Source organism: Hakea prostrata, chromosome 10, assembly GCF_041222555.1.
Source record: "Hakea prostrata isolate BN-2017 chromosome 10, UWA_Hpros_2, whole genome shotgun sequence".
Classification (NCBI taxonomy): Eukaryota; Viridiplantae; Streptophyta; class Magnoliopsida; order Proteales; family Proteaceae; genus Hakea; species Hakea prostrata.
In genome coordinates, this window is record NC_142609.1 from 3,860,498 (window position 1) to 4,003,282 (window position 142,785).

Below are 142,785 nucleotides of genomic sequence, written 5' to 3' on the forward strand. Positions count from 1 at the left end.
TTGAAAAAGACCCTTCAGAAAATAGAGGGGTTGGGAATTTTCAAAATTGGGCTGGTTCTAACCTAACTAGAACTACTTAGGGTTGAAATAGTATTTTAAAGAAACGGTTGCAGCATGAATTTTTCTTTAAAAATGTTGATTCTCTTATTTGATTTGGGTAAAAAGGACCAGCCATTTTTAATGTTGCCTTCCACGTGGCTAATCGTCGAAAATACAACTCATTTGTGGCACGATATTCAATTAAAGCAGGGAACACCTGGGCCGTAAGACATGACAAAATCAGATACAAAATAAACAACACAGCTAGCACACATTACATGAATTGGCCCACAACATCCCACATTCATGCCCATCAAAATTTTAAAAATTAATAACTCTTGGAAATAATGAACAGTACAATGTTGGATAAGTGTAGATGAATAAAAGCTTACTTCTTTGGAATCATTCGTTTGAATGTGTAGAAACAATTTCAAATGTGACGCTACGGAGACCAAAAAACTATTTATAATGTAAAACCCTAACATTTGAGTACTCTCACAATGATAAAGGTCAATAATACTCTTGACTAAATAATCTGAATGAATATAGACCCCATATAAAGAACTAGTGCTAGTTAAATCGACAGCCCAACATTCAAAACACCATGTGTACATATAACTAGCTTAATTAAAAATAAAAAAAACTAGTTTTTTTTTTAAAATGAATCGGCTATGTTTCGAAATACTAAAAATTTAATAAAATTCACGTAATGTCCATCTAGAGCTAGATAGCAACCAACAGCCGTAGCACCATGGCTGTAGCATTAGCCTAGCAATATCCGAAATTTATACTATCAGAGGCAAGGTTTAAAGTATCGATATCGGTAAGCTGAATTTAAGAGACGTATCGTCCTGTATTGAGTATTATATCGCTCAGACTAATGTATTTTAGTGTAATTCAATAGAGAGACGTATTGAGATGTATCGTATCAGTAGGGTCAAATATGAATACGTATCGGCTAGTATTATATGGTATCGTGGGATATTTTAAACCTTGATTAGAGGTCAGCTTAGTTGGTAATGACCAACACCACCCAGTGAGTAATCAAAAGTCAAGATGGCCGAGTTGGTCTAAGGCGCCAGTTTCAGGTACTGGTCCGAAAGGGCATGGGTTCGAATCCCATTCTTGACATTATTATTTTTTGTCAATGCAGGTTGGTAGAGTGGTAAAATTCATAATTTTCAGTGGAGAGGTCATGGGTTCGACTCTTGGAGATGACAAAGCACCCCCTGAGAATATAATCAAGGTGGGCATAAGCTGGCCCGGATAAACCTCAAATACTAAAAAAAACATCACCCCTCAAATAAAAAAAAACATCACCCACCACCCACTGAGGAGATTAGAGTTTGATTTTCTGTGTAAGTTAATATAAAACACCTTTTCAAAAAAAAATCTAAAATTTGTAAAGAAGCATTTAATTAAAGATCAAATACCAAATTCAGATTAAAACAAAAGATCTACCAAAAAGAAAGATTCAAACAAAAAAGAAACCAATCTAAATAGAATGTGAATCATACAAAGAAAGTTCACCACCGCCTTCCACAAAGAAAAGAGATGTGAACACGTTAAAGAGGAGTTCCAACAGTGGGTAGGCCAACCACAGAAGAAGAATCCACTCATATCATATCATATCATATGAATCTCTCTCTCTATGCGTAACGTAACGTGTTTGGAAAGTGGGTAATTGAAGAATTCCCGTTCGTCACGCCAGAAAGTGAGAAAATCCCTCATTTTCCGCGTCATTTACTTCCCTTGCGTTTCATACATACACCGACTCACCACCAACGGCTCATTTTAAAAAAAAAAAGACAGACAGTGGGCCCCACACGCCGTTACAGAGAAAAGAAAGAAAAAAAAAAAGAGAACTCAACTCCTAGACCCTATAAAAACCCCATCACTCCCCTTCTTCTCACACCAAATCATTCTCGTCTTATCTCATTAGTCTCGTCTGTTCTCTTCTCTCTCGTCTTCATCTCGCTCTCTCTGCTTAGGAAAACTTTCTCAGAATCGTTGCAATGGCACAGATCAGTACTTCCGTGGCTGCCGTTCTTCTTTGCATCTTCGCAATCTTCTCATCAGCTGTTATGGTTTCTGCTCAAGAAGCTCCGGCTCCGGCGCCTTCGATGGACAAAGGAGCAGGAGTTGCGCTGCCTGTGTCGGGCGCCATGCTCTGCTTCTCTCTCATTGTGCCCTTCTTTTTTGGTCTCTTGAAGCATTAGATTATCATACTTGGAAGATGAGGTTTCGTTCCTGCTCGTCGCAGATCTTGGCATTTTCCCTATTTTAGTTTTTAGGGTTTTTCTTTTGGGGGGTGCAGGTTTCGGTATTGGTTATTTATTTGTTACATATATACATATTCATTATTATTGATTTCATTATGTACTATTCATATACTTGAATCTAAATTTCTCTTTCTTTTGTTTGTTTATGAAAATTTTAATTTCCCCTGATGAATATGTTAGCGTTCGCTATTATCTGTTTGGATTGATTCCTTTCTAGTTGAATGGAATTGGAATTGAGCAAAATATTGACGCTCTGGAATATGATTTCAAGATGAATTCTGGCCAATCTCTGCCAAAAAAAACAAAAAGGGCTATATCTCTGTACAAAATGTTATACATTCTTTGGGAACAAAATAGCTCCTTCGAAGTCCTCCAAGAAAAGCGAAGCGACCATATCTGATCTAGATAGTTGTATTCCACTTCAATGCGAACCGAATTAATGTGATGTAGTTTAGGTATTTAGAAAAACGTAAAATCTGCAAAAATAATATATTTATTGTAAGCTCATTTTAATTTTTGAGTGCATGTTGAATGGTTTCGCCGATTAATCTCTGATTTTTCAAGGCGTCCAAGTTTTTACTTTTCATTTATTAATTAATAATTAATTAATCATGATTTTACTTTTGCATGATGTGTCATGTTAAAGTTATTTAACTTTAGTTAGGGTGCACTGTAAAACACACAAAGGGAGACAGGCGAAACACCTTTAATTAATGTAGTATAAAGACAAAAAAGGTGAGACTTTCTACTTTCACGGATTTTTAAATTCCAACTTCTCATAAAACCCAGGCCCACGCCCTATTTCAGAAGCAATTCTGCACTTCTGTTTCATTTTCTCTGGAAGGTGAAATCATGGAAGCAAGGCTTAAAGAATCGGTATCGAATATCATATCGTCTTGTATTGAGAAATTGTATGGCTCTGACTAATGTATTTTAGTGTAATTTAATGGAGAGAGGTATCGAATATCATATCGTCTTGTATTGAGAAATTGTATGGCTCTGATTAATGTATTTTAATGTAATTTAATGGAGAGACGTATCAAGATGTATCGTATCTGTTACTATTACGGTGGGGATTGTAATTTTCCATGAATTTCCCATTTGTAACTCAACTACGCAACTTTGCTTATTTCTTTTTTTAAGGATTGACAAATCAAACGATTTTTCTGTTCCAATTCTGTTTAGGGTTGAGCCTTGGGACTTGACAGCAAACTTAAAAAGCCACCAAACGCCCAATCATTTTGGATAATGCTTGCATCTTCTGTACTACAGCGGCTCTAGCACAGAGTTAGCCAATGCTTATTCCCTAATACGGCTAGTATCGTATGGTATCGTGGGATACTTTAAACCTTGCATGGAAGTCCCCCGAAAGGTTTGAAGAAAATGTTGAAGAACTCCAAAGAACAAGCGATGTGAAGCGGAATCTAGTCAACGAACTGAGAGGGACAAACAAAGTTGCTCATTCCAATGATTAGACAGTTCGCCTATTTCAGATCTTCGTTTCTACAACTCCTTTCGATAATCGATTTCTACCTCTAATAATTTGTTTTCGAACCAAACAAAGATATATCGTGAAGTTTCGGGCAACTTTTACTGGTTCGTTGGAGAATCAATGATTTTCTAGAGATCTTCGGAGATCTTCCGGCAATTTTTAGTCAATATTAGTTTCGCCCTGCTTTTCATTTCAGTCCTTGGTTGGAGTTTGCTGGTCTAGGGTTCAATTATGCTCCATTACAATTTATTCATTTTAATTTCACAGCATGTAATACTTAAAACTTTATATTTACTAAAAAAGTTCAACCTAATTGCAATAGCATGATGACAAGTTGTCGGATGGTAAACCTAGAGCCTTTCAATGCCATTGATTCGATTATACTCTAGCAAAATGTCCATTTTTATCTCTTTAAAAATGAGTTTGGTAATTCGAGAGGACCGATGGTATGGTTGCATGAAACCGATACCTTACATAAAATTCGGTTTTGATCTGAAATGGTGCCGTTTAGTAAGGTTGAATGGCTTTGGTACACAATTGACACCCGTATCCGAGAGAATCCTTTATTAGTATTGATTCATTAGAGCAATGAAGTCAAATGAATAAGAAAAGAAGTGAACACAAATACACATAAGAATGGAAAACCTAAGAGGGGAAATAGGGTTCTAAATCTGATGAGAGAATATTTTCATTAATTATGAGGAATTTTAATGTAAATTTATAAAATTTATTACTTCACTTGTAAAACAAATTTTAAAATTATGATCACGTCCCCTGCTTTTAATAATAGCCATTAGATTTCATCCTACCATGTGTCGCGTTCGCGGCATTGTGCGGACGATAAAAATCCCTAAATTGTGCACCATTCTTTGTTGTGCGTATATACATATATACTAAATAAGTGGTGAGAAAACCAAAAAACTATAAGGCTATTTTGAACTTTATAAATTTAAAATTAAGCTTTTAAGCTTAATCTTTTGTTTGGTATAAAAAAATGCATTATTGTGCATAACAAATGATTTTGTCCGCATCTCTTAGTGAAATATGCCATGAATTTGATATTCCGTGTGATGTATATAATATCCTCACCCTTAATTATAAAGCTATCAATTCAAAAAGGAACTGTACCAAAAACAATTTCAAAAATATTTCTCACATGACCGGAGGCGCCGGAGCTAGATGGGCTGAAACTCTTGACTCAGTTAAGTGGAAAATATTACAGACTCTCCACACTAGATTTTTTTGAAAAATAACAAATTATTTACAATTAGATTTTGACCATTTGATAGTTATGTTTTTCAAATTTTGAATGTCAATGACCAAAATACCTATTAGCGCTATAAATGACAATATTGCCCCTCACTCACCTTCACCCATCTTCTGCCTAAACCATGGCCTCCTGTGAAAAAATACCCACCACAGTCCCTTGCTACAAATCTCTCTCTCTTCGATGGTAGGCTTATGAAATGCAATTGGAAACCCTAAACTGAAGACGATTGGTTTGGATAGTGATTAAATATAGTACTGGTACATGCAAAAGAATGCAGACAAGAATAGGGAACTGTTGCTGAGGTAATCATTTGAGGTGGCGTCTCTTCAAAACAGGCCATTCATGGAAGAAAACAAAGACCATGGCAGAATTCTCTAAATGGCTTCAAGGGTTTATAAATTTAGGACTGAAAGAGGGCTTAGCCAAAGGTTTGGCTATTGAAAAGAGTCTGGGAAGGAGTTCACTGATGATGGGGGAGAAATAGACAAAAAAAACGATTCACCAAGCAAGTGAATTTTTATGTAAATTTTACCAAATTAATTGAGGCTTTGGTAAAATAAAAAAATTTAAAAAAAATACTAAATTCAGATTAGTTGAAAATTGAATACCAAATTCAGATTCAAACAAAATCTACCAAAAAGAAAGATTCAAACAAAAGTAAACAAAGCTAGATAGGAATGTCAATCATAGAAAGAGAGTTTGCAGCTTGATGTTACTCAAAGTGATGCATGCGTGTGTGTGCCAAAAGAACCTAAATAGCTCATTGCCTAGGCCAGCGTGCACACCGTCCTCACTCATGCACCACTCATTAGTGTGTCCTATTATTATAAATCAAGGTTGATAGCCAATGCCTGTTGTATAACTTGGATTCCAACTTTTCAATTTCCGATGTGAGACTAAATAAAAAACTATTTCCTAAAAAGGAAAAAGCTTTCTATTGTTCTATGCTTAATAAATCCAATGAAAAATGGAATTTGTATCTTTATTATATTAAAAATAATACAACGCCCCTCTCTTGAATCGGATCATCACGGTGCGCGAGAGCAGCTCTGTGCTCTCCATGGATGACCACCACAAATCGGCTTGGAACCAGAAAAAATTAATAAATCAAATAAATAACGATAATTATAGTACAAGCCGTCGGGGGAGCTGATCCAGACTCCCAAGCTCGGCCTCTAATCCTAAGCACAAATAGGGAGGGCTCAAGATTTAAAGCTTGAGAGCCTATCAGGATTGATTGAGCCCTAATCCAATTTTATTTTTTTTTCTCTATATGTGCTTTATTTTTCTTCTTACTTTTTCTTTCGTTGTTGCTTCTTTTCCTTTTTTTATTGTTCTTCCCTCTTCCTTTTCTTCCTTACTGTATATTTATTCTTTTCAGTTTGGATAGCCAATGCATTTTCCTAGGCACCACTTGTTTACTAAATTTGAACTCGGATGAAAGAAAAAGGGTGGGGAAAAGTTTGAAAAGTAATATCTTCTATGATGCTCAATGGGGTGAGAAAGTAGACAAACTTCCTTGTCTGCGAATGTGGCATACTAACTTTTTCATCCTATTATTTTTCAAAGTCTCATTGAATATGTAAGATTTTGTAAAAAAATATGGAAGACATTTGAAAACTTTTCCACAAATTTTTTTTCCTTTATTTTTTTTGTTCCTCTACTTCACTACATATGAGTCCCACATATTTATTTTTTTCTATCATTTTTTCTCACCTTATCTCTACAAACAAAGTGCCCTATAATAGTGCCAATTAGGTCAGCTTAATAAGGCCCTATACAAAAAAATGAATCCTCTTTTTTTTTTAATTTTTTTTAATCCCAAAATAAATAAATAAAAAACAAGAGAAAATTATAAAATTTCAAACCCAATCAGATTCTTTTTTTTTTACATCGACCATCAACCCAGTAAACCATCGATCAGCTTTTTTTTTTCTCTTTTCTTGATGGTCTCTCCATGAACTTAAACCAAGATCGCCCTTTCCTTCCTTTTTTTTTCATTTTTTTTTTCACGGATCTTTAGCTCAGATGTGTTGAATTCTCAAAACTGGGTTGGGTCAACACCAACTAAAACTGGTTGGAGTTGGACTAGGTAGGAATTTGAAAGAACTGGTTGCAGACCTAACCCTAACCATCAAAACACGAAATTTTGTTTAAAATATTGATTCTCATATTTGATTTACGAGTCCATCATTGGCTAAATTTTTCTCACGGTAAAAGGGCTGCTACAAACAAACAGTGTCCTTTAGATATGGCTAGCCGTTGAAATACATCATTTGTGGTGTCACATTCCATTTTAGCAGGGAACCCATGGGCCAAAAGGCACAACAAAACCAGATTCAAAATAAACCACAGAGAGCCAGCACAGGTTACATGTGTTGCCCCACACCATCACAAATTCCAGCGCACCCAATTTTTAGCCGTTATTAAGTTTTGGAATTAGCTTCTAGCAAGAGAGAGAGAGGGATTTTGCCAGACTAGCGTGTCTGCAGAGCGACTATGGGTTGGGTACTTCGTGCTGAGTGGTGCGAACTCCGAGGAGTTTGATACCGGACTGAACCAGGATAGCGTTGGATTTCATTAAATTTTAGTTGCACAAAAGAATAACTTGGTTTGGATAAAATAAATACTATTTTTTTTTTTTTAATATATACATTTATTGGAACCATGTGATTCTATATATTGGAGATGAAGTTATTACATAATTTGGAAGGGACTTAAACCTTGATCTTCTGCTTGGAGTTGTTGGCTTTTTACCAATTGAGTGCCCTCTCAGGGTGTAAAGAAAAACTAGTTTATTTTACTTAATATAATCTATAGATAATTTTTTTAGTGCTACTCCTGAATTATCCCCTAAAACTAGTGCCACCTCCTTAGTTATCTAATTTATCAATTAGATTTTTTATAATAAAACATATATAGTGACACCTCTTCCTGCTAGGAAATCAATGTTAAGTAAGTAAAACTTTTTTTAAAGATAATAATACTCTTGAACTAAAAATACTATATTCAGATTCATCTTCGTATTCTTATATCGTCTGCAACCACTCCTCTTCTCTTATTCTTATATTATCATAATTTCTATTTTTATACGAATATTTTTTTAATTTGTTTTCGTTTGCCATCTCGTTTCCTTAGAATAGAAGAAACTGAAAACAATGTAGATTTCTACTTTTAGTTAGGTTCCAAGTGGTAGATTGCTTGATCTTGAGGTGGGAAGTAAGACAAGTTTCTTGATCTCGAAAATCTTGTGGATGCAAAAAATTTCCGTTGGAAGATTTTAAACCCACCACAGCTAGGAAGTTTGGAAAGTAAAAATGGACCCAGGAGCCCCTCAAACATATGATTAGTCAGGGCAAAGCCTTGAAAACCAGAGTTGGAAAAAAAAAAAAACTTACAAGAATGCAGTAAGTTGAAAGTATACTAAATTCAGGTTCAAACAAAATATGTACCAAAACGAAAGATTCAAAGAAAAGAAACCAAGTTGGATGAGATTATGAGAACGTGAATCATAGAAAGAAAGTTCACCAAACAGTTGTGAACACGTTGACAAGGATTCCCACTTCCAACACTTTGGTAGGCCAACCACAGAAGGATCCACTCATAACGTGTTTGGAATCTGGTAATTGAAGAATTCCGTTCCTTGATTTCTTTGTTTTTCTTTTTCATTTTTCTTGCGTTACACCGACTCAAACGGTTTTCGTTTGGGTGTTGTGAAATTAGTGTACCACACCACCCAGCATACATAGAGATATATACTTGTGCAAAACATGCGGTCAAGATCGAGACTTCGACTATTATTTTGATCTTAACCGTACACTTCTCTGTACCGCGCAGCACCTTCTCGATTCACCAACGGCTCATTAAAAACAGTGGGCCCCACACGCAGTTTTAGAGGGTAAAAAAGGAAAAACGTCAGAGACCGAGACCGAGTCACCGAGTTAGTCTCTGGTGAGTTCCCTATAAAAGCCCTCTCACGCCTCTCCCTCCCTTTGTAACAAATCAGTCTCTTCGGAAGTTCGGACTTCGGATCTCATTCTCGCTTTGCTTCGAAGAACTTCGTCTTGATCATTGCAATGGCACAGATCAGTACTTCCATGGCTGTCCGTTCTTCTTTGCATCTTCGCCATCTTGTCAGCAGCTGATATGGTTTCTGCTCAAGAAGCTCCGGCTTCGGCTCCGGCGCCTTCGATGGAAAATGGAGTAGGTGTTGCGCTGCCTGTGTCGGGCGCCATGGTCTGGTGCTCTCTCATCATCTCCATCTTTTTTGGTCTCTTAAAGCATTAGATTGTTAAAGTTAGAACTTAGACGATGAGGCTTCGTTCCTGTTGGTCGTTTTAGGGTTTTTCTTTTGGGGGTGCGGGTTTGGGTATTGGTTGTATATTTGTTACATATTGTACGCAGTAGATACATACATGTATGGTTTCTGATATCAGATTCATTATTATTGATTTCATTATTTACTATTTTTTTTTTGGGGTAAAAACTCTGGTTCATTATTTACTATTCAAAATCCCCAAGGTGAGGATGTTGGCCAAAATGTCCTGCGAAAAATGGTCATAGTTTTCCAATGATTGACAAAGTACATCTTTTTTTTTTTTTGGTTAGGAAGCTGAAAAACATTATTTATAAAAAAGAAAATACAGACACATCAAAAGAAAGATAAAAATACAAAAGATAAGTGTATGAAAACACAAGGTTCTATCGGAATCATGGAATGAAAATTGATCACATGTCATACATGCAATAGACAAGATCATCCTAGCTAAGGAATGGGTCGAGCCTAAGCCCTTAGAATAATAATTGTAACAACCATAACAATAATTAAGCACAAGGAAACAATCCACAAAGGCGGACATAGACACGCCACAAAGGCGGACATAGACACACCACAAGGGTGGAAAGATAACATGCCACAAAGGCGAACATAGACACATCACAAGGGCGGAAAGATAACACGCCATGATGGAAACACACCAACGACGACCAGCAACACGACTCTCACAAAGTACATCTCTTTTGGAAGAAGAGCAAAAGAAACATCAGTTGAACCAATGGAAAAAAAGCTATATCGTGAATAACTGACTCCACCTCGCTAACCATCAGTCTAAAGTTGTGTGTAGTATACTAGTATTCAATTCACCGGGGTTGTGTTTGTTTGTTAGAATAAAGGTGGGGTGAGAAAAAATTTTAAAAAAATAAAATTTTTCATTAAATGTGAAAAGTATGATTTATTTGATTGATTTAAATGGAAAAGCTAGAGACAATTAATGAAGCTTATCTGGTGATATATCATTTTGATTTTTTCAATTTTTTTAAATTTTTACAAAATATGTGAGATTTTGAAAAAAAAAAAAAACGAGGAGATTAAATTCGCATTTAACATTTTTCTATAAAAGTCATTAATTTCTTTTTCTTTTCAGTCATCCCATTACCCATGGTACTTTTTGCAAACTCATGCCAAGCTCCAAATTAAGTTCTCCATACACTGGGCAATGTTCAAACGGCATTGACGCTCAAATTGCAAAATCCAATGCTTTTGTCGAGCTTTCGCCATTGGCTATCGTGTCATAGGCGACTTTAAGAAGAAAAGGCCCAAGATCAGGATTGTCAAGATAGGATTTGTCAATCGGCTTCTCTAGCTTCACTGAGCAGGCGATTTCTTTTATCAGAAACATTTACTAACCATGGCAGAATTCTCTGAATTGCTTCAAGGGTATATAAATTCTGGTCTGAATTTACACCTGTGGACTTGTAAATGAATAGTTGAAATCTGCCTCTAAATTTGTATTCGTATTCGTCTAAGGGTATGGAGTTTTTCTTATTAGAAAATATCCATATACATCCGCTAAGCAACTGGATTCGGATAATTGTTTATCAGATCAGATAATATCCGGATAAAAATTTATCTGGATAGAGTAAAGTATTCAAAAAAAATTCTTTGAAAATAAATGATAATCGGATTCAAATACCGGTAATTGGTAATTAGAAATAAAAAATTATTCAGTTAAAATAAAGTATTAAACATTTTTCTCTAAAAAGGGGCTAATAATTGGATTCAAAGACCCGTAATTGGAAATTGGAATTTGAAAATCGGAAAAAAAAATGACGAATACCGATCAATAATCGGATAGTTTATTGGATCGGATTATTATTGAATATCCGATAAAGTTTCGGATTCGAATTTGGATGCCTACTTTAAATTTCTATCGAATTTGGATAGCGGTCTTGCTAATCGGATTTAGATAATGGTGTATCCGAGCTGAATCTGATCTGTTTACATGTCTACTTGAAATAGGGCTTAGCCAAAGGTTTGGCTATTGGAAGGGGTATCGGAAGGAGTTCGTCAACGATGGGGTGAAATCGACATGGAAAACAAATTCATGTAAATTGAGTGAACCTAGCGTTAAGAGAAAATAATATGGGCAACTAGTAATTTTTTTAAAAAGCTTAGGGTAGGCAATTTCTAATATTTTGTACTTAAGTAGACATTCAAGATTTTCAATCTAATTTAAGTGTGCATTCTATAAATGAATCCAGATCATCTCTACCTGGGCATACTTTCAATTCAAAATCTTATCTCACAGTTAAGGGTGTCAATTGCATACCGAAACCGTTTAACAGTATCAAAACATATCGTCTAAAACCGTACTATACCATACCATTCAAAATTCGATACCGTACGTACCCAAACCGAATTTCTTCGGTACGATTACGGTTTTAGGTACTCATGCCATCGTATGTACCGAAAACGTACCGAATTGGTACAGTACCAAATTAAAGGATATAAAATATAATTTTACAATTAAAACACTTTACCTTTACCTTATCCCTAAGTCCCTGTTTCAAAATTTTGTTTCGTCACTCATCTTCTTAAATTTACTTGTTTTGTCTCTATTAATTAGATTTATTTGTTTTGTCTCTATTAATATCAGATTATATCGATTGTTTGATTGCAATTTCATTAGGATCTTAATGAACTAATAATAAAAATGACATGGGTTCATTCATACCAAAATTATATAGCACTAGATATCGTGTTTAAATCGTTTTCTCGAACCGATTTTGCTGTTGCAGAGTTCAGTCCCTCCTAGTCGATCGTTCGAACTTGCAAAACATGCTCGACTAGTGTGGTCGAGTATCGTCTTCGACGAACAAATTAGTATCATCTTTTCAATCTCCATGTTCTTACAATAACTTAAGAGTACATACCTCATAATGATGAATATGTGGGTATTTATAAATCTTAGAAGATGTTACCTTAACTGTGCAATAATGGAGTTTGAATAGAACTTTATAATTATTGTTAATTTCCTGGAGAGAGGAATCTTATCTGCCAAGAGATATTACTTGGATTGTAGTTGTGGAGTCCGATTGGACTCTAAGAATAATACAAAAATAAAGAGGTTGGATGTGATTCAAATTGTACAACTTGCTTAGTGCCTTTGTTTTATTCGTGGTCCCACCAAGGTTTGATCAGTCCGGTTCTTCTTCGGTCGATGTAGGTAGGTCTATTATAAAATATTCATAATAGATTTAATATTGAAACTATACCGAATGGTTTTTGTAAATACTGAAACTGTATCGTAATATGTGAATTTTAGTAGGATACCATTTTGATTTTTGGTATTCAAAATGGTATCATAGCGAAACTGTACCGATTGACACCTTGTAAAAGCTTTGACTAATGACTTTTGTATTAAATAAAATCCCGTGACCAGTAAATCTGAGCTGGCTGACAGAGGACACTTACTTTTCAAGCTTTTTCAAGCTGTAGAAGAGGTGTCCCGTATCCTGTCCTTATAACGTGACCCAATCATCAAATACAGACTGTTCCAACTTGGACTGTGGGCCGGTGGGCCCCACACGGCTGACCCCGAAGACCGAAATATGATAATAGACTCGAAAAACATTATTAGATCTTTCGGCTATAAATATGCTTAACCCTTCCTCACTTTTTCTTCCACAGTAAGTTCAACGAAACCGAAACCGAAACCGAAACCTCCAAGTATCAGAGCTTGTGTGGTGTTTCTCTTCTAGTTCTTCAACTACTCTTCTGCAATTCCCTCCTGTTCCGATGGCTCAAATCAACAACATTGTGATCGCCGTTCTCTTCTTCTGCATAGCAGCGATGTTCGCTTCGGTTTCGGCCGTAGAGATGGCTCCATCTCCGGCGCCTTCTTTGGAGAAGGGAGCTGCCTTTGCATTGCCGATTTCAACTACTATTCTCTGCTCGTCCCTCCTCTTGTCTTTCTTTGCTCTTTTGAAGCATTGAGGTTGAATTTTTATCTCATCATCTCCATTATCATGATGATTGGAAGATTTTTTTTCTTTCTCTGGAGGTATAGCGACTATCGGTTTGATCTTGGACGGGTGGATTTCTTTTAGTTGTTTTTCTCCCTTTCTTTGCTGTTTTGTTAATAGATAAGAACATGAGTATACATATACTGAGATTTCTTCATTTTGATTACCATTTTTTGATTGTATCCGTTCGTTAGCGGATTCATAATCCGTAATAAAGATGCATTGGTGATTCTTTTCATAGTTGTTCTTCTGTTCCTTAAATTAAAATTATTTGATTCAGTACCGAGTCTAATCTACTCTGTATCATTATGCTATACTTGATATGTGAGAAGAAAGAACAATGAACTATGTATTGGAACCAGCAAATTGCAGTTTTATTTGTTCAAACAAAAGATGTGATCTTGAACAACATTCAAACAAAAGAGGATGATCTTCATCCAAACCCCACACCTTCTTTTCCCCCACAAACCTCCCAAACCCTGGGGAAAAGAAAGACAAGCTTTTGGACGACATTCAATCAAAAGAAGTCACTTCAGTTTGGTAAAAGAATAACCCAGAAGGACCATCATCACTCAACAAAGCCAACTTTAGAGGACCTGCGGCACCTTCTTCAACAGAAAAAATCCCTGTGTTATGGTTGAAATCAGTGTTGATAAAACCTGGGCAAACACAATTTATTCGGAATTTGGGGAACTGTTTTGATAGAATTCTCGTGTAAGCATTCAAAGCTGCTTTGGACAAAGCATACGCAGACCAGCCTTGAGTCTCTATTAAACCCTTCTTGAAATCCTTTATGAACTTGTTCACTACCTCATCCACTCTCTCCACTGTGAGACCCTCGGTGTCACTTAGTACTTCCTTAGCCCAGGTGTATGAAATGTTCTGCACAACAGAAGTAAATTAGACCTTTTTTTGTTTTATCATGACATTCATACCAGTTCACTTTGCAGAGTAGAATTCTGTATCCAACACTTGAGGTTACAGTTTGTTGAGTAAAGCTAAATTTAGCATGCAAAGCTGCAACAGGATTACCACCCAAAATTGCAAGCAAAATGGTAGCAGTTGATCAGTTTTGGATGATCTTATTTCAGATTATGCAAGAGATTATCAATCCAGATGCTATACAATGTGAAGATCATTACAAATTCACAGCAAGTCAGGTTTTCAAGCTCATGATTTAAACAAATAAGATTGAAGTGGAGAATCCAAATTATGGAATAAGTTACAAACCCCAGACGTCCATAGCATAGGATCTACATGTTTTACCAACAAAAACAAAACTATAGTATGACACAAGCTTTAAAAAAAAAAAATCATGTTGTTGAGGAATGATATTAAGGAAAAGCTTGGTTATCCCACGGAAGCAGAAGACTGTTTTGCCAATTCTTTTAACCCAGATGGAGCTAGTTCTAACATATATTTAACAATATCTTTACAAGATTAGGTCTGTTATCAGTACCTGCAGCTTCCCTCCCATGGAAGAAACAATTACAATTCTCGGTGAATCAGACAACTCAAGGATAGGAAGAAGTGCTTCGGTCACTTGTTTGGTGCCATAGTAGTTTGTTTTTAAGCATTCTTCAGCTGTCTCATAAGTTTGAGTTGGCAATTCTCTAAACTTTGCTGCCTTAACTTCTTGCTGCACGAGTAAATGCCATTTCGACGTAAGTTTTAATTCTTTCCTATTTGGATTAACCAGGTAATAGAGTCAGAGACTTACAGAATCATCCCCTGCCATTATAGCTGCAAAAGCTGCTTGATCAACCATGACTCCTGGGACACCTGCATTGTTCACCTACAAAAAATTGTTGCTTACATTATTAACCAATTTAATCAAGATGGCAGGGTTTTTGCAACTGGATTCTAATGAAAATCTCTGTGAAGATAGAAATAAAAACATGGGATTCCAAGGTCACCAATATATCAAGCTTTCCGAATTGGGTTTTGATGAAAACAGCAAGGGAAGCAACACTAGCAGGGTCGTTCAGATCCAACTGATGAAAAACTACATCAGATAGTCCAGAACCTTTGAGCTTCTCAACAGCTGCAAGACCCCTATTCTCATTTCTGGCTGTCAAAACCACTGCTACACCATTGGAAGCTAACTGGCGACATATTTCCAATCCAAGCCCCTTATTGGCTCCAGTAACAACAGCATATCTGTAATACTACACTTGGTTATGAAAACTGGTTGCAACAATTGAATAGGTTTTGCTAGAAATTCAACCAAGGAGCTGAATCAGTTACCTCTTTGATCCAAAATCTGTGTTGGTGTTTGTCATATTCGATGATGAAAAGTGATGGAGTTGAGCAAACAAGATTCTCTCAAATTGTAGTTCTTCTTGTTCATAGGAATTTAAACTTTAGAGCCTTTTTATAGAAACATAGATACTGGTATGAATTTCTTGTTCCTCTCTAAATCTAATAAAAAAAAGTGTATACAGGCATGAGTTTCTTGTTTCTCTCTAAATCTAATAAATAAATATGTACTGGTATGACATTAATGGCATATTTGTGATCGCTTCGACAGCACTTTTATCGCCATTGAGAATTCAATCAGCTCAGTCTAAGTAAACCTAAATAGGAAACTAAAGAATTGGGTATTCGTGTTTACTTTGACAGGTGTAATTGAAAAGCATATAAATGGATACTGTTTTTATTATATTTAATCTATTATCTGCTTGCTTGTAATGTTTTGCTCTGTTTACCAAAGAAAAAAAGAGTTTTGCTTTCACCAGATTAATATGCTACTCAATGATGAGGTAAGTGCACATGAAAGCAAGCATAGTTTTGTCACTTTCATGGTCTGAAAGTTATGGGGAAGAGCTTGTAATAGATTTTGAATCTTTCAATTCCAAGATTGAGACCATTAACACATTTAGGGTAAGGTGAAGGTGAGATTTGATCCCTTAGATTACCATATGAATAAACTCTTTGCTATCACAATCCATGTCTGAAACCTCGAAAGACTGATCTGACCAAACTAGTCATTGGATGGATTGTCATTACATATTAAGTTTAGGTAGCATCAAGTACTATTGGTATGAACACCAAAGAAATAACAAACACAATTTGATCATAGACGAGCAAAGAAGGTGCAGATATACATCCTGAGCAAATATAAACCTGATCAACCTTCTCTGAGATTAATTCCTCTTTCAGTTGTTTCAAAGTTTGCGTCTTGGAACAGAAGCACTGATTGATAAAGTTGGAATATGCATTTTTTTGGTTCGATTTTAGGTTTTCATGTGAATCCATGATACATAACATTCATTTATCATTCTCTGAAAGTTGAGACTAAGAACTATTGTCTGAACTTAAAATCAGGAATCAAAGTCATAAGTAAACTCGTTTTCTTCAATTGTGGCAATGTAAAGCCTGATCTATTTGAATATATAAAGACTTCAGGAACCAATGTAACAAAAAAACAAAGAAATATAATAGAAGTTTCAAATATGATTCAGTTTTACATTCTTTATTTCAGCAGTGTAAAGATACTCTAATGATACATAAGACCAGAGAACAATTTATGAAATTAAGGCACTTCCAGCTTTATTCTCTCATGAAGAAAATCTTGAACAACTTTGAACCAAAACATGTTTTTCATCCCCAACTCTCTCAGCTAAGAAAAGTAAAAATTCTAATTTGGGACATCATTCACTCGAAGGAAGCAACTTCTTTCTGGGAAAAGAACAACCCCGTAGGACCGTCGTCAGGCAGCAAAGCCAACTTAACAGGACCTGCTGCTCCTTCTACAACGGTATATATCCCTGTATTGTAGGTAAGATCAGTTTTGACATAACCTGGGCAGACACAATTTATTCGAAATTTGGGGAATTTTTTTGATAGAATCCTTGTGTAGGCAGTCAAAGCTGCTTTAGACATATTATAGGCAGGTGAGCCATGAGTTTCCTTGAAATCCATTAGAAACTTGTTCAGTACCTCGTCCACTCTCTGTTCTGTGAGGCCATTGACATCACTTAGCACTTCCTTGATCCAGGTGTCTGAGATGTTCTACAGCCACAAAAGTAAAAAGAGATTAGTCACCTTAAATTGCCTGTTTCTAATGTTTCTTTGTTTTTGGGTAGTAGATTTTTAAGTACAGCTGGGTTTAGCATTCAAGAGCTTAGAGGTTACCCCTCAAATAGTTTGTTTCATCCAGAGAACAAAATTATTTGTGTCAGCAATCTTCTACACACATGAGCAAGTTATAAGGTGCATCCACCAATATCTGTACTAGATCAGATTTGTTATCAGTACCTGTAGCTTCCCTGCAACGGAAGAAACATTTACAATTCTGGGGGAATCAGATAGCTGAAGGATGGGAAGAAGTGATTCAGTCACTCTTTTGGTTCCATAGTAGTTAGCTTGTATACATTCTTCAGCTCTGTCATAATTTTGCCTTGCCAGTTGCAAAATTTTAGCTGCCTTCACTTCTTGCTGCACAATTTGAAACAATCTGATTGAGTTAGTGCAGGAAGAGTTTATCACAAAAGAATTAAGCTTAGAACTTGTAATCATTTAAGATATTTGAACAGAATAAGTTTGATAATTGTTAGGAAGCTAGGATTGTTTTTTAACACAATCAATCATATTTTGGGAACCATAGAACATGATTTAGAGAAAGTAAGAGAGAAATCAGAGACTTACAGAAACATCCATTGTGGCTACGGCTTCACCAGCACCCTCATCTAACTTAATTCCATTGACAGCTGCGTTGTTCACCTACAACAAGTTTCAGTTTAAATCATTCAGCCAATCTAATCTAGCTTCCGGGAAGTTATTCAACTTACATTCCAATGAAAATCTCTGTAATAATACAACTAAAAAAGTCGAATTTCTGTAGTTACCAAGATATCAAGATTTCCAAACTGGGTTTTGATGAAATGAGCAAATGAAGCAATACTAGCAGGGTCCGTCACATCCAGCTGATGAAAAACCACATTGGGTAATCCAGACTCTTTGAGCTTCTCAACAGCTTCAACACCCTTCTTCTCGTCTCTTGCTGTCAAAATCACTTCTACACCATTGGAGGCTAACTGGCGACATATCTCCAATCCTATCCCCTTGTTGGCTCCTGTAACAACTGCCAATCTGCAAGAAAACGCTTGGTGAGGATAATTGGTAAATGGGTCTTCTCCGGAATTCATAAAATGTTTTAGTACAGTTACCTCTTTGATGAAGAACTTGTGTGTGCTTCTGCCATGTTAGACTATGATGTTCGATGATGAAAAGTGAAGCTGGGGGTTTGCAGCCTATCTATAAGAAATATTTGATAGAAGAGGGTGAAATTTGCTTGATGATGTCGAGTGCCATAACGTCATTGTAAAACGAGCAATTCTGATAGAGACCTAGATCCATTTGGTCTTCCGTGACTAGATTTTGCTCTCAGTGATGAGAGAAGCATATTTTTAAGCTATCAAGATGGGTTCTTTTATTTCCAGATTAGTCCACATCTGTTAGCTGAGATGGCATGTTTTTTCCTTGAAATTTATGTAAATAGCAAAGAGGAAACAATATTTATCCCTAAAATATATGTAGATAAAAACAATCTTATTTGGATTATGTCATTCTTTTTGTAATTAAATTTCCTTTACGTTTGAAAATTTAAACTTTGGAGCCTATTTGCAGAAACAAAAATACTGGCATGAGTTTCTTGTTCCTTTCTAAATGTAATAAAGAAATGTACTCGTATGACGTTAAATGGCATGTTTGTGCTTGCTTTCGACAGCACTTTTATCACCATTGAAATTCAGTCAGTTCGGTGAAGGTAAACCTAAAAAGAAAATTAATGAATTGGGTTTTCGTGTTTTACTTTGACAGGTGTAATTGAAAAAAATACAGATGGATGCTGCTTTTATCATATTAATCTATTATCTGCTTGTAATGTTTTGCTTTGTTTACCAAAAAAAAAAAAAAAAAAAAATGGTTTTGCTTTCACTAGATTAATTGGCTACTCAATGATAAGGTATGTGCACATGAAAGCAAGCATACTTTTTGTTATGGAACCCTGATGGGTTGATGGTGATGGAACAACACAAGATTGAAGCAGAAGAGAAGATAAGAGATAAGAAATTGGTGATGGAGTTTAGTCTTTCGACCTACGTCTCTGGGGGTTTAGATCTAAACCCAATGCACTATGAAAATGTTCAAGAACTTTACAAGGTTGTTGCACAATGAAACCTAACACATGAATCTCACAACAGAGACTCAAAACTCCCTTTGGAAAACTAGCAGGAACAACCTTGGAAACACTATAACAACATGTAAACTACAAAAGGGAGAAGAAGTGTGAAATCCCTTAGAATCCTAACCTGTTAATCTATTGGTTTCAAGACCACAAACCCAGAGCTCGAGTAGGCGACAACTTTGGTCCATATTAATTGAGCTCGGAGGTTTAGAATTGGAACCAATGAAGGTGGATGACCGTGTAGATGACTTGGCCACTCTATTGGAATTTAAGAGGAGAGAGATGATCAGTCAAGAAAGCTTTAAAAGAAGGTTTTGGCACGTCCGAAAACCATTGGTAGAAGACTCAAATATCAAGGTAAAATGCACCATTAGTCAGACCTTGGAATGACCTTTTTACCCTCTGAAGATCACTAGAATTGGCCGTTGCATGTGACAGATAGAGGGCCGTTGATTAGGCCGGTTGCACAAAGGACCTATGTGCGGGGCAAAATCGGGATTTTGGGTTTAAAACCCTATTTTATGATTCTTTATTTTAAAAATGCATTTGTTTATGTTAGAGTGGGGCTGAGGGCTTGGGAGAGGAGAAAGCCAAGAAATTTGGAAGATTCTTTGAATGCGGTGACGTGACGCATTGAAGCCCTAATCATTGTGATAGCAAGTGGAAAGGTGAGCACTCATGAAACCCACTTTTCATATTCACCAACCAAATATACAAAATCAAGAAAATCCAAAGTATTATTCACCGGGAAGGAAACCCCAATGACGCATCACATTGGGATGTTCCGGACAGTGGCCATGAACAACAAACATGTTCCTGCCCTTGGAAGGAAGCCGAAGAATCCACTCCCCACGCTCCTCGGCCTCAGTTAAAATGGGAAAATCATTTGACCCTTCAATTGGTCCTCGGACCCAATATATTGGAAAAAAAGGGGCGGAAGGTGGTTTGACGAAGAAGTATTTGGGATGCCATCACTATTTTCACCTTACACGTGCATTACCAAATACCGCCGGTATTAAATGGCTGCGGTGGATTCTGAGGCGGACTTGTGGCGGTTTAAAAAACCGCCACTAAACAAATGGTGGCGGTTTTTGCCACTGTTTAGTGGCGGAAAAAAACTGCCACTAAAAGTGTTTTTTTTTTTTGTAGTGTATCTTCTTGTATTGGACGGGAGGGTACCAGTATCGACAAAGTTCCCTTCCCAACCACATTGGGAGGCAGTCCTTTTGGATAGATAGAACCCTCCGTCTTGTTCTTGTTTTTTAGTTATAAAAAAGTAGAGGAAAAGAGGAAGAGTTGGTTGGACCCCCACATGTTTGCCCTGACAGAACCCCCAAAAGCATATAACATTTCTCCAACTGTTCGGAACGAACATTCCCAGGCACATTCTAAAGTGGATCATTATCTCCCTAAACAAGGGGTGGATGGGAAGGCGAAAGCCACTCTTTAAAGCATCCTCATAAAGAGCAAACTCTCCTGGCAGAGGAGAATTAGCCTGTTCAGCTGAAGTCGGGACTTTGAGGACATAGTCAAAAGGTATTTCGTATTTTTGAGAAAGATAATCTAACCTATCTTCGGTCATCAAGGAAGGAAGGAAGTCAGGGCCAGTTGAATATGGATCGTAGTCTATGTGGTCGGGAGTGAGTTATTTGTTCTTCTCTATTGTATACTCTTTTATGGATAGACTATCCTTCCACCGTTTCCTCTTAGCCTTAAAATGAGCCCGAGCATTTTGGCCGGCTACAACAGTTCGGGACTCAACATCTACTTCATCATTGCTAGTAGGTTCACGACTAGAAAATGTTTTGTGGGTGTCATCGGAACAGCCACTAGAGCTTTGACCGAGATGTACAAAATGCTCAGGGTTCTTATTAACCACAAATGTGGAAACAGAAGGACCCTCTTCTAAGTCTATCCTGGGTCTTAAGACTGAAGAACCTTTCTTCACTACAACCATGGTCTTTTAAGGAGTAAGAAGGGAAATTAAAGCGAAAAATGAAAGGAAAACACACAAGAGAAGTATATAAGATTCTGTAAAAGAAAACTATGCTGCTATACAACTAATAACAGAGAATGAAGAGGAGAAAATGGCAAGAAACTTACTAGTTTGAAGTCGTTCGAAGAGAATAAAGAAAAGAAGGAAGGTAAAAATGAAGTCTTTATCAAAGGAATCGCAACATTTGTCTTCGTCTCTCCACAATCACAGAAATGAAGAATAAGTATAAAAGAAGAAACGAAGGAGGAAGTATATATATAGGAGAATGAGATTCCAATCTAAGGGAATCAAGGAGCCTGATGTTAACGGCCTATATCTAAGTGATTTATGAATACAAATCTAATGCCCATCAAAGCAACACGTATATGGTGATTAATAAATAAACCTTTTGAATTTCACAGTTGCAATTATCCAACTAAGAGGGGATCTAAGTGCTATTTGTTCAATTAAGATGGGAGGTAAGTGATATTTACCCAAATTTATATGATATTGACTAGTCATATTTTGACCAATAAAAAAGAAGATATTGATCAATCAGATTATCTGTATGACTTAAATTATTTATCAATCGTTTTCATAGGAAACTGTATATAATTCAAGTCGGCATCACCCAAAATTTAATTTTTATGTAGTAACCGTATGAAAGGAGAGGGAAACTTGTAAGTCAAATGTGACCCTTGTCCCTACATATAAGTAAGGAACAAAATTATCTCACCATAAAGCTATCAATTAATTCTAAAAAATCTTCTACCAAAATAAATTCCAAAAAAATTTCTCAAATGACCCGGAGCTAGATGGTTCATGGTTGGGAAAACCAATTTTTTCTTTTACTGAAACAAAAAATACAAATTTATCTGGAATAAAAAGACGATATTTTTGGCACTCACTTAAATCAATTAGTTAATTTAAGTAAAAAAATATTACAAGACGGGCCACGCTATGTTTTTTGAAAAATAACAAGTTACCTACTGGTAGATTTTTATCTTTTGATTGTTAAGTTTTTCAACTTTTGAATGTCAATGGATCAAAATACTTCTTAGCATTGTAAATGACAATGATGCCACTCACTTGTTCTTAAGTGAGTGAAGGGATTCTCCCTTCATCTATCTTCTATCTAAATCTTGGCCATCCACCGGAAAATATCCACCACCGTCCCTGGCCGAAGATCTCTCCCAGATAGTAGGCTTATAAAATGGATTTGAAAACCCTAGACTATGCAAGTACTTGATTTTGGTTTAGAGAGTGAGTGGTTAAATGTAATTTTTTTGCCAATGGAAAGATAGTGCAAGTTGAGCTCCCAATGATGGAGAGATTATGGGTTCAATCCTTAACGACAATTTATAAAAAGATATTGCTGGCAAAAATAGGAATTTTTTGCTTCTGAAAACCCAAACTATCGTAATCATATTCGATTCAAGTATTCTAAGAAAGCATTTATCTAAAATCTATCAAGAACGTATAATCTGGATATATATTTGCAAAGCTAAGGCAGTGATTTCCTAGCTAAAGTAGAGTAATGGAACAGGACTTGCACCATACCTGCAAGTCTCTACAACCCTTGGATCAAGCTACCCAAATATTCCATCTGGATCTTTAAGAATAAATGGCCCAAGATCAGAATTGTCAAGATAGGATTCGTCAATCGGCTTCTCTAGCTAAGCGATTTCTTCTATCAGAGCAATTTTACTCGTGCATGGGAGAAAACAAAACCATGGCAGAATTCTCTGAATCGCCTTAAGGGTCTATAAATGAATTCAAATCCTCTCCACTTAGGTGTACTTTCTATTCAAAATTTTGTCTCACAGTTAAAGGTATCGATTGCATACCGAAATCGTTTAACAGTACTGAACCGCACCGTCTAAAATGGTATCGTACCGTACCATTCAAAATTCGGTATGATTCCGGTTTCAGGTACTAATATCGTCTGTATATACTGAAACTGTATCGAATTGATACCGTATTAAATTAAAGGATATAAAATGTAATTTTACAATTAAAACACTTTACCTTTACCTTATCCTTGTTTAAAATTTTCGTTTCGTCGTTTGCTCTTTGCTTTGTCTCTATTAATTAGATTTACTTGCTTTGTCTATGTTAATATTAGATTCTATCAATTATTTGTGAAATGGAACATTCAAAAATTCAAAATTTGAATGTTCCGTTGATGGAGTCAGCCACGTTAGAAACTTAATCACCAAATTCACAAACTTGAGTATCAATCAAACTCAACTGTATTTCCTTGTAATTCCAACTATAGAATTGTAATACACTTGTAACTCTCCCTAAATTCCAAAATAAATTAGATGCTTCCTATCCGTAAGAACGGTAGAGAATAAACTTCCCTCTTAAATTTTTTATTTCAAATCTTATAATTTGATCGCAATTTCATTAGGATTTTAATGAACTAATAACAAAAGTTATATGGGTTCGTTCGTATTAAAATTGTATCGCACTAGAAACCATGTTTAAACAGTTTTTTTGCACCGATTTAACACCGAAACTGTACCGAACCGTTTTTGCAAATATTGAGACCGTACCATATCGAGTAAATTCAGTACAGTACAGTTTTGATTTTCGGTATTTAAAGTAAGTAATGTAGTGAATTATCGAAACCGTACCGATTGACACCCATAGTCACAACTTCCACTAACGGTGTTTGTATTAAATAGAATCCCGTGACGAATGAGTCTTAGCTGAGCTGGCTGACAGAAGACAGAGGGGTGAAGTTTACTTTTCAAGCTGTAGCAGAGGTGTCCGGTGTCCCGTGTGCCGTCCTTATAACGTGACCCAATCATCAAATACAGACTGTTCTAACTTGGACTGTGGGCCCCACACGCCTGACCCCGAAGACCGAAATATGATAATAGACTCGAAAAAACATTATTAGATCTTTCGGCTATAAATATGCTTCACCCTTCCTCACTTTTCTTCCACGGTAAGTTCAAACGAAACCGAAACCTCCAAGTATCAGAGCTTGTGTGGTGTTTCTCTTCTAGTTCTTCAACTACTCTTCTGCAATTCCCTCCTGTTCCAATGGCTCAAATCAGCAACTTTTTGATCACCGTTCTCTTCTTCTGCATAGCAGCGATGTTCGCTTCGGTTTCGGCCGTAGAGATGGCTCCATCTCCGGCGCCTTCTTTGGAGAAGGGAGCTGCCTTTGCATTGCCGATTTCAATTACTATTCTCTGCTCGTCCCTCCTCTTGTCTTTCTTCGCTCTCTTGAAGCATTGAGGTTGGATTTTTACCTCATCATCTCCATTATCATGATGATTGGAAGATTTTTTTTCTTTCTCTGGAGGTATAGCGACTATCGGTTTGATCTTGGACGGGTGAATTTCTTTTAGTTGTTTTTCTCCCTTTCTTTGCTGTTTTGTTAATAGATAAGAACATGAGTATACATATACTGAGATTTCTTCATTTTGATTACCATTTTTTGATTGTATCCGTTCGTTAGCGGATTCATAATCCGTAATAAAGATGCATTGGTGATTCTTTTCTTAGTTGTTCTTCTGTTCCTTAAATTAAAATTATTTGATTCAGTACCGAGTCTAACCTACTCTGTATCATTATGCGATGCTTGATACGTGAGAAGAAAGAACAATGAACCATGTATTGGAACCAGCAAATTGCAGTTTTATTTGTTCAAACAAAAGATTTGATCTTGAACAACATTCAAACAAAAGAGGATGATCTTCATTCAAAGCCCACACCTTCTTTCCCCCCCCCCCCCCCAAAACCTCCCAAACCCTGGGGAAAAGAATGACAAGCTTTTGGACGACATTCAATCAAAAGAAGTCACTTCAGTTTGGTAAAAGAAAAACCCAGAAGGACCATCATCACTCAAAAAAGCCAACTTTAGAGGACCTGCTGCACCTTCTTCAACAGAAAAAATCCCCGTGTTATGGTTGAATTCAGTGTTGATAAAACCTGGGCAAACACAATTTATCCGGAATTTGGGGAACTGTTTTGATAGAATTCTCGTGTAAGCATTCAAAGCTGCTTTGGACAAAGCATAGACAGACCAGCCTTGAGTCTCTATTAAACTTAAACCCTTCTTGAAATCCTTTATGAACTTGTTCACTACCTCATCCACTCTCTCCACTGTGAGACCCTCGGTGTCACTTAGTACTTCCTTAGCCCAGGTGTATGAAATGATCTCCACAACAGAATTAAATTAGACTTTTTTTTTTCATGACATAGATACCAGTTCACTTCACAGAGTAAAATTCTGTATCCAACACTTCAGGTTACAGTTTGTTGAGTAAAGCTAAATTTAGCATGCAAAGCTGCAACAGGATTACCACCCAAAATTGCAAGGAAAATGGTAGCAGTTGATCAGTTTTGGATGATCTTATTTCAGATTATGCAAGAGATTATCAATCTAGATTCTATACAATGTGAAGATCATTAGAAATTCGCAGCTAGTCAGGTTTTCATGCTCATGATTTCAACAGGGACTTCAATCTTGTGAAAGATTGAAGTGGAGAATCCAAATTATGGAATAAGTTACAAACCGCAGACTTCAATAGCATAGGATCTACATGTTTTACCAACAAAAACAAAACTATAGTATGACACAAGCTTTAAAAAAAAAAAAAAATGAAATTCCTGTTTTTGAGGAATGATATTAAGGAAAAGCTTGGTTATCCCACTGAACCAGAAGACTGTTTTGCCAATTCTTTTAACCCAGATGGAGCTAGTTCTAACATATATTTAACAATATAGGTCTGTTATCAGTACCTGCAGCTTCCCTCTCATGGAAGAAACAATTACAACTCTTGGTGAATCAGACAACTCTAGGATGGGTAGATGTGCTTCAGTCACTCGTTTGGTGCCATAGTAGTTTGCTTTTGAGCATTCTTCAGCTGTCTCATAAGTTTGAGTTGGCAATTCTCTAAACTTTGCTGCCTTAACTTCTTGCTGCACTGAGTAAATGCATTTCAGCATAAGTTTTAATTCTTTCCTACTTGGATTAGCCAGGTTATAGAGTCAGAGACTTACAGAATCATCCCCTGCCATTATAGCTGCAAAAGCAGCTTGATCAACTATGGCTCCAGGGACACCTACATCGTTCACCTACAAAAAATTGTTGCTTATATTATTAACCAATTTAATCAAGATGGCAGGATTTTGCAACTAGATTGTAATGAAAATCTCTGTAAATATAGAAATAAAATAATGGGATTCCAAGGTCACCAATATATCAAGCTTTTCGAATTGGGTTTTGATGAAAACAGCAAGGGAAGCAACACTAGCAGGGTCGTTCAGATCCAACTGATGAAAAACTACATCAGATAGTCCAGATCCTTTGAGCTTCTCAACAGCTGCAAGACCCCATTCTTTTTTGGCTGCAAAACCACGCCACCATTGGGCCTGGCGACATTTTCCAAACCAGCCTGCTTCACCATTGGTAATGCAAACTAGGCCCTGTGGTTTGCGAATTCAACAAAGGAGCTGAATTAGTTACCTCTTTTGACGCAAAATCTGTGTTGGTGTTTGTCATATTCGATGATGAAAAGTGATGGAGTTGAGCAAACAAGATTCTCTCAAATTGTAGTTCTTCTTGTTCATCGGAATTTAAACTTTAGAGCCTATTTAGAGAAACAAAAATATTGGTATGAGTTTCTTGTTCCTTTCTAAATCTAGTAAAAATAAGTATATACTGGCATGAGTTTCTTGTTTCTCTCTAAATCTAATAAAGAAATATGTACTGGTATGCCATTAGTGGCATATTTGTGTTTTGCTTCGACAGCACTTTTATTGCCATTGAGATTTCAATCAGTTCAGTCAAAGTAAACCTAAATAGGAAACTAAAGAATTGGGTATTCGTGTTTTACTTTGACAGGCGTAATTGAAAAGCATATAAATGGATACTGTTTTTATTATATTTAATCTATTATCTGCTTGTAATGTTTTGCTTTGTCTAACAAAGAAAAAAAGAGTTTTGCTTTCACCAGATTAATTGGCTGTTCAATGATGATGAGGTAAGTGCACATGAAAGCAATCATAGTTTTGTCACTTTCACTTCACGGTCTGAAAGTTTTGGGGAAGAGCTTGTAATAGATTTTGAATCTTTCAATTCCAAGATTGAGACCATTAACACATTTAAACCAGTGATGCAGTGTCCTGCAATCGTCGATTTCATCCATTTATTCTGTTCTGTTCCATGGATGGATTAAAGCATCCCTTTCTATGAGGTACCCAGTTCAGTTGTTTTAAACTATGCATCTTGGAACAGAAGCACTGATTGATACACTTGGAATATGCATTCTTTTCTGGTTGGATTTTGAGTTTTCATGTGAATCCATGATACAAAACATTATTTTATCATTCTCTGAAAGTTGAGATTAAGAACTTTTGTCTGAAGTTAAATCATGAATCAAAGTCAAGAGTAGACTCGTTTCGTTCTTCAATTGAAGGCAATGTAAAGCCATCTCTATTGAAATAAATAAAGACTTAAGGAACCAACCTAACCAAAAAAACTAAGAAATATAATAGAAGTTTCAAATATGACTCAGTTTAACATTCTTTGTTTCAGCAGTGTAAAGACAGTAAGGATACATAAGACCAGAGAACAATGCATGAAAATAACAATGCATGAAAATAAGGTACTTCCAGCTGCTTTATTCTCTCATGAAGAAAATCTGTAACAACCTTCAACCAAAAGATGTTTCTAATCCCCAACCCTCAGCTAGGAAAGAAAAATTGTAATCTGGGACATCATTCACTCGAAGGAATCCACTTCCTTCTGGGAAAAGAACAACCCCGTAGGGCCATCGTCAGGCAGCAAAGCCAACATAACAGGACCTGCTGCTCCTTCTTCAACAGTATAATTCCCTGTGTTGTAGCTAAAATCAGTTTTGACGTAACCTGGGCTGACACAATTTATTCGAAATTTGGGGAATTTTTTTGATAGAATCCTAGTGTAGGCATTCAAAGCTGCTTTAGACATATTATAGGCAGGCCAGCCTTGAGTTTCCTTGAAATCCTTTAGAAACTTGTTCAGTACCTCATCCACTCTCTGTTCTGTGAGGCCATTGACATCACTTAGCACTTCCTTCACCCAGGTGTCTGAGATGTTCTACAGCCACAAAAGTAAAAAGAGATTAGTCACCTAAAATTGCCTGTTACTAATGTTTCTTTCTTTTGGGGGAAAAGGACAGGGCTCAAGTGGTGGACGAAATTTGTACAGTGAACCATAATTATTGAGGTGGTAGATTATCAAGTAGAGCTGGTTTAGCATTCAAGAGCTTGAGATGTTATCTCTCAAATATTTTGTTTCATCCAAAAGAACAAAAATATTTGTGTAAGCAATCTTCTAACACACATGAGCGAGTTCTCAGGTGTATCCACCAATATCTTTACTAGATCAGCTTTGTTATCATCGGTACCTGTAGCTTCCCTGCCCCGGAAGAAACATTTACAATTCTGGGAGAATCAGACAGCTGAAGGATGGGAAGAAGTGATTCAGTCACTCTTTTGGTTCCATAGTAGTTGGCTTGTATACATTCTCCAGCTTTCTCAGAATTTTGCGTCACCAGTTGCCAAAGTTTAGCTGCCTTCACTTCTGGCTGCACAATTTGAAGCAATCTGATTTAGTGCAGGAATAGTTTATCACGAGTGACAGTTTAAGAGTGAAGCTTAGAACTTGTCATCCTTTCAGATAGTTGAACAGAAATAAGTTTGATAATTGTTCGGAAACTAAGATTGTTTTTTTTTTCTTCCTTTTCTTTTAACTAATCTTATTGTGGTAACCATAGAATATGAACTGTAGAAAGTAAGAGAGAAATCAGAGACTTACAGAAACATCCATTGTGGGTAAGGCTTCAGCAGCAACTTCATCTAACTTAAAGACTCCAACAACAGCTGCGTTGTTCACCTAGAACAAATTTCAGTTTAAATCATTCAGCCAATCTAATCTAGATTCCAGGAATTTATGCAACTACGTTCCAATGAAAGTATCTGTAAAGATACAACTAAAAATGTCGAATTTCTGCAGTTACCAAGATATCAAGCTTTCCAAACTGGGTTTTGATGAAATGAGCAAATGCAGCAATACTAGCAGGGTCATTCACATCCAGCTGATGAAAAACCACATTGGATAATCCAGACTCTTTGAGCTTCTCAACAGCTTCAACACCCCTCTTCTCATCTCTGGCTGTCAAAATCACTTCTACACCATTGGAGGCTAACTGGCGACATATCTCGAATCCAATCCCCTTATTGGCTCCTGTAACGACTGCCAATCTGCAAGAAAACGCTTGGTGAGGATAATTGGTAAATGGGTCTTCTTAGGAATTCGTTAAATGTTCAAGAATAGTTACCTCTTTGATGAAGAACTTGTGTGTGCGTCTGCCATGGTAGACTATGATGTTGGATGATGAGAAGTGAAGCTAAAGCTTTGGAGCTTATTTATAAGGATCATTGATAGAAGGCAGAGGTGAAATCTGTGCGATGCTGTCGAGTGCCATTACATCATTATAAAATGAGCTATTCTGGTAGAAATCCAGGAACTGAATCCATTTGTCCTTCCGTTCCGTGTGAAGAATTGTTCTAAGTGATGAGAGAAGCATACATATTTTTAAATCATGAAATCGATACATCATTAGTTAGAAATCATCAAATCCACTCAGAGCAAAACATGGAAACCCAGTTTAATATTTAGGAGTCAGCCATCGTATTACCTTCGTGCCAGAACTTGGACGGCAAGAAATAAAAAGAAAAATACCCAGAAATCTTCATTAGTGACTACACGACATGATTCATTCGTCAGCCCTCATGTCATCACTAAGAGTTGAGAATCAATTTCCTATATTTACTGAGAAATTACATATATAATTAGGGATGGGTTTTGAATTGAAAATCAGTTATGCAATAGCTACCTTATATGAGAAGTGTTGGCCAAATTTGTTAGTAAATTAGGAGAAACTAGATATTAGCAGGAGAAATCAGAAGACAACAATCAAAAGAATATATTAATATTGTTTAATACGAAAATGAAATACACCAAAATGGGAGTCCGGATCCTCAACCCGTCGGGGGAGCACTTTGTGCTCCCCGACGGCTTTACCACCACAAATTATTAGGGGTGGGGGGCCAGGGGTTGGGTGATGGGATTTTATTTTTTTATTTTTTAATTGTGGGGCCCACCGTTTTGTGGTGGTAAAACCGTCGGGGAGCACTCTGTGCTCCCCTGATGGGGTGATGATATGGATTCCCAAAATGGAACCTGAACTGGAAACAAAATAATAAATAGGAAGAATCGTTCAGGCACCTACGTTTTCCTTAAAACAAATTCGTCCCCTCTTGTGTACTTGAGGGTCTAATGGACATCTGTCTCCCAGGATACAACGACGAACAACGGTATACTCAAGGTTCCTTGTGTCGGCGATATATCGCCGACACGGGGCGACATTTCAACCAGTCGCTGGGGGGCGACACGACACCCCCCAGCGACACCGATTTTACAAAATATCGACGATAAATCGTCAAAATATCGCGATATATAGTTAAAAGTTCGATATATCGCGATAAATTGTGAAAATATCGAGATATTTTAAATTTTAAAATTTAAAATTTAAAAAATTTACATTAACTATTCTCTCTCCTTATTAAATTATCTCTGCTGCCTAGGAATCTGGGATTCTTTTTTTATTTCCTTTCTCACATTTAAAATTCCTTTATGGTTTCTTGCATTAACTATTCTCTCATTTAACTTTTCAGTATTTCTTTCTCTTTCTCTGCGGAACGGAAGCTGCTGGAAATCATGGAAGCTGCCGGAAACCATGGCAGACGGAGCTCTCTCATCGCTGCGATCTCCCGATGACTGGTCTTTCTCTCGGTCTCTCCCACCACAGATCTCTCTGAACACTCTCATGAGTCACGACTCTCTCCGGTTCTCTTTTCTCTGATCTATCTTCTCTCTCGGTCTCTCCACTCGGTTTCTCCCACAGTCCCACTGCAAATCTCTCTCTGCAGCACTCCTGGACTCTCCCCCACTGCAGATTTCATGATTTTCATCATCGATTTTGTTTGAGTTTTTCTCAAAAAATCGATCGACATATCGCCTATATCGTCGGTGTCGCCTATGTCGCCGGGCACCGACACGGCGACACCCGGCGACACTTCCAACCTTGGGTATACTTAGCACAAAGTAGACTGCAATGACGAACTTGACATGTCTTCCTTCTATCACCACAAGATTTAAAATGGAAAAAACAACTCAAACCATTGACAAGCCACACAAAACATTAAGAAAACCCCTCAAAAGTCAAAACACTCTTAGCACTATGCTTAAATCAAAAGAGAAAATCCAAAAACAAAAGCCGATCTTCATCAAGGGGGGATCCCAATTTATAGAAAAGGTTTTTGTCTCATTGACAAGCTTGAAAAAAATGAAAAGTCCTTGTCGTTTGCAACCAAACTTAATGAATTCGGTTTGAGAAATGAAGAACTTTGGTCATTTATAAACAAGCTAGGGAAATGAAAAGCTCATTGGAAAATAAAAGGTCCCATAACACTTCATTCATGAACAATGCTAGGGAAATGAGAAGTCTCTTGGAAAATAAAAAAGTCTCATAGCCCTCCATTAATGAACTATCCTTAGGAAATGAAACACTCAATAGTCTATAGTTATTTCATGCACTTATTTCCACAAATTCTCCATAATGAATGATTTTGATTGGGGTGAGTAAGGTGCAATCGTTTAAAAAATTATACCCTCAAAGGCATAAAATGTTTTGAACTCTGACAAAGAATATTCACCTCCTCTATCACTTCTAAGTCGTTTAATTTTCAAATTTAACTAATTTTCAAATCCACTCTTAAAAATTTTGAAATTTTGAAATGCTTCATCTTTTGATTTTAACAGATAAATATGACAATATCTAGAGAAATCGTCTAAAAAAGTAATTAAATACTTCTCTCCTCCTCGAGTTGTGAAATTCTTAAAATCACAAAGACCAGAATGTATTAATTTTAAAAGTTGTGTGCTTCTAGAAACCTGACGAAAATGTTTTTTAGTAATTTTTGTTTGAGTACACACTTCACATCTGTTAAAACCATTAGATGTATCTAATGAAATGTTATAAATTTTGGAAAACTGAACAATCTTCCTATAGTTCACATGTCCCAATCTACATTGCAATGTTTTAGGATCGATTAAACTTGAACTAACATGGTTTATGGTCTCATTTCCCAAACTTAGTTTATACATACCATTACTTAGATAAGCACGTTCAAATTAGAGAGAGTTAGCGCATAAAGTTACACTATGACTATGAAATGAAATACACATGCCAGCATTGCATAAAAGGCTAAGTGAAATTAAATTATTTTCTAAATTAGAAACTATTTTAACATATTTTAAAGTTAGTCTCTTAGCTGAAGATAGAATCATATTTGCAGTTCTTCTCTGGGTTACCATGGCTGATGCTCCATTTGCAACTATTAGTCTCTAAAACATCGATGTTGTTAGTCAGCAAGTTCTTATTGTGGCAAACATGACATGTGGCTCCTGAGTCCAACCACCAATCTGAAGAAGTATTGGTTTTGATTTCTTTTGCGCCCACCAAGGGTACAAAGTGTCTGGGCTTAGTATTATCAGTCATCATATTGACTTCTTTCTGTTTAGTGTGTTCATCACTCCTTTTTGGTAGTCTACAATCAACCGCATAGTGTCCCCATTTTTCACAGTTGTGGTACTTGCCCTTCTTTAAGATAGTCTTTTTGGCCTCCAACTTCGTGGCTTCACTTTTGTATGGCTTGGTTTGCTTGGAATTATGCTTGGGATGAGTGACTATATTTGCAACAGATTTTTGTCTATTCACCATCTCCAAGTTATTTCTATGTCTATTATCATCTTCAGTTCGTATGAACCGTTTGAGATCATCCAGCCTCACATGTACCTTTTTCCTATACATCGCAGTCTTAAATGAGTGTCAGGTCGATGGTAGCTTATAAATAATTGCCCCAATAAGAAATTGATCACATACATTTATTTTTTCTGTAACTAGTTTGAATATTAAGTTTTCAAGATCTGTAACTTGAGGGAGTATTTTTTTGTCTTCAACAATTTTGAAGTCCATGAATTTGTCCACTAGATGAGTTTTGGACAATTCTTCTTTCTTCTTATATTGAGCATCAAGGTTGTCCCATATTTCTTTAGCACTTTCAAACCGGCTATAGGTTTCTTCAAGTCTATCTGACAGGACACTCAACAAATAGTCTCTGCAGAATTCCTCATCTCTTGTCCATTGTAATTCATCGATTTTCTCAACAATATCTTCACAAGAGGTTTGTACTGTATAAAATAAATTCAGAAACTTTAATCCTGTGTCTTTCTTTTCTAGGTATTAAACTCAGATCTATTAAATGTCTGCAATTTGACCATGTCAATTGAAACAACATCCATTACAATTCTGAAAAGTAAAATCACAAAAAAATAATTTATTGTGATTATAATATTAAATAATTAAGAAGATAAACAACACCATTTACCAAATAAAGAATAGATAAGATAAACAACATTGAAAACATTCCATAATGCCAACCTCACTTTTTTTTTTCTTTCAAGGAATGACTTCTTGTCATCGTCACTTTTCAAAAATAATCGATTCACACTTGAAGTACAATAACAAAAGCATGTGGTTCAAAGAACAACAATCAATTCAAAAAAAAAAAAAAAAAAAAAAAATTGCTTTCAATCACCATAATCAATTGTCAGAGTATAAACAAAAATACTTTGATCAACCCGTCACTTCAATTCAAATTGTTAGAATAGCGAGTCAAAGGTGAAAAATCCAACGTAAAGCTCCTTTCACCTTTGTCAAGAATAACTTTTGATAAAGATTGTTTTTCTTTGATTAAACAATCTTTAACCCTCTTTTTCAAAGTAAAAACCAATGATGATAATAACAATGTTACCTTTTCTTGTCAGAGGGTTAACAGAAATCAAAGGTTCCGTAATGCGATTTAATGTAATTTAAAGAGAAGCCATCCTTATTCTGAAAATAAAGTCTCAGAAAAAACAAGTAATGATTCTCGTCGAGTCAAATATTTAATTCTCAAAAAATGATATTTTATGCATTCCGTCTAAATTTCATTCTTTCTAGGTCTAGAAGATTACTTGAGAACAAAAATTTTATTCTTCAAAACAAAATCAGTAAAGATGGAGGGAGCCAGTTACATGTGCGGAAGAATTACTCACTGTAAATTGCAGATAACTTCAAGCAACGTTTGATCACCTTTTAAACTTTATCGAACAAAAACTTCTCCAGAAAGATAACGAAAATGCTTTAAGATTGTTAGGGTTAGGGTTTAAACACCAAGTTACTTAAGGTATCATACCCTGAGTATCTAGATTGGAATATCCAGACCATTGCTTCCAGCTAATATTTTTAGAATTACATTGAGTTCTATTGGTAATTGGAACATAAATTGGGTATGACTCAAATACCTCAACACTTTAGTTTTTAGGGGCCTTGAACATGTCATCTTCATTCAAAAATTTTGAAAAGGAAAAACCTTGATCAAGTACTCCATCCGGACAGAATACTGAGCCCTGACCATCGGTGATGGTGGGAGGTATTAATCTGAGGGAAAATCCTATTTTGTGGGAGGTTGGGAAGGTAACAAGAACAGGGAAGACCAGGTCTGGCCAGAGATGGAGAGGTTGCAGGAGATAAAGGAGGAGGAGGGGGAGGAGGAAGACCAGTCACTTCTTCGGCCATCTTCTTTCATCCCAAGCTTATTTCAAGATTGAGAACTCTTGTCTGACCTTAAAATCATGAATTGAAGTCGAGTAATTTCTGTTCTACAATTGATGGCAATCTAAAGCTATCTCTTTAGAAATAAATAAAGAATTCAGAAACCAATTTAACCAAATATAGTTCACTACCAATTGAAACATTCTTTATCTAGCACTGTAAAAATGTTTTATTAATACATAAGGCAAAAGAACAATGAATGAAAATAAGGTAACTCCAGCTTTATTCTCTCATGAAGAGAATCCTGAACAACTTCCAACCACAAGAATGAAGATGTTCTTTATCCCCAACCCTCAACTAGGAAAAAAAAAATAATAATAATAATAAAATAACAACCCGAACATCATTCACTCGAAGGAAGATACTTCTTTCTGGAAAAAGAACAACCCAGTAGGACCATCGTCGGGCAGCAAAGCCAACTTAACAGGACCTGCTGCTCCTTCCTCAACAGTATATCTCCCTATGTTGCAGTTAAAATCAGTTTTGACGAAACCTGGGCAGACACAATTTATTCGAAACTGGGGGAATTTTTTTGACAGAATTCTTGTGTAGGCATTCAAAGCTGCCTTAGACGTATTATAAACAAGCGAGCTTTGACCCTCCTTGAAATCCTTCAGAAACTTGTTCAATAACTCGTCCACTCTCTGTTCTGTGAGGCCATTCACATCACTTAGCACTTCCTTGACCCAGGTGTCTGGGATGTTCTACAGCCACAAAAGTGAAAAGAGATCAGTAACCTAAAATTGCCTGCTTCTAGTGAAATTTGTATACGAAACCATAATTATTGAGGTAGTAGATTATCAAGTACAGCTGGGTTTAGCATTCAAGAACTTAAGAGGCTACCCCTCAAATAGTTTGTTTCATCCAGAGAACAAAAATATTTGTTTCAGCAATCTGCTAATGCACATGAGCAAGTTCTTAGGTGCAACCACCAATATCTTTACTAGATCGAATTTGTTATCAGTACCTGTAGCTTCCCTACACTGGAAGAAACATTTACAATTCTGGGGGAATCAGATAGCTTAAGGATGGGCAGAAGTGATTCAGTCACTCTTTTGGTTCCATAGTAGTTCACTTGTATGCATTCTTCAGCTGTCTCATAATATTGCCCCGATACCGCCAGTTGCATAAGTTTAGCTGACTTCTCTTCGGGCTGCACAGGTTGAAACATTCTGATTTAGTGCAGAAAGAGTTTATCACAAGCCACAGTTTAAGAATTAAGCTTAGAACTTGTAATCATTTCAGATATTTGAACGGAAATAAGTTTGACAATTGTTAGGAAGCTAGGATTATTTTTAACCTAATCTTATTGTGGGAACCATAGAATATGAATTACAGAAACTAAGAGAGAAATCAAAGACTTACAGTAGCATCCATTGTGGTTAAGGTTTCACGATCACTGTCATCCAACTTAACTCCATTAACACCTGCGTTGTTCACCTGGAACAAATTTCAGTTTAAATCATTCAGACAATCTAATGTGGATTCCAGGAATTTATACAACTACATTCCAAGGAAAGTCTCCGCAATGATATAGTTACCAAGATATCGAGCTTTCCAAACTGGGTTTTGATGAAATGAGCAAATGAAGCAATACTAGCAGGGTCCTTCACATCCAGCTGATAAAAAACCACATTGGATAATCCAGAATCTTTGAGTTTCTCAACAGTTTCAACACCCCTCTTCTTGTCTCTGGCTGTCATAATCACTTTTACACCATTGGAGGCTAACTGACGACATATCTCCAATCCAATCCCTCTATTGGCTCCTGTAACAACTGCCAATCTGCAAGAAAACGCTTGGTGAGGATAATTGGTAGATGGATATTCTTAGGAATTCGTTGAATGATCCAGAAGAGTTACCTCTTTGATGCAGAATTTGTGTGTGCGTCTGCCATTCTTAGACTATGGTGTTGGATGATGAGACGTGAAGCTGAGGTCTGGAGCCTATTTATAAGGATCTTTGATAGAAGACAGACGGTGGAGTTGGTGTCATGCTGTCGAGTGCCATTACGTCATTATGAATCGAGCTATTCTGATAGAAATCCAGAAACCGTTTCCATTTGTTCTTTCGTGTGTAGATTTGCTCTCAGTGATGAGAGAAGCATACATATTTTAAATGATCAAATCGCCACATCAGCATTTAGAAATCATAAAATTCACTCAGAGCAAAACTTGGAAACCCAGTTTAATATTTAGCAGTCAGTCATCGTTTGAACTTAGAAATTGGAGGCCAAGATAATAAAATGAAGAATACCCTGAAATCTTCATTAGAGACTACGCGACTAATCAATTCGTCAGCCCTTATGTCATCATTGAGAGTTCAGAATCAAGGTGATGAACTCAAGCCCAACCGTCAAGAGCATTAAAAATTATTGATAGTTCTCTCTCTCTCTAGATTATTTGACTACACTAATTGGTACAGAGTTCAATTTGAAAGCATCATGCAAAGAAGAGCGAATGTTCGTATCTCAACAATACAATAAATTGCATTACTTGATGAGGTAAATCAGTTGAAAGAAGTAAATCGAAACCTCCAACAAATGAAGCAAGAGATTTTGCACCAACTTCCTACAATACTTCTAACACTCATCAAACAACTTCTACAATAGATTGATCAAACTTTTCACATTCCAGAGAAGCGCCGAAGTGAGGATCGTGATGGCTTTTCAAATTCTACATACATTCAATCCTCATAAGTGCATCCACAAACACTTTGGGCAATTGAGCAACTAGCACGAGCCTTGGAGCAATCCGATAAAAGCATATGGGTAGACGTAGACGACTTTAACGGTAAGCTTGATCCCGAACTCTATGTTGATTGGACTGCTTCTATTAAAACTTTTATTAAATAGAAAGAATTATCGGAAGAGAGAAAAAAAATTGATTTTATAGCCACAAAACTTAAGGGTCATGCCTTGATTTGATGGCGACAATTTTAACAAAGTCAAGAAAGGAGAGGACTCCGCTCAATTAACAGGTGGAAAGATATGAAAGAAAGATTAACAAGAAATTCCGTCCTCTTGATTTCTCTCAGACTTTATATAAAAAAATTTCACCATTTTCGGCAAAGAAATGATCAAAGTGTGAATGATTACATTGAAATTTTTTTAAAATATTTATGTCACATCTTGATTTACAAGAAAATGATGATAAATGGGTGGCTAGATATGTTAGCGGTCTAAAGCTTTCTATTCCAAATGAGATTGCTTTCCACCATTTGAACACCCCTGATGAAGCTCACCAATTAGTCATCAAAGCCAAAGAAAAATTGAAGAGAAATTCTTCTAGGCAGTTTGAGAGGGCTCCCAATATTACTATGAGAGATAAAATTATTGCAAGGAACTATTCAAGGTCTAAAAGTGATGAAAAACCAAAACCCATGACCAAAGAACAAAATAAGGGTAAGGAAAATTCTATATGTGTTATCGATGTGGGGATGTGGGTCATTTTTTCATTTTCTTGTCCTACTAAAAAGAAAGAAAATCAAATCAATTTGATTGAGGGTGATAGTGATAAAATTACCTATGAAAATTGCCAAGAATATGCAATCCCTCAAGAGTATTGTGATCCCGATAGTGAGGCCAAAAGCCTTGTCATTAAGCGTGTTTTGACTGCACTTAAGTGTTTAGAAGATGACCAATGGTTAAGAAACAATATTTTTCACACTTATTGCACCACTTATGAAAAGAAATGTCTAGTATTAATTGATTATGAAAGTTGTGAAAATATGGTTTCTAAAGAAATGGTTAAATAATTAAATTTGATTTGTGATAACATCCTAACCCTTGTCGCATCTCTTGATTTAAAAGCGGAGGGTGAAATCCCCGTTAGAGAAAGATGTTTAATTAAATTATCTATTGGTACTTATTTTGATGAAATTTGGTGTGATGTGTTGCCTATGGATGCTTGTCATGTTTTACTTGGTAGACCTTGGCAATTTGTTAGGAAATTTAATCATAATGGGGAAAAGAATGCATATTCATTTGTATTGAATGGTAAGACATATTTGTTGACTCTGTTAAAAAATATTCCTCATCGTGGTACCTCAAAAAATGAAAAACAATTTTTTTTTTTTGTCTTTGAAACTCTTTGAACAAGCTTGCAAATAATAATTCTATGACATATGCTCTTGTTGGATGACAAACATGTGAAATAGAGAAGAAAATAGACATTCCCAAGTGTATAGAAGTCTTCACCAAAAAAAAAGTGTATAGAAGGGCTTTTAAATGAGTTCTCCGATGTAACATTAGAAAAACTTCCGGACAATTTGCCACCAATGCGTGACATCCAACACCGAATTGATTTGGTGCCAATTGCCACCTTACAAAATTTACCAAATTATAGGATCAGTCCAACCAAGTATGCTGAGTTACAACGCAAAATTTAAGAGTTATTAAAAAAGATGTTTATTCAAGAAAATTTAAGCCCATGTGCCGTTCTCGTTTTTCGTATTCCAAAGAAAGATGGATCTTGGAGGATGTGTATTGATAGTAGAGCAATACATAAAGTTATAGTTAAATATATGTTTCCCATTCCCCGATTAGATGATATGCTTGATATGTTGAATGATACAAAAATATTTTCTAAACTTCATCTTAAAAGTTGTTGTCATCAAATTCACATCCAACCAAGTAATGAATGGAAAATCACTTTTAAGACACTGGAATGACTCTATGAATGGCTTGTGATGCCATTTAGCTTATCCAGTATGCTAAGAACCTTTATGAGATTGGTGACTCAAGTGCTTAAACATTTTGTTGAAAAAATTTTGATTTTTGATTTTGATGATATTCTCACATTTAGTTCTTGTGATGAGCATATTAGTCACATGCATCAAGTTCTTGAGGTTTATGAAAAGAAAAATTATATTTAAATCTCAATAAATATTCTTTTGTAGTTAAAAGTGTTCCATTTTTAGGTTTTATTATCACTTCACAAGGGGTTAAAGCGGATGAAGCAAATATCAAGGCAATTGTGGATTGGCCAATTCCTCGGTCCTTAACTGAAGTGAGGAGCTTCCATAGTTTGGCTACATTCTACCGACGGTTTGTGAAAAATTTTAGTTCTATTATTGCTCCAGTAATCAATTGCCTCAAATCTAAATCTTTTATTTGGACCCAAGATGCTAATAAAAGTTTTAAACTAATTAAACAAAAATTAAGCAAGACTCCAATTCTTGCTTTACCTAACTTTGATGAAGCATTTGAAGTTGAATGTGATGCTTTACATATAGGCATTGGAGCCATTTTACACAAAACCCCATAGCTTACTTTAGTAAAAAACTTAATGATGCCAAAAGACGCTACTCTACTTATAACCTTGAATTTTATGCTATTGTGCAAGCTTTGCGATTTTGGCGTCATTATTTGACTCACAAAGAATTTGTCTTGTATACCAACCATGAGGCTCTAAAGTTTTTGAATTCTCAAAAGAAATTGAATTTAAGACATGCAAAATGGTTTCATATACAAATATATCCAATAAAAATCTAATTTTGGTGTCTCTATGTTTTTTAAACATAAAATGGAGTGTCAGTGTTTTAAGGCCTCCATTTTGGGGTGCCAGTGCAATTTGCTTTATTTTAAATTATCAAATCGCTACATCATCATTTAAAAATCATGAAATTCACTCAGAGCAAAACTTGTAAACCTAGTTTAATATTTAGGAGTTGGTCATCATTTTACCCTGGAGGCCAAGATAATAAAAAAGAAGATACCCTGAAATCTTTAGTAAAGACTAAACAATTAATCCATTCGTTAGCCCTTATGTCATCATTGATAGTGGAGAATAATAAAATGTTGGGATAATTACTGATGGCTTCCCCTTTATTATATAGAATTAACATATATAATTCCAATGTTGGCCAGTGAAAGGAAAAGGGCTGTCAAAATCACTGACTTCTGCATTATATAGAATTAACATATAGAATTTCCCTCTTTTTTTTTTTTTTTTTTGGGGGTATATGCCTATCTATCCCTTCTAGGTTACTGTAGGTTCTATTTTTCTTTCCACGGTATCTAGCATATTTGAGTCTGCCTAGATAGGCCCCAAGTGGTCATTTCAGTAAATCGACTAACCACACAACTTTGGAATATACCATACAGAATGACCACCCAACAACATCCTATCTGATTACCTTGAGCAGTAGAACTTCTTGCACAAAGTAAGAAATTATCATTTGGGAATTTTGCTATCATTTGTTTACTTTAACAATAGATGAGTGTCCCATGACAAAGACTTTTGAAAAACTACTTTTACTTTCTTTTCTTTTTTTCAACTTTTATTGTTTCTCTAATAAGCATCAATGTCTGGGGATTCATTTTTTCTTTATTTCACTTGAAAAAAAAAGAAAGAAAAGAGACATCACTCACAATAAAACAATGATAATCTGTTTTAACCACCTTAAAAAAGCTAACAATGACATTAGTAGCCAAACTCGACTTGCATTATAACACGGCTCTTAAGAAAGAATAAATCATGGTCAATTCAGAGACGTAAACTTAATTAATTTTTTTAAAGAAAAAAAACAACAATATGAGATTTAGATGTTTAGTGCATAGCAAATCAAATTTCAGAATAGATCAATTAATCAATCACTGTGAAGAAAATAGATCAGCAAAATGATCGGGCAATTGATCATATGAGAGATTCATACAAAAAAAAAAAAAAAATCTCATTCAACTATCATTTTCATGGCGTTGAAGATGTTTTGGGTAACCCTTCTTGACCAATTGATAGTGGGTGAAAAACAAATCAACACCCAAGACCTCATCATAAAATAACCAACACCCATAGAAAAAGCCAGTCATAGTTGGTGACGCTGACCACAACCTAGCTCAGATACAAATATTAAGAAATATCATCGAATATGGGTTCAAAATCATTTACCTTATTGATATTGACTACAAGGGATCTAGACACATGAGGTGCATCTTTGCATTCCTGTTCCCTTGATTTACTTTGCATACTTTGTAAGTTATTCCACGATTTCAAATCGACAAACCACAGTGATGGAGGTTCAAGATTAGCTTCTTTCCAAAGAGAAGTCACAAAGCAAAGGAAAATATTTGTTCATTCAGTTTGTTTAGTATTTCATCTCACTATTTATAATATTCTTTTCCTCATCTCTAATTCCTTAATTAGAGTTTTATTTAGACTCAACTAAATGAGGGAAAGTATCTGGTATGGTAGTTCGGTTGGGTAGTCACCACCGCCAGGTTCCTCTCCTTCTTTACCTAATTTTATTTTGGAATGGATGAATTTCTAGCGATTGGGTAAGGAGGAGTTTCGTACAACCTGTACAAGATTCGGTTTCCTAATATGGCATATATGGTTTGCTTGTAATTTGGTGATTTTTTGAAAAAAGGACACTCCGAATGTGGTTGCTCAACAAGCACAAAGGGTTGCAGATGAATTCTTAAAGATTTTGGCCGGAAAAAAAGGAGCCGATGGTCAACAGGTGGATTCTCAACAAGTGGACAACAGTTTAAATCAGGTGTCTTCCCTTCTATGTTTTTTCCCAATCTATATCTACAATGCTTACAGTGTTGTGTGAAGCTAGTTTTACAACATTTGAAGAGAGAAATGGGATTGGTTATGCTTTTCATTCTCCAAGTGGAATTTTGCCGCTTGCTCTTTCGGATCCAAAAAAGATTTCATCTATTTTAATGGGCGAAGCTTTGTACTTATGTGATGCTCTACATGATGCGAGTCGATGTAGATATAGGTGGATTCAAATATGTTCTGATAATCAAATGATTATTTGCTTCTTAATGGCATCAATTTAGACTTGGATGTTTGTCTTATTTTAGGAGACATTTTACGCTATGTTAGGCTATTGATGTATGTAATTTTATTTCAAAAGTGTCTGATGATCTAGTAGACACCTTGGCTAGGAGGGCCCGGTCAGTGTCGAGTTTGACTATTTGGCCCATTTCCTCTCCCTAGTTGGTGGATTTCCTACCTCCAGGTTGTATCTCTTGGTAGTCTTTTTACAGAATGCAGTTCTCTTACCCCCAAAAAAATAAAAAATTAAGTGAGGGAATGGAATATTATAGTCATTCTTACACTCAACCAAATAGCAAAATAGTTATCTAGGAATACGTACATACCGTAGCTAGCCACCTTGAACGAAAGGGGGGCCCCCCGCTACGAGCGAATAGAAACCAAGATGGCTCCGTGATGAAAGCAAGGTTCGATACATCGTTTGAAGTCGCCGTGTCGGTGGCTGGCGACACCACCGACACGGCGACAATCGCCGAAATGTCGGGCGATTTGTTGAAACCATAGACATAAGAGGGGTTCGTTGTCTCTTTTCCATTTTCTAGGGTTTGTTCTTGGGCAAGTGTGTGTCTCTGCTCGAAGCCTCGACGGCAACTCGGATAAAATCGGGGAAAGTTCATATTCCAACACATAGGGGTGGTCAAGCCCTATATGAAGCCTTGAATGCCAAAGATGTTGAGCAGCCCCACCTCGAGGTGGTTTCAGGTCCGCCTCACCGGCTATGATGCGATTCTCCGGTGTCGCAAATCGAAATTTGTCTCCCCTCCCCCAATGGCCAACGGTTGAAGGCACAACTCGAACCATTTTGTTTCTTGGATTCATGGTTGGACGGTAACCCGATGGGATAATCAATTATCCCAAAAGTACACCACATCTCTCACGGACTTGCCTTGAAAACTGAGGAATCCTTACCATCTTCATCTCCTCACCCGCTCTTCCTCTTTCGCCACCAACCGCCTCAAGTGCCAACGGTGGAGAGCATCGGTGATTTGGGAATTTTTGTTTTCGACATTTTCGAAATTTATCGCGATATCTCAACGACTTATCATCGATTTTTAGAAAAAATCGTGTCGGTCTTTCATTTCGTGTCGGGTCCTTCCGACAAGGCGATATGTCGCCGAATGTCGGCGACTTTTTATACCATGGATGAAAGAAACATACATATTTTCGAAATATTAAATTGCTACATCATCATTTAAAAAATCATAAAATCCACCTAGAGCAGAACATGGGAATCAGTTTAATATTAGGAGAGAGAGAGAGGAAAGGGTTGGGGGGCGGCTGTTTTAATTCTTTCTCCAAATATGAAATCTTCATTAGAGACTACACGTACGATTGACCCATTCATCTGCCCTTACGCCATCATGAGAGCAGAGCTGAGAAGTCAATGAAATGTATTGCTAATGGATATATAATCAGCGCACAAGACCATTTCATCCTTCATTAAAATGAGGTGCATGTAATTCCGTTTATGGCAAGGTCATTTTATAATTTTATGTCTATCGGAATTTATTTTCTTTAATTTTCTCTCTCTTGGCTCCAATGCCATAGTTGCCCCCTTCCATCTATATAACCACTAGTAAGTCTGTCTGTATCAGATATGAACAATGTAATCTTACACTCATGTGAATATGGCTGTATAAGTAGAGGGTCAATCTGATCTGAATTCTGGACTAGTTTTTCTTCCTCTACTCCAATTATGGTTCCAAATCTACGTAGCATTCCTGTGGCAGCACCTCGGACCAGCATGTCTCTTACGATGTTTTTCACATATACTATCTAAAGGTAAAGAGACAGAAGCTTTGGATCACTGGGTACCTCAAGAATTTCGCTCAGACATTGCCCTTGGCAGCATGGAGGTTCTCCTGCACCATAATAATGAGGTTAGTGATGAATCTGATGACGGGAATTCAAGTTCAGTTATGCAAGAACTGAACTGAAATCATCAATTTCTATGCTGTCCTTGTAGCAAGGATATATGGAAAGGGTGTGTTTTGGTGGTTTAATAAAAAGAAAATTACACATATATCGCTCAGAATATTTGTTTAGTGGTTTATCTTATTTGGATGCAGTGAAGTCTTAAGGGGGGGAAAAAAAAGTGACCATCTAGATAAGTGTTTAAAGAGGGAATACATAGAATGTGCAGATCGAAGCCGAATTTAATGCTTATGTAGATGAAACTAATGGTGGCAAGGCTGTTGAGGGCGTAAGATTCCACCAAGAGGGTAGAAGAAGACCAAAAGAGGTGTATTGGTGCTACCGTCAATGTGGGTGAGACCAATTGAATATTAATGGGAGCTCCATACGGAAACCCGAGTAACATAGGACCACAAGATATATCCAGGAACATGAGGCAAATATAGGTGTTTCAGCTCTTTCAGGGGTTGAGAATAAATTCTGAGGCATAAGTGGAAGCTTTAGTGGGTGGATTGGAAGAAGGCAAGAGAACTAAAACTGCAAAAAAAATTGGGTTAAATCTAATGCAGTGGCAATAGTGTTCTTGATAGTCAATAAAAACCCCCCTTGGTATATATTACAACAGTGGTGGGAATTATTGTCGTTCTTAGATTTCATAGAATGAAAATCAAACTTTACTACAGTGAAATAAATCTCGTGACAGATTTCTTGGCAAATGCAGCAGCAAAAAATCATACATTGTAACCAAGGAAACTAAGAATTTTATAAAGATTTCAAATATGATTCAGTACCAACGGTACTGGCATTCTTTATTCCATCAGTGTAAAGTTTTGCTAATACATAGGACCAAAGAACAATGCATGAAAATAGTTCTTCCAGCTTTATTCTCTCATGGAAAATATCTTAAACAACTTTCAACCAAAACAAGATGATCTTCATCCCCAATCCTCTAACATGGAAAAAAGATCATAACCATTACATAATTCATTAGAAGGAAGCCATTTCTTTCTGAACAAAGAACAACCCAGTAGGACCATCGTCAGGCAGCAGAGCCAACTTAACAGGGCCTGCTGCTCCTTCTTCAACAGTATATCCCCCCATGTGGTAGTTAAAATCGGTTTTGATATAACCTGGGCAGACACAATTTACTCGGAATTTGGGGAATTTTTTGGATAGAATCCTTGTGTAGGCATTCAGAGCTGCTTTAGACATACTATACGCAGGCCAGCCTTGAGTCTCCTTGAAATCCTTCAGAAACTTGTTTAGTACCTCGTCCACTCTCTGTTCCGTGAGGCCATTGGTATCACTCAGCACTTCCTTGACCCAGGTGTCTGAGATGTCCTACAGCCACAAAATTACAAAGATATTAGTCACTCAAAACAAATTATCATACTTACTGGCTTTCTTTAACGTTTAACTTTTGAGGAAGGACAGGGCTCAAGTCGTGGAACAAATTTGTATGGTGAATCCATAACAGTTGAGATAGTAGTCTGTTAAGTATTTAAGTGCAGCTGCGTTTATTATATCAAGAGCTTAAGAGGTCATTCATTACCCCTCAGATATTTTGTTTCATCCATTTAACAAAAATATTTGTCACCAATCCTCCAACTCAAATAAGCAAGTTTTTAGGTGTATCTACCAATAACTTTACAGGGTCAGATTTGTTATCAGTACCTGTAGCTTCCCTGCAGAGGCAGAAACATTTACAATTCTGGGGGAATCAGATAGTTGAAGGACGGGAAGAAGTGAGTCAGTCACTCTCTTGGTCCCATAGTAGTTGGCTCGTATACATTCTTCAGCTGTCTCATAATTTTGCCTCGCCACTTGTCTAAATTTAGCTAGTTTCACTTCTGTCTGCACAATTTGAAACAATCTGATTCAGTACTTAGTGCATGCAGAGGAAGAGTTTATCACACGTGACCGTTAAGAATTATGCTTAGAATTTTTAATCAATTCAGATATTTGAACAGAAATGAATTGATAATTGTTAGGAAGCTAGAATTGCTTTTTGACATAATCTTATTGCAAGAACCATAGAATATGTGCAGAAAGTAATCAGAGACTTACAGAAACATCCATTGCCGTCAGGGCTTCAGTAGCACCATCATCTAACATAATTCCTGAAACAGCTGCATTGTTCACCTACAACAAATTCAGTTTAAATCATTCAGCCAATCTGATCTAGATTCCAAGAATTTCTACAACTAGATTCCAATGAAAGTCTCTCGAATGATACAATTAGAAATATGGAATTTCTATAGTTACCAAGATATCAAGCTTTCCGAACTGGGTTTTGATGAAATGAGCAAATGAAGCAATACTAGCAGGGTCCGTCACATCCAGCTGATGAAAAACCACATTGGGTAATCCAGACTCTTTGAGCTTCTCAACAGCTTCAACACCCCTCTTCTCGTCTCTTGCTGTCAAAATCACTTCTATACCTTCGAAGGCTAACTGGCGACATATCTCGAATCCAATTCCCTTATTGGCTCCTGTAACAACTGCCAATCTGCAAGAAAACGCTTGGTGAGGATAATTGGTAAATGGGTCTTCTTAGGAATTCGTTAAATGTTCGATAACAATTACCTCTTTGATGAAGAACTTCTGTGTGCGTCTGCCATGTTAGACTATGATGTTCGATGATGAAAAGTGAAGCTGAGGGTTTGTAGCCTATTTATAAGAATCTTTGATAGAAGAAGAGGGTGAAATATGTGTGATGCTGTCGAGTGCCATTACGTCATTGCAAAACGAGAAATTCTGATAGAGATCCAGGAACTAGATCCATTTGGACTTCCGTGACCAGATTTTGCTCTCAGGGACTAGAAAATCATACATATTTTCAAATGATCAAATCGCTACATCCTTATTTAGAAATCATTCATAGAATTCACTCAGAGAAAAACATGGAAACCCAGTTTAATATTTAGGAGTCGTCCATCGTTTTACCTTCGTGCCAGAACTTGGAGGCCAAGAAAATAAAAAGAGGGAAAACCCTGAAATCTCTTATTAGATCATCCATTCGTCAGCGCTTACGTCACCATTGAGAGTTGAGAGGGAAAATTACATGATTATCTCCTTTTAATTTTCATTTTACAAAAGTAAACTACCTAATGTTTTAATCAACAAAAGTAGCTAAAACTTAATTTGCATTTACAAAACTATTTAAGGGACATGGCCGGGCCGACAAGAAACAAGGTTTGGTTGGGAGGGGCCCAAAAACGTCGGATGGGGCAAGTACTTTGAAGCCCCCCCCGTCCGTTGCGGCCCTGTCTGGTTTTGGTCCGCGGGTTCCGTCGTCCAAGTCAACCGTCGTCCCGCCCTAAAATAGTGCATTTAGATATTTTTATCCCTAAAATTGACCATACAAATATGGGAGTGAAAATGTCCAAGCGGTATGAAAGATTAGTGAATTTTCCTACTGGACAGAATAGTAATTTTTCCTCTTCAATACAGTTAGTTTTAGCGGTTGAAAATGTCTAAGGGGTGAAAAATCACTATTTTGGTTAGTTTGTAAACCCAAACTTAGTTTTATCTAGTTTTGTTAAGTAAAATATTGAATGATTACTTTTGTAAAAGAATACCTAAAAGAAGCTAATCACGTAATTTTCCCGAGTTGAAAATTCAAATTGTGGGGCCTGCGATCACTAAAAAGCTCTTAATTTTGCTGCTGCTGATAAGCTCCTGTAGACACGGACTTCTCTCCACATTCCCGTACCTCTCGTTCTTTCTAAACTTTTGCTGAAAGGAATGATTAGGATCCACAACGGTGTTCAAAGTACGATCTCGTTCAATCTCCTGTCATAACAATCCTGGTATCCCCAACCTACTATTAGATCTACGAGAACCCTCCATTTCCATGTCCAAAATAACAAGTTCTTTGATTAACCAAAGAAGAATCAGCATCGTTCTATGGGGTTTCAATCTCATATCAATCAGGATGGGTTCTTCTATTTCTAGATCAATCCACATTGGTTAATAGATCGATGATTTCTTCTAATGTGATCCATTAGCTAACTAGGATGCTTGATAGGTTAAGAAGAAAGGGCAAGAAGAAGAAGAAGAGGAAGGCTAAGATAGTAAATTAGGTTTGTAGAGAGTAATACTCAAGGTACGCAAGTTCGTGCCCAATTTCAAGGCGTCCGGTGGTTGGCAAACCAAAACAGCCACCGAAACTCGAACTAACGATCGGTGGTATCTTCGCCATTTATCTTCAAACTGGTGATTTCTCAAGATATATCGCCGAAAACCATCGTCACAACACCACCGTCCTTCATAGTTCAGAATCTTATTCATGGCTTCCGAAAAGCAAACGTTGTTGATGCCCTTGGTCTTCTCTAATTAACTCATCTGCAGACTAATACAAATCACAGAGTAAACTTCGCTTTGGGTTTACCCTCACTTTGTCGTTCTCTGCGTTATCCCCGTCTTCGATGGAAATAGGGCCAAGAAAAGAAGAATCTGATTTTCTTTGCACAAAATCACAATCTGAAGCAGCTTCTTCATCATTAGATGGCTTCTTCTCCAACTCTAATTCCAGCTCCGATTCCGACTTTTGGTTTCCGGCTTTGGTCAAGCAAAGATGGATGAGGAAGATGAACATTAGAATTGCATTTGAGCTACACACGTGATTCATGTAGGACCATGGAATTGTAAAAAATAAAAATAAATAATGACTAAACATAAACATATCTATACATGACTTGACTAGTTAAGTACATGACTTGAATTAGTTTCTATTAAATATTATTTTGTTATTTTTTTAAACTTGGCAATTGCCACAAACGTTTTGCAGGATATGTTACATTATTTAATTATTTTTTAAACTTTACATTTGCAGTTTCCAACCGTACATGACTTGACTAATTGAGTACATGACTTGACTTAATTTCTATTAAATATTATTTTGTTATTTTTTTAAACTTGACAATTGGGACTAATGTTTTGCAGGATATGTTACATTATTTTATTATTTATTAAACTTTACATTTGCAGTTTGCATATGTCGGCGAAATTGAGATTTCGCACATTGGTAATACATTAATAATAATGATAAACAAATTACAAGGTTTGACCACGAATTTTAAAAAATACAGATGATAAGGTTGTAATTTATTTATAATATAAGGAGATAATTGTAATTTTCAAAAATATATGCGAAATGAAAAAACAATTTTCATTTGAAGAAAAAAAAAGGCAAATTGTATTGGAAATCTTTTTTGCTGATTTGCTCCCCACTAAAGATAGTGTATTTTAAAGTCTCTCAATCTTTTTTCAAAGGCTTGTATTAAATTACAACAAATTGACCGATAGAGTATTTGATACAAGATGATACATCTCTTAAGATCACTTGACCAATACAATACTTGATACCAATGCTTTAAACCTTACATTCGAGTACCCTTAGTCATTGCTGAACTCTGATAGGTCAATAAAATGTTTAATCATCTTCCTCACTTTAAAAACTAATACGAAAGTCTTTTTGAGATGAAAATCTTTTGTCTACACGGGAATTTAATCTATGAGAGTGAAGATCTTGCCAAAAGAGTAGAAGACCAAGAGAGATTTATTTGTGCAATCCCCAATTAGGGAAGGGAAGCACCATAGGAAACCCAGGTAATGTAGAAGCCAAACAAGATGCAAATCTTAAAGGTGTTAAAAAAAAAAAAAAAACAAAAAGAAGAAGAAGAAGAAGAAGAAGAAGAAAGAATCGAAAGAAAGAAAAAGAAGTTGGGTATAATCTAATACCCAGCAAACAAAAGCACCAAAATACCAAATATAATAGGAAGCACCAAAAACCAACCCAACCCAAATCCACTACCTCTTTTTCCTCCCCCCCCCATGAGACTTTGGGAAACTTGGAAAATCAAGTAGGATCATTCCTAAATCTTCCATTAGGTCTCTCTCTATGTTAAGACTTCATTTCTAAATCTTCTCACATTTTTTTTTTTTTTTGGATTTAATATTGTGAATGAAATATCTATATTTTGTAACGTAACTAACTATCATGAATCGTTTGGTTTGCATCAAATTTTTTACTATTGAAATCATGTGTACCGTGTACGTGTGTTTATTTATTTATTTTGGTTGATTTTATAAGTTTTTTTATGAAAGAAAACATTCATTAAAACTTAAAAGAGTTATTATGTAAGAGACTTTTTTGTTTTTTCGTGTGTGAATAATCCTCATGCTTCAATTTACCTATATAATTTGTAGGGGACCTAGGGGTTAAAATGTTACTATCAATATTTAACCTACATTTTTAATGCAAATGTCCCACAAAATCTGTGTGGACCCATGTTTGAATATGATAAAATAATTTAAAGGTGAGACCTCCAGTGAACCCCAACCCATACAATATTTATGGTGAAAAAGTGTTTGTGCTCCCTTGACCAGGAGGTGATCCGGCCTCTAATTATTTGGCCCCCCTCCCCATGTTAAATTCGGATATTTATCAACTCCTGTTTTGAACGCTCAAGTTCCATCCGGTTGACTGCAGTAAAGGAAGTGTCATATTATATAATCCACCTACAGTTACGAAGTTTCTAACTCTTAATCACTTCATCCTTCTAATGGAGTCTCTCTCCTCTTTTGGCCTCCTCTCCTCTGCCTTCTCCTTCTTGGACTTTAGCAACAACAATTCACCACCACCTACTTTGCTGCACCCACACAAAATCCTTCTTCCAACGTAATGCCCCATTCGAGCTCCTCATCAACCACATTTATGTATTGTCACACACCTCTAGATTTTGAGCTTCCCCTAAAGAATCCAATGCTCTCATAGCAAAGTAATAAATTCTTCCTTGTTCAGGTTCTTTGAAGAGCAATAGAAGGACCTTTATAAGCTAGCTCCCAATCGTAATTCCTATCTAGACCGAAATCTCTAGGGTCTGTTTGGTTACATGAATCCAGAGATTTGAAATCTTTGGATTCACAAATGAGAAATTTTTACCCGTTTGATTGTATGAATCCATGGATCCTTGAAATCTAGAGATTCACCTTTTTAAACTAAAAATGTGAATTTGTAGATTTATGGGTTTAAGGATTTCATCCCAACTATAAAAACGTTAAACATTTGAAACCACAACTCAATAAATATTTTTTCATGATAAATCTACAAATTTTATTCCAAAGATTCAAGCTAACCAAACAGTTAATTTTATGAACTATGACTCCAAAGATTTGAAGTCTATAGATTTGAAATCTCTAGATTTTTGAAATCTACAGACTCCCAAGTAACCCCCATCCATCTGTTTCAGATCTTCATCATAGTCAGGAAGATTAAACTTGGCCTCTTTGTTGAAACCAACTAAGCAACTTTACGTTGATATTTTATTTTTGTATTAAATTTAACTTTTTGAAGTATAACTTTAACTAAAGTAAACTAACATAGGGTTGGATTGGGCTGGGCTGGGTCGAGTTAGCCTATGGGCTAAACCATAAACTGACCTAACCCAACCCTCTTGGGTCTCATTATTTTGGAACCCAAGCCCACCCCTTTGGGTTGACAAAATAAGGCTTGGCTTAGGGTGGGTTTGGGCGAGCCGGGTCAATTTCATTGACACCCCTAGGAACAACAATAATTGAACTTGCCCAATTGTTCAGATATCCTCAATAATAGAAGCCACATTATATGGCTATGGGAGAAAGAGGTCATTTAACCAGTCCACCAAAGTTGCACAGTAGAATTGGATAACCACAGAACCATATTGGGCCTCCATAGCCCACTTCAATCCTTCAAAGAGAACCGACTTTTTGCCCCACAAGACACAATAGATGGAATTGCATGTGCTTCTACGAGCTCACCTGAAATCTTCCTTCCAACAAAACTGATGCCACCATGGTGATCTTCCAACGATAATGATGTTGGGTTTGAGTGTCTTGTATTATGTGGGTCCATTAATTATAGTGTTTGCTGTATAGGTTTTCTGAAATAATTGAACTTCTTTTCTCTCTGGTGGACGTAGGTAGGGTTTTGCCGAAGTAAGTTAAATTCCTCTTGCATGTTTTGCTTGTGTTCTTATTCGTTCGTTGTTGTGCATCCGTATCTCCAACAAATTATATCAAAGCAAAGTTCGGTCACGCAGGGGCGGAGCCAAGATTGAACATTGGGGGGCGAATATACCGGGCCAATGCAGACCCACAGTGAGCCCATTTTATAATATTTTATTATATTTTGACGTGTGGGGCTTACATTAAAAATTTAGGTAAATTAAGCTGAAATTCTAAGCGAGATTTAAATTTCCATTAATACGAATGAAATTTTAGGAAAAAATTTTAGGATTAAAAAAAAAATCAATGATTATGATTAGATCTGATAAAATTTTATTTTTAATTTTTGGAGGGGGCCAAATAGTGGTATTTCACACGTAAAATGAGAAAAATTAGGAAAATATGTAGGCATTTCTAAAATTTCAAAAATTGGGGGGCATGGCCCCTGGTCCCTATGTGGCTCCGCCACTAGTTCGGTGGATCGTCATCGGAGGGGTGCGAAGATCCAGGAAGGAGATGAACATGGCTCTTGGTCCCAATGGGGCCAAGAGTCGTTGGATCGTCAATGTAGGGGTGATTCTGGGAATTTAAAGATGAGAACGTGAAATTGTTTTTTTATCTTTTTTTTCTTGTGATGGTTTAGATCTGAGTTAAAGATCCATGAACCTTAAAAAAAAATGATGATCTTGGTTTAAGATCGTCCACGATCAAGAAAGAAGAAAAAAAAAAAAAAAGAAGAAAAAAATGGTTGTACGGAATTTGCTCAGCCGGTTGGGTTTGAAGTTTTATAACTTTTTATTGTTTTATTTTGATGAAATGATTACGGTCTCCCCCCCCCCCCCCACAAAAAAATTGGGTCGATGGAAGAAAAGACAAAAGGAAAAGGTTTTTGTTTTATTTTTATTATTGGATCAGTGCCATATAGGTTGTTTCAATAGGATTTTGTGAGAATGTGTTTTGTATGGGGTTAGGTGTTCTTAAGGTTTTAGTTCAAAGTCACATGGGCTCAAATGTGATATCCATGCCTCTAATCTCTAGACAAATCATAAGAGAACAATACTCGAAAATACTTGAACGGATGAGAGGCCTCCTGATGAGCGCTAAGCATTCAATGCACCTCAAAGCATTTAATGTTGAATTTAATGCTTTGATAGACGTTTGGATAAAGTTGAGCCGAATCCATTTGCATCGTTACTTCTGCCAAGAAGTGACATTCCGAACGTGAACGTAAAGCATAAAACAAGAAGTCCCTTACGCCACGTGGAATTCATTGAGAGACGTTCCTCAAGGCCAACATTACCCCAAGAAGTGGCTTTCCAAAAAGTGCTTGAGCAACTTCCTCAAACCAGGTTTAGGCAAATGTTCTCAACCAAATGGCTCGCACTGGTTTAATTGTCTAAACCATAATATACATAACACACATTAAACATTAGATGAATTATTGTGTTGGTGGTTTAGTAAAATGAAAATTACACGTATTTCGCTCAGAATATTTGTTTGGTGGTGTGTCTTATTTGGATGTGGTGAAGTCTCAGAGGATAGAGAACAAAAAATGTGGTCTTCTAGATGAGTGTTTAAATAGGGAATACATAGAATGTGAGATCAAAGCCAAATGCAATGTTTATGTTGATGAAACTAATGGTGAAAAGGCAATTGAGGGTGTAAGATTCCACCAAGAGGGTAGAAAAAGACCAAGAGAGGTGTATGGTGCTACCCACAATTAGGTTAAGACCAATTGAATATTAATGGGAGCTCCATAGGAAACCCATGTAATATAGGACCCCAAGATACATTCAGGAACAAGAGGCAAATATAGGTGTTTCAGCTCTTTTTGGGGTTGAAAATAAATTCTAAGGCAGAAGTGGAAGCTTTAGTAGGTGGATTGGAGAAGGCAAGAGAACGGAAACTGCAAAAAAATTGGGTAAAATCTAATGCATTGGGGGTAGTGTTCTTGATAGTCAATAAAAAGGCCTCATTGGTATATATTACCACCGTGGTGGGAATTATTGCCGTTCTTAAATTGGATAGAATGAAAAATCAAACATTACTACAGAGAAATAAATCTTGTGGCAGATTTCTTGGCAAATGCAACAACAAAAAATCATACATTGTAACCAAGGAAACTAAGAATTTTATTAAGATTTCAAATATGATTCAGTACCAACTGTACTAACATTCTTTATTCCATCAGACATTCTTTATTCCATCAGTGTAAAGTTTTGTTAATACATAGGACCAAAGAACAATGCATGAAAATACTTCTTCCAGCTTTATTCTATCATGGAAAATATCTTAAACAACTTTCAACCAAAAGAAGATGATCTTCATCCCCAATCCTCTGACATGCAAAAAAGGTAATAACCCATTAGATAATTCACTCGAAGGAAGCCACTTCTTTCTGGAAAAAGAACAACCCAGTAGGACAATCGTCGAGCAAACAAAGCCAACTTAACAGGACCTGCTGCTCCTTCTTCAACAGTATATTCCCCTGTGTGGTAGTTAAAATCAGTTTTGACATAACCTGGGCAGACACAATTTATTCTGAATTTGGGGAATTTTTTCGATAGAATCCTTGTGTAGGCATTCAAAGCTGCTTTAGCCATATTATAGGCAGGCCACCCATGAGTCTCCTTGAAATCCTTCAAAAACTTGTACAGTACCTCATCCACTTTCTGTTCTGTGAGGCCATTGGCATCACTTAGCACTTCCTTGATCCAGGTGTCTGAGATATTCTACAGCCAAAAAATTAAAAAGAGATTAGTCACCTGAAACAAATATTTTGTTTACAAGAGCTTAAGGGGTAACCCCTGAAATATTTTTGTTTCATCCATAAAACAGAAGTATTTGTCACCAATTCTCCAACTCAAATGAGCAAGTTCTTAGGTATATCTACTAATATGTTTACAAGATCAGATTTTTTATCAGTACCTGAAGCTTCGCTACAGAGGAAGACATATTTACAATTCTGGGCGAATCAGATAGCTGGAGGATGGGAAGAAGTGATTCAGTCACTCTTTTGGTTCCATAGTAGTTCGATTGTATACATTCTTCAGCTCTCTCATAGTCCTGCTTCGCCAGTTGCTTAAATTTGACTTGCTTCACTTCTAGCTGCACAATTTGTAACAATCTGATTTAGTTAGTGCAGGAAGAGTTTATCATAAGTGATAATTAAGGATTAAGCATAGAATTTGTAATCATTTCAGATATTTGAACAGAAATAAGTTAATAATTGTTAGGAAGCCAGAATTGTTTTTTAACTTAATCTTATTGTGAGAACCATAGAAAATGAAGTACAGAATGCAAGAGAGAAATCAGAGACTTACAGAACCATCCATTGATGTTAGTGCTTCTCCAGTACCATCATCTAATTTGATTCCCAAAACACCTGCGTTGTTCACCTAGAACCAATTTCAGTTTAAATCATTCAGCCAATCTAATCTAGATTCCTGGAATTTGTATGGCTAGAGTCTCAGTAATGATATAATTAAAAGTACTGAATTTCTGTAGTTACCAAGATATCAAGCTTTCCAAACTGGGTTTTGATGAAATGAGCAAGTGAATCACTACTTGCAGGGTCCTTCAGATCCAGCTGATGAAAAACCACATTGGATAATCCAGACTCCTTGAGCTTCTCAACAGCTTCAACACCCCTCTTCTCGTCTCTGGCAGGGGCGGACCCATGAAGGGGCCGAGGTGGGCCATGGGCACCCCCAGAATTTTTAAATTTTTGTACAAATGCCCATAATTTTCCTGATTTTTCCACTTTTTTCTCTTCCCATATGTGAAATGTCCCTATTTGGCCCCCCCAAATATTGAGAATCATTTTTAAAGGTAAAATAATGGGTACAAATGTCATTCCTAATTTTAAAAACTATAATTCCCTATTTATTCTCCCCACTCTTCTCTCTCATCTTTTCTTCCTATTTATTCTCTTCTGTTTATAAACGTGGTTAAATGAAATTTTTTAAAAAACATCTTATTAGGTATTCAAAAATCAAAATGTCATTTATAATAAGAAACTAATTCTTCAATCCCTATTTATTATCCTCTATCTCCTCTCTCCTCTCTCCTCTCTCCTCTTTTCTTCTTCAATCCCTATTTATTCTCTTCTATCTCTTCTCTCCTTTTTTCTTTCTATTTATTCTCTCTCCTTTCTATAAGCGGATAAAAATCTACTCCACAATTAAGTACTCTTTCTCTTTCTTAATTTATTTATCGTTTTTTTTTCCTCCTTTTTTGTTATTCTTTTTATTTAATTTTATGTTATATGTTTCTTTATTTCTTCTGTAAATTTTGTTATTTGATTTTGTATTGTGAATAAAATGTCTATAGTTAGTAAGTAACTAATTGCCATTAGTTTGCATCTCTTACCTAAAAGAAAATTTTGGTTTACATTTCTTACCAAAGAAAATTTCTACTTACATTTAACTTTTTAGGGTTGAAGTCATTTGTATATATTTTTTTTCTATATTGTTGCTTTAATTTTACCTATATTTGGTCGGGAAAAAATTTCATTATTAATAAAAAAAATTAAAAATATGTGTGGGCCCCACAAAATATATTTGGGTCTATTATTTAATATAATAAAATAATTTAGAAGTAGGACCTCAAATGAGTCTTATAAGGGACCATCTAATATGTGTGCCAAAAAAATATTAGTGTTTCCCTAACGGGAAGGTTATCTGGCTTTCATTCTTCGCCACCCCCCAATATTACATCCTGGGTCCGCCCCTGGTCTCTGGCTGTCAAAATCACTTCTACACCATTAAGGGCTAACTGGCGAGATATCTCAAATCCAATCCCCTTATTGGCTCCTGTAATAACTGCCAATCTGCAAGAAAATGCTTGGTGAGGAGGATAACTGGTAAATGGGTATTGTAAGGAACCCGTTAAATGATCTGGAACAGTTACCTCTTTGCTGCAGAATTTGTGTTTGCGTCTGCCTTGTTAGACTATGATGTTGGATGATGAGAAGTGAAGCTGAGGCTTTGGTGCCTATTTTTGAAGATCTTTGTGTTAAAAGGAATAGTACACCCTCAGCTCATGATAAGCTTCGCTGTTGTGTACATTTTACTTGTTTGATTTCTATATCCATATTTGTAATTAATATTATTATTATTAAATTTTTATTTTTGGGTAGGGGGAGGTTGGTTTAGAATTGAATTTTATCCCCTCCATCAAACAGTTGTGATTAAATTAAAATAATAAAAAAATGGGATAATTACTGTTGCCCCCCTGGACTTTGATCTTATTACTAATAAAACCCTGTGCTTTACAAAATTACTGTTGCCCCCTTCCTTATAACGGTGTTAAGTAGCCGTTAAGTTTGAATATGTAATGTTCACTTTGTCCTTTATTAAAATTAAGAAATCAAAAGACGATACTACCCCATTTATAAAAACCAGATTAAATGTCAATTTTACCCTAACTTCATTTATTTTGAATTAAAAAAATATTGGTTTTCCACCTTCACTAAACTTATTTATTTTGAATTAAAGAAATTGGCAAAATTCAAATTCGATTTGGTTTCCCACCTTCTCCTCTAGTATACGTAGGGAAGGAAACCACAAATTTTTTTTTTTTGGGGGGGACTGGTGCTTTTTAATATTGGAAACGAAACGTAACACCTCCCCATGGGAGTTTAGACTTTAACCGCTTTACTAACCCACCATTGACGAAACCACAAAATCTTGCCAGAGAAGGAATTAACGAAGTAGGTGATATTCAGTTTCCAAATTTGAGTTGAATTCTATCTTCCCTCCTCTTCGGTTTCTATTTTAATTTTATTCAACTATTATTTCTTTATTTTGGTGATTTTTTTTTAGAGTAAAACAGATTATGATTATTTTTTTCTCTACAATTAATTAAGGGTATTACTGTAACTTGACAAAAGGGTAAATAAGTAAAGAGATAAGTAAAAGAGTATTTTGGGATTTTTAAAAAATATGGAGATGCCACATCATCAGTAAACTAACGGAACTTAACAGTAGGGGGGCATTAGTAATTATAGACAAAGTTAAAGGTTGGATTAGTAATTTTGCAAAATACAGGGGATACATTAGTAATAAAATCAAAGTATAGGGGGGCAATAGTAATTATCCCTAAAAAAATAGATGGCATGTTTCCTTGTTAGAAATAGACTGAATAGATTTTCGGGGTAGAATCCTCATTTCTATCTAAATGTTTAACTGTCTTGTTATTCCTTTTTTTTTTTTTGGAGAGCATGTTTTAGTGAGCTTAGCTCATAAATCACCTTGAAAGAAGAAGAGCTAGAAGTGTTAATGTTCCAAGTTTGTGCAATGAGTTGAGCAACACGGTGGTTTTTTTCAAAATTTATCATAACCTATTATTTATTATGTGTTGAATATGGTTTATGCTTCATATTATGTTGCTGATTGACACTGGGGTCCCACTTGTTTTAGAACATTGTAAGTACGTAGTTGTTTTCGAGAAAAATATAGTGAAAAAACTAATGCTGGACGTAATAGCTTCACATTAAGGTGAACCAGGGTAAAATCCGTGTCTCTTTTTTCCTTGTTTTATATTCGATTGTGTGTGATTGATTGCTCTAATCTTAACACTATAGATAGAGAACAATACAATCATGTTCAAAAAAGAAAAACCCAGCCCCCACACTAAGTAAACTAAATGGAGAGGTGAGCTTAGAATATGGCCTACAAATCTGGAAAATGGGAAGAACCGTGATGCTGATATCAATGCAAATATTGAACCACCAAAAAAAAAAAGAACCAATACAAATAATGTTATGAAAAGATACATAGGAGACAAGGGTACACATTTCATGCATTGTATATACAGGAATCCTAAAACTAGATCCATTTTTGTCTTCCGTGTAAAGATTTGCATCCCATGAATGCAATCTCCAGTCAATGCTTTACCTTTGTGGCAGTACTCGGCAGGCTAGAAAAAGGGATAGAATAAGAAATTCTGAGTTCTTCATTAGACCATACAACTAAATGACTAATCCATTCGTGTGCCCTTTTTTCATCATTGATGATCTGAATCTAAGCCAAAGAGATCATTTACAATGAGTTATTTTGGCTGTGAAGAGAATCTTGACCCGCCAGACAATAAAGTAGCGAACCTTAGTAAAGATCGTACTCTATCGCCTGCAAACTATTTGACAAGAACATAGGTATCATTGTAAGACGCCACGCTCGAACTCATATTATTTGGGTGATAAGTTGATCGAACGCTGTAAGAACAGTCTTGGTAAGTTCAAATAGTCCTTAGAAAGAATCAAAGAGAAAATAAAGCCTCACATACTAATAATTTTGTTTTCTTTCAAATATTTTATTATCTCATTCATATAAAGATAGATCTTAATACAAAAAGATAACCACTAAATTGGGAAATTAAAGAAAAGAAATAAAAACTTAAAAAAATTAAAAAGAAGGGAAAACAAATGGTAAAGATGGGATCGTCCTCCATTTGGAATGTAATCAATTCCTTTGATTGGCTTCATTTATCCTTATCAAATTGATGATATTCTTAATGTCCTTTTTTTTCAGCCTTGAATGATTAGATTTGTCCCAAATCTCATGAATTAAGGTGGTTAGATGTCTCTTAAATTATTTGGTTCAAGCCCCTATCATTTGTCCTGTTGGTAGGGCCTAACTCGCTCCTTCAAATCCAATACTATCTTTTATTTATTTATTTAAAAAATTTCAAACTTTTTTTTTCACTCTCTCTAATTCGAGCTGCTCTTCTTACTCTTTTTTCTTTTCTTTTCTTTTCTTTTTCTTCTTCTTCTTGTTTTTTTTTGTTTTTGTTTTTTTTTATTTTTTCTTTTTCTTATAGACAATACAAAGGGTAACTCTTCTTCTTCTCTTTTAATATACAAAAGGGTAATTATAACTTCAAGAACATCACTAAACAAAAAAGTCGTAACAAATAAGTTGGATAAACAAAAATGGGTAGAAATTTTTGATAAATTTTTGTTAGAAATTATGCTCTAATACCAAATAATGCAATATTGTAACAAATAAATTGGTAAAAATTCTTGATAAAATTTCATTAGAAACTATGTTCTGATATCAGATTATGTGAACCCCATAAAAAATAATATGATCCGATGATCGACTAAGGGACCCAAGACCGTGTTACAAACAAATAACAAATTAGGATGTGAACTTCAACCCATTGCTTATAATGAAGCAATAACCTTAGCACCTAATAATGCCACAATCAGTTGTTAAAGGCTGAAGTGACGGGTGTTGGGATAACTTCAAATGGTAGGTTAAGTCGTTAAGAACCAAAAAGAATAAAGTTTCAAACTTTACACAAAAATTGACTGGCCTATTCATAGCAATTCAATTACACTATATAGGCTTATGTAGGCTGATTGCTAGAGGGAAAAAAGAAAAAAAAATTACAAAAAAAAAATTTACCAATAAAAAAAACAAACATCAATTGATGGCCACATTTATATACGTTAACCACAACTAATATTCATCTATCATTCATGCCAACCTTGACTCCAAATAAATGATAAGTTTTGCATTTTGCTCCAATTAATGTTATTGCTTAAAAAAGACACCAAACGATTAGCATATTTTGGAAGCAATGTGCTGCCAAGTTGTTGCCTAATTCACACCTGTAAGTAATATTGTCTGCCTTTATGTTAATAGTAGTCAAAAAATCTGGTATATGTCTATAGTTGTATAATGAGGTAGATATGTGACAATTAATTGCTTATTATTAAGGAAAGTGAATGTTGCATTCTCTCATGCCAATTAATACAACAATCTTTTTGAATTTTGCATAAATTATTGCAAACTTGAATTATGGAAATCCATCATTGAGAAGCATGGTCAACACCTTCAATGGGCCTCCACAGATTAGCTTGAGCCAAGTTGCTTGAATCAATCCATTAAGCGCTTCTTTGAACTTCTTTGTTCGAGCTCTTGCAACCGGCCAAACAGACGTTGAATTGAATCCTTGGACTCGTGTCATGATTTGCATCATTTGGTATCAATACATTAGAGGTGTTCCAATGATTTGCATCACCTTCAAAATTGAGTGTGATGCTTCGGGTATAGGCATTGGAGGCGTTTTGATGCAAGAGGAAATACATATTGCATATTTTTACAAGAAATTGAGTGGTGCATCTATGAATTGTCTCTCTCTTTTTTCCGCTAAAAGGATCATTTGTATTAAAAAACAAAAAAACTCATATAAAAAAAAAAAGGAACCAACCATCAATCCCGCAACATCAATTGCCCCCAGATAACCCAACCTCACAGGTTCCATCTCACATCAACATATAAAAGAAGTCAAAATCTAAAGTGAGAACAACTAGAAGCCTCTAGATCAAGTTCACTCCGTATCGCTGCTGGCCAGGGTGTATTAACATCTGAAAAACCCCATCTTGCTGCTCGATTTGCCAAGAAGCCAACAGCCTAATTGTTTTCCCTATAACAATGGAAAATTTTCCAAGGACAACTAGTAAAAAGATCAACACCTCTCCACCACTGGAAGAAATACCAGGGAATCTTCCTTTGCTAAATCAAGACCACTATAGCCATTGAATCACATCCAATCCATAACCGTGGTGTATCTAATTATACTGTCCACTCTATACCCTGCATCAATGCCTCCATTTCAGCTTCAAAATTAGTTTTAATACCCAAAAAAGAGTTGAAATTAAAAGGAACAGCTAATGAGTCATCTCTAAACAAACCACCTACACCAGCCATACTTGGATTGCCCAAAGAACTATCATTGACATTTAGCTTAACCCACCCTATTGAAGGAGATACCCATAAAATTTCTTGAGGAGTAGGGCTCTTAACATAAATTTTCAGACCCATCGCCCGCGCTTGAGCAAACCCCACTGGAGAGACCTTTTTGCTACCAATGACATAATCATGATGACTGAGATCAAAGAAGATCTAACGTAGTACCCAATCTTTAGAAGTAACCACCTCCTCATATCGATACTTATTACAAGCAAATTACAGATAATACAAAAGCAGGAAGCATCCATGAAACCACATAATACCTAAACGCAAAGACTTTGCCTGCTATCCCCACCATTTATAACTGTCTTGAAGAGTAGAGGTAGTCTTCCAACCCATACCGGACCATGTACACAAAGACTCCCAACAGCTACGAGCAAAAGAGGAATGAATAACAATATGAGTAATATCTTCAAAAGCCCTTAGACACATACCAAAATGTGAAGCCAAGGAGATTACTTTGGACATTACAATTGCATCAACCAGAAGCTTCCCACGAAAGACTTGCCAACAAAAATCTGCTGCCTAGAAAATAATTTCAAATTCCAAATCTTCTTCGCCCAATCCACAAACGCACCATTTTTCCTATGCATATCCCACGTTGATTTTATTGAGAACTTTCCTTGAACAGTACCAGTCCAATGACAAATATCCACGTGAACACTAGCAGGCAGATGGGTAAGATTTACTAACTCTGAAACTTCTTTTAATCGAGGGGATTGCACCCCCATAAAACACCATTGTCGATCCAGTAAAGCAGTCCGCCACTTTAAGTTTCAACTTGTCTGCCAAAATAAGAGGAACCTCCAACTGAGCAACAATAGTAAAGTCTTCTAACTAATGATCCTTCCAAAAAAAAAAATTCCCATCACCCACTATCCATCTCTCATGAGCAGCAACAAAATGCCAAACCTTTTTTAGCCCAAAAAGAATCGAAGACCGAAGCCTAGAATTCCGCAAATTACCCTTATCATCAAGTAACTTTCATCTCAATAATCTTGAAAAGAAATAGTTACTATGCTTTATTTGCTAGGCCAACCTACAAAGACAAGCAAAGTTGACATCTCGCAAATGATGAATACCCAACCTGCCTTCACACATCAAAGCACAAATGGACTCCCATTTGATAGTAATTCTCTTTACTGACACTATATTACCGGTCTAGATAAAATTATGCATTCATGCTTCGATTCATTTCTCTGCCATTACACCATCAATGAGAACTGTAAAGTCAATAAAATGTACGAAATATTATTGATGGATCCCTACCCTATAGAAAAATTAGGTATACAACTCTTAACTGTCAAATATCAGGGCACCGAGACCATTTTATCCTTCATTAAAAATTTAAAATGAGGTGCATGTAATATCCATTTCTGGCAAGGCCATTTTATAATTTTATGTCTATCAGAATATTTTTTCTATAATTTTCTCTCTCTTCGCTCCAACGTCTCTTCCCCGTCCGTCTTCCTCCCTCTGCTCCAATTCGGGTTCCAAATCTTGAAGCATTCCTGAGGCAGCATCTCGGACCAGCATGTCTCGTACAATTTTTTTCACAATACTATCTAAAAGGTAAAGAGAAAGAAGCTTTTGTTCACTGGGTACCTCAAGAATTTTCGAGCAGACATTGGCAACATATGGATGCTCTCCCCCACAATAATAATGAAGTTAGTGATGAATCTGATAATGGGCTTTGAATTCAAATTCAGTTATTTAAGAATTATCTTACACTGACTGAGAAGTTCTTGATGATGATGCTGCTGCTGATAAGCTCCTGTACAGACTCATCTCCCTCCACATTCCTGCCCCACTCGTTCTTTCTAAACCTTTAACCATAGAAACTCTTAGCTGAAAGGCTTGATCTCGATCCACAAAGCTGTTCAAACTACGATATCATCTCCTCTGATAATCTAGGTTTCTTTAATCCTGGTCCCCCAACCTACCAGTGGATCTACGATAACCCTCCGTTTCCATTTCTAAAAACATTACGTCCTTCCATTAATAAAAAGGAAAAACTGAACTGAAATCGTCTATTTCTATGCTGCCCTTATAGCAAGGATATTTGGAAAGGATCTGTTTCTTGGTTCAATGTTGAGTGGATAACACATCAAACATTAGATGAATTATTGTGTCAGTGGTTTAGTAAAAGGAAAATTACACGTATTCCGCTCAGAATTTTTGTTTGGTGGTGTATCTTATTTGGATGTGGTGAAGTCTCAGAAAACATAACAAAAAATGTGGTCTTCTAGATGAGTGTCTAAAGATGGAATACATAGAATGTGAGATCAAAGCTGAATGCAGCGCTTCCATTGATGGAACTAATGGTGTACGATTCTACCAAGAGGGTAGAAGAAGACTGAGAGGGGTGTATTGGTGCTACCCTCAATGAGGGAGAGTCGACCAATTGAATATTAATGGGATCTCTATAGGAAAACCCAAGTAATATAGGACCACGAGATACATTCAGGAACAAGAGGCTAATATAGCTGGTTCATCTCTTTTTGGGGTTGAAAATAAATTCTGAGGCAGGAGTGGAAGCTCTAGCAGGTGGATTGGAGAAGGCAAGGCAAGAAAACTGAAACTGCAAAAAATTCCAATAAAATCTAACACAGTGGCAGTAGTGTTCTTGATAGTCAATAAAAGCCCCCTTGGTATATATTACAACAGTGGTGGGAAGTATTGCCGTTATTAGGTTTGATAGAATGAAAAATCAAACATTACTACAAAGAAATAAGTCTTGTGGCAGATTTCTTGGCAAAAGCAGCAGCAAAAAAATCATACATTGTAACCAAGGAAACTAAGAATTTTATAAAGATTTCAAATATGATTTAGTACCAAAGGTATTAACCGTGTGGTCCTCCTCATTAACGGAGGGATAATGTTGGTCATTGACAACTCTTGCAACTTGAAGATCACATTCAATGTAAAGAAGATAATTACATTTTGAATTCAAGATGTAATAATTTGTCAAGATGTTATAAATGCAACGAAGACAAAAATTGAGGAGAGAAAGAAATCATGAGAAGCTTTTCTTTCGCAACCTCTTTTCCAAATTTGCTTGCAAAGAGGCATCCGAGTGAGAGAACATCAAGAAGAGTGTTCAGAGTATTGAAGTAAAGTGTTTTCAGTGTTGGAGTAATGGGTTTGAAACTCTTCAAGGGTTGAGAGTGTGAGTTGAAAAAGGGTGTACAAGGGTATTCAGTTTTGGATACAGGGTTGTATTTGGTTATAAATCTAAATCTGTATAAGTGTTGTATTTCTACTTTCTCAAAGTGAAAAGTCTCATTACACTAATGGATGTAGGAAAAGTCGAATTACATATATTGTTGTGTCTGTGTTTATTTTATGATTATTTATTTTGTTATCTTTCACATGGGTCTTGCACAAGTACTATTCACGTGAGCCCTACACAGACGCTATTCACGACACTATTCACATGGGTACTATTCACGAATACTTTTTGTACTTGTTTTTATTCTATCGATCTTTTACACAGGCGGAAAAAAAGTGAACCGTCTTTTGGTATTTTTCCCAACACTAACATTCTTTATTCCATCAGTTAAAGTTTTGCTAATACATTATACATAGGACCAAAGAACAATGCATGAAAATAGTTTTTCCAGCTTTATTCTCACACGGAAAATATCTTAAACAACTTTCAACCGAAAGAAGATGATCTTCATCCCCAATCCTCTAACATCTTATAACCCATAACATAATTCACTCAAAGGAAGCCACTTCTTTCTGGTAAAAGAACAACCCAAAGTAGGACCATCGTCAGGCAGCAAAGCCAACTTAACAGGACCTGCTGCTCCTTCCTCGATAGTATATATCCCTGTGTTGTAGGTGAGATCAGTTTTGACATAACCTGGGCAAACACAATTTATTCGGAATCGGGGGAACTTTTTCGATAAAATCCTTGTATAGGCATTCAAAGCTGCTTTAGACATATTATAGGCAGGCCAACCATGAGTCTCCCTGAAATCCTTCAAACACCTGTTCAGTACCTCATCCACTCTCTCTTCGTCAAGGCCATTGGCATCACTTAGCATTTCCTTGATCCAGGGGTCTGAGATTTTCTACAGCCACAAAATTAAGAAGAGATTGGTCACTTAAAACAAATATTTTGTCAACTAGAGCTTAAGAGGTAACCCTTGAAATATTTTGTTTCATCCATAAACCAAAAGTATTTGTCACCAATTCTCCAACTTAAATGAGCAAGTTCTTAGGTGTATCTACCAATATGTTTACAAGATCAGATTTTTTTATCAGTACCTGAAGCTTCCCTGCAGAGGAAGAAACATTTACAATTCTAGGGGAATCAGATAGCTGGAGGATGGGAAGAAGTGATTCAATCACTCTTTTGGTTCCATAGTAGTTTGTTTGTATGCATTCTTTAGCTGTCTCATAATCCTGCCTCGCGAGTTGCCTAAGTTTGACTAGCTTCTCTTCTGGCTGCACAATTTGAAACAATTTGATTCAATTAGTTTAGGAAGAGTGAATCACGAGTGCTAGTTGAGGATTTAAGCTTAGAATTGCTAACCATTTCAGATTTAAAAATAAATAAGTTGATAATTGTTAGCTGGAGAACCATTAAATATGAAGTACAAATGCAAGAGAGAAATCAGAGACATACAGAAGCATCCATTGTAGTTAGGGCTTCTCTGGCAACATCATCTAATTTGATCCCAAAAACACCTGCGTTGTTCACCTGGAACAAATTTGAGTTTAAATCAATAATTTGCCAATCTAATATGAGATTCCAGGAATTTCTATGACTAGATTTTGATGAAACGTTGTTGAGGAATCTGCAAAAACACTTGAATGCTTGTTCGCACAATATTTCTTTTGAGCTAAAACGTACCAGAGGTACTTTCTTTAAGGTATTTAGACACCCCGATTTGTGCAATACGGGTTCTATAATGTCTTCACCCCAAGATCAATCAACTCAAGCTTTAAGGTTGCACCCCAAAAAGGTTACTTAAGGTGTATCAGGTTATGTTCATTGCTTAACAGAACAATAGGGAGAGAGAGAAAGAAAGAGGAGGAGGAAAATTCAGTATCAAGAATAAACATGAAAATGGGTTATATAGAGTCCCAAAGGCTATGGGTGAAAGGGTAAAGTCACCTTTCTTTCTGAGGGTACCTTTCAACTCAACTCCCTTCAGGAAAGTATCTATCCAACTAACCTCCAAAGAGTGCCTCTCTAATGGCAGCTCCACGTTTTCACCTAGTGGGCTTTCCATAATAGGGCCCATAACAAAATGGGCCATCCGGATCAAGTCCCAAGTCATATAGATTTATTAATATCAATATAATCATGGCAGGGTCACAACAGGATTCAGGCTCGATTCGTGTCACACAAAATAATAATACATGGGCCCTTACTATATAGAAACCATATAATCAGATCCTCTCAACCCGATGTGGTACTAAATAAAACCATGGATAAAAAATACGATTAAAACAGAAATTTATATAAAATAACATTAATAAGTTTTAAACATATTTACAACAGATTCCGGTGTAAATCTCTATAATGGTACAATTAAAAGTAGGAGATTTCTGTAGTTACCAAGATATCAAGCTTTCCAAACTGCGTTTTGATGAAATGAGCAAATGAATCAATACTAGCAGGGTCCATCATATCCAGCTGATGAAAAGCCACATTGGATAATCCAAACTCCTTGAGCTTCTCAACAGCTTCAACACCCCTCTTCTCGTCTCTGGCTGTCAAAATCACTTCTATACCATTGGAGGCCAACTGGCGACATATCTCCAATCCAATCCCCTTGTTGGCTCCTGTAACAACTGCCAATCTGCAAGAAAACTCTTGGTGAGGAAAATTGGTAAATGGGTCTTGTTAGGAATCCATTAAATGATGTGAACAGTTACCTCTTTGATGCAGAATATGTGTGTGCGTCTGCCATGGTAGATGACTATGCTGTGTTGGATGATGACAAGTGAAGCTGAGGCTTTGGAGCTTATTTATAAGGATCTTTGGTGGAAGACAGAGGCTGACACTTATGTGATGCTGTCGGGCGCCATTACATCATACACAATTACATCATATACAAAATTTCAAATATGGCAGCTTGTTATTTCTAAATCTGACATATGAAACTTACAAGATTAAGATATGTTTCATATGATTCATATATAGGAATCCAGTAACGAGACATGAAAAACACGAGGGTGGCTCAATTGCTAAAAAAATCTACACATCTAAGTAGGAGGTTAGAGTTTAAATCCCCTTCGGGTCAAGGGCGTAGCCCATCTTATATTCCCCCATAAATAAAATCGTCTCTTACAAGAATGAACTAGATGTTAGGATGCGTATAGTTTATTTCAATGAGGTGGGAATTTTATCCACTTTTTCCACTCTATCTTGCTGTCTTTAATGGTTTCTGTTAGAAAAGAATGCTTTTGAAACAGCAGAAAACAAATTGAATTTTGGTACTCTTATCAAGTTAAGACGATTTTCACATATGGAATCCAGAAACTAGATTAAATTTTGTCTTCCGTGTAAAGATTTGCACCCCATAATTGAAGCCTCGGGTAAATGATTTACCTTTGTGCCAGAACTTGCAAGAAAATATATAGAACAAGAATAAAAATATATTTACATCATCATTGAGAGCTGAGAAGTGAATAAAATATATTTACGAGAAAGAATAAAAATAAAAAAATAAAAAAAAAACCCCAAAAAAACATGTCAGTCAAATGTTTCAGCTTTTTCTTCATCCTTCCTTTCTAAAACTAATATGAATAGTCTTTTAAAATGTTCTTGTTGGGTATAGTGTGTTTTTTATTCTTTTAGAGTTTGACTATAATTATAATTAGAATGACTTTTACATTATTTATATGCATAACAGTGGAATTTTGATTATGTGGGGACAAGTAATGCAAGTAGCACTTTGTAAGGTGAAAATTGACGTAAAGAAGTTTACATAAGATATTAGATCTATTGTTATCTCAAAGCGGGCATAGACAAATTTGTAAAACACAGTAAATTCTTTGTAGTTGTGTGTTTTACGTATGTTTTTTGTGGTTGTGCATTCATTCCCAACAATTCTATTTCCAATGAAAGTAAAGATATGTGAGAATTACTTCTCTCATAATTTGCCCAATTACTGATTTTGAAAGCACAGTTAATCAATGCCGAACACATGATAAATATTGGAAACAGAGGAACACGGACTTTGTTCACCCTTTTCCTTCACCTTCAATATAACTTAGAGCCTCCCAGGTGTTCTAGAATATGTGGGGCCGCAACCTTTTTTAGGGGCTCAGATTCAATGGAAACCTACTATGGATCTCTCAAGTGTACTGAAAAGAGTGTACAAGAAAGAGATCTCCAATTTGGATGGTTATTGAATCATGTGGATTATAAAAAAAATTTAATATATTCCACTAAAGGGACCCAACATTAATTTATGGTCCACTAAGGGGACCTTGGGAGATCCCCTAAAATTCAAACCCGATAACCTAGTGTTTCAGGTCTATGTACCCGGAGTAAAGGAAGAGGTCAACTCTAGACCATTTGAGTTGAGCTCGAAGGTTCAGATATCGAATCCATGAACTTGGATGATCAAGATGAAGACCCAACCACCTTGCTTGACTTCAAGAGGAGAGAGAAAATGACTCTTAAAGCTATTAAAGTGAGATTTTAGCTTGCCCGGAAAACTAAATAGGAGGACTTCAATTCTCAGGTAAAGTACACCATTGAGTGGGCGATTGTGTGCAGTACCTACTCTCCGAAGTCCATCGCGATTGGCCCTCACACGAGTGAGATTGAGGACCGGTTGGGTAGGGACAATTGACCTATCCATTCAACTGGTACCTGCCCAGAAAAGGACAAAATGGGAAATTCAGTTTTTTTGCCTTTTAACTCCCCAAAGTCACTCACAAACGAATTTGGGTTTGTATTGAAGAGAGAATTCATGGGAGAGGAAAGAGAAGAAAGGAAGAAGAGTTGGAGCAAATCAACAGTGCCGAATCGCGAATTAGAGGTTTGATCGCATATAGAGGTAAGTATGCTTCAAACTCACATATTTCTGGCCCAATTTTGTGGTGTTTTTTGTTAGTATTTTGATTAAAACATGGAATTGGAGAGCCTAGGTTGAAAGGAATGGTTTTCCGACTCCCTAGAAAGAATCGCAAGGCCTTTGTGTTTGTCTATATTGAACCTCAAGTGAAACCGACCAAGTCAACTGGGTGAGTTACTTGCCGAGTTACCGGGTCGATTGGGCTGAGTCAACCAGCCTAGTTGGACCGAGTTGATACCCGGTTAACCCACATTTTACCTTTGTTCCATTTGAATCCCATTATGCATCTGATTTAGCTCGTTTATTTGCTAGGTTAACTGAATTCTTGGACATTCATTAATTTCATCAGTGTAAAGTTATTGCTAACATATAGGACCAAAGAACAATGCATGAAAATAAGGTTCTTCCAGCTTTATTTTCTCATGAAAAAAAAAATCTGGAACAACTAGCAACCAAAAGAAGAAGATATTCATCAACAATCCTCAACTAGGAAAAAAGATCATAACCATTACATAATTCAGTCGAACGAAGCCACTTCTTTCTGAAAAAAGAACAACCCAGTAGGACCATCGTCAGGCAGCAGAGCCAACTTAACAGGGCCTGCTGCTCCTTCCTCAACAGTATATATCCCTGTGTTGTAGTTAATATCGGTTTTGACATAACCTGGGCAGACACAATTTATTCGGAATTTGGGGAATTTTTTGGATAGAATCCTTGTGTAGGCATTCAGAGCTGCTTTAGACATACTATAAGCAGGCCAGCCTTGAGTCTCCTTGAAATCCTTCAGAAACTTGTTTAGTACCTCGTCCACTCTCTGTTCTGTGAGGCCATTGGTATCACTCAGCACTTCCTTGATCCAGGCGTCTGAGATGTTCTACAGCCACAAAATTACAAAGATATTAGTCACCCAAAATAAATTATCATAATAACTGGCTTTCTTTAATGTTTACCTTTTGAGGAAGGACTAGGCTCAAGTCGTGGAACAAATTTGTATAGTGAATCCATAACAGTTGAGATAGTAGTCTGTTAGGTATTTTAAGTGCAGCTGGGTTTATTACATCAAGAGCTTAAGAGGTCATTACGCCTCAGATATTTTGTTTCATCCATTTAACAAAAAATATTTGCCACAAATCCTCCAACGCAAATAAGCAAGTTTTTTAGGTGTATCTACCAATATCTTTACAAGGTCAGATTTGTTATCAGTACCTGTAGCTTCCCTGCAGAGGAAGAAACATTTACAATTCTGGGGGAATCAGATAGCTGAAGGACGGGAAGAAGTGACTCAGTCACTCTCTTGGTCCCATAGTAGTTGGCTAGTATACATTCTTCAGCTGTCTCATGATTTTGCCTCGCCAGTTGTCTATATTTAGCTAGTTTCACTTCTGCCTGCACAATTTGAAACAATCTGATTGAGTTAGTACAGGAAGAGTTTATCATGAGTGACAGTTAACAATTAGGCATAGAATTTGTAATCAATTCAGATATTTGAACAGAAATGAGTTGATAATTGTTAGGAAGCTAGAATTGCTTTTTGACATAATCTTATTGCAAGAACCATAGAATATGTACAGAAAGTAATCAGAGACTTACAGAAACATCCATTGCCGTTAGGGTTTCACTAGCACCATCATCTAACACAGTTCCAGAAACAGCTGCATTGTTCACCTACAACAAATTCAGTTTAAATCATTCAGCCAATCTGATTTAGATTCCAGGAATTTCTACAACTAGATTCCAATGAAAGTCTCTCGAATGATACAATTAGAAATATGGAATTTCTATAGTTACCAAGATATCAAGCTTTCCGAACTGGGTTTTGATGAAATGAGCAAATGAAGCAATACTAGCAGGGTCCTTCACATCCAGCTGATGAAAAACCACATTGAATGATCCACACTCTTTGAGCTTCTCAACAGCTTCAACACCCCTCTTCTCGTCTCTTGCTGTCAAAATCACTTCTATACCGTTGAAGACTAACTGGCGACATATCTCGAATCCAATCCCCTTATTGGCTCCTGTAACAACTGCCAATCTGCAAGAAAACGCTCGGTGAGGATAATTGTTTAATGGGTCTGGTTAGGAATCCGTCAAATGATCTGGAACAGTTACCTCTTTGATGAAGCACTTGTGTGTGCGCCTGCCATGTTAGACTATGATGTTGGATGATGAGAAGTGAAACTGGGGGTTTGTAGCCTATTTATAAGAATCTTTGATAGAAGAAGAGGGTGAAATATGTGTGAAGCTGTCGAGTGCCATTACGTCATTGCAAAACGAGAAATTCTGATAGAGATCCAGGAACTAGATCCATTTGGTCTTCCGTGACCAGATTTTGCTCTCAGGGACTAGAGAATCATACATATTTTCAAATGATCAAATCGCTACATCCTTATTTAGAAATCATTCATAGAATTCACTCAGAGAAAAACATGGAAACCCAGTTTAATATTTAGGAGTCGTCATCGTTTTACCTTCGTGCCAGAACTTGGAGGCCAAGAAAATAAAAAAAAAAAAAAGGAAAACCCTAGAATCATTCATTAGAGATTTTGCCACTGATCCATTCGTCAGCGCTTACGTCACCATTGAGAGTTGAGAAGTCAAAATGTGGGGCTAACTACATTTATAATTAGGGCTGGGCCTGCCATCACTGAAAAGCTCTTAATCTTGCTGCTGCTGATAAGTTCCTGTTGGCACTGACTTCTCTCCACATTCCCGTCCCTCTCGTTATTTCAAAACTTTCGCTGAAAGGAATGATTATGATCACAACGGTGTTAACAATACCATCTCGTTCAATCTCCTATCGTAACTTAGGTTTCTTTAATCCTGGTATCCCAACCTACTATTAGTTCTACGAAGAACCCTCCATTTCCATTGTCCAAAAAAAACAAGTTCTTTGATTAACCGAAGAAGAATCAGAGTCGTTCTATGGGGTTTCAAGCTCATATCAATTAGGATGGGTTCTTCTATTTCCAGATCAATCCACATCATCAGTTAATAGATCGAGGGTTTCTTCCGATGTAATCCGTTAGCTAACTAGGATGCTTGATAGGTTAAGAAGAAAGGGGAAGAAGAAGAAGAGGAAGGCTAAGATAGTAATTTAGGTTTGCAGAAGGTTTGACCCCGAATTATAAGAAATATAGATGATAGGGTTATAATTTATTTATAATATAAGAGATAATTTTAATTTTCAAAATTACATGTGAACTGAAAAAACAATTTTCATTTGAAAAAAATAAGGGCAAATTGTATTGGAAATCCCATTTGCTGATTTGCTGGCCTCTAAAGATAGTGTATTTTAAGTCTCTTTATCTTTTGCCGAAGGCTTGTATTAAATTACAACAAATTGACCGATATAATATTTGATACGAGATGATACATCTCTTAAGATCACCTAACCAATACAATACTTGATGCCAATGCTTTAAACCTTACATTCGAGTACCCTTAGTCATTGCTAAGCTCTAACATGTCAATAAAATGTTTAAGCATCTTCCTCCTTTTATTGGTGCTATCCTCAGTTAGGGTGGGGGAGCACCAAAGAAAACTCAGGTAATGTAGAAGCCAAAGATATATTTAGGACAACAAGATGCAAATCTTACAGGTGTTTCAACTCTTTTTGAGGATCAAAAATAAATTCTAAGGCAGAATGGAAGCTTTAGTAGTTGGATTGGACAAGGCAAGAGAATTGAAATTGCAAAAAAAAAAAAAAAAAAAAAAAAAAAAGAAAAAGGTATAATCTGGTACGTTATGGTAGCAGAGGCATGTATAAATGTCATTCTCAATAATTATCCAAGGGTTATAATTAAGGAAGAATCAGTTAAATACCAATTAGAAACCAACTTTTCAATTCTTAAAATTCCTCTATTTATTTTTTGCTGTTTGTTTTCTTCGTATTTCTTCTCTCCTCTTTCTTCACATGTGGCTTTGGGAAAACTTGGAAAAACTCAATGTTAGGATGTCATTCCTAAATCTTCTCACAATTAGGTATTCTCTCTATATTAGATTATTAGGACTTCCTTCCTAAATCTTCTAACAAATTTTTTTTTTTTTTTGTTATTCTTTTTATTTAATTTTATATCGTCTTTTTTTTTATTTGATTTAATATTGTGAATGAAATATCTATAATTTGGAACATAACTAACTATCATCAAATCTTTTACAATTGAAATCATTTGTGTTATTATTTATTCATTTTTGTTGATTTTATAAGTTTTTTTATAAAAAAAAACATTCATTAAAACTTAAAAGAGTTATTATGTAAGAGACATTTTTTTTTCCTCATGTGTGTTAACAATCCTCATGCTCCAATTTACCTATATTTGTAGAGAACTAGGGGTTAAAATGTCACTATCAATAGTTAACCTACATTTTTAATGCATGTGTCCCACAAAATCTATGTGGACTCATGTTTGAATATGATAAAATACTTTAAAGGTGAGACCTCCAGTGAGCCCCACATGAGCCCATACAATATGTATGGTGAAAAAATGTTCGTGCTCCCTCAACGGGGAGGTGATCCAGCCTCTAATTATTTGGCCCCCCTCCCCCATGTTAAATCCGAATTTTTATCAACCCCTATTTTGAATGCTCAAGTTCCATCTAGTTGACTGCCAAATAGTAAGCATGTGTATTATATTATAATCCACCTACGATTACAAAGTTTCTAACTCTTAATCACTTCATCCTTCTAATGGAATCTCTCTCCTCTTTCGCTCTCCTCTCCTCCTCCATTTACCTCTTGGACTTCAACAACAACAATTCACCACCATCACCTACTTTGCTACACCCACACAAAATCCTTCTTCCGACGTAATGCCCCATTCGAGCTCCTCATCAACCACATTTATGTAGTGTCACACACCTCTATATTTTGAGCTTCCCCTATAGAATCCAATGCTCTCATAGCGAAGTAACAAATTCTTCCTTGGTTAGCTCCCAATCATAATTCCTATCTAGACCGAAATCTCAAAGAAATTGTCTTGGTCACCCCATCCATCTGTTTCAGATCTTTATCATAGTCAGGAAGATTAAACTTGGCCTCTTTGTTGAAGCCACCTAAGCAACTTTTACGTTGGTATTTTATTTTTGTATTAAATTTAACTTTTTTAAGTATAGCTTTAACTAAAGTAAACTAACATAGGGTTGGATTGGGCTGAGCTGGTCAAGTTAGCCTATGGGCTAAACCATAAACTGACCTAACCTGACCCTCTTGGGGCTCATTATTTTGTAACTCAAGCCCACCCATTGAGTTGAAAAAATAAGGCTTGGCTTAGGGCGGGTTGGGCAGGCCGGGTCAACTAGGTTTTATTGACACCCCTAGGAACAACAATGATTGAATTTGCCCAACTGTTCGGATATCCTCAATAATAGAAGCCACATTATATGGCTATGGGATGAAGAGGTCATTTAACCAGTCCACCAAAGTTGCACAGTCGAATTGGATCACCACAGAACCATATTGGGCCTCCATAGCCCACTTCAAACCTTCAAAGAGAACCGACCTTTTGCCCCACAAGACACAATAGATGGAATTGCTTGTGCTTCCATGAACTCACCCTAAATCTTCCTTCCAACAAAACTGATGCCACCATGGTAAGCTTCCAACAATAATGATGTTGGGTTTAGGTGTCTTGTATTCTATGGGTCCACGTAATTATAGTTTCATTGTATTTGTAATTGAAACAAGGTTTAGGTCAATTATTAGTATTGAGTTAAAATTGTTATTATATTGGGATTAGTGTTTTAGGTTTTCCTATAAATAGTGTATGTGGGAATTGGGATAACCTAGGTAATAAGGCAAGTAAAGAGTAAAGGTAACACTTTGTGGATGTGAGAGTAGTATCAGTTTTCTGAAATAGTTGAATTTCTTTTTTCTCTAGTGGACATAGGATTGATTTAGTCAAATCAAGTTAAATTTCTCTTGTGTGTTTTATTTGTGTTTAGAACAAGGTTCGGTGGATCATCATCAGAAATGTGCGAAGATTCAAGAATGAGAAGAACGGTGCCAGAAGAACCGATAAAGTTTCGAACAAATTTATCTTTTTGAAGTTTTTTTTTTTTTATCTTTTTTTTCTTGTGACGATCTTGATTTAAGATCGTAGAGAGACGATCAAGAAAAACAAAGGAAAAAAAAAAAAAAAAAAAAAAAATTTGCTTCGTGGTTTACTGGGTTGATTGTTAGCGGAAAAAATGGCGGTACAAAATTTGCTCAGCTGGTTGGGTTTGAAGTTTTATAACTTTTTCTTGTTTTTGATATTGATGTAATGATTACATTAAAAAAAAAAATTTGCTCAGCTGGTTGGGTTTGAAGTTTTTATAACTTTTTCTTGTTTTTGATATTGACGTAATGATTACAATAAAAAAAAAAAAAGTTAAGAAGCTGATAAAGTGGGGGCGTAGATCCAAAACAGAGGAACTGAAAGAAGAAGGAAAAAAATTGGTTCTGTGGAATAAAACGACAAAGGGAAAAGGTTTTATTTTATTTTTATTATTCGATCAGTGATATACAAGTTGTTTCAATAGGATTTTGTGTGAAGGTGTTTTGTACGGGATTAGGCATTCTTAAGGTTTTAGTTCAAAGTCACATGGGTTTAGATGTGATATCCATCCCTCTAATTCCAGACAAATCGTCAGAGAACAATACTCGAAAAGACTTGAACAAATGAGGGGCCTCTTAATGAGCACTGGGCATTCAATGCACTTCAAAGCATTTAATGCTTTGATAGACGTTTGGATAAAGTTGAGCCGAATCCCTTCGCAGCGTAACTTTTGCCAAGAAGTGACATTCCGAACACCACGTAAAGTATATACCGAGAAGTCCCTTACACCACGTGGCATTTATTGAGAGACGTTTCTCAAGGCCAACATTACCCCAAGAAGTGGCTTTCCGAAAAGTGCTTGAGCAACTTCCTTAAACCAAGAGAGGTGTATGGTGCTACCCTATTAGGGTAAGACCAATTGAATATTAATGGGAGCTCCATAGGAAATCAAAGTAATATAGGACCCCAAGATGCATTTAGGAACAAGAGACAAATATAGGCGTTTCAGCTCTTTTTGGGGTTGAAAATAAATTCGGAGGCAGAAGTGGAAGCTTTACTAGGTGGATTGGAGATGGCAAGAGAACTAAAACTGCAAAAAAATTGAGTAAAATCTAATGCAGTGGCGGTAGTGTTCTTGATAGTCAATAAAAAGGCCCCCTTGGTATATATTACAAACGTGGTGAAAATTATTGCCGTTCTTAGATTGGATAGATTGAAAAATCAAATATTACTAGAGATAAATAAATCTTGTGACAGATTTCTTGGCAAATACAGCAGCAAAATATCATACATTGTAATCAAGGAAACTAAGAATTTTATAAAGATTTCAAATATGATCCAATACCAAAGGTACTAACATTCTTTATTCCACCAGTGAAAAGTTTTACTAATACATAGGACCAAAGAACAATGCATGAAAATAGTTCTTCCAGCTTTAGTCTCTCATGGAAAATATCTTAAACAACTTTCAACCAAAAGAAGATGATCTTCATCCCCAGTCCTCTAACATGCAAAAAAGATAATAACCCATTAGATAATTCACTCGAAGGAAGCCACTTCTTTCTGGAAAAAGAACAACCCAGTAGGACCATCATCAGGCAGCAAAGCCAACTTAACAGGACCTGCTGCTCCTTCTTCAACAGTATATTCCCCTGTGTGGTAGTTAAAATCAGTTTTGACATAACCTGGGCAGACACAATTTATTCTAAATTTGGGAAAAAATTTCGATAGAATCCTTGTGTAGGCATTCAAAGCTGCTTTAGACATATTATAGGCAGGCCACCCATGAGTCTCCTTGAAATCCTTCAAAAACTTGTTCAGTACCTCATCCACTCTCTGTTCTGTGAGGCCATTGGCATCACTTAGCACTTCCTTGATCCAGGTGTCTGAGATATTCTACAGCCAAAAAATTAAAAAGAGATTAGTCACCTGAACAAATATTTTGTTTACAAGAGCTTAAGGGGTAACCCCTGAAATATTTTGTTTCATCCATAAAACAAAAGTATTTGTCACCAATTCTCCAACTCAAATGAGCAAGTTCTTTGGTGTATCTACCAATATGTTTACAACATCAGATTTTTTCAGTACCTGAAGCTTCCCTGCAGAGGACGAAACATTTACAATTCTGGGCGAATCAGATAGCTGGAGGATGGGAAGAAGTGATTCAGTCAATCTTTTGGTTCCATAGTAGTTTGTTTGTATGCATTCTTCAGCTGTCTCATAATCCTGCCTCGCAAGTTGCGTAAAATTGACTAGCTTCTCTTCTGGCTGCACAATTTGAAACATTTTTTATTCAATTAGTTCAGGAAGAGTGAATCACGAGTGCGAGTTGAGGATTAAGCACAGAATTTGTAACCATTTCAGATTTGAAAATAAATAAGTTGATATTTGTTAGCAGGAGAACCATAGAATATGAAGTACAAATGCAAGAGAGAAATCATAGACTTACAGAACCATCCATTGTCGTTGGGGCTTCTCTAGCACCATTATCTAATTTGATCCCCCAAACACCTGCGTTGTTCACCTACAACAAATTTCAGTTTAAATCAACAATCAGCCAATCTAATCTAGGATTCCAGGAATTTCTATGACTAGATTCCGGTGTATGTCTCTGTAATGATACAATTAAAAGTAGGAGATTTCTGTAGTTACCAAGATATCAAGCTTTCCAAACTGCGTTTTGATGAAATGAGCAAATGAATCAATACTAGCAGGGTCCATCATATCCAGCTGATGGAAAACAACATTGGATAATCCAAACTCCTTGAGCTTCTCAACAGCTTCAACACCCCTCTTCTCGTCTCTGGCTGTCAAAATCACTTCTACACCGTTGGAGGCTAACTGGCGACATATCTCCAATCCAATCCCCTTGTTGGCTCCTGTAACAACTGCCAATCTGCAAGAAAATAATTGGCGAGGAAAATTGGTAACTGGGTCTTGTTAGGAATCCATTAAACGATCTGAAACAGTTACCTCTTTGATGCAGAATATGTGTGTGCGTCTGCCATGGTAGATGACTATGCTGTTGGATAATGAAAAGTGAAGCTGAGGCTTTGGAGCTTATTTATAAGGATCTTTGGTGGAAGTCAGAGGCTGAAACTTACGTGATGCTGTCGAGTGCCATTACATCATATACTAAAATGATCGATTCTGATCACAATTTCAAATGGATTTTTATTTGCGGCCGCAGCAGCCTGCCGCCAATGGTGAGGATTAGGCCACGTCATCATATGTGAATCAAACAGTTGTAAACTAAAGGGCGGGGATATGTATGTAAATACAAAATTTTGCTTTTACATTTGAAGGTTTGAAAATTCTGAAATTTACAAAATTACATCCTACTATCTTTACCGATGAATCCCAAACTCTTCCTTTGAGTTCTCGAGTGTCTGAACCTAGGATTCTTTCTTCTCAAAATCAAAGTTAAGAAGCTTCATCTTCGGTACTGTGGTGGAGGGCAGCGGTGGTTCTTGTTTGTGCCATTGCTTTGCGAAGCCCTAAATTCCAGAAGGGTGATGTTCGGTTTACGAGTGCTGCGATGGTGTAGAATTCCAAGAGTGTTAGGTTTACGAATGTTGCGATCGTCTCTTTGTTTGGAACGTTGTGGATGTGTAATCTTATTCCCTTTCCCTCTTTTGTAGGTTTAATTTCTTAATCTTTATGCTTTTCAAACCCTAAACTACCCTATGATGCAAAACTCATTTTGTGGAATATGGTTGGATGGATTTTCTTTTCGATCCTTCATCTTCCTTCTCTTCCTCAAGGGGTGGCGCGATCTCTCGATGGTGATGCTTCAATGAATGAAAATATATTTCCCAACAACAACTCACCCGAATCTGTAGGTACAATTATTTTTTGTTTTCTTGTTACTTAACGCCCAGATTTGCTTTACTTCCCATAGCTGTTTTATTTCATATTTCAGTGAAAACACCCATGGGAGCCAGTAGAGAAATTCAGTCTCAATTTGATGAAGAGTAGATTAGTAACCATGGAAGCCAATAGAGAAATTCAATCCCAATTTGTTGAAGAGCAGATTAGTAACAATGGGAACTTGGGAATTCATCGAGTAGATGCAGGAATGTAATTTTGTAAATTCTAAAATTTTCAAACCTTCAAATGTAAAAGTAAAATTTTGTATTTACATACATACCCCGCCCTTTAGTTTACAACCGTTTGATTCACATATGCTAACGTGGCCTAATCCTCACCGTTGCTGCGGTGCCACAAATAAAAATTCATTTCAAATATGGCTATTTATTATTTCTAAATTTGACCTATGAAACTTGGAGATCAAGATAAGTTTCGTATATAGGAATCCAGTAACTAGACGTTAAAACTGCGTGGGTGGCTCAATTGCTAAAAAAACCAACACATATAAGTAGGAGGTTAGAGTTCAAATTCCCTCTAAGCCAAGCGCGTACTTGTTTGCAAAATAAAAGTAATCGCTCTTAATGGTAACGCGAGAGTGCAAGGATTCAAAGTTTTCAAATTAATTAATTAAACTAAATGAACAGTCCTAACAGATACATTTAATGTGATCGAGTTGAAACTAAAAATAAAACGGGCATAACCTAACCATTCATCATCTAATTAATAAATAAATAAAATGCATAAACAAAAGGAAGGAATAAAAAAAATGCAAACATTAAATAAATAACAAATAAAAAAGGGAAGTGATCCGAGTGTTAGCTTTGGATTGAGGGAGCACTACAAGAAAATGGGCCTACAGCGGCGTTTTGGAAATGCCGCCATAATTCTAAAAATGTCATTGTAAACCTTTCCCGGCGCTTCAAAAACGCTGCAAAAAAGCCAGCAAAAGCACTGTCATATTGTTACAACAGCACTAAATGCAAACTCGATGATGGTAACTTACAACGGCACATTTACCGGCGTTTAGGAAGTGCCAAGAAGGTGTCATTATATTGCCGGCGATTTTGAGAAACACCGTTAAAAGTAATTTATTGCGGCATTTTTTAGAAACGCCGTTAAAAGTGATTTATTGTTGCATTTCTTAAACACCGCTATAGACTTTAACGTTCATTTTTTGCGGCATTTTTTATGAATGCCGTTATTAGTGCTTTTTTGAGGCTTTTTCAAAATGATGTAGTAGATAGAAAGTTCATTTTATTGCCGAATAAGTTTTTTTAATTAAAAAGAAAATTGGTTTCCAAAAAGCCAAATTCAATTTTGGTGAATTTTCTATTTTGATAGTATTCGAAATCCAGTAAAATGAGAAACCAATATCTAAACCTGGGTTGTTTCCTCCAAACATTCATTCTAATATGATCCAAAACTCAAAGCAGTTTGATTCTTTACTAACAAGGTTATATCATTTAAGAGAAACTACATATCAAACAGGTAGTGGGCAATGGGAGTGAACTTCTAGAGACTTCAGCAACCTTCTTCCTTGAAGAAAAAAAAAATGCAGCAACCAGAGACCCAAGGCATGCACCATGCACCCTTTCTCATTGAATATAGAACTTCTTTAAATGAATTATAGAGGATGTGTCACATTAAAGGAATTAAAAAGCAGCGTGGAGTTAATAATTCTGATAGATTATTATCATTATCATCCTTGTTTAATTAACATCACATGATAACATTTACTTGTAAAGAAATTCACATTAGTTGATTGTCTAGAAAGGACAAGAAGAGAGGTGTCGTCCATTACACAAATTTTTGAATCATTTCTGTGACTTCATCCATCACCAACCATGCTTTATGCCCACCAATCAGGGGCTTTACCTTCAGCGGTTGAGTTGTCCAAGAGAATTGAACACTTTGATCCTCAATGTAGCAGATGCAATGACCTAGAATCTACTGATCATATCTTGCTTGGACTGTCAATTTGCTCACAAGGTTTGGTTCGCATCCCCTCTTTCCATCTTGCCGCCGGCCAATCCCATGGTGCACAAGGCGATTAGCGAATGGAAGAGCTGTTTGCCGAAGGAAAAAAAAGGCTACAAGGAAGCTTCATCCCTAATAGCTCATATCTGCTGGAGAATCTGGAAAGCGAGAAACAATCTGATCTTTGAGGGGGTATAGTGGACTCCAGAGAAGGTGGTGGAGAAGGCGATGGCCGAGACGCTGGATTTTTCTAGATGCAACGGCGTGAGGAATTGTGTAGACAGCCATCATCGGAGGGAGGAAGCTTCTGGTGATTTAGATTAGTGGATGTGCCCTCCACGCGGTTTTGTGAAGATAAATGTAGATGCCGCCCTCAATAGCGAAGGAAGTGGGTTAGGCCTCGTGTGCAGAGATTTGGATGGAAGGCCCATTAAAGGGTTTGCGATCCCAGCCCAATTCGATTCAATTTTAATTGGTGAGATTATGGCTCTACGTGAAGGTATTTTAATAGCTTTTGGAGGAGGGTTTTAGCAACGTCCTAATGGAATCAAATTCTACGGAAGTGATCAAATGCGTGACCAAATTGGAGCTGATTCCAGAAGACATTCAAAACTTAGTATGGGAAGTGGTGATTCTTGCATCTCGGCTCCAAAATATTTCTTTTTTTCATGTTAAGAGGGAGTGTAATGTTGTGGCTGACTTCCTTGCTGGTAAGGTTGTGTCCGTTGTGTGCTGGACTCTTTGGCCTTGTTTGGATTATGGGTTTCTAGATTTGTATAATCTTGATGCCTTGCATGAGTCGCGCCTTAATATATAGACCTCTTTCTACAAAAAAAAAGATAGAATGAAAAATCAAACATTACTACAGCAGCAGCAAAAAATCATACATTGCAACCAAGGAAACTAAGAATTTTATAAAGATTCAAATATGATTCAGTACTATATATCGGTGTACTAACATTCTTTATTCCGTCAGTGTAAAATTTTTCTAATACATGGGACCAAAGAACACAATGCATGAAAATGGTTCTTCCAGCTTTATTATCTCATGGAAAATATCTTAAACAGCTTTCAAACAAAAGAAGATGATCTTCATCCCCAATCCTCTAACATGGAAAAATGATTATAACCCATTACATAATTCACTCGAAGGAATCCACTTCTTTCTGGAAAAAGAACAACCCAGTAGGACCATCGTCAGGCAGCAGAGCCAACTTTACAGGGCCTGCTGCTCCTTCCTCAACAGTATATATCCCTGTGTTGTAGTTAATATCGGTTTTGACATAACCTGGGCAGACACAATTTATTCTGAATTTGGGGAATTTTTTTGATAGAATCCTTGTGTAGGCATTCAAAGCTGCTTTAGACATCTTATAGGCAGGCCACCCATGAGTCTCCTTGAAATCCTTCAAAAACGTGTTCAGTAACTCGTCCACTCTCTGTTCTGTGAGGCCATTGGCATCACTTAGCACTTCCTTGACCCAGGTATCTGAGACATTCTACAGCCAACATATTAAAAGAGATTAGTCACCTAAAACAAATATTTTGTTTACAAGAGCTTAAGAGGCAACCCCTGAAATATTTTGTTTCATCCATAAAACAGAAGTATTTGTCAGCAACTCTCCAACTCAAATGAGCAAGTTCTCAGGTGTATCTACCAATATGTTTACAAGATCAGATTTTTTTTTATCAGTACCTGAAGCTTCCCTTCAGAGGAAGAAACATTTACAATTCTGGGTGAATCAGATAGCTGGAGGATGGGAAGAAGTGATTCGGTCACTCTTTTAGTTCCATAGTAGTTTGCTTGTATGCATTCTTCAGCTATCTCATGATCTTGTCTCGCGAGTTGCCAAAATTTTACTAGCTTCTCTTCAGGCTGCACAATTTGTTTCAATTAGTTCAGGAAGAGTGAATCACGAGTGTGAGTTGAGGATCAAGCTTAGAATTTGTAACCATTTCAGATATGAAAATAATTGTTAGCAGGAGAACCATAGAATATGAAGTACAAATGCAAGAGAGAAATCATAGACTTACAGAACCCTCCATTGTCGTTTGGGCTTCTCTAGCACCATAATCTAATAAGATCCCCCAAACACCTGCGTTGTTCACCTAGAACAAATTTCAGTTTAAATCAATAAGCAACCAATCTAATCCAAGATTCCAGTAATTTCTATGACTAGATTCCGGTGTAAGTCTCTGTAATGATACAATTAAAAGTACAAGATTTCTGTAGCTACCAAGATATCAAGCTTTCCAAACTGCGTTTTGATGAAATGAGCAAATGAATCAATACTAGCAGGGTCCATCAAATCCAGCTGATGAAAAACCACATTGGATAATCCAAACTCCTTAAGCTTCTCAACTGCTTCAACACCCCTCTTCTCGTCTCTGGCTGTCAAAATCACTTCTACACCATTGGAGGCTAACTGGCGACATATCCCCAATCCAATCCCTTTGTTGGCTCCTGTAACAACAGCCAATCTGCAAGAAAATGCTTGGTGAGGAAAATTGGTAAATGGGTCTTGTTAGGAATCCATTAAATGATCTGAAACACTTACCTCTTTGATGCAGAATATGTGTGTGCGTCTGCCATGGTAGATGACAAGTGAAGCTGAGGCTTTGGAGCTTATTTATAAGGTTCTTTGGTGGAAGACAGAGGCTGAAACTTATGTGATGCTGTCGAGTGCCATTATATCCTATACTAAAATGATCGATTCTGGTCAATTTCAAATATGGCTGCTTATTATTTTTAAATTTGACCAATGAAACTTGGAGATCAACGTATTCTTCCTATGTAGGAATCTAATAATTAGATGTTAAAACTGCCAGGGTGGGTCAATTGATAAAAAACCAATGCATCTAAGTATATAGGAATCTCATAATTAGATGTTAAAACTGCCAGGGTAACTCAATTGATAAAAAAAAACCAATACATCTAAGTAGTAGGTTAGAGTTCAAATCCCCTTTAGGCCAGGTGCGAAGCACATCTTATATTGCCCAATAAATAAAATTGTTTCTAACAAGAAAGAACTAGATGTTAAGAATGTGTATGGTTTCTTTGATTCAATGAGGTGGGAATTTATCCCACTTTATCAACTCCATCTTGCTGTTTTCATTGGCTTTTGTTAGAAAAGAATGCTTTTGAATCAGCAGAAAACAAATTGACTTTTGGTACTCTATTTTCATTGGCTTCTGTTAGAAAAAATTGCTTTTGAAACAGCAAAAAACAAATTGAATTTTGGTACTCTTATGAAGTGAAAATGATTTAATGCTTTTGAAACAGCAAAAAACAAATTGAATTTTAGTACTCTTATGAAGTTAAGATGATTATCACATACGGAATCTAGAAACTAGATTCAATTTTATCTTCTGTGTGAAGATTTGTACCTTATAATTGCAGTCTCCGATATATGTTTTACCTTCGTGCCAGAACTTTTTTTTTTTTTAAGCTGACGAGTTGATATTAAGGGGGATATTACTAATATATATGCCAGAACTTGCAAGAAAAGAAATAGAACAATAAATCTGATTTTCCATTTGGACTAATCCATTCGTGTGTCTTTACATCATCATTTATTCATTCTTCCTTTCTAAAACTAATATGAATAGTCTTTTAAAATGTTCTTGTTGGATTTAGTGTTTTTGTATTCTTTTAGAGTTAAAACGGCTTTTGGATTAATTATATGCATAAATAGTGGAATTTTAATTATGTGGCAACAAGTAAAGCAAGTAGTACTTTGTAAGGTAAAAATTGATGTAGAGAAGTTTACTTGTAAAACACAGTAAATTCTTTGTAGTTGTGTGTTTTCCATATGTTCTTTGTAGTTGTACATTCATCCAAATAATTCTATTTTAAATTAAAAATAAAGATATGTGAAAAATTACCCTCTCTCCTAGTTGGCCAAATAACACTGGGACTTCTCATTAGATGATGACAAATTTCAATTTACCATCAAAGAAATGACAAATTGGTACCTTTTGTTTTTAAATATTTTTTTCTTAGACTTCAAGCCACCCTCAATTACTTAAATAGATCTCATGAAACCTACTCTGTTCCACACAACATTTAATACCTCTGGAATGGTACCATGTTCTTTTAGGCTGTGTTCTCTGCTGAATGCATAGAAGCTATGTTCCTTCAGAATGAAAATAGCAAGAATGTTGTTTGATTCCTTGGAATGAACCTGTAACAGGGACAAAGAACGAGCATGAAAAAGTGATTTGTAATAAAATGAAAAACTATGAAAAAGCTGAATGCAACATGATGAGTGTCTTTCATGATCATGTGTGAGAATCTACAGAGAGAGAGCAGAAAAGAAAGCGAGAGACTGACTTAATATCTCAATGAAGGGAAAGAAGATATTGAGATCTAAGCTGAATTTGGAAACCAAATCATGTAGGGCCTCTTCCAATTAAGACCACTACATATTACAGAATAATTTACTGCAGAAAAGCAAAGAACAGAAGAAAGAACAAAAATGTTTCAATGGAAGATCCTGAAGCTAACCCATACTCTTTTTTCTTTCAAGCTTTAGTCCATTTCCCTAGCCATTAATGACAGCTTGAATTAGTTCCAAGGTTCTTCCTCTTCGTTTCAGGCAGAAACTTGGCCATAAACAGGATGCTTAATGCATTAATGGCTGCATAGAGGTACAAAATTCCTGAAAATCAGACAAACAGTAAGTCCCAAATTAACAGCTCCTACCACAAGGGATTATGTTGCAATAACACATCATAGAAGTTCTAAACCAGAACCAGGTTGGACAATTCAATAATACTCCACAAAAAGGAATAATAGAATGAGGATTTGACCCTGAATCCATAGTAGAAAAAAAGTTTATTATGGAATTTTGGGAGGTTTTTTATTCTTTTAAACAAAAAGCAGGATTTAAAATGGATACCAAACACATCCAAAATATGAATAATGTCTGAAAATGAGAATGAGAATTGATACTAAAAGAGCCCTTACCTCTGATAGCAATTCTTGTGTTAACTCTATGATGTGTGATATTTCCAGATTCTGAGCTTTCACTTTGTACCTGATGAACCAGGGAGACAATGTCCAGAATTTGTACCTCATGTGCCTTTTGTTTGCTAGGTTTTCATGGAGGTGCACCTGCTCTTACAAAAGATTAATTTCATAATCTTTTAACAATGCCATATACTCAAGTTCACTACCCAATGGCCCAGAAAACCAACTCCCACCCCATTCCAAACAAAATCAAGGTAGCATTTTTGCTTCCAATGAAACCCACTTGAAAAGCCATGTCTGCCACTTACCCATCAAAAGAAATTTGACATGCAGAATCCTTGACCTAGAGTTCCATGCCTTGTTTCTCAATAAATCAACTCACTCGTTGTGATCAGCCATCATCATTTTGTGATTTAAAAGGTTCATATACCTTACCACTTAGATGACCTTTTTCTTATCTCAACATCATATAAGATGCATTGACAGTAATGACACAATTTTGCATGCGTTCCTTTCCTCGCTGTCATAGAATGCTTTTGCTTTATCCAGGACATTCTTTAACTCTACAGTTCCCATCATCTACATATTGGTTGTTCAAATAAATTAAACCCATGTAGCCAAGTTCATTGGATGCCTCGGCTGATGAATCAAAATCACTTCTCTCAAGATTGAAGCTTAATCTGCATCCCTGCATCTACATATTATGCTGCATACTGTTCAGGTTTCCCTTAAACTCTTGAGTGAATTAAATGTACAACAAAGAAGTACTGTAAAAGTACCAATCACACTTTGGTTGAGGTTAAATCTCAGGAGTTCCAAAAACCATGAAAAACACCATAAATATCTACAGCTTATAATTTTGTTGAAATTTCACTCACCTTGTTGGGCAGTATTAACTTCAAATCTGAAGGTAATTCTAGAAAACATGCTTACATCTGTCCATCCAGTATTTCCAGCCTCTCAAAGAGTGAAGCTCTAAAGCTCACACTATCAAGATTCAAGACCAGGTTTCATCTAATATTTATTAATAATCAATGAACTCAGATAAGCAGCATCCAACAGTAGAATCCTAATGAAATTAATTCAATTGTGCAGTGAGTAAATCCTTCAATCCCAGATTAGACAATATGTAGTTTCTATATGATGCATTCAAAATAAAACTAGTGAGGATATAGTGAACACTGGTTTTTTAACATCTAGCAATCATTGCAGTACTATACCAGTTGACAAAATTAAATTCACCAAGAAGACTGTTTCTTTTAATATGGTGGGTGGGGGGGGGGGGGGCATGCAAGAAAACAGTCAAACCACTATAACATGGCCTGATAATATTTTTTTCATTCTATTTTGACACTTACTATGCTCTTATCATTCTACCACTGTTAACAGAGAATATCGAACAACATTTTATCCACAAAGTGAGTTGACCTCATCCTCCATTGCCATACCAAAATAATAACACAGATCAGCCCACTAAATGTGCCAACAGAAGTATTGACCTCAATGAAAGTGAAACAACTCAATTGATGTTAGCAGCTGATCCTGGTGGTGCAAAATCTGAAGAGTCTGAAATATAAAGTCCCAACAATTGGAAGGTAGACTTGGGCATCCAGTTCCCCTAGTGAAATACCAATGTGGTATTTACCTTTCAAAATATATTACCGCAGAGCATGGTTTTCAAGGCCTGGAACCAAACACCATTTCAGAAACAGTGGGCTGCCCTGCATTCTACACCTTTTGCAAAATTCAAAACACACACCACATTTCTTCCCCCAAAAAAAAGGTCACCGTTAGTAAAGGAAATGTGGATTTATGCCAACTTACACAACTCTGCATGCCCTCTCTCAGATACACAAAATCCATATCCTCTCTAAATTCTCTTTAACAGAAGGCTACATACAGAAGAACAGAGTTCATCAGACCAAGACAAACACTAACAGCTTCCTTTTCTTTTCCATCCATCCTATTTTATTGGACCCTGGAGTTTCCCACTTCCAAAAGTCCAGTACTAACAGCTTCTAAATTCCTTCCAATTTCAAAGTAGTTAAAGCAAGCTAAAACATAGCTGATGGACAATTTTAACTTAATTTTATACATTTTTAGGGTCAGAAATCTAAGAAAGATTACATGCTTATGCAATAACTGTCTTGAATACTTCTGTGCATTACGCCATACAGGAAAAGGCCACAATCCAGTTATCTCTTTCTGGCATAATTTTTATATAATAAATAGAACATCAAATACCTATGCAAAGTTAGTGCAAATGAAACCTTCTAAGACCTTCTTTACTATGGGAACAATCGCTTGTTCGTATAGGTCCTTTTGCTGAGTCAGTGGGCCAAAAACCTACAGCTATAAATGTAAAAACATGATAATTAGTTCTGCACATGAAACTGTTGCATTTCTTCTAGAATGAACACAATGGAGCGTCAATAAAAAACAGACAAAATTATTTACTCATATCTTGATCAGCAGTTTAGGACTTTGAGTTTAACATTTGAATCCGGAAGAAATGACAATTAAATGTCGATGATGGGAGAAGAAAAAGGGCAACAAAGTTCAAGCCAGAAAAATTGAAGGAATGCCTCATCAAAGGTACAAAACCCTATCGATATGCTTCCCAGCGATGTTTTCAATCACTGTTACTGCTCTATATTCATTACAAGTAATAACTTGAGGTGCATTGTGAAAGGCCTGAAGAGAATTATAAATTTGTCAAATTGATAAAGTACAAACAATTCAAGGAAAGGAAAAGGAAGAAAGGCCTGAAATCAGTGGAGTGGAGTCTCAGTACCTGCAATGAAGGAATCTGAAGATAGAGAAATTGGAAGTTGGAGAACCCATTACATACAGAAACCCCAAAGCCAGCTGTTGCACGAGGGATCCCACCGACCACAGCAGCCTCAATCTCCAAATTTGCTTCCTCCATCAATCTAGGTTCACCAGAGATTACAGATATGGCCATCATGCAAATGCCAAAGTAATAAAGGCTTTGTTTTCATTCTTTGGAGAGGTACCTAGATCCATGAAAAGTGTGATTTCCCATATATTTAAGATCATCCTCTTTGTAATGTGTAACAACACTCTGTTTTGAGTGGGCAGATATTTGGGGTTGTAGGGGTGCTTTGTGGAGAGTTGCGTAGCTCAGGGGATTTTTCAGTCACGTTCTTGGGGTGTGTTGTTTTGAAAAGGTGCATTCCATGTGGAGGGGTAGGTTACTTTGGAGGAAGGGTATTTTGGTCCTGTGAGAGATTTGCCATGACTGAACTGAGTTTTGACTTTTATAGTAGCATGAATGATAGTATGATAGTATGATGGGAAGGGGAAGGGGGTAAATATCAAATCATAAATACCTCTAGTTGTAATCAAACCTTCACCCTAGGGTTTCAAGAGAAGTGCAGGAGAAGTCTTCTTGACTCCTTGTATTGAGGCGCAGCACTTGAAAACCCTCTTCATAATCATATGGAATTATAACTATTCTTCTTAGCTTGGTTCTCCAGCTAATGATCTGCCAGAAGGCCTTCAATACCATTTTATTATGTTGTATTGCCAAAGGCATACATAACTGTGTCTCACTCAAGTTAGCTTCACTTCAACAATTCCATAAAAATATTTCTCATCTCAAGTTGGTGTTTCTAGAATGGGCTCAAAAGTGTGACAACTTCCCTACCATACAAATTTGACTCTATTTCTGTTTCAAACATACAAAATAATGACTGAAATAACGACTGAAGTAATTTTGAAGAGCGTTGCAATAGAACCTTGCAGAGGCTGACCTTGGCATGTTAATCGGTGAACTACGATTGTAACCTGGGTCAGAGTATTGAAACAACTTCTCAACAAAATTACTACATAGGAAAACTAAACACTCCCTCCACCCAACCCCCCCCGGGCCCGGCTGGTGGGGTCTGCCAGTGTGGAAGCCAGCACTGGAGTTGCCACCCTCCTCGTATTTTTTTTTTTTCTTTGGAGTCAAGGAGACTAGAGAAATGTTTACAAAGAATACATTAACAACAGGCCAAAATTGACTGGCAAACCTGCATGGGCAGTGAGCCTGCCACGCCCAAGTTCCTAGCAGCTACGACCAAGAAAGCAGATCCACAAGATCCCCCAGAATGCACTAAATGTGCTCAGCCACACCCACCCAAATTCTTATTTTACATATCATTCATACCTTAAAATAACATTCGCAGTGCTAAGTTGGAGCAAAGCCACAAATCATCCATCCAGGTACTTCAAAAGCTAATTGACCTTGAACAAAGTAAAAGTTTTGAAGAAGTAGGACTAACTCAGGAATTCAAAGAATGTCTGAAAGAGAGAAGGGATTATCATCCATAATTGCACAAAACAGATGGAAATCTTCTCAAATAGACAAAATAATCACAACATTTCTAATTCAATACAGAATTGTGACATTACAATCAAGTAGGTAAAGCACCAAAATAGATCCCCAGGACTTCAATGCAGTTGTATAAATGCAGAGCATCCAATTAATTTCCACTTTCTAAATCAACTGATATGGGACATGGATCACGCTGAATATCCTACTCAATTCTCTTATCTGAGCTTCTAGTGAAAACCAAGATAACATTTATACTAAAAACTGGGAAAGCTAGAAGAACCAGAATGGTTATTAAAACCAAATCAGGTTACAGAAACCCAGGGAGTTTCTCTTTCACTGGAATTCTAAAATCAAAGAATTCTCACAATCTTAATATGGGGGAGAGGGGGAGGAGTAATAAACCTACAAAAAGAATCATTAATGATGAAATAATCATCCATTCATTCAATTTAACATGATTTAAAGCTTCAAAAACCACATATTCATTCATGAGATGACCATGCTTACTCACAAATGGAAACAATTAGCCATAACTGTAAAGTTCATTAATCATATTAAATATGAACATAGAACATTGGGGAGGAAAAGACCACCAATTCCACTCTAATAATACCACCTATCATAGTCTATGTTATTTCCATGAACCTTGATGCAATATTCTCACATAATGCACACTGTTTCTTCAAGATGTAGATATATAGAAGGGTCACAGGATCCATAGGAAAATAGAAGCTTCTTTTTCTTTATTTTTCCTTTTCTTTTGAAAGGGGGGGGGAGGTTTTTTTTTTTTTTTTTTTTTTGGGGGGGGGGGGGGGGGGGGGGGGGCAGGGGGGTGGACTTTATCATAGACGTTCAGCGACTTGAATCATCACAAAAAAATCACTTCTGTGCATCCTCAGTTGAACTCAGAAGGGAAGACAAAACAAAATCCTACCAAATACTAGGCAATTTTCTGCACGTGCAGTTGTGGGTGAGAAAGCCCTAAATTCCTATCTCTCTTTTGAAAAGTTTCATAAGAACAATACAGGATGGCAGTAGAGGTCTAGAATTAAGAAAACAGTAAAACAAAATCAAAATAAATTATTCTAAGTCTTTTTCTTTGGGGGGGGGAAAAACTGTACATATCATACAAATTTCACACTGTATTTGTTCCGAAAATCTGGAATAAGGACCAAAATGATTTCAAAGAACATGCTATATAAAGCCCTGAAGGGGCAGACCTTGGTGTAATGGTCAGTGGACTATGATAGTAACCTGAGGTAAAAGTATCAAAATAGCCTCTCAGTATGAATTATTAGGGTAAAACTATGTAGAAAAACTGTCCCACTAGAGGCCCAAACTGTATGTGTCGAAGCCAGTAGAGGAGTTGACTATGAGTAGTTCAAAACAAGCTGATGCAGCAGGAGACCAAATTTGCAGTCTCTAGAATCTAGCATAATGCAGAAATGCTTACAAAGAATACATTAACTGTCCAAAATTAACTGGCAAACCTGCATGGGCAGTGAGCCTGCCATGCCCAAGTTCCTCTAGCAACTAAAGACCAAGAGACCAAGAAAGCACATCCCCTGAATCTCCCAGAATGCACTAAATGTGTTCACCCACACCCACCCAAATGTTATTTTACTTATCATTCATGCCTTTAAACAATATTTCGGGTGCTAGTTTGGAGCAGGACCACAAGTCATCCATCCAGATACTTCAAGAGCTAACTTTCATTGAACATGGTAAAAGTCTTGGAGCAGCATGATTGACTAATGGATTCAAAGCATGGCTGAAGAGAGAAGGCGTTATCATCCATAATTGCACACGACAGATGGAAATCCTCTCAAATAAATGAAATCACAACAGTTTTAAATTCAATACACAATTGCAAAATTACAATCAAGTAGGTAAAGCATTAAAACAGATCCTGAGGACTTCAATGCAGTTGTATAAATGCACAGCATCCAATTAATTGCTGCCTTCTAAATCAGCTGATGTAGGACCTCTATTGTGCTGCACATCTCACTCAATTCTCATGTCTGAGTTTCTAGTGAAAATCACAGATTGACATTTATATGAAAAACTAGAAAAGTTGGAAGAACCAGAATGGTCATTAAAACCAAATCAGGTCACCTTATCCTAGGTAGCTTCCCTCTACTGGAATTCTAAAATCACAGAATTCAAAAAGAATCATTAGTGATCATATAATCATTCATCCATTTAATGAAACATAAATTAAAACTCAACGATCTCATGTTCATTAATGAGAAGACCATGTTTACTTACAAATGGAATAATCAGCCATAACTGAAAGTTCATTAATCGCATTAAATATGAATGTAGAACATTGGGGAGGAAAAGACCACCAATTTATCTATCTTGACACTTGTAATTCCATTCTAATACCAACTATCATAGTCTATGTTATTTCCATGAACTTGATGCAATATCCTCACATAATGTAAACTGTTTCTCCAAAATGTAGACATATACAAGGGTCAAAAGGATCCATAGTAGAAGAGAGAAGCTTTTTTTCTCTTCTTTTTTTTTTTTCTTCCGCTTTTCTTTGTTGGTGGGTGGGGGTGGGGGGGGGGGGGGGGGGGACTTAATCATAGATGTTAAGTGACTTGAATCATCACCATAGTTTCACTCCAGTGCATCCTGAACTCAGAAGGGAAGACAAAGCAAAAACCTACTGAGTACTATTATTCTGCACATGGAGTTGTGGACAAGAAAGCCCCAAGATTCTTAAATATCTATTTTGAAAAGTCTCATAAGAACAATAAAGGATGGCAATAGAGGTCCAGAATTAAAGAAGAAAAAAATAAACCAAAATAAATTATTATCAGTCTTTTTCTTCTTCCCCCCCCCCCCCCAAAAAAAAAAGGGGAAACCAATAGAAAATAAAATGCTCTCTTAAAAAAGCTTGGCCACTCTCACATGCTTTAGGATTACTGAAGCAAAATCAGTAACAAGTATGATTTTGCAATTTGGCAGGATGATGTGGCAAGCCTAAACCCCTGGATAGGGATAGCAATGTTTGGATTTGACACATGACAAGTTCTAATGCAAATTCAGTCAAATATTCTTCATGTATGCTTATACAACTATCTTTTAAGAATTTTTTGCCATCCAAACAGTGGGAAGCACCCTCTTACTTTCTCCCCATGGACCTGGATTTCAGAGCTTTATTTTGCCACGTGGTCAATTAAAATCAAGCTGAAACCTATACACAAAAAGTAAGCTCCATCTGACATGCCATGCTGAAGCTTTTTGGGCTGACTTGGCAAGCCTTTTGCCAGAAAGCCAAATTATGAAGAGCAAATATTTAGACCCATCACTATAAGGTAGAGATAGTAATTGCATTGTATGGTGATAATATAATTGACAATCTACAAGAAGGATAAGAAATATACATAATTGTAATTACTAAAAGTGAATTTATGAACTACTTGACCACTTCAATTAGTAGGCTACAATGTCACACAATGGCTTAGAATTCTTTGTGGAACAGAACAATTCCAAGCCAAAAGTAACAGAGACAATCATATGATAATAGCAAATAGTTCCTTAAATTTGGGGCATTACAGTGATAGTACCCAAAAAGACTAGACAGAAAAAGCATATTAACTTGCTGAATTTCCTATTTGATATGGTTGGAAACTGTAAAAACATTAAGAACCGGTCTCTGTTGCAGCAGCCAATGTCAAGCCTATATAATGTTGGTCAAACCCACTCTCATCTTTGTTTTCAATTGGTTCAATTGCTTAGAAAGCCCTAAAGCCCCAAGACCTATGGGAGTTCACTTTGTTCTATGTAATGAAATAACAATATCTAATCTAGTCAGCACCAAGTGGTAGATACTTCTTCTAATCAAATCTTCACAGACATGAAATATCAAGGTGATCGCTTGATACCTTCTGCACTCCTCTGGGTATACAAGTGTAAAGCCCATGTTTGTGAATGGTTAGGTAGCTCCCACAAGAAAGTTGCCTAACTTCTGAAACGCCTTCCATGAGGAGCAAAAAAGAGAATGGGTGGGGGTGGGCATTTTTTTTGTGGGGGGGGGGGGGGGGGGAATCTTTCTAGGTTAATGGAAAGCTCCCACAGGGGACTTGCTACACTTGTACTCAGTATTGTATTCTAGGTCACAGGAAGACCTTGAGTTCACATGGGTGGACCAACTCATTCAGAAAAAGCAATGGTAGAGTTGGAAGTGCTACCCTTTTGTAATTAGTTGGTTGCATATCAAACAAAGAGTTTTTCAGCAGGTCTATTATGTTGCAACAGTTGACTGGAGATTAGGTTTAAGTGGAAAAATCTGAGTGGGTTCCTAGGTCTCTGTTTCGACCTCTGAGAGTCTGAGGTATTACTTATAACAAGGTGCACTTGAAGTTAGACACAATTGTCTCATGGAACAGGATAGACTCGTGTCTAAGTTACTGCGGCTGGGCAAATATCCCCTTGTTATTCTTGGTCTTTCATTTTTTTACAATTAGGAAGCTTAGCTTTTAAGGAAAAGAAAGACCAAGGCCATTAGAATTTAGAACGGTATTGTAGAAATTGTTCCTCACTTCTGAAGTGCACATGCAGCTGTCCATATTATTATACTACATAAAGATGCAAAAACTGCCTACCATTTATTGTTCTGAGATAACTAGAGGATAGTTTAGTTAGACTAGAATACTAGCATCAATCACTCCTTACTAGCCTAAGGCCGATGCCGTTATCTGTAACAACAAAAAATTATTATCTCAAATAAATATTGATCATAAAGTTAACCTTGACGGAATGGATTCCACAAAAGTTGTTGCAACCAAAACAAATAAGTATTCATAGTAGGATTCAAATTTTCAATTCACAAATTAGTACGCAAACTCAATCAGAGAAAATCTTTTTATTCACTAGAAACTAGTCTCACATTGGCTTTCTCGTTTTGTCCAATCCAAAAAAGAATTGAGTATAGATGAATGCCGCCTCACCAGAAGGAAAATAAAATACAAAAGACTCATTGAGCGAATCATGCCTCTCCTTTCCACTAAGTGTATACTGTCCTCTAAGACTATACTTCAACCATCTGATCATCAATTGCTATATAGGAAGGCTAACATGGCAGCTGAATATTTTTGAAAGAATCGTTAGAATACCATTTCCCAGAATCAAGCTACGCTGACTCTTCCTTGCTCGGCCTCTGCCTCAAGTTTGGCTTTATTCTTCTCAATCGCTGCAGCAACCTCTTGTGGCATATACTTCTCGTCGTGCTTCGCAAGAACCTCAGTTGCCGAAAAGTAACAATCTCTACTCAAAGCCTTAGCAGAGACAGGCCTCCCTTTTGATGCTAATTTCTCCTTAGGCTCCTCCTCGAATGAGCGGACGAATCCCTCCACAACCACAGAGTGCCCCTCCCTGAACAAATCTGGAAGCGACCCCTGGTAGCGAACCAAGATATCAGTTATCAAGTCTGTGACCACAAACTCCATCTCAGGAGACGAAGCAGGCTGAGTGACGCTCCCCTCGAGAACCAACCCACCTAACCTGAACTTGTTCTTCGAAGGGTTTGTCGAATACTTCTCCATGGCATCGGTAGGGGTGACATAGAACACCAATTGGTCCTGGAAATTATTCAAGACGATTACAATGAAACCGGCTACACAACTGAAGGTGAGTGCGTAAGTCCAGAGGCGGCGGTTCTGAAGCTGACGAGCTCTGGCACCGATGTCAACGGTTCGTTTACGAACTGGTTGGCGACTGAGAGACGAGAGGTACCTGATTCCGGCACTTGAGAAGGAAAATTCGACGGGATTGAATGGTTGATAAGGTGCAGGAGAAGTAACTAAAAGAGATTCAGGAACCGCCATGATAGGGCTGCTGCGATGGTGAGAAAACTGCGAGAAAGTACTATGAAGACGAGATCTAAATCGTAAGCAAAACCTGGAAGCCATTGGAACTTCTCCGAATTTTCTTGGGCTATAGACAGAGAAAGGAAGGAAAATGAACAGATTAATTGTTCGGAAAACTGAAATCGAAAACCCTAGATGAAGAGAAAGGACGAGAAATCAAAAGATGATTCCACCTCCTTCTCCTCCTGATTTCGCAGGAAAAGATCGCAACAAAGAGAGGAACGCAGAGTCGCAAACAGTCAATTGCGCTTCAAAACCGGAGGTTTTAATATCGAACGGTTGGCAACATTTTGGTGGAATCACTAGTCACTACTGATGTGCCACACGCCGCTATTCTCATAGAAGAATTTAGATTTTTTTCTTTTAAGAAAAGAATTAGAAAATTTTCAAAAATTTTCAATACCACCTCTGAATTATTCAATTTATGAACCGGACCCTACACGAAAAAATTCAAAGACATTTCTTGTTATTGAGAAGTTACAATTAAGTCTTGATACAAGTAAGGGTATTTCAAATCACATAGTGGTAATATCATATCAACATTTTATTATATTTAAATAGATTCAGATAATATTCTGTCGGTTTTCAGATAGATTCAGTAAGATTCGAGTGATAGTGGATAGTTATTTTTTTACATAGATTCTTCTAAATGAATACGAATACAGATTGAATACAAGTTTTCAACTATTTGTTGATATTTTTACCATTTTATTTATGAGGATTAAGTTTGAAATTTAAAAATTTAACAACTTTGGAAAGTTATTTTAGCAAAAAATCTAGAAAAATATTCACATATTTCAAGTAAAAAATTTATAAAAACAAGAAAATAAATTCAAATAAGTAACATAATTGAATAATTATCAGTCAGAAATGGTGGTATTATCATATTTACACCCTATTAGTAATCGAACGGATTTGAAAACCCCTAAAAATATACGATTAAGAATTCGGTAGCGGATTTCGATTTTTTACACCCCTAGATATAAACAAGTTAACTTTTACCAAAAAAAAAATATGAACAAGTTACTTGTACCAAAAAAAAAGATATAAACAAGTTAACTATTAAATATGTCATAGGGAAGTTTTCAACCCCACCCCCGAGTTATCTAATATATTAGTTAGACCCCTCTAATATATTAGTTAGACCCCTATAAGAGAAAAACATATCAATGATACCCTCTGCGGTTAGGAAATCATTATTAAGGGCTAACGTAACCAACTTAAACTTTTCAAAAAGATAAAAATACCCTTAAATAAAAAATCCTATGCTTAGACTTGTCTTTGTCTTCCTCTATCATATATAACAACTCCTCTTCTTCTGTGCTTGCATCTTCATGATTTCTATTCTTGTGCAAATTTTTTTCCCCTTGTTTTCCTTTCCTTTGTCATCTTCTTTCCTTAAGAATGTAGCGGTAATATTGAAAATAGACAAATAAAAATTAACTGAGACTTACAATGTTAGTAATAAGCGTCTGATTGATAAATTGGATAACTCAAGGGGTGAGATATACTCAACTCATTTCTTCGTCTCCATCGAATGCGATTTCTTCTTCTTTCAATCATAAATACTCACAAAAATAAGGAGATGTGATTCATGGATACTATTTTTAAATTTAGGATATATGGGTAAATTAAAAATAGATAAATAAAAACTAACTATGAGTAATAGTGTTAGCAACAGAGAGTTTCATTCAAAAACTTGGTAACTAAGGGGTGTGGTGTTAATATTAGGGGCTAACTTAGTGAGTGAAACTAAAATTTTCCCAAAAAATATCAATAGCCTTCTGTCTAAATTAAATGGGTCAAGTTCACATATGCTATTTCTCTTGAGGTTCTTTTCTCTTAAAGTTATCATTAATTTGCTCATAGCTCTTCTAGTACCTCTAACTGAATGTGAAGGGCATCTATCAACACAACTATGTGACTACAAACAATATAATTGTATGTAAGGTTTAAAGTATCAGTATCGAGAATTGTATCGGTCAGGTGATTTTAAGAGATGTATCATCCTGTATCGAGTATTGTATCACTCTGACTAATGTATTTTAGTGTAATTTAATGAAGAGAGGTGTCAAGATGTATCGTATCGGTTGGGTCAAATATGGATACGTATCGGCTAGTATCGTATGGTATCGTGAGATACTTTAACCCTTGCTTATATTATAATTCTAACTTATTCCCTTGTTTCCATTTATTCATTTCAACATCCTTATGTTCACTATATTGAGTTATTCTTAACACCCTAGCACTTTCCACTATAATATTACACTTAGTCGCATATCAATGTATGGAATCCGGATCATCTCCCCCATGGCTTCCTGACAACACAAAAACAGTGGATCCCACTGGTGAAAAAGTTTTTTTTTTCCTTTTCCAAAAAGTGTTTTTCACCGTGGGCCCCACATGTTTTTGTGGTCAGGAAGTGTCGGGGTCACAGATCCGGACTCCAATGTATGGGGGAGGGGTGTGTGGGAACCTACAATCTTTCACCCGAATCTAGACTCCATGCATGAACCTCACCTCAGCTATTAGGTCTCACTTTAATGTAGTATAAATGGTTAAAATTAGTCAAGACCTGATCCATGAATATTCTAAAAATGTCCAACTAAACAAAGGGAGAGAAAATAAATAATAAATTACCTAGTGGATTAAAATATTATTATTAAAAGAATATATTATAATTAATTATCCACTATTTTTTCACGTAATTGTCAACCAAACACTTAAATAAAGAAAGAAGCTTCTTGCCAAAATTTCTACCCTTACAATTTCCTGTAATTCGTATATAGGATTGTGACATGTAGTAATTTATTATTCAAGTGCCAAAATTATAATCTAATTAAAATTAAATATAATAAATTTCTAAAATTAAGCCTCAAGAAAATAAAAGAGACGAAATTAGAAGAAATTTTAAATATTCATTTCTTAGTTGGATTTTAATTGTAACCGTTGGATATTTAACTGTCACATGTCACAATCTTAGATACGAATTACAGAGATTGAGAGTGGGAATTATAAAGGATGTAAATCCTATAAACATAGCAAATAGGGGCTTGATATATGAAGTGATTCAATTTTAAGCTTCTTCTAGATGGTTGATCTTTAGCCGATAAAAAATTACAATCATGTTGGAATTTAGGTGATGGATTTAACCACTGAACAAATTATGAGATACCTGGGATACATGTAATATTTTCCTTTTTCTCGAACATATATTATGTTCTCATAATTTTGACATAAAGGAATAAATCTCATCCTTGAATATTTTTAATTATTTATTTATTTTTTTTTTTAACACCAAAATTCTCTTTTTAAGAGCTAAGATTCATCCCTTTTGTCAATGGTAGGATAGTCTAGCGGTTAACAACCCAACTTCCTATTGGAGGTTTTGAATTCACACCCATGAGCCGGTTCTATGTCTGAAATAGTGGCGGCACATATATTAGTAATATCCCTCTGCCCATGATATCAACTCGCGAGCTCAACAAAAAAAAAATTCATCCCTTTTTTGTAAACGTAAAAGATAGACGCACGTTAACTCTTTCATTTACTTTTTTTTTTGGCAAAACAAAAAAAAAAGACGGACGTTAACATTATTGATAAATGTTTATATTCATATTAATAATTAACAAAACAATTATGACTTTCTAGAATAACATTTGTATTTTTCCACCAACATTTTGGTGGAAACACTACTAATTTTCGGCACGCCACTATCCTCGTAGTAGAATTTTGATTTTTTTTTTTCTTTTCAAGAAAAGAATTGGAAAATTTTCAACGCCTTCTTATGAGTTATTCTTCTTGAGTTATTCAACTTATGAATCGGACACCTAAACTGAAAATATTTCAAAGGCATTTTCTATTATTGAAAAATTACAATTAAGTGTTGATATAAGTAAGGGTATCAATCGGTACGGTTTCGGTAATTCGATACGGTACCAACTTTGAATACCGAAAATCATAACCGTACCGTACCAAATTTAAATGATATGGTACGGTTTCGATATTTGCAAAAACGATTCAGTACGATTTCTGTATTAAATCGGTACAGAAAAACGGTTTAAACACGATATCTAATATCGTACATTTTTTGTACAAACAAACCCATGTCACTTTAGTTATTAGTTCATTAAGATCCTAATGAAATTGGGACCAAACAATTGATAGAATTTGACATTGACAGAGATAAAAGCAAGTAAATCTAAGAAGATGAATGAATGACAAAACCAAAAATTGAAATAGAGAATTATAGATAGGGTAAATGTGAAGTGTTTTCATTATAAAATTACATTTATATCCCTTAATTTGATATGGTACCAATTCGGTACGGTTTCGGTACGTTCCGACGGTATGAGTACCTAAAACCGGAACCGTACATTTCAAAATTCGGTTTCAGTATGTACCGTACCAAGTTTTGAAAGGTACGATACGGTGCGGTTTTAGATAGCGTTGTTCGGTACGGTTAAACGGTTTTGGGACGCAACTGACACCCTTAGATATAAGTAGGGATATAAATGAATCAAATCGCATATTGGTAATACCATATCAATATTCTATTATATTTAGACACACTCGAGACTCGGATAATATCCTGGTCGTTTTTGAATAGATTCAGTAGGATTCAAGTGATAGTGGGATAGTTATTTTCTTATGTAGATTCTTCTAAATGGACATAAATACAGATTGAAATACAAGTTTTTGACTATCTGTTGACATCTTTACCAATTTTTTTGTAAGGATTAAGTTTAAAAGTTAAGAATTTAACAACTTTGGAAAATTATTTTAGCAAAAAATCTAGAAAAATATTCACATATTTCAATAAAAAAATTATAAAAATAAGAAAAGAAATCCAAATAAGTAACTTAATTGAATAATTTTATTGGACAAATAATTATCAGTCGGAAATGGGTATTACCATATCCACACCCTATTAATAATCGGACGGATTTGAAAATCCTTAAAAAGATACAGATGAGAATTCGAAAGCAAATTTCGTTATCCATTTAGGCCATTAGATATAAGCCAGTTAACTATTAAATATGTCAAAGATCCTACCAAAAAATAAAAATGTCAAAAAGAAAATTTTCAACGCCACCCCTCAAGTGATCTAATATATCAATTAGACCCTTTTAAGATTAAAATATATCAATGATACCTTTTGTTGTTAGGAAATCACTGTTAAGGGCTAATGTATGCAACCTCAACTTTTCAAAAAGACAAGAATACCCTTGAACAAAAAACCCTATGCTTGACTTGTCTCTGTCTTCCTCTATTGTATACAACCACTCCTCTTCTTCCATTCTTGCATTTGCATGAGTTCTATTCTTGCACGGATTCCCCCCCCCCCCCCTTGATTTCCTCTCTTTTGTTATCTTCTTTCCCTAAGAATGTAACAATAGTATTGAAAATAGACAAATAAAAATTAATTGAACTAACAATGTTACTAATAGGGGGTCTGGTTGATAAATTGGATAACTCAAGAGGTGGGATATATATTAGGGGATTTTCTTATTTCAAAAGGACAAGAATAACCTTGAACGAAAAACTTTATAATCAACTTCAGTTCTTCGTCTCCGTCATATGTGATTTCTTCCTCTCTCAAACATAAATATTCACAAAATTAGGGAGATGTGATTCATGGATAGTGTTTTTAAACTTAGGATATATGGGTAATATTGAAAATGAATAAATAAAAACTAATTGAAAGTAATAGTGTTAGCAACAGAGAGTTTCATTCAAAACTTGATAGCTGAGGGTGTGGCATTAATATTAGGGGCTAACTTAGCGAGTGAGACTAAAAATTTCCCAAAAAATATCAATAACCTTATGTCTCAATTAAATGGGTGAAGTTCATAGATGCTTTTGTCTTCTAATATCCTTGTGTGACTATTTCTCTTGAGGTTATTTTCTCTTAAAGTTATCGTAAATCTGCTTATAGCTCTTCTAGTCCCTCTAAGGTGAAATTAAATTGTGAAGGGCCTCTATTGACACAAATATGTCACTACAAACAATATCCTTTTATGATAATCCCTACTTGATCGGTTGATCCTTCTTCGTTTTTTCATTTATCCATTTCAACATCCTTATTTTCACTATACTGGGTTATTCTTAACACCCCAGCACTTTCTACTATAATATCACAATTAGTCGTATATCAATGCATGGAAGAGGGGGATGTGGCGATCACAATCTCTCACCCACGAAACAAAAATCTAGACTCCATGCATGAACCTCACCTCGGCTATTAGGTCTCACCTTAATGTACTATAAATGGTTAAAGCTAGTCAAGACGTGACCCCTAAATATTCGAAAAATGTCCAACTAAACAAAGTGAGAGAAAATGAATAACAAATCACCAAGTGGATTAAAATATCATTATTAAAAAAATTATATAATTAATTATTGACTATTTTCTCATGTAATTGTCAACCAAAAACTTACATAAAGAAAGAAGCTTCTCCTAAAATTTCCACCCTTACAATTTCTTGTAATTGGTATGCAGAATTGAGACATGTAATATTTAATTATCCAATTGCCAAGATTAGAATCAAATTAGAACTAAATTTAATAAATTTATAAAATTAAGCCTCAAGAAAATAGGAGAGATGAAATTAGAAGAAAATTTAGAGATTTATTTCTTAGCTGGGGTTCAATTGTAACCGTTGGATATTTAATTGTCTCGTGTCATAATCTTAAGTACAAATTACAGAGAATGAGAGTGAGATTACAAAGGATGTAAATCTTATAAATAGAGGAAGTAAGGTCTTGATATATGGAGTGATTCAATTTTAAGCTTCTTCTAGATGGTTGATCTTAATTTTATATATATATATATATTTTTTTTTTTTAATTTTTTTTAATTTTTGTTAAGCTATTTTTTTAGGAGCTAAGATTCATCCCTTTTAAGTAAACGTAAAAGAGACGCACATTAACATTATTGAAAAATGTTTGTATTCATATTAATAATTAAGAATAAAATTATGACTTTCTAGAATAACATTTGCATTTTCTCTGCAACCAAACATAACTTGAAATTAGGACTTTCTAGAATAACATTTGCATTTTCCCTTTGAATTAGGAAATTAGGGAAGGTAGTCCGGTTCATAAGTCGAAATGAGTGGGAAAAGAAAAGCAAATCTTTATTGACTTTGTTGAAACAACTAATTACAGCCAAGAAAAGCTGGGAAAACAAATTCACAGCATCAGAAAATGCTTTCACGCATTGAGACATGGGAGAGCAAAGGCATGATTAATTAAGAAGTAAAACGTAATTAATGACCTCATAAGCATTCTTATCTCATAATCCCTGCAAATTCTCTGCCAGTATTTAAACCCATTATACCATTAGCATCATCTCCATCTTGAGAACCACCATTCTCTGAAAATGGAAGTCTGGTTGATCATTCTCTTTTCAATCTGTATCTGTGCAGCTATCAAATTCTTCCTTGATCTTATCTCTTCCCATGGAAAACCCAAGCAAACAAATGTCTCCCTCCCACCAGGCCCTGCTAAATTTCCTGTAATAGGTAACTTACTCTGGCTTCACAAATCCTTCTCAGAAGTTGAGCCAATCCTCAAAAACCTCAGCAGCAAGTATGGCTCCATCATCACTCTCCATATTGGTTCTCGGAGAGCCATCTTCATCAGAGACCACTCTCTTGCTCATAAAGCTCTGATTGAGAATGGTGTTGCCTTCGCTGATCGCCCTCCAACAACTGCTTCGAGCAGCATCCTTACCTCAAACCAACACAGCATCAACTCTGCTGGCTATGGTCCTCTATGGCGAACCCTTCGTCGGAATCTGACCTCTGAGCTTCTCCATCCTTCTAAGGTTAGATCCTATTCTCATGCACGCAAATGGGTCTTGGAGATACTCAACTCTAAGCTCAGATCCCATGCTGCTGAATCAGGTGAGCCTGTTCATGTAATGGAAACCTTTCAATATGTTATGTTTTGCTTATTGGTTTTCATGTGCTTTGGTGAGAAACTTGATGAGAAGGTGATCAGAGAAATTGAAGATGTAGAGAGAGATTTCCTTCTCCATTTCCGTGTGTTCAATGTACTTGCGTTCTTCCCTACTTTGGGGAAAATATTTTTCAGAAAACGCTGGCAGAAATTGCTTGATATGCGCCATAGGGAGGAATCAATTATAATCCCTCTGATAAGAGCCAGAAGAGAACGCATGGAGAAGAAGCAAGACAACCCAGATGAGTTCTTCGTCTCCTACGTCGATACAATGTCCAATCTTCAAATCCCAGACGCTGAAGGGGTAAGAAAGCTCACAGAACAAGAAATGGTGACTCTCTGCTCAGAGTTCGTAAATGCTGGTACAGACACAACATCTACTGCACTTCAATGGATAATGGCTAACCTAGTGAAGAACCCAGAAATCCAAGAAAACCTGTATTCAGAAATCAAAGAAGTTGTGGGCACAGGTGAAGAAGAGATCAAAGAAGAGGATTTGACAAAGATGCCATACTTGAAGGCTATTGTTTTGGAAGGGCTTAGGCGACACCCACCAGGCCATTTCGTATTGCCACATGCTGTTACTGAAGATATTGTGTTAGATGGGCATGTTATACCAAAGAATGCTTCAGTGAATTTCACAGTTGCAGAGATGGGGAGAGATCCAAAGGTTTGGAAAGATCCAATGGAATTCAAACCAGAGAGGTTTCTGGATGATGAAGGAAAAGATTTTGATATAACAGGGACTAAAGAGATTAAAATGATGCCATTTGGTGTAGGGAGGAGGATTTGCCCAGGACTTGGGTTAGCAGTGCTGCATCTGGAGTTTTTTGTGGCAAATTTGATCAGAGAATACAAATGGACTGCTGTGGATGGAATTGATGTTGATTTGACAGAGAAGCTAGAGTTCACTGTTGTTATGAAGAATCCATTGCAAGCCCACATCTCTCCAAGGGTGAAATAGCAGAAACTCATCAATCTATCAATAATTTCACTATATTCTATCTTCTCATTGTAGTTTTTACATGATTCTATTGATCTTCATGGGCACGAAAGGTAAAACCTAAATATTGCAAGTTACTTTTTATGGTTACAGCACAAAAAAGTGAACTTGCAGTATCGTCATATCTTTAGTTGCTACTGTTTTTTAGTTTCATTTTTAGCACTTCATCTTTTCTGATATAGCTTAAGATTGATAAAGATTCTCCTCCTCGACTTAGTAAAGCCTATTTGTACCAAAAAAAAAAAAAAAAAAATGTTAAAGGGTTACTATCAGCAAGTTATTATTGTGGAGTTATTATTGGTTGAGATAGAAACAGCCAAACTATGTAATATTTCGTTGTCTTAACTAATATAATATAAAGTTTATTTACCATAAAAAAAAAGTTATTATTGTTGAGTTATTTTTTCTATAGTTGTACCTTCAACAAAGTAGTCTCTTCACACGTTTGTATGAATGAATTACACTCTACTGAATGTGCTTTTGTAATACACATTAGTAAAAGCCTCAAATGATGAGGTGGTAAAACCAAGGAAATCTTATATTCAAATATTTGTTACTCCGCATCTCCCCCTCCCCCTCCCAAATCCCTTGTGTCTATATGCCCCCAATCTTACAGTATAGAACCCACATGAATTTTCACCATTTATCATATGAAGAAGATATTAATAGTAAGGCTAGGTAACCCTGGGTTCAAGGAGAAACTGTTCAAACTAAGAGCAAATTAGAGAAAATGTTTATAATCAAAGATAGACACAAAAGAGGCTCTTGTATAGGGATAGAACTCCAGTGCTCCGCAATTAATGCACAACACTGAGTTGCGTATGATGATGAAGGAATGAGTGGTTGAAGTAGAAATCTCGACCACACTTTTGTATACTTTTTTTTTTAGAACTTTTTCATCAATACTTTTTTTTTAATAACTTTTTCCACTATATATATATTATATTTTACTTTTTCAACTATACTTCTATTATATATACTTTTTCATCTTTACTTACTTGTAACAAAAAAAAATATATATTCGAAATGAGTTGTCGAGATTTTGACTTCAACCATTCAGTTCGACAGTGACTATACTCAACTTAGTGTTGTGCATTAAATGCACAGCTCTAAAGTTGAACCTCTTGTATAACCACCAAAAGACCTTGAATGACAAGGCTAGCTAATTTTCCATACTGCTTTTTGCCACTCGTAGACCCCATGCATCTCCCTTTGAGTGCAAAACAAAAGCACCATCCACCACCTTGATCCAGAGCTATTTTTGGAACCTGCAATCGAAGTTCAAGATTAGTTTGATTCATCCCTAATTTTAAAACATTACAACAACTTATAATTTGAACATTAACATTTTCGTACGTCAAATTTGATTCCCAGATTTCCACATGATAATTGTAGTGGAATGGATACTCTAGGGGATTTTCCTAATGAAAAAAACAGTATATCATACATTTGTGCTATGTTGAGAGTAAATTAAAGTTGTCTCTAGAAGTACTAGAAGTAGGGGTGTCAATTTATAGTTCAAACTGTTAAAACCAAACCGGCCCAAATCGAACCTTAATGGGCGTAATATGAATTGAAGGTTGTGGAGCCCGCACCAACCGAAACTGAACTGGAACCTGTTATAACCCGTTTACAACCCGTTTTGTAATTTTACATTAAATAATATTTGAATCATTATATTACCATTAAGTAGTTGGTATAGACAATTAAAAAAAATTAAGCATGAATTCAAAGATCAAATGGTCATTTACTACTTAATATCTAGGTTCTTGATTTCTATAGAATGGGTGGGTTTTTTTTAAATGAAAATTGACCAATAGCAACTTTGTTTTCCATATAATTTTCTCTTTTGTTGTAGGATGTTCAATTGTTTCTTCTTGTTTTTTTTTTACACATCATAAACCGTTAGTCAACACAAATCTAAACCGTTAACTCAAACCGTTAGTTAGCCCGAACCCAAACCGCACCAAATCGAAACAGGCCCGAAATCATTATTTTGCTAATGGACCATGTTTGGGCTAGGTATTTTTCAGCCCCAAATTGCGCTGTTGACACTCGTAACTACAAGTAATCAAGATTAGGTAGAGGCACAATTTATTAGGAAAATCCCTTACAATACAAATTTCTATGTGTTCAACAGCATGAATTCTTAGCATTGAATACCACTCAACGTTGGGGTTAAGATCTAAATACTAACTAACGTTCAAAGGGGGCCAACCCATGCTCACGACTATATGTCCATGAACACAATGGTCCCTCACCAATTATGACATATGCGAAAGTAGCTAAAGAAATCAAAGGAAGGTGAAGAAGTGAAGAAAACACTTTGCCCAATATAGGATTAGGAGATACATGTGATATGTATAAATTCTTTTCCTTTCGTCCTTCCTCTTAAAGGTATAATATTATTCGACATAAATGGCAGAACGTGTTAAGTTCTTACATTTTTGACAAAACATAATAAATTTCGAATAATAGATTTCAAATGACTCATATGTCCCTATTTATTATGAGGCAAGTTTCATCCCTTTCTACTAACGTAAAAGAAACACGTAGTTTATATCATTTTATTGATAAATATTTATGGTAACAAAATATATGATTTTTCTAGAAACACATTTGCATTCTCTTTGCAACCAAACATAACTTGTGGACGAAGGATTGCAGTGTTTTTTTTTTCTTTGTTTTCTTTTCCAATGATTAAGAAAGGTTGACTCATTCATTAGTCAAAAATGAATGGGAAAAGCTAATTGTTTATAATCACGAATGCATTTTTTTAATTATTGTTTGGTTGCTTTTGCACAACAAATATTAAGTGACATGCGTGCAGTTATAGATTTTGCCTAAGAATTGAAGTTATTTGGAACTTCATTATTTGAGGTTAAATTTAAGCCTTATATGACTCACATAATCATGACTATCTCCAAGATGGTGAGGTGATAGGTAGAAAATAGTTAGTTTTAATGAAGTATGATCTTATAAATTTTGTTTTAATAGATTAAAAATTTGATTCAATTCAATCGATTGTAAAGATTTAAAATTCAATTCAACTTAAGCATCAATGGAATTAACAAAATAGCCTAAAAGAAAAAGTGAGAAAATTGATCCACGCATCACTTGATTCACCGCATGAGAATGGGTTAAAGGCATTTTTCAGTTCTTTGGGAAACGAAAGAATAGATTAAAGGAGTTTGTTAAACGGTTTGTTCTTCTTTGCTTTAAGAACAGATCAATCAAAAAAGTGGTCTAAGAATTTACCAAAGAATAGAAACGAGAGTGATAAAATTAGTCATGATTAAATCCTTAGAAGGAGTTTATCAAATACTAACTTATTCTAATAGTGCCTCAAAATCAACATTTATGGTTTTTGGACTGCAGTAAAGAAGAATGGTTATTCTCTAATTTATGTGGCATTGCAGTTCACTGGAAAAAAGATTGGGATTCAATATTTGCATGCATAATATACTTCCTATGGGGATGGCGAAATAAGGAAAATCATGAGGACAATTTTATCAAACCTGGAAATGGAGCAGAACTAATTAAAGATTTATGTTCTTAGATCACTGATGCGTGGAAATCACATGAGTTGGTGGCGCTAAGGCCACAAGAAACAAGTCACTCATTAGTTTGATCACGACCGGAGAGGGGTTATTTTAAATGTAATGTTGATGCTTCCACAATTGGGAGAAGCTACAATCAAGTGGGAGGCCTAATTCGATACTCAATTGGAGTTTATTTGGGAGGTTTCGTGCAGCGCATAGCCGATGGTAGTGTCGTAGAAGCGAAAATTGAAGCTATAGCTACAGGAATTCGATTAGCTATCTCGATGGATCTACTAACCCTTGATGTGGAGTCTGACTCTCAACAGACGATTGATATTTTAAGTACAAGTCAGTGCATGTATGAGAATTTGTCTAGGGTAGTAGAGGAAATTAGACAAGCAGCTGGTCCTTCTAGAACCATAAGATTCAACCACATTTACAGAAGTTCAAACATAGCTGCTGATGGAATGGCTAAGATGCCAACAACGTTGGAGAATCCATCGTTTTTCTATCCGAAACCCCCCTTTGGAAATTGTGGAGATCCTAATGGTAGACAACCAGCAAGTTTAGTAATTTAGCACTCAAGGTTCTTTAACCCCGTTTATGTAATAAAATAAAAAAAAAACCTTATTCTAATAGTGTTTCAAAAAAACACATAAATCATTCAACGCATAAATATTAAAAAATAATTTTACATACGAAGAGAAACGTTACCAAACTGTCCTAAACGCCTACTTGCACGCGTTGAGCCACGCAGAGAAAAGCTTTGATTAGGGAAGCAAAACGTAATTAATGACCTCAAAGCGCGCGTTCTTCTCTCACTTTCTTTCCCTCTTTTTTGGTCAAATCTCTCATTCTCTTTCTTTTTTTCTTTTTCTTTTTTTTGGGTAAACGTGTTCTTCTCTCATTTGTGATTTCTTTTTACGTCAATCTCTGCAAATTTCTTACAACAATTTACTAGTATTTAAACCCATTATACTTTAAAGAAGAAACCCATTATACAATCACCACCACCTCCATTACCCATATCTTCATTTGTCTTGAGAACATTAATTCTCTATCAATGGAGGTCTGGTTCATCATTCTCTGTTCTTCACTCTGTTTCTGTGCAGCCATTAAATTCTTCCTTGATCTCTCTTCCCATGGCAAAGCGAAGCAAACAAATCTTTCCCTCCCACCAGGCCCTCCTAAATTCCCTATAATTGGTAACTTGCTTTGGTTTCATAAATCCCTCTCAGAAGTTGGGTCAATCATCAAAAGCCTCCGTCACAAGTATGGCTCCATCATCACCCTCCATATTGGCCCCCGGCGAGTAATCTTCATCTCAGACCCCTCTCTTGCTCATCAAGCTCTCATTGATAATGGTGCCGTCTTCGCCGATCGCCCACCATCCACTGTTACGAGCCGTATTTTTAACTCAAACCAACACAACATCACCTCTGCTGGTTATGGTCCTCTATGGCGAGCTCTTCGTCGGAATCTCACCTTTGAGCTTCTCCATCCTTCTAAGATTAGATCCTATTCTCATGCCCGCAAATGGGTCTGGGAGATACTCAACTCTAAGCTCAGAGTTCATGCTGAATCAGGTGAGCCTGTGCGAGTGATGGAAACTTTTCAGTACGTTATGTTCTGTTTACTGGTTTTCATGTGCTTTGGCGAGAAACTTGATGAGACGAAAATCAAAGAAATTGAAGACGTGGAGAGAACTTTGCTTGTCGGTTCCCCTGCGTTCAACTTATTTGCGTTCTTCCCTAAATTGGGGAAAATATTTTTCAGAAAACGCTGGCAGAAATTGCTTGATATGCGCGTTTGGCGAGACTCTGTTATAAGCCCTTTGATAAGAGCCAGACGAGAACGAATTGAGAAGAGACAACAAAACTCAGATGAGTTTTTCGTCTCCTACGTCGATACAATGTTCAATCTTCAAATCCCAGACGATGAAGGGGGAAGAAAACTCACAGAACAAGAGATGGTGACTCTTTGCTCTGAGTTCTTGAATGCTGGTACAGACACAACATCTACTGCTCTTCAATGGATAATGGCTAACCTGGTGAACAACCAAGAAATCCAAGAAAATTTGTATTCAGAAATCAAAGGAATTGTGGGCACAGGTGAAGAAGAGATCAAAGAAGAGGATTTGGCAAAGATGCCATACTTGAAGGCTGTGGTTTTGGAAGGGCTTAGGCGACACCCACCAGCCCAATTCGTATTGCCACATTCTGTCTCTGAAGATACTGTGCTCGGTGGCCATCTTATACCAAAGAAGGCCTCAGTGAATTTCACGGTTGCAGAGATGGGTAGGGATCCAAAGATTTGGAATGATCCAATGGAATTTAAACCAGAGAGGTTTCTGGGCGATGAAGGGAAAGATTTTGACATAAGAGGGAATAAAGAGATCAAAATGATGCCATTTGGTGTGGGAAGGAGGATTTGCCCAGCACTTGATTTAGCTATTTTGCATCTGGAGTTTTTTCTAGCAAATTTGATCAGAGAATACAAATGGACTGCTGTGGATGGAGTTGATGTTGACTTGGAATCAGAGAAGCTAGAGTTCACTGTTGTCATGAAGAATCCATTGCAAGCCCACATCTCTCCAAGGGTAAAATAACTGAACTCTTCATTCTATTAATCTATTAAGATCTAAGGCTCTATTGATCTTGACAGGTTGAAAAAGGTAGTCCAAATAATTTGTAATTAAGGGATTTAATATTATATAATTGGCAATATCTTGTAAATATTTCAAATGCACATGAAATAAAGATGTTTTCATTTAACATGAAGAAATGACTGCAGTAATATAGTAACAAAATGTTCTGTGTTCTAAATTCTTGGAGTATAACTAGGCGCAAAGTCTACAATCATCCTGTGTTTAGTGTTCACAAAGAAGAAAGCGAGTGCAAATTGACTCTGGTGGTTGGGTAATCAACTCTAAAAAATCAAGTCAGATTCGAGAACAACACCACCCATAGTGGGGTTTTAAATTGCTCAAGGTGAAAAGTTTAATGGCGATTGTGGGAGTAAATGAGCATTACCATTAAATGTGATGGGGGGTATTTTTAGATAAACCTAACTTCTGGGGACCATAGGATCATCTAGATGGCATGGATCTCCTCTTGTACCAACCCATCACAAGGTAGGTAATCCGTTCTATCCTGTCAGTGACTGACACTGGGAATGATAGGGATGGTTGGCCAAGATAGCACTTTGAGTTGTTAGGCCGAGAATTTAGTGATTGTGCCACCCAAAGAAGGATGTTGAGGAAGCAGTCCTTTCAATGCTGCTCTTTCAAGTACGATTAGAAAGGTTTGCTTAGGAGCAAAGCTTTGTTCGAGGTGGAGGCTAACTAGAAACCATGGATGCGAGATATGCTCGAACACTTTGGGTCGAGATGACCAACCCCTCCTTCCCATGGACCCTTGCTCGACCACTGGGGCTCGGGTTCTATGACACTTGTTAATGCATACATGGTGACAACCGATGGTGCTTGGTCTAGTCCCTTGGTTCAGTACACTTTGGGTCAACCATTGTCTGAGATCAGTTTATCACACTCTGTAAAAATATGCACAAGCAATTTCATAGGTACTGTTGTTGGTTCTATATGCTAAAACAACAAAATGAACTGGTTGTTACAAATGGACCATTGCGGATGGGGACATCAACCCCATCCTTCATGGCCTAAGGACAAATGTCGAGCTTGGAATGATACATAGTAAGTTAGTTTACAAATTTGTAGGGGACATCTAAGTACTTGCAGCTTTGCTTGGCCTGGCTGAAGCTTCATCATGAAGCAACATCCGTATATTCCATTGGGTCTCAATTTTTGCGTGTGATTCTGCTGTGCAAGACCCGCTCGCCCAACCAGGCCTCAACTTCTACTTCTGATCCTTAAAACTCTAAAATTAATCATTCTCACATGATTTGAGCCATTTGCTTTTGAAACATAAATAAAAGGTATCAATACGTTAAGACCAATTCCTTTTGAGTCTCGGGCTCACTACTTCCTCCCTCTTTTGGGGTGTTAGATCAATTTTGCTCGAAAGAAAATGAAAGAAATCTTTAAAGGAGAACTCAAAAGCAATGGCAATAGAGATCCCAACAACACCGCCCTAGGGAGATCCAAATCCTTGATAATCATCTATTTCAACGTCAGAGACATGGATACATTTTTCTTTGGAGAATGGCTTTGTATTTCGGCTTTTCTTTTGGAGAATGCCGCCTAATCCAAATCCTTAATCAAGAGTCTAGAGTGGGACTACAGCCTAAGAGTAATATTTTTTTTTAACACTTCAACCCAAGAGAAAAAAAAGAACAAATACTCAGAAAGCAACACAAGTAAAAACTTTGAAAATGAAATATTTCAACGTCAAAGACATGTATACATTTTTCATCTCGGGAGAACAAAATAACTTCTTAATAGTAAGCGAGAGAATATTCAATTTTTAACAATACTAAACAAACCAACAACCAACCAACATCAATGCAATAAAAACAAAAAATAAACAAACATAACTAATGCATAAATAAAAGACAGGGAAAAAAAAATGCGGATGCAACACCACCCGTCAGAGAAACCGTAGGCTTGTTCCTGTTATGTGGTCCGAGATAATGAATGAATAGGCGAGAAAGTAAATAGCAGAAAGTAAATAACAAAGTAATAAATGGAAAAGGAAGCCTTAACCAAAGAGAGGCCCCCACAGTAGGCATCTCGATCAAGGACAGGGATGGAGAAAATAAATAATGCTTTGAAGTAAATCCTAAATTAAGAATATTGAGGGTAGATAGAAGCGGGAATGGAGGGGGGAGAAGACTGTTGAAGAATCTTGCATCTTCTAAACAAGCTTGAATAAACAAGAATCTCAACGAACCCAACAACTAGATCTAGAGTAAACTAGATGCAATGTGCAGACCACGAATCCTCTTGAAACTTGAACTTGAACTTGAAATTGCATTGATAAAACTAAAGGAATTACACCTTCATAAAAGAAAAATTACACAACCCAAGAGTCCTAGACATTCAACCTAAAAACTAGAACTAGAGCCCAAAAATTAATCAAAGAACTAGAGAAAACTAGAGCAAACTAAAGAGAAAGAAAGGCAAGACAAAGAAAACAAAGAGAAAGTAAAGTGTAAAACTAAAGAGAAAATCAAGTGTGTTAGACCTAAGAGGGAGGTAATATTTATAGAAGAATGAGAATAATTTACAAACAAGGAAAAATAATGATAATAATAATAATAAGAGTAAAATAGAAAAAAACAGATAAAGAAGGAGCAAAAAAATCGGAGAAAGAAAGAGAGAAAGAAAGAAAGAGAGAGAATAAGGGAGAAATAAAATAAAATAAAATAAAAACTTGCTTTTGAAGTTCACGTGGAGACAAGGTGGAAGAAAGAAAGAAAAGTGGAAGAAGGAAAGAGAAAGAAAATAAAATAAAACAAGAAATATATATATTTTGTAACAAAAATATAGGTGGGTTGGTTATTAAGGAAATAAGAAAGTAAAAAAATAGAAAGTGGGAAGAAAGAAAAAACTAATTAGAGAAATAAATAAAATCTAACAAAATAAAATATTCTAAAAAAATAGAAAATCCTAGTCTTTGACTACTTGTGGGCCCCATACAATTCTCAATGTACAACTAAAGAAAAATAAAATAAAAATCCTACTAATTTTACAAGATATTCTTGGAGTTGGCCATAATTGCATCTCTAGCCCATCATGCTCCAATCAGGCCCACTTTCCACTTGAGAATTTGAAGACCTCTTGAGTGTAAAATCGCATTTCAAACTCAAAACGATATTCGCTTAAGTCCTAAAAATTCATAATGCAAAAACAACGTAAAACCCAAGGACTCCACACAAAGTTAAAAATGCATGTTACCAAGATTCCCAAAATGTGCTCATCACTCCAACGCCCTATCAAACGGTAACCAACGAGAAAATAGACATAGAGACAAGAAAGGTGGAGCGTTGATTTTCCTTTTTTTTTTTGGTAAAATAGATAAGGTTTGTGAAATTTGAGAAGAAAAAAAACATAAGCTCATAATTTGTTAGGATATGGTTGAACCCCTTGAAGAAACATCACCCGAACCAATTAATGGAGATTTAACAAGAACCGAACAAACTGATCTTTTTTCCGACACTGCATTAATTCTCTCCTAACCCACCACATTTACTAATTGTAAATCTGAGACTCAAGTAGAGTAGAGTTAAGAGTTGCATAGGGAAAGGCTCCTCGTAGGAACAATGCTTCAGTATTTGGTTGGATGTCATTTCTTCTTCCTTCATATTTGCTTGAGACTTTATTGCCTGGTGGAGATTGGAGTTCTAGGAGAAGACTACATTTTCAATCTCCCATAGGTTTGGCTTTTGCAAATGAGTTCACTAAAATGATTTAGCCATGAGAAAAGACGAGAGATTAATCAAGAGTCCATTTAATTACGCTTGGAGCTGGTGATTGCGCAGAATAGATGGAGGCCATCAAAGAATCGAGTGACTCACATCCCTAAAAAGCAGTGCAGTTGCCCCATGTCCTTGAGTACAAATGTTCCTCCAAGTTATTCTAAAAATTGCAATAAAATGGAATCATTATTGCCAGTTAGAATCATATATATCATCAACATAAATGAGTATATAGATTATTCATGTTGCCCCTGAACGAATAAACAAAGAAATGTTGTGCAACTGGTACTCTTAATTAACACTCCAATATGCCTCAAGTTTCCCAAGGAGGATTTATGCAGCCAGTGACCATGCTTATGGCTAACTGAGAGTCTGACCTTATTTGCACTTGTTAATTCCGTGTTGTTCAGCTTGTTTCAGGCCACAAAGAATTGCTGCAAGTTCCATGTGCAAGACGTTGGTGCTAGTTCTCCCGCCGGCAAGGGCAAGTATGACTTGACCAGAGGATGATCTACCAATGGTTCTATACCCTCCTTGATTACCCTTGACGGATCCATCGCAGTTGATTACAGTCCATTCATCCGGTTGTCTAAACCAGTGGTGCATGGTTCCTCTCTTATGCCGACACTGAACTTGGATAGTCCACCTAGAGAAAAAAGCACGGTTGATAGTCATGGTGAAAGAGAAACACAGAACCTATTTAGGAGAGAGTTTCCAGTGTAATGTATAGATGCCCACCTAACTATCTCACTTCTTTTCTGATGGAGTCCCAAGCCGATCTGAGGGAGAAGCTGCCATTTGCAACTGGGCTCCATATAGTTTTATCTGCAGAGAGTTTGGGGTGAAAGCGTGTGGATTGGATGTCCATCCACCACGTCAAAATGGCAGTGTCTCTCGTATATCAGTTCTTCAGATTCCATGATTGTCGCACAATGAAGAAACTTTGTCTGAAAGCTGATGGCCAAGAGCCTCAACGATCAGTATGTATTCTTTTCATTAAGCTAGCCATGACGAATGAAGATCGGCCAACACCTATTCCGGTTTGTTGCTAAGCTCCATACGTGCTTCATCATATATGCTTGATTCCATTCACGAAGCTTCTTGAGCCCAAGTTCCCCTTCTTTCTTCAGTTGACACACCACATCCCAAGCAATCTATGCGGTACAAGTAGGGTTTTTGATTAGGTATGGTTAATTTGTGTGTGAACCCACAACCTCTTCACTAAGAAGTTTGGGTCTTACCAATGGACATAGTTTTTCATTTTAAGTTTGATTATGTGAGACTATTTTATTTTCTTTATTATTATCATTATAATGATTTTGCTAAAAGGAGGAATGCAAAGAAGAAAGAAAGAAATAAAGGAAAGGGAACCAACCATTACAAGCTAATAAAGAAAACCTTTAGCACCTTCAGCTGGCAATGCCTATCAACGACAAGCACCAACAGGTTACACAAAAGAAAGTTAATATGTAAAGCAGTTAATACATAAAGCCTCTGTCAAGCATCGATAACAAGCTCCTCTCTATTATGGCAAAGAACTATTAGTTGATGACCCCATCTCTTTAGGGCAATTTTGCTAAGAAGTAAGAAATTTGCCAATGGCTTAGCAACCTTAAAGAATTAATGAGTAAACTTCTATTTGAATTAGTTGTCCCAATCCCTTTCAATTCTAAAATCAATCGTTCCTAATCTTTTATTGTTCATGCAAAAAACTAACCATGGAAGCATAGGTCATCCATCAATTGGTAGGATTCATCCATACATTGGAATTGTGAGATACCTCTTACATTCCTCCTCCAGCTTGCTTATATTATTCTGTTGCTACGATAAAGATTACCCAAACAAAACTAAGAAATCATGGAAAGATATGGAAACAGTAATGCAATAAATGTATTTAATCTGATTCACACACCAAAAGCAATGTGATAAGTCCATGGTGTAGAAGAAAAACTTTCACCATGCATAGAAAACGATTCTAACGAAGATCTCTTAAAAACCATCTGAACAAAGTACCAACAAAACTCTTAACCACAATCAGTGGACATAAGGTTCATGTATTATATATTGAGAGTTCATTTCAGCCAATCTTTAAAACCAGGTACAAGCAGGTCATACATAACAAAAATGAATTTAAATCTCCTAATCCCACCCAGTTGGGATTGCTTTATCCCACACTTCTGTCCCTCTCTAAACACAGGTCACACAGAAAAAGACACATCATTGTCTCTTCTTGATGCAGATGTTTGTTGATTATTCCTCTCTCTCTCTCTCTCTCTCTCTCTCTCTCTCTCTCTACAATAAGTTCTTACTTCCTCAATATTTGAATTGAGCTATAGAAAGGTGAAGTCATGGAGGGAGTGATTAAGAAAAGATGACGATAAGAAAAGAGTCAATCTCCTGATACCTGGTGAGTGTCCTAAATATTGCTACTCATTACGGATCACCAGTACTCTGACCTGTTTTAATATTTCTTGGAGATATGCTGTTGGACTGTATCTAAGGGAGGGCGAATCCAAGCAAGCTGATGGTGATGATGACAAGTTAGCAGAAACCACACATGTACAACATATGTGCTTTTCGTCCCTGCTTTCATTCATCCACTCACCCTCTCTCTCTCTCTCTCTCTCTCTCTCTCTCTCTCTCTCTCTCTCTCCCCGTATATTTATTGCTGTAATATGGAGAGGATGGGTTTTGTGTTCTGTGAGTGTGTCGGGAAAGAGAAAAGTGGTCTCTCACTTACTGAGACTGAATTCCTTCTGTTGTGCTTTGCACTGAGAAGAATATTTGTTGCTGTTTAAGGAAAGCCATCATACACACCTGACACTTAAACTATTGTCGGGAACAAGCGCCTTATCAGAGTTTCAAACCAAACACCACAGCAATTAACACACACACCGATCGAAAATGACCTCAGTCGAATCATTGACATGGTAAAGGACTATCTCTCTGGTCTTTTATGTATCAGATCAGAAGCTCTAGCTGCACAACCCTCGTTGTAGACAAATTGGAAGAGCTTGCTTCACAACTTAAACTCTTAGACCAGGACGAATTGGATGAGATTGCTTGCTAGTCACTTACACCTAAACAAAGATGACAACCTGTGATCCTCATGAAAAGCAAAAAAGCACTTTTTCCATAAATAAATCAATAGTTTCAACGCCAACCCAGTTTGGTCAAGCAATTAAAAATATTTTTTGAGTGTTTGAATAAGATGGTGTTCCTGCTGGGATTTTAGTTCCACATTCACAACTGATTAATTAGCTAGCTTACAGCTTCTATTGTTATGTTTGTGACTCAGTGACTGCTACCACAACATCAACAATAATAGCAAGAAAGAATCATCTCCAAACATAAACAACCATTTCCTTCTCTAAACCAGTTTAAAACAACAAATTTCCTGATACAAAAAAGAGGTATTGAGTTTCTAGATCAACAAATCTTCAATGCAAGCAGAAATCAATGAGAACTATCACAGAAAGTCTTAATGTAGCTTCTACAAAACAAGCTATAGGTGCAGTAATAACCTAAACTAGGATTGAAACATTATTAGTGAGTACACTAGTGGTGAAGATATATTAGACTAGGAGTACCCAAGTCGAAGCTCCAAATCCAAGTCTTCCTTTGAATCTCTACAGAGACCAATCTCCAGATCCAATTTCACTATGTCTTCTGTATTCACAACTTCGTACTCATCTTCGTTCTCTATAAAGCCTTTCAAGTCCTCTTCCCCAAAAAAAGTTTTCTTAGCGTCTTTTCTTGTACCTCCCCTTAGTGAGCTTGAAGTATCATGGAGAGACTCCATCGTCGTCTTCACTTCAACACAAGAAGCCGTAGGTGTCATGGAAGAGAAGCAATTAAGAGTAGGTGAAAGCAATGAAGGTAACCTATAAGTGAATGGAGGAAGTCTACTTGCATGAGATGATGATGTACTGTTAGGGTTAGGGTTAGGGTTAGGGTTAGGATAAGGGTTAGGGTTAAGGTTAAGGTTAAGTTCAGGACCTTGACCATCCCATGGAGGTGACTGTCTCAGCCTGGCTCTGTCTCTCCTGTGGACGTTCATATGGCCTCCAAGAGCTTGAGCAGACCTAAATTCCCTTTTGCAGAAGCTACATGTATAAGATCTTGGTGGCCATGAAAACCCGCTTAGGTAATCCCCTCCAGAGCAGATATAGTTATGATCCCATGAGTAACCTTCAACCTTGCTGCTGCTGCTGCTGCTGTTGTCCCTAAGGCTAGCGACATTATCTTTGATGCTCTTCAAAATGTGTCTCTCCATGGAAGATGAAAATAAGCAACAATCTGCTCACAGAACACGAAATGGTGACTCTTTGCACAGAGTTCTTAAAAGCTGGTAAAGACACAACCTCCGCTGCACTTCAATGGGTAATGGCTAACCTAGTAAAGAACCAACAAATCCAAGAAAACCCTATATTCAGAAATCAAAGAAGTTGTTGGCACAAGTGAAGAAGAGATCAAAGAAGAGGATTTGGCAAGAATGCCATACTTGAAGGCTGTGGTTTTGGAAGGCTTAAGGCAACACCCACTGTAAAACAAAAGTGATTTGGATTGAGAATCTGGTGAACGGATTCCACTATTTATAGAATAAACCATCAATATATAATGCAATAGATACAAGTATAAAATGTCTTAACTACCCTTAACACCCACCAGGCCATTTCGTATTGCCACATACTGTCACAGAAGATACTGTGTTGGATGGCCATGTTAAACCAAAGAAAGCCTCAGTGAATTTCAGTCGCACAGATGGGCAGGAATCAGGGTTTGGAACGGTCCAATGGAATTTAAACCAAAGGGGTTTTTTTTTTTTTTTTTTGGGTGGTGGGGGAGTCCGGATCACCAACCCGTCGGAGGAGCACTCTGTGCTCCCCAACGGCTTTACCACCATAAATACAAGGGGACCCAAGGGTTGGGTGATTGTTTTTTTTTTTTTAATTTTATTATTTTTTACCTGTGGGTCCCACAGGATTTGTGGTGGCAAAGCCGCGAGGGAGCACAGAGTGCTCCCCTGACGGGGTGATGATCCGGATTCGGGGGGGGTTATCCATATGGGGTGGCACATGAGGTATTTCGGGGTCCCAGACTCGGCCTAAAATTCATCACATTGATTCGAAACAAGCTCATGAGAAGGCATCATTAAGTGATGAACGTTGTCCTTTTGCGTTTCGCGATCGTTTTGAGGGAGTTTCGGGCATTTTATTATTTTCAGTGGCATTTTTGTAATTTTATATTTTTTTTCGTTTTAGGGTTTATTAGCACTATACAACCATGTTTTGTGTGGGTTGATTATTGTTGTTTTTGAAGAAACTTTTGAGAGACAGAGTTCTCTATTTCTATCCGATCTTCTAATTGATTTTGTTTCTTTGTCGTTTTGGCATTAGGGGGTCAAACCAGAGAAGTTTCTAGGTGATAGAAAGGAAAATTTTTGATGCAACAGGAACTAAAGAGATTAATTAAATTGATATCATTTGGTTTAGGGAGGAAGATTTGCCCAGGACTTGGAGCTATTGCGCTGCGTCTGGAGGTTTTTTGTGGCAAATTTGATCATAGAGTACAAATGGACTTCTGTGGATGGGTTGATGTTAACTTGATAGAGAAGCTAGAGTTCACTGTTGTCACGAAGAATCCATTGCAAGCCCACATCTTTCCAAGAGTAAATTAGCAGAAACTCATCAATCTATTAATGTATTTAAATCAAAAGGTTCTATTGATTATGATCGAAGAAGGTAATCCAAATAATTTGTGACTTAATATAACATAAAATTATGAGATAAGATGTTTCAAATACACATGAAATAATGATATATATATATATATATATAATCTCATTTGCTCAACAAAAGGCGAAAAAAATCTCAGATAACCAGCAGACGTGTCAATTTGGGGACAACCCAAAAGCAATGATAATAGGAATCCCATCAACCCTGCACTGGAGAGATCCAAATCCTTGCTCCTCAAAAGTCTAAAGCGTCGGTTTTTCATGTGTCCCCGTCTATCATTGCATTTTTTAATTATTTTTATTTATTTTTGGGTAGGATATGATTCCTAGTTCGCCACGGACCTTACAATTTTCTCCACCGCACATTACAGATTTTAAAGCCATTAGTCCTATGCACTTATCAAGAACATTCTCCAATGGAGCTCTTCTGGTTCACCATCCTCTTCTCTCTGTGTCTCTGTGCAGCACTCAAAACCTTACTCTTTCCATCCTCGCATGGCCAACCCAAGAAAAAGAACCCCTCTCTCCCACCTGGGCCACCTAAAGTACCTATAATCGGTAACTTACTCTGGCTTTACAAATCATTCTCTGACCTTGAACCAATCCTTCAAAGCCTTCGCCACAAGTATGGCTCTATCATAACCCTCCATATTGGCTCTCGCCCAGCCATCTTCATCACAGACCACTCTCTTGCCCATCAAGCTCTTGTAGTGAATGGGGTTGCCTTTGCAGATCGTCCACCATCAAGCCCTTCCAACCGCATCATTACTTCTAACCAACACAACATCAACTCTGCCTCTTATGGTCCACTTTGGCGAGTTCTTCGTAGGAATCTCACCTCTGAGCTCCTCCATCCTTCAAAAATTAGATCCTTTTCTCATGCCCGCAAATGGGTCTTGGAAATTCTCAAGGAGAAGCTCAGATTACATAGTGAATCAGGTGAGCCTTTACGTGTAATCGATACCTTTCAGTTTGTCATGTTCTGTTTACTAGTTTTCATGTGCTTCGGTGAGAAACTTGATGAGAAGGTCGTCAGAGAGATCGAAGACGCGGAGAGAACCTTACTTGTCAATATCCGTTTATTGAATGTATTTACTTTCTTTCCTACTTTGGGGAAGATACTTTTCAGAAAACGCTGGCAGAAATTGCTTGATATACGACAAAAGCAGGACTCTGTTATAATCCCTCTGATAAGAGCCAGAAGAGACCGCATGGAGAAGAGACAAGAGAACCCAGATGACTTCTTCGTCTCCTACGTCGATACAATGCTCAATCTTCAAATCCCAGATGCTGAAGGGGGTAGAAAGCTCACGGAACAAGAAATGGTGACTCTTTGCTCAGAGTTCTTAAATGCTGGTACAGACACAACTTCTACTGCACTTCAATGGATAATGGCTAACCTGGTAAAGAACCCAGAAATTCAAGAAAACTTGTGTTCAGAAATCAAAGGAATTGTGGGCACAGGTGAAGAAGAGATCAAAGAAGAGGATTTGGCAAAGATGCCATACTTGAAGGCTGTGGTTTTGGAAGGGCTCAGGCGACACCCACCAGGCCACTTCGTATTGCCACATGCTGTCACTGAAGATATTGTGTTGAATGGCCATGTTATACCAAAGAATGCTGCAGTGAATTTCACAGTTGCAGAGATGGGGAGAGATCCAAAGGTTTGGAAAGATCCAATGGAATTCAAACCAGAGAGGTTTCTGGGTGATGAAGGGAAAGATTTTGATATAACAGGGACTAAAGTGATTAAAATGATGCCATTTGGTGTGGGGAGGAGGATTTGCCCAGGACTTGGGTTAGCTGTGCTGCATCTGGAGTTTTTTGTGGCAAATTTGATCAGAGAATACAAATGGACTGCTGTGGATGGAGATGATGTTGACTTGACAGAGAAGCTAGAGTTCACTGTTGTCATGGAGAACCCACTGCAAGCCCACATCTCTCCAAGGGTGAATAAGGGATTTCCATAAAACCATTAATTGATTGACCTTATATTCTAGTTTATGAGTATAGTTTGTATTTTCTACCCAAAAAAAACAAAAAAGTATAGTTTGTATTTTAGAACCAACCCTTTCCCGGGTTTCCCCCCCTCTTTTTCTTTCTACGGGTTGTCCTCTTCCCCCCCCCCTTGGTTTTTTTTTTTTTTTTTTTTTCTTCTTTCTTTTCTTTTTTTTTTTTTTTTTTTTTTATAATAATTAAAAAAAAAAAAAAAAAAAACAAATTTAGAACCAAGGTTTGTGTCCTGCTCAAACCCCCCCTAATAATAATTCATGGTGCACGAGAACTGGGGAGTTTGAAGTTGTATTTTCCCTTGCTCTTCAAAATGTGTCTCTATAGAAGATGAAAATTAGCAACAATCTTTGCTTACAGAACACGAAATGGTAACTCTTGCTCAGAGTTCTTAAAAGCTTGCACAGACACAACCTCCACTGCACTTCAATGGGTAATGGCTAACCAGTGAAAAGAAACAACAAAACCAAGAAAACCCTATATTCAGAAATCAAAGAAGTTGTTGACACAAGTGAAGAAGAGATCAAAGAAGAGGACTTGGCAAAAATGCCATACTTGAAGGCTGTGGTTTTGGAAGGCTTAAGGCGACACCCACTGTTAAACAAAACTGATTTGGGTTGAGAATTTGGTGAACCGATTTCACTATTTATAGAATAAACCATCAATGCATAATGCAAATATGCAATAGATGCAAGTATAAAGTGTCTTAACTACCCTTAACACCCACCAGGCCATTTCGTATTGCCACATACTGTCACAGAAGATATTGTGTTGGATGGCCATGTTACACCAAAGAATGCCTCAGTGAATTTCATAGTCGCACAGATGGGCAGGAATCCAAGGGTTTGGAGCGATCCAATGGAATTTAAACCAAAGAAGGTTTTTTTTTTTTTTTTTTTTTTTTTGGTGGGGGATTCAAATCAGAGAGGTTTTTCTAGGTGATGAAGGGAATTTTGATGCAACAGGAACTAAAAGATTAATTAAAGTGAAGCCATTTGATGTAGGAGGAGGATTTGCCCGGGACTTGGGCTAGCTGCTCTGCATCTGGAGGTTTTTTTTGTGGCAAATTTGATCATAGAATACAAATGGACTGCTGTGGATGAGTTGATGTTAGCTTGACAGAGGAGCTAGAGTTCACTGTTGTGACGAAGAATCCATTGCAAGCCCACATCTTTCCAAGAATAAATTAGCAGAAACTCATCGATCTATTAATCTATTTAAGTCAAAAGGATCTATTAATCATGGTCGAAGAAGGTAATCCAAATAATTTGTGACTTCATATAACATAAAATTATGTGATAAGATGTTTCAAATACACATGAAATAAGGGTTTTTTCTTTTTTTTTTTTTTTTTAGTTTTTTTAAATAGAACGAAAAAATACAGTAATATAGAAACAAAATGGTCACAGTTCTAAATTCTTGGAGTAATCGGACAGAAAGCCATACTACAGTGCCAATAGAATAGGATACTTTTGAGATAAGTTACACACTCAACCTTGATTACATAATTTGAAACAATAAAATGAACTGTTAGCATTGAATCTTAGGAACAATCACATAAAAGAAAAAAAAATTGAACATAAACATACATAAAATTTTAAGAGCAAATTGCACTGGCACCCCAAAATGGAGGCCTTAAAACACTGACACCCCAAATAAAAACACAAAGCACGTAGAATGGAATGGTAGCAAATGCAAAGACAATACCCACATCTCCAAGAAACAAGAAAGACGAGAAGAGGAAGGAAGAGGAGGAAACCCCCGCACCGGGAGCACCCGAGCACCGCCAGACGAGGAAGACCACCGCAAGCCCAAGCCCGCCGGCGGGGGACGGAACCCAGGGCGGAACGCGCACACGAGGAAACCGAGGCACCCCCCACCAACGCGACCAGAACACCACGAGACGCGGAACCCGAAAAAAGAGAACCCAAAGCAAAGAAACCGAGAATCAGAAAACCAACCGAGAAACAGAAAAACCGAACACGAAGCCCACGGAAACCGAGGCCCCCCAACAGAATTCGAGCAGGCCCACCCAAAACCCCGAACACGAGACAAGGACCCAAGAAAAGCCCCCGAGGCACAAAGAGAATAAAGAAAAAGGAACAAAACGAACCGAAGGAGAGATGCAAAGGCACGGGGAGAGAAAGCGAGAGAAGGAATGAGAAAGAAAGGGAAGGGAGAAAGAGGGGCACGGGGGGGGGGGGAAGCGGGGGGGGGCGGACGGAGAGGGAAAGAGGGGCGGGACGAGCACGGGGAGGGGGGCAAGGGACGAACGGGACACAAGGGGGAAAACACCGGCAGCCCACGGGGAAAGGGAACGCAGACGAGAGAGGAGAAACAGGCAGCAACCACAAAGGAACCGAGGAACGAACGACCCAGAGCATCAGGCACCCGCCCCCAACAAACACGACAAACCGAGAGAAGGAAGGGAAAAAGAACAAGCGAGGAAACGCCACCGACACTAAAGAAAACGTGCGGAAAAGCACGAAGGCGGACGGATTTCTCCCACGAGAAGGGTATTTGGAATTAAAAAATAACCGGGGTAACCGTTGAATGGACTAGATGTTTATTGAATTGGGGTGTCGGTGTTTTTAAACATAAAATGGGGGGCTTTAAGGCCTCCATTTGTGGGGGGCAATTTGCTCAAATTTTAATTGGGAAATCCTCCAAGGGAAGAAAACCTACTGCAGCCAATATTCCACTAATTTCAACGATCTTGAAAAATAAGTTACAAATTAAGGAGGAGAATCATATATTTATCTCAAAACCCTAAATCGATATGCAATCAACACCTTATATATCTTAGAGTAATTTGATCTGTCAGATGAAGAATTTGAATGCAAATCTAGCTCAATTCCCTACGTGGAGCTGTCGCTGCCTTACCACCCCTCGTAGTGACACAAAACTAGAACCACATACATATGATGAAACGCTGCTACCGTTTGAAGTCCCTGATTGAGAGCTACGCTGCTACTTTGAAGTCCCTGATTGAGAGCTGGTGTTGAAGATCCATTCTACCCATCTATATAGAGCAACAAGATCCATTACGTACAAGAAAGAAAGAAAAAAACATTTCAACATTAGACCTTTTAGTTTTTTTGGTAGGAAAGAAATTTATTTATTTATAGGGAGAATCCCTGAGTACAACCTAGACCTAAAATATCAAACAATAAAAACTAGAATAGAGAAGAGGGGGGGGGGGAGTTGATTGTTAAGAAGGCATCTTGGGTAAGAGCACCTTCCTTCGCTAGAGCATCCACCACCATGTTGGCCTCATGAAATACATGTCTGAAGGAGATAGATTCAAATGAAGCCATTAATTGTATGATATCTGCTATAATTGGGAAGACCTTACAGGGTGCTTCATTTTGATGATTTTTTCAGGATGCAAATGAGAGCTTGATTGTCGATCTCTACTTCAATCTTAGGCAATTTAAAATCAATATCCCACACAAAAAGCATGTCTCATTGCCAAGGAATCTACAGTTAGGATATTCCTGAGCCTCGATTCCCCAACCAAAACAGAAGAGCATACGGCCCCACTGGTCCCTTGCAATTCCTCCATAACCAGCAACCCTTCGCTCTTTAAAAAGGGAACCGTCGACATTCAATTTGACATGAGAAGGAGTTGGTGCCACACATTTAATTCAACTCCTATTAGTACTGATTGTTTGCACTTTCTTTGGGTTCTGGCTATAGAATTGAAGACCTCTCCAAATTTGAAATTTTACCTATGATGGAGAAGGATCCACTTTCATGCAAATCAAATTGACATGTATAGGCCTTCCACAGTAGCCATAATGTCATTAAATTTGCAATCGTAAACTCAGCAGTTGTCCTGTCATGCCATTGATTCACCAGTTTTATGACTTTCTCCACCAATGTCCCATGTGTAGTCATTATAGGAAAGTGTAATGCTTCCCAAACAGTCTTTGCAAGTGAGCACTATACATAGATATGATCCGGTGACGTTTGCTCATCTCCACAGTGTAGGCAACTATTGGAACACAAGCACCCTCTTTGGATCAATAAAGAGGCAGTAGGTAGCTTGTGTTGGAGTACCTTCCATAGAAAATAACTGACTCTTGGCTGCAGGGGTACTTTCTAGAATCTTTTCCAGATGTTGGCTGTTGTGATTGGGCTATTGGAATTACTTATAGCCAACCAGTATGCTGATTACTGAGAATGTTTTGGCCATTGTCCAATGCCAAATCAATTGGTCTATTTGTGTTGAAACTGGTAATGGAATCGCAAGTATATTTTTGACCATATCTGGTGGCCACCACTGCTGCAAAGTATATATGTTCCATGAGTGAGTGTGGGCATCAATGAGTTGAGCCACCTTCGTTGGGGCATATGAAGCAAAAGGAAAACATCTTGAGTCTATGGTTGTATTTGGTATCCAGTTATCTATCCAAGGATTAAGCAATTGACCATTACCAATTTGCCACATAATTCCTTTTTTAACTATATCCTGACCTAGTAATATTGATCTCCAACCCCATGAATATGATGCTATAGGGGTAACATCTAGAAAGGTGCAGTGTTGACAATACTTATTCAACATCAATTGCCCCCATAACAAGTGTGGATTCTGAAGCAGTTCACATGCCTTCCGAGATAGAAGAGCTAGCTAGGTTAAAAGCATAGAGGTTGCGTAGATTCAAACCTCCTTCAGATTTTCAAGAATAGATTGTACTCTAAACAATTGTATGTAATTGTCGCTTGTCTCCATTGGACCAAAAGAAGCTTCTCATCTTATTTTTTCCAAAGTCTCTATTACAGATAATGACAGGTGAAAACAAGACATATAGTGAGAAGGTAAAGCTACTAGAGGGGATTGTATTAAGGCTGCCTTTCCAGGAGATGCTAGGTATTTGGAGTTCCAACCTTGCAATCTACTATTAACTCAATCAAGGAGAGTAGCACAAAGTTTTCATTTCAATTTTACCTGGAAAGAGCGGAATCCCCAAATAAATGTCTTCCATTGTCGTTGGAGAGATTTGGAAATGCAAAGACAAATCTTGCTTCATGGTAGCAGAAGTGCTTGGACTATGATGAACTCTTGTTTTTATTACATTCAATTCTTGACCAGAAAGATCACAATATTGTTGGATTACTTTTGCAAATTTTTGGCTTCCTTTCTTGTGGCATGTCCAAACAACATGATATCATCTGCAAAAGCAAGATGTGAGAGCCTCTTGCTACCTCTAATTAATTGAATGCCCTTCAATTTCTTTTTCTAAATTTCCAAATCCAAATGTAAAGACATAAGCTCAAACATAACACAACTAGATAGGATGACAATGAGTCACCTTGCCTTAACCCCCTTGAGGGCTATATAGTAGATGTAGGGGATCCATTGACCAACGGTATGTAAGTGATAGTGGTGACACAGAACATTCTCCAATCAATCCACCTATCTAGGAATCCATAGGCCTAAAGTGCATGTTTTAGAAAACTCCACTCCAATCGGTCATATGCTTTACTCATATTCAACTTAATTGCCATAATGTCATTTTTCCTTCACTTGTGTCGACGGATTTTGTTCATAAGTTCATAAGTTATCAAGATGTTATTCGATGAATATGTCTTCTTTTTAAAATCCATTTTTTTTGAAATGAGATCAACTTTGGAAGGACATGATTCAATCTAAACACCAAGATTTTGGAAATTATCTTGTAACTCATATTATACAAGCTGATTGGTCTGAAGTCTCTTACTAAGTCAGGCATATCCACTTTCGGAATTAATTATAAGAAAGTAGGATTATGTGATTTGGAGAATGTACTTGTTTTGAAGAACTGATAGACCATAGCATGAACATCATGTTCTTACTCCTCCCATCCTTGCTGATAAAAGATTCCAGGAAATCCATTTGGACTTGGGGAAATTGAGACCATTGGTACTGAAAACTGCTGATTTAATCTCCTCATCATTGATAGGACTCAGTATCCATTGCCTATCTGCTTCTATTATTTTGTTCTTGATGGAATTGAAATATTCATCCATAGGCCTTGGAGAAGAAGAGGTATACAAGCATTGAAAATGTGTAACAAATGCATTCACTATGTCTTGTTGTTCGATAAAATGTAAGCCATTATGCTTTATAAGTCGGATCATGTTCCTGACCCTTCTTACCATTGTGATTTGTGGAGGAATCGAGTGTTCCTATCACCCAAGACTTTCCATTTGATGCATGCTTTTTGCTACCATTTGTCCACTTGTTGTTTCATTACCAACTTTAGTTTCCCTACTAGAGCATTTTCTTCCATATACCAATGCTCCAACCTTTACTCATGAAGTGCAATCGCTTTTTTGAGATCTTCTTCGTTGGTGTCTTGGTTTTTCACCTGTTGTTTCGTTCCATCTTTGTAGTTTATTGGTGAGGGTTTGTAGGTATTTTTCCAGAGTGAATGAAGGGGATCCCCTTACAAGAGTATTCCAAGTGTGATGTAATAGATTCACATAAAAATCCTCGTGCACCCAAAAAATTTTAAATCTGAAGGGTCTAAGAAGCTTACCCTCTGTATACTCCATGTTTAAAAGCAATGCTTTGTGATTAGAATGAGCTACAACAAAGTGGTTGACTCTTGCCTCTAAAATTTTGTGAGCCATTCCATATTGCATAGGAATCTGTCCAATAGGCCTTCAATATGGCTTGAAGCCCTTTGTTTGTTTGTCCAAGTGAATTTATGCCCAACTTCCGGGAGGCAAACCATTTTGAATACATTTTTAAAATGATGCATCGGTTGTAGAAGGGAATTTGGGATGGGCCTACCTCCTTGCCAGTCCGTTGATACGAATTCCAATCTCCACCAATTACCCAAGGTTTATCAATAAAAGATACGAAATTTTTTTGGGTTTTCCACTGATACTTTTGAGTAGATAGAACACAACTTATATACACTCAAGAGAAATACCATAGATTAGTAGAATCACCATCAAGAAGATGAACACACCACGACGAAAACCACACAACATCTACTTTCATATAATCACTCCAACAAAAAACAAGTCCCCCCTTTCTAGCCTCCGGCTGAACCAACACATACTTAGAGAAGCTCCACTTCTTACATTACTTACCAACATCAACAGTGACTAACTTAACTTCAGAAAGAAAAACAAAGTTGGGTCTATGCTTACAAATTAAGACACTAAGTTCTTTTTGTATAGAGGATCGACCCAGTCCTCTACAATTGAGAGATAGAGCTTTCATTTCCCCTCCGATGGCCAGATGGCCCTTCAAGGCTAGCTATCACTGCCTCAATGCAATATAGATTGAACCCATACTAATCAACTCACATTTTCTTACTCAATTCATAGTCATAGCTTGCAAGGGAGCAATTTAATGTCTTCATTGACAACTAATTTTCTTTTTCCCTTTTTTGAAGAGGAGGAAGGGATATTTTCTGCCCATAAAGCTTGGATGTCTAGCTCAACATTAACATACCGAATGTTAGGGCCCAATTCCACTAGGGTAGAGGGAGGTACTGGAGAGGGAGTATACACTGTTAGAGATGCTTCATGAGAGTATTCTAACAGAGTATGTGGTGGATTCAGATGATGAATCACGAAATGCATATCCACATCTCTAAACACCGGAAGAGATAGCAGTTGTAGAAATCCTTGTGGGTTGACTGATAGCTACAGCAAGAGAATGTTTGTCTTCCCTATGTGTTGGTATGCACACCTCATATATGAAGGCTAACTTGAGAAAGCTTCTCTGGATCACTTCTTCTCTTATCCTCGGAACTAGTCCATCATAGAGGGATAGCTCATTCTGAAAACTTCGTATAAACACTTCATCATACATGTCTATAATGAGCTTTACATGTCCATTTCTCTTCGGCAGTATGACAGCTAGTGGTATGTTTGCTTGAGGAACCGAAGGAGTTTCACCTGTGCTAGATTGAGGTGTGAATTTGCAGTATCTACAGTCTGTGCTTTTCTGACCCATTCGAATACAAAAGTTACATATGAGGGAAGGCCTCAATTCATAAGCAAACTTCACCTGGATGATTTCATTTGCAGCTACTTCGAACAGCACCAATGATACCAAATCTTGATTAATAGGGATCAAGACATGAGAAGCCAATATAAAAGGGGGCATGCCATCTCCCCTAGGACATTCAATTTCCAAAACATATCCCACCTTGCTAAAAATCATATTAAGCACGTCGTGATCATGAAATCTCCAATGCAGTTTAAAAATTTGAACCCACATGATAGCATAACGGAAATGCAAGATAGTTGCAGGGATAATGTGATCCCAAGGCTAAAAGACAATGAGATGGCCTTTGTAATTCCAAGGTTGTGCAAAAAGGATAAGATTCATGGTCTTTTCGTTTCTGCATTTCAAAGTGAATCGATCTGCTGCTCCTTCCACCAAGTGCATGTCATCGATCCCAAATTGATTCGAGTTGAGAGCTTTAGAGAGGAAGTGATTTAAATCGAACATAGTCACCACTATACCGTCGACTACCCATCCCAGGAAGAGTGAATTTGATATTCTCTTTGATGTCTTCTAGTTTACCACTTGAGAGGGAAATCTTCTCCATAGGACGAACAGGTAACTCAAGTTTAGCAAAGTCTGGTGCCAGTTTATCAGAGGAGAGAGGGGTAGAGGAAGAAGAAGAAGCAGCGTGAGGAGTACATGACTTCATAAGGATCACAAAACCTTGCGAGAAACTGTCGTTTACAGTAGAGATCTGATGAACAGAACTCACGTACCCCAGCACCCACATTTGTTTGTAAACACTTAGTATGTACCCGGTTTGAATATATAGAGAGAGGTAGAACAATAACTCCATGTTGTGACCAACACCTAGCACTTGCATGAACATGCACCATCCATACTGGCCATACACACCGAATCTAGAGAGAGCTCCGACGTATTTCCCTGCTCGTAGATGTCTTCCAAGTGAAGACCTTAGTAAAGGGTGACCATGCTCCGAACAGTTGACAACCCATCACTTCTCAGTCTAACCTTGTTGCCTCGCTCACATAGGTTCCACTAATGTATTGCAATATCGCTTTTACAAAGCTCTAACTCAACATACTCGTCACAAGTGAAAAGACGTACCTGAATTTGGTTTGCCAGCCATATATATAACATGCAATTGACAAGTCTGAAATTTCTTTACTGTAATTGCTTCATCATCTCGCCACCCAGTGTTTCTCTTATCTACATGCAACCAGAAAAGTCGGGAGAACCTTACTTGAGAGTTCAGGAAATGTGATTTCTCTATCACATCAGTTAAGTCTCTGATCCGATGTTCAACGACACCTTTCTTCCATGCACTGAAGCTTTGCTCATGTAAACAGTATTGTTGCCACCTGAACGAGTTGAGAGATTCTAGCAATGAATCTTCAGTGTTAAGAGAGAGAATTAGCATGAAAATAACAAAGAAATCGTAGGGGAGAGTTGTCTCTGGGTGGTCATCGTCTTCCCAAAACCTAACCCTAAGACTTCCTCTCCTACGCTCATTCTCTCTCTTACGCTTATTTTGTCATTCTCTTCTATTTCCACACATTAGACGCAAGGAAGTGATTGAGATTTTTCATTATTGAATGGAAAGAAATTTCCTTTACAACTAAAAAAAAACACTTTTTATTTTTTGGTAGTAAAATGAGATACTTTTTATGAGTTACTCCATAAATTAATCAAGAAACTTACCATTATATCTTTAGATGCTTTTTTTCTTTTTTAAAGCACTTCATATTTTCTTGTATAGCTATCGAGTGAAAAAATTGAATGGGTAATTTTCAGTTGTATACTTAAGTTAAATTAATAATAAAAAAATCACATCTTGCTTGTGATTCTAATTTTTTTTTCTTTTTTTCTTCCATCAAATGGAAGCTTGAAATGATAAAAAAGAGTTTACAAAATTTTCCGACGAAATTATCCCATTATGGAATGAGTTTTTATCAAATGAAAAAATGAGAAAAAGAGTATTCCCCTATCTTTTTTGAATTTGGATCTTTTACACATTTATATGAGTGTGAAACTTATATTGTTCTGTTCTGACACAAGCAGGTGGGGGGGGGGGGGGGGGGGGGGGGGGGGGGGGGGGGGGGGGGGGGGGGGGGGGGGGGGGGGGGGGGGGGGGGGGGGGGGGCCCACACTCATATGAGTGTAAATATATAAGAGTATAGACAAACCGGGTAAGGAGGACCTAAATTCATCTTCTTCATGCATTTCTCAATATTTTCTTCTTTGCTTTCTCGTCTCCATACTTCTCTCTCAATAAATAGTGATGTGGGTCCCAAGTAGACAAACAAAGGCTTAGCCTCATTATGGGCCTCTTTGTCATTCATAGAACAATCTCCAATATTTTGTTTTGAATCTAGACCTACTTGAGCCGGATAGCAGCAATCCAAGTACTTGCAGCTTTGCTTGGCCTAGGCTGAAGCTTCATGGTGAAGCAACATCCATATATTCGAGGGGGTCTCACATTTGCAAACAGTTTTGCTGCACAGGACCCATCTCTTACTTCTTTATAAACCTCTCTAATAGTCTCATATCTTCCATGGATCTCACCTTTGCAAAACGGTTATGCTACACAAGACCCATCTCTTACTTCTTTCTAAATCTCTCTAATAGTCTCATTTTTCTTTCATCGCTCTCTCTACTAGGCCTCAGCTTTTTGTTTCTAATCCTTACAACTTCAACACTAATCATTCTTGCACGACTTGAGCCGTATACTAATGCAACAACAATAACAAGGCTTGTCCCAACTAAGTGGTATTACTTGCATGGATTTTTGGCTTCAAATCAGTTTTGTTTGTGGCTATACTAGATATAAGGTCTAAACTATGCAAAACCTTTTTTACCGTTCCGTTAAGGTTATCTTAAATTTGCCTCTAACTCTTCTAATATCTTTAATCTGGATCCGAACAAGGATATTCACAAGTTTCAATTGAACATAGCTGTAACACCTCAAATGATTTTCTCATAGCTTATCAAATAAAACTATACCATCTTTATTTCTACTACACTGAAACTATCTATATAATTAATATTAATTAGCAACCCAATAGTTTGCAGCATATGTTTAAGTGATCGTATAACACTCTTACAGAATTTTCTTTAAATCATATGCTTATAGACAACTCCTTAGCACATTAAGACCAACTCACATGAGTGTAGGATTACAACTACCTTCCCTTTTGGGGTTAAAAAAATCTTGGATAACCAGCAGACGTGTCAATTTGTGAAGAACCCAAAAGCAATGGTAATAGAAAAGAGAAACCCATCAACACTGCACTAGAGATCCAAATCCTTTCTCCTCAAAAAATCTAAAGCGTCGCTCTCTCATTTGTCCCCTTCTATCATTGCAAATTCACTTTTTTTTTCTTTTTCATTTTTTTTTGGGTAGAATATCATTGCAAGATCTCCACGGATCTAACATCCCCTACAATTTCTCCCCGCACGTTATAGATTTTAAAGCCATTAGTCCTATCCACTTGCACTTGTCAAGAACATTCTCTAATGGAGCTCTTCTGGTTCAGCATCCTCTTCTCTCTGTGTCTCTGTGCAGCACTCAAGACCTTACTCTTTCCTTCCGCCCATGACAAACCCAAGAAAAAGAACCTCTCTCTCCCACCTGGGCCACCTAAAGTGCCTATAATCGGTAACTTACTCTGGCTTTACAAATCTTTCTCTGACCTTGAACCAATCCTCCAAAGCCTCCGCCACAAGTATGGCTCTATCATAACCCTCCATATTGGTTCTCGCCCAGCCATCTTCATCACAGACCACTCTCTTGCTCATCAAGCTCTTGTAGTGAATGGGGTTGCCTTTGCAGATCGTCCACCACCAAGCCCTTCTAACCGCATCATTACTTCTAACCAGCACAACATCAACTCTGCCTCTTATGGTCCCCTTTGGCGAGTTCTTCGTAGGAATCTCACCTCTGAGCTCCTCCATCCTTCTAAAATTAGATCCTTTTCTCATGCCCGCAAATGGGTCTTGGAAATTCTCAAGGAGAAGCTCAGATTACATAGTGAATCAGGTGAGCCTTTACGTGTAATCGATACCTTTCAGTTTGGCATGTTCTGTTTACTGGTTTTCATGTGCTTCGGTGAGAAATTTGATGAGAAGGTCGTCAGAGAGATCGAAGACGCAGAGAGAACCTTGTTTGTCAATATCCGTTTATTGAATGTATTTACTTTCTTCCCTACTTTGGGGAAGATACTTTTTAGAAAACGCTGGCAGAAATTCCTTGATATGCGTCATAGGGAGGACTCTGTTATAATTCCTCTGATAAGAGCCAGAAGAGAACGGATGGAGAAGAGACAAGAGAATCCAGATGACTTCTTCGTCTCCTACGTCGATACACTGCTCAATCTCCAAATCCCAGATGCTGAAGGGGGTAGAAAGCTCACGGAACAAGAAATGGTGACTCTTTGCTCAGAGTTCTTAATTGCTGGTACAGACACAACTTCTACTGCACTTCAATGGATAATGGCTAACCTGGTGAAGAACCCAGGAATTCAAGAAAACTTGTATTCAGAAATCAAAGGAATTGTGGGCACAGGTGAAGAAGAGATCAAAGAAGAGGATTTGGCAAAGATGCCATACTTGAAGGCTGTGGTTTTGGAAGGGCTCAGGCGACACCCACCAGGCCACTTCGTAGTGCCACATGCTGTCACTGAAGATATTGTGTTGAATGGCCATGTTATACCAAAGAATGCTGCAGTGAATTTCACAGTTGCAGAGATGGGGAGAGATCCAAAGGTTTGGAAAGATCCAATGGAATTTAAACCAGAGAGGTTTCTGGGTGATGAAGGGAAAGATTTTGATATAACTGGTACTAAAGTGATTAAAATGATGCCATTTGGTGTGGGGAGGAGGATTTGCCCAGGACTTGGGTTAGCAGTGCTGCATCTGGAGTTTTTTGTGGCAAATTTTATCAGAGAATACAAATGGACTGCTGTAGATGGAGATGATGTTGACCTGACAGAGAAGCTAGAGTTCACTGTTGTCATGAAGGATCCATTGCAAGCCCACATCTCTCCAAGGGAGCACAAGGGATTTCCATCAAATCACTAATGGTTTGACCTTGTTTTCTGGTTTATGAGCATAGTTTGTATTTTAGAACCAAGGTTTATGTCCTACCCCCCCCCCCCCCCACCGAAAAAAAAATATCATGCTGCAGGAGAACTGGGAGTTTGTTTGTATCTTCCCTTTGATTCTTCTTGTGTTTTATTCTCTCTTATGTTGTTCAAATCAAAGTCAAAATAGAATATCAAAATATTTTGAAACTGGTTTGAATCTTTTTCTTCACATGTGAAAGAATACAACGAAAAAACATACCCAGTTTAAATCAAGTCAATGGATCCAGATAGGGATCTGAATCTGCTAGTTATCCAACTAGTTCTACCATACCCAGTTTTAAATCCTTGTAGCCACTACCCTGAGGGGGGAAAAACCCTCTTTCTTCAGCAAAACACAAACCTGCCAGTATTCAACTCTCACTAGCAAGGACATTTTCTATTAATCAAGGAATTTAAAATATATAATCAAATAAAACTACATTTGTTGCTTTAGCTCTTCAAAACACTACTTCATGTGTTCATGAGTCATGACTAATGCCATAGAGCAGTATTTGTTCCTCTTGTATAATTAATGTACATATAAGCTTCCGAAGGTTTTCCTATCTGATATTATCATAATTAATCAACTCAACGGAAAATTTCAATCAATTTATATACATTCTGGTGATTGCCATGTACATTCACAAGATTCATAACTCATTATTGATGAAATGTGAACCATTTCAAAGATACTACCATTGGGGAACCATTTGAAGGTGCACTAAAGTAACTTCTCAAAAAAAACCTTGAGCCTCAACATTATCATCCATTTTGTTCTTCTATTTCTTCCTGGATCACCTTTGTTTTGTGGTGAAATCTGTTCATTAATACAGTTGAATAAACCCCCAGGAAGTCCACCTTTTGGATTCCGCAGCAACTACATTCTGAATGAGTCACTGCACAAATTAAAAGAAGACAATGAATCAAGTAACAAGATCTATATTTTAAAGATTAACTCAGGTTAGTATAGACATGCACAGTTTAGCAAATTATGTAAAGATAATATCAGAATTATTCTCACTTTTTTTATCATGGCAGTTGGACTGTCAACCTTTTTTTTCTTTTTCTTTTTCTTTTTCTCTTTCTTTCGTGTGTGCGCGAAAAAGGAGGGACAGATTAATTTTAAATGTTCCATCAGTGGAAATTCACCACAGAAACTCCATAAACCAGTCATGACCAGAATACCAGAACCTGTTTGATCCACCAAATGATAGCAATTGTTGGGCACAAGAATCAAGGAAACATAGAAAATCCACTAGATGCCAAATCTCAAGAAAAAAGGATAGGACCAAACAAGCACCAGTTAAAAAACCATCTGATTACTAGCCACGTCATATACAACACCCAAAGATTAAAAGATTATGTAGGAATACAGTAGAACCCTAACCAATGGCATAGTTTATTGGCTAATTAAAGTCAAGATGTTCATGAAATCAAGAAACTTGCATCCTAGGCTTTTACAATTTAATCTTAGGCGTAACAGATATCAGCACTCACTCCCTAAAGAGGTTAGCCCAGACTTATTTAAAACATAATTTCTCTTCATGTCCAATGGCCTGGCTTGAGATGTGTTCATAATTATTCATTTGGAACCATTGTAATATGGGTACAAGAGTCTTATTGTCTATCATGGTTTCTTAGTGTTTCCCTCTCTCAGTATCACCAACAACTGCTACCAACCCCTTCTTTCACATCCATCACCCCTCTTGTTTTTTCTTTTTCTTATCTCTTGTTCTTCCACCCATGGTTCCCATACCTTAGCATGACCTGATTCTGCAATTGCAGTTTTTGCATCTTATTTTTCTATGTTGTAAGATCATTCTTTGTTGCTCATATCTGATCAGCAACAATGTCCAAAATGTCAACTGTTAATTTAGACTTTCGAGATTCACATTAATGAGGGTAGTTTATGCATGATGTTTTTCGTTTTTTGTTTGTTATTTCCTGTTATGCTCTTTAGTTCAGTGTATATTGAATGAAGTGGGAACTCCAACAAAAGGATGTGACTTGCAAAGTTATGCATGAACTATCGCCTCTCTCCCCCTCTTGTTGTTCTTGCTCTCTTCTCTTATTCTTCACATGGTATCAGAGCTTTACACGCTGCTGTAGTTCTTCTAGCCTATTTTCTTCACTTTCCTCAAAAGATCCAATCTGTATAGAGCGATTTATCAGTATTGAGTTTTTGTGGCTTCTGTTTTTCATTTCAGGGGTGCAAGATTAGTTTATAATTCAAACTAATTAAGTATGAACTAGGTCTCTCTTTAAGTTTTTCTTGATATACAGAGCAAAGATTATGGCTGAAGCAGGAGTAGAAATCTGCAGCACCCTGTCAGGATACAGAGATTTTTCTACCAGGACTTTCTGGAAAAATTATTTTTCGTTTGTGTTTACAGAATTGATCCTTGGAGTTTATAGAGGGCTTTGATCCAATTTTTGTCAAGGTTTTCTCATCAAATCAATTTTTGTTAGGTCTTTTGAGAATCAATTCTTTTTTCTTTATGATGCAACTTCACAATGTCACAAGTAAAGGAGCATGGCTGATCTTTTTTTCGTATATCCATAGAATAAAGTAGAATATGTCACTTAAGCCTCAAGCACACACATAAACAAATTACCTTACTTTACGATTTCACAAGGAAGACCAATATGGAATAAATTACTATCCCACTTAATTTGTCAATTCATCATACATAGATATCCTAATCAATTGATTGGACGTAAAACCAACAATATTCGTACTTTGTAAACAATTTACAAATCATGCTACCATAAGCAAAATATTGAATACAATCATCAATCAATACATCAGTTTGGATATTCTCTAACAGAATAGGAAGTGAACTCGCAATAACCTAAAACCCATGACACCTGACTCAAACAAGGACTCAAGCCTAAGTGGTCAATTACAATTTACTGTTGAGAATCTTGTTCGTTACATAACAATAACCTCAGGTGATCCATTCCCAATACACAAGCATACATGTACTAGTAATAAAAATCACCATTAGCAACAATAAGGACTTCCATTACAAAAAACAACAAAATAAGCCTTTTTCCAACTAGATGGGGTTGGCTAAGGAATTCCACTGTCACAAGGAAAACATAACTTTGATGTTATACCAAAGACAGGATGTTGGGTTGTGGACCTCTACAGACTTCAGTGGATCATGACCTCATCCCACCTCTGAAGTAAGCTTATCTTGTGATACAATCCGAAGACAGCTGAGAATTTGCTATGCTCCATCCTATGAAATTGGAGCAATAGGCCATTTACCCTGGTTCAGGAACTTCATCTTTTGGGAGTTCTCCTCCACAGGAATTTTCCTCGTACTTATTCCACATTAGACCCGACACAGCTTTTGCGGTTAATGTGGTTAGACAATATATGCATGATGCCCACACACTACATCTAGAGGCAGTATATAGAATTTTAAGATAACTGAGATCCACTCTGAGGAATGGTGTTTCATTCTGTTCTCACGATCAATTACATATTCAGGCATTCTTGATGCAGATGCTAATTATCGACATGATAGAAGATCTACTTTAGAGTACTGCACCTTTGTTGGTGGCATCCTTGTTATCTGACACAACAACAAACAAACTGTAGTTGCTTGGTCCAGTGCAGAAGCTGAATTTTGGGCTGTTGCTCATGGCATTAATGAAATACTTTGGCTTCAAAGCCTGCTTTAGGATGTGTGTGTATCAGTCAAGCTACCTATTTGCCAATGCTATGACGGTAAATAAGCAATCTGTATTGCACATTCCCCAGTCTAGTACTGTCAAACAAAACATGTTGAAATTGATCACATTGTCAAGGAAAATCCAATTTTTCGGTCAGATACACAGTTAGCTGATGTTTTTATTAAGGGACCAAGGGTTAAAGTGTTCTATTCCTACCGTGGACAAGTTGGGCACACATCATATTTTATGCTTCAACTTGAGCAAGAGTATTGTACCATGGGTATAAGGGTATATTTTTGTTTTATCTACAAGTGCCGTAATCTTACCTCATAGCATTCAATTACAATAGGTGGAGTCTTAGACACAAGTTCAGTTCACCAAATTCATCAGGAAAATTGAATATGCAGTAATCACACTTAGAAATTATTCTGAATATTTTCACTCATAATTGTCAAGGCGCTGCCTATGTTGCCCAGGTATCCAGGCACCGTCGCTGGAAGGGTACCTTGGTCACCTAGTCAGTGCCTTGGTGCATATTTTTATATCTATTTGACATTTTCCTTCTTCAACACCTAGGATTGCTTAGATGCAGTCAAATATGGCTATTTACAGCAATTGGATAAGTAGTGCAGTCTTAGTCATTAATTGACCTCACTTTTTCCAGGGTGAAGTGCAACAAGGGCAAAAGATCGGATGAATTTAGGCTATTAAAATAAAATAAAATACAAGAAAAAGAGAGAAAACTCAAATAACCCAAACCCTGCCCATATGGAAACAAGTAAAAATAAAATAAAAATTTAAGACTGCAACGGAATCCTTTCACATCACAGTGAAAATTCTGTTCAATAAATTAAAAGGCTAAATGAGACCTTTGACCCAAAAAAACTCCTCATACAGTTGCATCACCATGAAAACGTCAACCAGAACAAAGACCCAGAGTACCATGATAATTTTATGACGTATGACTATGGTATCAATTTTAATAATATTGGAGCAGATTTTCCCTTCAGGTTCTGGATAATACATGTAATATATACAAGATGGAAAGAAAAACAGGCAAAGCATATTGCAGACTACATACCATACCTGTAGCTTTCCCAGCTAGTTTTTATCACCTTAAGCGCAAATCTCCAAGGAACTCAGAAAGCCTGAAATAACCGTACACTCAGTAAGAATAAAGGGTTTGAAAAGAAAAGAAGAAAGAAAGGAAAAAAAAAAAAAAAAGGACAATATCACAGATGGACCAAGTGAGAAAGGAAGCAAAAAGCAACACAAACCTTATATCTTTAGCAATTACACTGTTTCCATCTTCAGATCCAAGATGCCGCAGAACAACTTCTTCCAGACGACCATCACGATAAGCATGCTGCAACAGCAAAACAAGAATACCTTAAATAAAATAAGGGGCGGGGGGGTCAGCAGTGGTATTGATAG

At 36.7% G+C, this 142,785-nt stretch overlaps 12 protein-coding genes, 1 non-coding gene and 5 pseudogenes across 17 annotated transcripts in view; 5 read left to right on the forward strand and 13 right to left on the reverse strand.

Moving 5' to 3' along the window:
- Positions 1-1,089: 1,089 nt before the first annotated feature.
- On the forward strand, positions 1,090-1,170 carry TRNAL-CAG (transfer RNA leucine (anticodon CAG)). Its single transcript has one exon. It is a non-coding gene; the product is annotated as a tRNA-Leu (tRNA).
- A 12,666-nt stretch (positions 1,171-13,836) lies between these two features.
- LOC149001559 ((+)-neomenthol dehydrogenase-like) lies at positions 13,837-15,669 on the reverse strand. The gene is made up of 5 exons (XM_089137082.1): positions 15,635-15,669; positions 15,304-15,547; positions 15,108-15,182; positions 14,847-15,026; positions 13,837-14,269 (listed from the first exon to the last, which is right to left on the reverse strand). The coding sequence occupies exons 1-5, from the start codon at positions 15,667-15,669 to the stop codon at positions 13,901-13,903; spliced, it is 903 nt and encodes a 300-aa protein (XP_088993208.1). The 3' UTR covers positions 13,837-13,900.
- Positions 15,670-16,846: 1,177 nt separating this feature from the next.
- On the reverse strand, positions 16,847-18,773 carry LOC149001560 (short-chain dehydrogenase/reductase 1-like). Its single transcript, XM_089136914.1, has 5 exons — positions 18,559-18,773; positions 18,238-18,481; positions 18,038-18,112; positions 17,648-17,827; positions 16,847-17,401 (listed from the first exon to the last, which is right to left on the reverse strand). The coding sequence occupies exons 1-5, from the start codon at positions 18,591-18,593 to the stop codon at positions 17,045-17,047; spliced, it is 891 nt and encodes a 296-aa protein (XP_088993040.1). The 5' UTR covers positions 18,594-18,773; the 3' UTR covers positions 16,847-17,044.
- A 9,524-nt stretch (positions 18,774-28,297) lies between these two features.
- LOC149001561 (salutaridine reductase-like) lies at positions 28,298-30,295 on the reverse strand. The gene is made up of 5 exons (XM_089136806.1): positions 29,898-30,295; positions 29,577-29,820; positions 29,375-29,452; positions 28,965-29,144; positions 28,298-28,654 (listed from the first exon to the last, which is right to left on the reverse strand). Exons 1-5 carry the CDS (start codon positions 29,930-29,932, stop codon positions 28,298-28,300), a joined length of 894 nt encoding a protein of 297 aa, XP_088992932.1. The 5' UTR covers positions 29,933-30,295.
- A 5,237-nt stretch (positions 30,296-35,532) lies between these two features.
- LOC149001562 (short-chain dehydrogenase/reductase 1-like) lies at positions 35,533-37,243 on the reverse strand. Its single transcript, XM_089137164.1, has 5 exons — positions 37,202-37,243; positions 36,881-37,124; positions 36,705-36,779; positions 36,307-36,492; positions 35,533-36,043 (listed from the first exon to the last, which is right to left on the reverse strand). The coding sequence occupies exons 1-5, from the start codon at positions 37,234-37,236 to the stop codon at positions 35,687-35,689; spliced, it is 897 nt and encodes a 298-aa protein (XP_088993290.1). The 5' UTR covers positions 37,237-37,243; the 3' UTR covers positions 35,533-35,686.
- Positions 37,244-46,026: 8,783 nt separating this feature from the next.
- LOC149001563 (short-chain dehydrogenase/reductase 1-like) lies at positions 46,027-47,964 on the reverse strand. Its single transcript, XM_089136807.1, has 5 exons — positions 47,627-47,964; positions 47,306-47,549; positions 47,108-47,182; positions 46,699-46,894; positions 46,027-46,380 (listed from the first exon to the last, which is right to left on the reverse strand). Exons 1-5 carry the CDS (start codon positions 47,659-47,661, stop codon positions 46,028-46,030), a joined length of 903 nt encoding a protein of 300 aa, XP_088992933.1. The 5' UTR covers positions 47,662-47,964; the 3' UTR covers position 46,027.
- Positions 47,965-55,403: 7,439 nt separating this feature from the next.
- On the reverse strand, positions 55,404-62,862 carry LOC149001564 ((+)-neomenthol dehydrogenase-like; annotated as a pseudogene). Its single transcript, XR_016170234.1, has 8 exons — positions 62,634-62,862; positions 62,373-62,464; positions 57,941-57,981; positions 57,746-57,860; positions 56,541-56,681; positions 56,353-56,427; positions 55,958-56,137; positions 55,404-55,761 (listed from the first exon to the last, which is right to left on the reverse strand). The product of XR_016170234.1 is annotated as a (+)-neomenthol dehydrogenase-like (transcript).
- A 3,648-nt stretch (positions 62,863-66,510) lies between these two features.
- On the reverse strand, positions 66,511-68,720 carry LOC149001565 (short-chain dehydrogenase/reductase 1-like; annotated as a pseudogene).
- Positions 68,721-71,233: 2,513 nt separating this feature from the next.
- Positions 71,234-73,288, reverse strand: LOC149001566 ((+)-neomenthol dehydrogenase-like). Its single transcript, XM_089137111.1, has 5 exons — positions 72,948-73,288; positions 72,627-72,870; positions 72,429-72,503; positions 72,045-72,224; positions 71,234-71,712 (listed from the first exon to the last, which is right to left on the reverse strand). Exons 1-5 carry the CDS (start codon positions 72,980-72,982, stop codon positions 71,356-71,358), a joined length of 891 nt encoding a protein of 296 aa, XP_088993237.1. The 5' UTR covers positions 72,983-73,288; the 3' UTR covers positions 71,234-71,355.
- A 4,863-nt stretch (positions 73,289-78,151) lies between these two features.
- LOC149001567 (short-chain dehydrogenase/reductase 1-like) lies at positions 78,152-79,898 on the reverse strand. The gene is made up of 5 exons (XM_089137041.1): positions 79,847-79,898; positions 79,526-79,769; positions 79,323-79,397; positions 78,962-79,141; positions 78,152-78,769 (listed from the first exon to the last, which is right to left on the reverse strand). The coding sequence occupies exons 1-5, from the start codon at positions 79,879-79,881 to the stop codon at positions 78,413-78,415; spliced, it is 891 nt and encodes a 296-aa protein (XP_088993167.1). The 5' UTR covers positions 79,882-79,898; the 3' UTR covers positions 78,152-78,412.
- A 3,698-nt stretch (positions 79,899-83,596) lies between these two features.
- Positions 83,597-85,366, reverse strand: LOC149001568 ((+)-neomenthol dehydrogenase-like). Its single transcript, XM_089138121.1, has 5 exons — positions 85,279-85,366; positions 84,958-85,201; positions 84,755-84,829; positions 84,417-84,596; positions 83,597-84,219 (listed from the first exon to the last, which is right to left on the reverse strand). The coding sequence occupies exons 1-5, from the start codon at positions 85,311-85,313 to the stop codon at positions 83,863-83,865; spliced, it is 891 nt and encodes a 296-aa protein (XP_088994247.1). The 5' UTR covers positions 85,314-85,366; the 3' UTR covers positions 83,597-83,862.
- A 10,744-nt stretch (positions 85,367-96,110) lies between these two features.
- G1 (transmembrane protein G1P-related 1) lies at positions 96,111-98,172 on the reverse strand. Its single transcript, XM_089137508.1, has one exon. It carries the CDS (start codon positions 97,956-97,958, stop codon positions 97,176-97,178), a length of 783 nt encoding a protein of 260 aa, XP_088993634.1. The 5' UTR covers positions 97,959-98,172; the 3' UTR covers positions 96,111-97,175.
- A 7,128-nt stretch (positions 98,173-105,300) lies between these two features.
- On the forward strand, positions 105,301-107,085 carry LOC149001570 (cytochrome P450 89A2 pseudogene; annotated as a pseudogene).
- A 4,354-nt stretch (positions 107,086-111,439) lies between these two features.
- On the forward strand, positions 111,440-113,464 carry LOC149001571 (cytochrome P450 89A2 pseudogene; annotated as a pseudogene).
- Positions 113,465-120,399: 6,935 nt separating this feature from the next.
- Positions 120,400-121,095, reverse strand: LOC149001572 (transcriptional regulator SUPERMAN-like). The gene has a single exon (XM_089139006.1). The coding sequence runs from the start codon at positions 121,093-121,095 to the stop codon at positions 120,400-120,402; it is 696 nt and encodes a 231-aa protein (XP_088995132.1).
- A 1,840-nt stretch (positions 121,096-122,935) lies between these two features.
- On the forward strand, positions 122,936-124,630 carry LOC149001573 (cytochrome P450 89A2-like). The gene has a single exon (XM_089138350.1). The coding sequence runs from the start codon at positions 122,973-122,975 to the stop codon at positions 124,524-124,526; it is 1,554 nt and encodes a 517-aa protein (XP_088994476.1). The 5' UTR covers positions 122,936-122,972; the 3' UTR covers positions 124,527-124,630.
- Positions 124,631-135,984: 11,354 nt separating this feature from the next.
- Positions 135,985-137,799, forward strand: LOC149001574 (cytochrome P450 89A2 pseudogene; annotated as a pseudogene).
- Positions 137,800-138,007: 208 nt separating this feature from the next.
- The window catches only part of LOC149001575 (E3 ubiquitin-protein ligase makorin-like), a 13,169-nt gene continuing 8,391 nt past the window's right edge, over positions 138,008-142,785 (reverse strand). For 2 of the 4 annotated variants that reach the window (XM_089136309.1, XM_089136311.1), the window contains 3 exons: positions 142,629-142,717; positions 142,438-142,499; positions 138,008-138,563 (listed from right to left, as the gene is read on the reverse strand). In XM_089136309.1, the coding sequence (XP_088992435.1) occupies positions 142,463-142,499; positions 142,629-142,717 (126 nt within the window). In that variant the 3' untranslated portion in view covers positions 138,008-138,563; positions 142,438-142,462. Of the gene's footprint in view, positions 138,564-138,688; positions 141,447-142,432; positions 142,500-142,628; positions 142,718-142,785 lie in introns of all 4 variants that reach the window. The other 2 variants (XR_016170124.1, XM_089136310.1) reach the window with 2 other exon arrangements.

What these genes read in the sequence shown, in the direction of transcription:
- LOC149001573 (XM_089138350.1), top strand. Translation starts at nt 122,973, where the DNA reads ATGGAGCTCTTCTGGTTCACCATCCTCTTCTCTCTGTGTCTCTGTGCA.
- LOC149001560 (XM_089136914.1), bottom strand. Translation starts at nt 18,593, where the DNA reads ATGGCAGAAGCACACACAAGTTCTTCATCAAAGAG. An exon ending in ACAAGTTCTTCATCAAAGAG is followed by an intron (nt 18,482 to 18,558) that starts GTAACTGTACTA and finishes GTTTTCTTGCAG; the next exon opens with ATTGGCAGTTGTTACAGGAG. An exon ending in TTGGAAATCTTGATATCTTG is followed by an intron (nt 18,113 to 18,237) that starts GTAACTACAGAA and finishes AACTTGTTGTAG; the next exon opens with GTGAACAACGCAGCTGTCAA.
- LOC149001562 (XM_089137164.1), bottom strand. Translation starts at nt 37,236, where the DNA reads ATGGCAGACGCACACACAAATTCTGCATCAAAGAG. An exon ending in TTGGAAAGCTCGATATCTTG is followed by an intron (nt 36,780 to 36,880) that starts GTAACTATATCA and finishes AATTTGTTCCAG; the next exon opens with GTGAACAACGCAGGTGTTAA. An exon ending in CCAGTGTAGGGAAGCTACAG is followed by an intron (nt 36,044 to 36,306) that starts GTACTGATAACA and finishes TTGTGGCTGTAG; the next exon opens with AACATCCCAGACACCTGGGT.
- G1 (XM_089137508.1), bottom strand. Translation starts at nt 97,958, where the DNA reads ATGGCTTCCAGGTTTTGCTTACGATTTAGATCTCGTCTTCATAGTACT.
- LOC149001568 (XM_089138121.1), bottom strand. Translation starts at nt 85,313, where the DNA reads ATGGCAGACGCACACACATATTCTGCATCAAAGAG. An exon ending in ACATATTCTGCATCAAAGAG is followed by an intron (nt 85,202 to 85,278) that starts GTAAGTGTTTCA and finishes ATTTTCTTGCAG; the next exon opens with ATTGGCTGTTGTTACAGGAG. An exon ending in AAACGACAATGGAGGGTTCT is followed by an intron (nt 84,597 to 84,754) that starts GTAAGTCTATGA and finishes CAAATTGTGCAG; the next exon opens with CCTGAAGAGAAGCTAGTAAA.
- LOC149001563 (XM_089136807.1), bottom strand. Translation starts at nt 47,661, where the DNA reads ATGGCAGACGCACACAGAAGTTCTTCATCAAAGAG. An exon ending in TCGGAAAGCTTGATATCTTG is followed by an intron (nt 47,183 to 47,305) that starts GTAACTATAGAA and finishes AATTTGTTGTAG; the next exon opens with GTGAACAATGCAGCTGTTTC. An exon ending in ACAGGTACTGATAACAAATC is followed by an intron (nt 46,381 to 46,698) that starts TGACCCTGTAAA and finishes TGTGGCTGTAGG; the next exon opens with ACATCTCAGACACCTGGGTC.
- LOC149001559 (XM_089137082.1), bottom strand. Translation starts at nt 15,669, where the DNA reads ATGACAAACACCAACACAGATTTTGGATCAAAGAG. An exon ending in ACAGATTTTGGATCAAAGAG is followed by an intron (nt 15,548 to 15,634) that starts GTAACTGATTCA and finishes GTAGTATTACAG; the next exon opens with ATATGCTGTTGTTACTGGAG. An exon ending in TCGGAAAGCTTGATATATTG is followed by an intron (nt 15,183 to 15,303) that starts GTGACCTTGGAA and finishes AATTTTTTGTAG; the next exon opens with GTGAACAATGCAGGTGTCCC.
- LOC149001561 (XM_089136806.1), bottom strand. Translation starts at nt 29,932, where the DNA reads ATGGCAGACGCACACACAAGTTCTTCATCAAAGAG. An exon ending in TTGGAAAGCTTGATATCTTG is followed by an intron (nt 29,453 to 29,576) that starts GTAACTGCAGAA and finishes AATTTGTTCTAG; the next exon opens with GTGAACAACGCAGCTGTTGT. An exon ending in TACCCACAATGGATGTTTCT is followed by an intron (nt 29,145 to 29,374) that starts GTAAGTCTCTGA and finishes CAAATTGTGCAG; the next exon opens with CCAGAAGTGAAGGCAGCTAA.
- LOC149001566 (XM_089137111.1), bottom strand. Translation starts at nt 72,982, where the DNA reads ATGGCAGGCGCACACACAAGTGCTTCATCAAAGAG. An exon ending in TCGGAAAGCTTGATATCTTG is followed by an intron (nt 72,504 to 72,626) that starts GTAACTATAGAA and finishes AATTTGTTGTAG; the next exon opens with GTGAACAATGCAGCTGTTTC. An exon ending in CCTCTGCAGGGAAGCTACAG is followed by an intron (nt 71,713 to 72,044) that starts GTACTGATAACA and finishes TTGTGGCTGTAG; the next exon opens with AACATCTCAGACGCCTGGAT.
- LOC149001572 (XM_089139006.1), bottom strand. Translation starts at nt 121,095, where the DNA reads ATGGAGAGACACATTTTGAAGAGCATCAAAGATAATGTCGCTAGCCTT.
- LOC149001567 (XM_089137041.1), bottom strand. Translation starts at nt 79,881, where the DNA reads ATGGCAGACGCACACACATATTCTGCATCAAAGAG. An exon ending in ACATATTCTGCATCAAAGAG is followed by an intron (nt 79,770 to 79,846) that starts GTAACTGTTTCA and finishes ATTTTCTTGCAG; the next exon opens with ATTGGCAGTTGTTACAGGAG. An exon ending in TTGGAAAGCTTGATATCTTG is followed by an intron (nt 79,398 to 79,525) that starts GTAACTACAGAA and finishes AATTTGTTGTAG; the next exon opens with GTGAACAACGCAGGTGTTTG.